The sequence below is a fragment of the Miniopterus natalensis genome, chromosome 4 (assembly GCF_054644295.1).
Source record: "Miniopterus natalensis isolate mMinNat1 chromosome 4, mMinNat1.hap1, whole genome shotgun sequence".
Classification (NCBI taxonomy): Eukaryota; Metazoa; Chordata; class Mammalia; order Chiroptera; family Miniopteridae; genus Miniopterus; species Miniopterus natalensis.
This window is the reverse complement of record NC_142084.1, coordinates 70,292,634-70,431,675: the sequence shown is the minus strand read 5'-3', so window position 1 is coordinate 70,431,675 and position 139,042 is coordinate 70,292,634. Positions and strand designations below refer to the sequence as shown.

At 50.4% G+C, this 139,042-nt stretch overlaps 6 protein-coding genes across 18 annotated transcripts; 5 read left to right on the top strand and 1 right to left on the bottom strand.

Moving 5' to 3' along the window:
* Window positions 1-2,322: 2,322 nt before the first annotated feature.
* CYP4F22 (cytochrome P450 family 4 subfamily F member 22) lies at window positions 2,323-19,105 on the bottom strand. The gene is made up of 12 exons (XM_016209325.2): window positions 18,883-19,105; window positions 14,752-14,896; window positions 10,027-10,080; window positions 9,785-9,912; window positions 9,463-9,584; window positions 7,864-8,131; window positions 6,503-6,569; window positions 6,265-6,394; window positions 4,480-4,613; window positions 3,591-3,655; window positions 2,861-2,943; window positions 2,323-2,500 (listed from the first exon to the last, which is right to left on the bottom strand). Exons 1-12 carry the CDS (start codon window positions 19,102-19,104, stop codon window positions 2,323-2,325), a joined length of 1,596 nt encoding a protein of 531 aa, XP_016064811.1. The 5' UTR covers window position 19,105.
* Window positions 19,106-46,280: 27,175 nt separating this feature from the next.
* PGLYRP2 (peptidoglycan recognition protein 2) lies at window positions 46,281-51,374 on the top strand. The gene is made up of 5 exons (XM_016209343.2): window positions 46,281-46,371; window positions 47,463-48,590; window positions 49,366-49,576; window positions 50,103-50,400; window positions 51,285-51,374. Exons 1-5 carry the CDS (start codon window positions 46,281-46,283, stop codon window positions 51,372-51,374), a joined length of 1,818 nt encoding a protein of 605 aa, XP_016064829.2.
* A 2,909-nt stretch (window positions 51,375-54,283) lies between these two features.
* Window positions 54,284-64,423, top strand: RASAL3 (RAS protein activator like 3). 3 transcript variants are annotated; one of them, XM_087816038.1, is made up of 17 exons: window positions 54,284-54,608; window positions 56,397-56,527; window positions 56,659-56,737; window positions 56,848-56,909; window positions 57,287-57,324; window positions 57,980-58,106; window positions 58,194-58,292; window positions 58,735-59,277; window positions 59,579-59,723; window positions 59,985-60,129; window positions 60,945-61,181; window positions 61,268-61,469; window positions 61,592-61,710; window positions 62,878-63,268; window positions 63,542-63,699; window positions 64,111-64,174; window positions 64,280-64,423. In XM_087816038.1, the coding sequence occupies exons 1-17, from the start codon at window positions 54,284-54,286 to the stop codon at window positions 64,421-64,423; spliced, it is 3,009 nt and encodes a 1,002-aa protein (XP_087672164.1). The 3 variants fall into 3 exon arrangements, with proteins under 3 accessions (XP_087672164.1, XP_087672163.1, XP_087672162.1); XM_087816037.1 differs by having other exon boundaries at window positions 57,287-57,357; XM_087816036.1 differs by having other exon boundaries at window positions 56,653-56,737; window positions 56,848-56,921; window positions 57,287-57,357.
* Window positions 64,424-67,099: 2,676 nt separating this feature from the next.
* On the top strand, window positions 67,100-91,821 carry WIZ (WIZ zinc finger). 7 transcript variants are annotated; one of them, XM_087816779.1, is made up of 13 exons: window positions 67,100-67,172; window positions 67,861-68,124; window positions 73,008-73,080; window positions 74,712-76,837; window positions 77,867-78,190; window positions 82,179-82,349; window positions 83,290-83,793; window positions 84,831-85,229; window positions 85,816-86,367; window positions 87,447-87,974; window positions 88,161-88,580; window positions 88,859-89,054; window positions 90,074-91,821. In XM_087816779.1, the coding sequence occupies exons 2-13, from the start codon at window positions 67,920-67,922 to the stop codon at window positions 90,231-90,233; spliced, it is 5,658 nt and encodes a 1,885-aa protein (XP_087672905.1). In that variant the 5' UTR covers window positions 67,100-67,172; window positions 67,861-67,919; the 3' UTR covers window positions 90,234-91,821. The 7 variants fall into 7 exon arrangements, with proteins under 7 accessions (XP_087672905.1, XP_016064836.2, XP_016064837.2 ...); XM_016209350.2 differs by lacking the exon at window positions 82,179-82,349; XM_016209351.2 differs by lacking the exons at window positions 82,179-82,349; window positions 84,831-85,229.
* Window positions 91,822-93,823: 2,002 nt separating this feature from the next.
* Window positions 93,824-120,155, top strand: AKAP8L (A-kinase anchoring protein 8 like). Of its 2 annotated transcripts, XM_016209361.2 has the most exons (15): window positions 93,824-93,928; window positions 98,807-98,881; window positions 103,497-103,529; window positions 103,770-103,824; window positions 103,927-104,007; window positions 105,822-106,275; window positions 106,371-106,467; window positions 106,551-106,621; window positions 106,949-107,012; window positions 107,883-107,991; window positions 109,433-109,574; window positions 109,671-109,776; window positions 109,992-110,122; window positions 119,590-119,685; window positions 119,807-120,155. In XM_016209361.2, the coding sequence occupies exons 1-15, from the start codon at window positions 93,916-93,918 to the stop codon at window positions 120,113-120,115; spliced, it is 1,836 nt and encodes a 611-aa protein (XP_016064847.1). In that variant the 5' UTR covers window positions 93,824-93,915; the 3' UTR covers window positions 120,116-120,155. The 2 variants fall into 2 exon arrangements, with proteins under 2 accessions (XP_016064847.1, XP_016064846.1); XM_016209360.2 differs by having other exon boundaries at window positions 103,770-104,007.
* A 305-nt stretch (window positions 120,156-120,460) lies between these two features.
* Window positions 120,461-138,072, top strand: AKAP8 (A-kinase anchoring protein 8). 4 transcript variants are annotated; one of them, XM_016209356.2, is made up of 14 exons: window positions 120,461-120,556; window positions 123,065-123,103; window positions 124,876-124,908; window positions 125,434-125,710; window positions 126,160-126,643; window positions 127,137-127,266; window positions 127,479-127,525; window positions 128,704-128,737; window positions 130,680-130,767; window positions 132,623-132,764; window positions 133,133-133,226; window positions 133,654-133,784; window positions 135,080-135,175; window positions 136,733-138,072. In XM_016209356.2, the coding sequence occupies exons 1-14, from the start codon at window positions 120,538-120,540 to the stop codon at window positions 137,198-137,200; spliced, it is 2,082 nt and encodes a 693-aa protein (XP_016064842.1). In that variant the 5' UTR covers window positions 120,461-120,537; the 3' UTR covers window positions 137,201-138,072. The 4 variants fall into 4 exon arrangements, with proteins under 4 accessions (XP_016064842.1, XP_016064844.1, XP_087672906.1 ...); XM_087816780.1 differs by lacking the exon at window positions 120,461-120,556 and adding an exon at window positions 120,579-121,140; XM_016209358.2 differs by lacking the exon at window positions 125,434-125,710 and having other exon boundaries at window positions 120,468-120,556.
* The last annotated feature ends 970 nt before the right edge of the window (window positions 138,073-139,042 follow it).

The window sequence follows — 139,042 nt, the reverse complement described above, 5'->3', positions numbered from 1 at the left end:
TTAAATGAGAACATTAAATGGGAAGGACACACAGGAAGTGCTCAATTTTAAATCTCATTATTGTTATATTAACTTTGGAGACCCCTGGGGCTTGATCCTTAAACCCTTCCTTCATGAACACACACACACACACATGTCCTGGTATCTCATCCAGTCTTCTGACTTTAGGCACCATCTAACTGCTGAGGCTGCCCGAATGTATATCCTAGCCCAGAACTCTCTTCCAGATTTGAGACCCGTCTATCCAACTGCCAGCTTGACAGTCCAACATCTCCTGGCCCAAACTGACATGCTAATCTCACTCCCCCCAAAAAACAACTTACTTCATTCAGCATTCCCCATCTCAGTTGATGGCACTCCCATCTTTCCAGGTGCTCAAACCTGGGAACCTGGGGTCCTGCCTTTCTCATGAACCCCACATTTCATCCATTGGCAAACTTGCCAGGATTACCTTCATAAAACAATCATTCCTCATCAGAACCCAATCTCCCCTCTTCACCTGTACAGCCCCCAGTTTGGTTGGAGTACTGTCACTTTTCACCTGGACTAATGTAGTCACCCCACCTCATCTTCCTAGTTCTATGCTTGTCTTCCACAGTCTCTCTGTTCAACATAGCAGCCAAAGACTGTCTGACAAATCTTGCCCCTCCTCTGCTCAGAATCCTCTGTGGCTCCCTCTTTCTCTCACAATAAAATCAGTGGCTTCTAAGGCCCTGCGTAAATTTACTTATTTATTTGCTTATTAACCATTTGTTATCTGCTCCCTTTTCTAGAATGTCAGTTATGCAAGAGCTCAAACACTGCCTGGCTTACAGTGGATGTTCAGTTTGATGAATTAATATGTTTATTATAGACACTGTCATCTCCCTACCTTCTACATCACCATATCAGAGACTGCTTCACCACCTAGTTCCCCCAGCCAAAGATTTGGGAATCACCCTAACCTCCTCCCTCCCCTCATCCTGCACCCTTCCTGTCCCAACTGGACTTCAGCCTCCCTCTTCCCTGGGTTTCCAGCCCCCCATACTCCCTTCCAATCCAACTCCCTGCCAGCCCAGATCTGATCATGATGTGTCCTGTTCCTACTCTCACATACCCTGTAGCTCCCTATTGCCCTTGGCATAAGGGCCAAGCTGTGATACAGCCCACAATTCCTACACAATTCGCCTCTGCCCACCCTTCCTGCATTCTGCTCCACTCCCCAGATCCAGCCACCCTGACCCCTTGTGAGTTCCTTGAGCACACCATGCTCCCCCTCATCTGGGACATTTGCAGATGCTGTTCCTTCTGCCTGGAATGCTCTTCTCTCCCTTGTCACCACTCAAATTCTACTCCCACTTCAGCATCAGAGAAGATCTCCCTGAGCCCCTCCCACCAAATGTTATGCTCACCCAGCACCAAGGACCTCTCCCTTGGAGCACTTGTCACAAGTTTAAGTAAATATTTATATACAGAATTATTCGTTCACCATTTGTCTCCCCAGTCCTCCTGAGGGCAGGAATCAGGCTGTGCTCCTGGCACAGCGCCAGCAGACACTTAATGCAGTCTGTTGATGAAATAAATGAATACACAAACTGTCCCAAAAAGTCTACGTTTATGACCAAGGGAGGACAAATGGCTTTCCAGCCTCCTAGCTCATAGCTTCCCTCAGCTGCCTCCCGACTCTCCAAGGCCCCTAATTTCCATGCCGGGCTCTGGATGTCAGGTTATGGTCAGGCTAGAGGGTGGGTGGTGGTGGGTGTCAGTATCCCTTGCTTTTATTCTACAAAAATCAAAACCCTTAGCAAACAGCCTTTGAGTAAGGGAGGAAGAAAAGGGATTGGAAGGGAGGTTTGAGTTTACAAAACAAGAAAAGCAAACAGCAAGGCCACAGGATGTAGCCTGATGCCTGAGAGGTTCGCCCATCCATCTGAGCTGGGGGCCTCAGGAAGGTGATGTCCAGGTTCAAGGCCCTGACCACGGGCTCCAGCTCCCAGTCCTCCGTTTAGAAGCCGGCCAGAATCCGCGTGGGGCCGGGCTTGAATCCAGAACGCTTGAGACATCTGGTCTTGGGGTCTTAGAAGGCTCGGTGGGCGGGGCCTGAATTGCCGGGTGCTGGGGACCGGGCCTGGGCCCGAGGGGTGTGGCCTAGCCTGGTCCTCAAACAGGAGGGCAGGAACCAGCACTTGGGAGGTGAGACCTGACCTCAAGGGGTGGGGCCTTGCCTTGAGAGGCGTGGCCTATGCCCACAGGACTTTGGGGGCGGGGCCTTGACCCTCGAGGGCGGGGCATCTGCCTCTGGGCGGGGCTTGGGCGCCGGGCTCCGCAGGGCTGCACCCGCGCTCAGGCCCGTGGAGGTAGCGGCTCCACGTTGAGCCAGATGCCGCTCTCCGTGCGCAGGATGAGCTCCGGCTTCCGCCGCACTTTGCGCGTTCGGTCCACGCTCAGGCGGAAGCGCAGCAGCGTCAGCGCCACTGCCACGCGCATCTCAGCCATGGCGAAGCTCTGTCCGATGCAGTTCCTGAAGGAAGGCAGACTGTGTGAGCAGGTCCCCGGGACTGGGTAAATGACCACCCACTCCACTCCGAGCCTCAGTTTCCTCTTTTGCAAAACAGGACAATGCATCATAGAGCCTTTGGGAGCCTATGAGCCCAGAACTCAGGGCCTGGCACATAGTAGTTGCAGTTACTACGGAGGGGTGCTATCCCAGATCTGATTTGGGGACTTACGGGTGCATTGAGGACACGAAGAGTGTGCCAAGTTGGTGGATAGGACACCAGGGTGAGATGTGGTCTCTGTCCCTGATAGGCACATCCCTGACTTTCCACTGGCCTGGGTGTTCCTCCTACACTTGGCTTAGACTTGGAGAAATAGAAGTTACCTGGGTCCTGCAGAGAAGGGGACAAAGGCCAGCGGCGAGCGTTGCTGTGGGTTGTCCGGGTCAAAGCGATAAGGGTTGTACACCTAAGCAGGAGCAGCTTGGGTGAGTCTGGGGACTGGCCCACCCATATCAGCTTGGCCCCCTCCCTCAGCCTCTGGGGAGCAGCCCAGTTGGACAGAGAACCACACTACAATCCAGCCACACTGCCTCCTTTTGCTGTTCAGGCATGCCAGGCTCATTCCCACCCCAGGGCCTTTGCACTTGCTGTTAACTCTGCCCGGAACACACTTCTCCATGCTCCTCACACTTCTCAGGTCTCAGTTCAAACATCTCTTCTTCCACAAGACCTTTCCTCATCATGTGAGCTAAAGTGCTCCCCTACCCACTACCCCACTCCATTTTTTTATTTCCTTTGTACATTTACCAATACCCCAAATCATATTATTTTTGCTCTTCTTCCTTTGCACTTCACTGTGAGTTCCATGAGGGTAATGACAATATCTTTCTCTGTCCTCAGTACCCAGCACAGGGTCTGACACACAGTAGGAGCTCAATAAATATTTGTGGACCTAATGAATTCACAGTGAGTCGGTGAACAAATGGGGGGAAGGACACTCAAGTCCTGCATCCAGCCCTGATGTCTGGCTCCCTGGGAAGCAGGGCAGGGGAGGCTCTGCTGCCCCAGGACTGCCCCTTCTGAAGAGGAAGCTGAAAGAAAGGAGGAGCTCACCTTGGAGTCAGGCCACACTGTGGGGTTGTGGTGGGTTCCATAGATGCTGACCAGGCAGATGATTCCTGTGGGGAGGGGTGAGGTCAGTGGGGTAGAGGGGAGTCAGGGCCTCCTCTGGAGACCTACCCCCTCCCTGCTTTCCTGGAGCCACGGTAGTCCATGAACCGTCTGCCACCTTTCCTGCCCATCCTTCCCTGAAAAATTCTGCTGCATGCCTCCTTAAGAGGTCTCCGTCACCTTTCTGGCTGTACTGCTGGCCACACAGGGATCTTTCTCACTCTCGTATCTGGCATTTCTTCTCCTCAGCCCAACACCTCCTATGTCTCCCTGCTGCCCTAAGGATCAAGTTCAAGTGCCTCAGTCTGGCATTGAAGGCCTTTCACTATCTGTACTCTTTCACTTCCAACCTCCAAGGCTCACCTCCCACATTTCCCCTTCCAAGCAGTCCTCCCTGCATTCTTCTCCAGATAGAGCTATTGCTCTTCTTTTGGGCTGCTCCTGCCCCGTCCCTCCCTTTAGCCCATCCCTGACCTGATGTGGCTGGGAATGTCCGTGCCCTGCTGTATTCCCCAGCCTGGTCCCGGGAATGAGGCCTCTCTAGATCCCCAGCATCACCCAGGGGAGGGCTGGGTCTCCAGGGGATATCTGGCAACTGAATGAAACTAACCCTCCCTTACCTTTATGTTGTACACAGGGCCCACCCTGCCACACCCAGACTCACCCACCTCTATCTTCCCCCTACACACTGGGTCTCCCCCATCACCCCAAAAGCAGCAGTCACATAGAAGAGTCACCCATAGAAGAGCTACAGGGATAGTGCACCTGGGGTGAGCATGACCAGTCCCCATGAGCAATAGAGCAGCCAGGCAGCAGGGAGCAGAGCGCACACCTTTGGGGATGATGCGCCCATCTGGGAGCTTGATGTCCTCTGTGCAGCGGCGGGAGACCAGGGTCACAGGTGGGAACTGGCGGAGGCTCTCCTTGATGCACATGGTGGTGAAGGGCAGCAAGGTCAGGTCATCCCTGGGGGGCATGGAATGGAGCGTGGGTGAGCTCGAGGCCAGGCCACACATACACCCAGGAGCAACTATACAGGAAGCTAATCCAGGAGCTCAGGCTTGCCCCAACTTATGGCAATTGCAGTTGTGCCCTGCACTCACCACTAACCCTCAGCACCTGACTCCCAGCAAATCAGAGCAGCGCTAGCAGGCTTCTGTAGGCCCAGCATTAACCCTTTAACTGATGAATTATGTGGAAATCAGGGACACTGGAGGAGGTGCCAGAAAAGGCAAGGGGGCCCAGGCAGCAGCAATTTACTAGCATGTGGGGATCAATTTCAGTGTTTAAAAACCCACACATCCTCTTCCTTTAATATTATTTACTTAATTTTTTCCTTTGGTCTTCAGAACCCAAAACTAGAGTAATTATAATTCTTGGTTCATGATCTCCATGGCTTTCTTTACACCACAGGTTCTCTTTCAAAGAAACTTTATGTTGCTACTTTAAAGGGCAAATGGCATGCCTGGTATAAAAGTGTCATAAACATAAGCACCACTGGGAAACCAGAAGAGAGTTATTAAGTTCTGGTTAGGCTCTGGCTAGGCACCATCTCCTGCCCAGTTCTCAGAACCTGGAGCATCTTCTCCCCCTTCCCTTCCTCTCTCTAAGCATGTCCTGGGTGAAGATTTAAAAAAAAAAAAAAAAAGAAGCAGAAAAGTGTTGAAGATCCAGTAGCACCCAACTAAGAGTTTCTCCCTGAGTTCCTAATTTGAAAGGTTGACACTGAACCACCTTCTCACTGTTTAATGCTATTTAATCCTGTGTGCTCTTTGCATCACCCAGAAGCAGCTCTACACAACACACATCGCACATAGAAGTCAATTGAATTACTGTTCCTGATTCTTCACTTCCTCTTGTATTCAAATTATACACCTGTGCCCTGTGCCTTGTGATCCTGCAGTGCCTTCCACTTAGAAGGGTGGAATAGGTGACCCACCCCACCCATGTTGTGCTTGGCCACATGACTTGCTTTAGGTAATGGAATGTTACGATGCAAACAGAGGTTTTAAGTTGTGTGGCTCTTAATGGTGATGGAAGGGGACTTAACTTGGGGCGGTGAACACACAATACAATATACAGATGATGTGTTATAATTGTACACCTGAAACCTATATAATTTTATTAATCAATGTCACCCCAATAAAATTTTTTACAGTTGAGTGGCTTTTTGTGCTTCTGAAGTCTACCTTGAGATGAACACGCCCAGGATAGTTGCTGACTCAAGGAGAATGAGGAGATACGTGGAACAGACCTTAACCCAAACCTCAGTTTGGACGCAGCCCCATTCAAGTCAGCATCACTCGGCCATAACAAGAGTAATATGCAGGCAAGAGCAAGAAATAAAGTAAATGCTTGCTGGAAACCCCTAAGTTTAGAGGCTGTTTGTTATGCAGCAGGGTTGCAACCATTGCTAACTAAGACACTCCTAACTAAGAACTCTTGCATTATGAGCTAGGCAGATACATTATTGTCATCCTGTTTTACAGTTAAAGAAAATGAAATTCCAGAATCTTAAGTGACTCGTTTGATGTCAGAAAGACAATAAGTGGTAGAGCAGAAAGATTCACACCCAAGGCTCAACCTGCCCTCACCATCCCCATGACCCCAGACTGACCACTCTAGCTCCTCCAGTTCCCGGCCTTTCATGATTTCCTGGATCTCTTCCCGGCACTTCTCCTGGTACTCTGGGTACTTGGCCAAGTTAAACAGCACCCATGAGAGCCCACTGGATGTTGTATCGTGACCTGCAGTCAGATGAGGAGCTCTAATGGAGGCTTCCTGGAGATAGCAGAGATGCTATCTTCAGACAATGGGCACCCCCATCCTCCCCCAGCCTTGCCCCATGTCTTCACCCTCAAACATGAAGGTGTCTGCTTCAGCTCGTATGTCCTCGTCTGTCAGTTCCTTTCCATCTTCATCCTGGAATGGGCAGTAGACAATGCTCAGCCCACTTCATCCCACCCTCTGCACGCTAGGGCCTCCCCCAAAGTCAAAGATACCCCCTCTCTCTCCTAAGCCAAGCTGTAGGGAAAGGATTCCAGGAAGATGGAGGTATGCAATTTGTCTAAGAAAGATGAAAAGAGGGAAAGAGACTCAAAGGTGAGGGGAAGAAAGGAGTTTGTGTTTCTTTTGATTTATTTAATTTTTTTAAAATCCTCACCCGAGGATATTTTTTCAATTGCTTTTCAGAGAGAGTGGGAAGGGGGAGAGACAGAGAGAGAGAGAGAGAAGCATCGATGTGAGAGAGACACATCAGTTGGTTGCCTCCTACACACGCCCCGACAGGGGGCCAGGAATCGAGCCTACAACTGAGGTACATGCCCTTGGCCATAATCAAACCCGGTACCCTTCAGTCCGCAGGCTGACACTCTAACCATTGAGCCAACCAGCTAGGCCGAGCTTGTGTTTCTTGAGCAGCTCCTAGCACCAACAATCTTGTGATCAGGTCATGTGACCATCATGTCATAAATGAGGAAACTGAGGCTCAGAAGAGTCAGATGACTAAGGTCAAGCATCCATGAAGCATCAGAGTCAGAACTGGGGTCTAGGACTGTCTGAATGCAGAACCCTGAATGCAGGTGCTGCTCAGAAATTCCACAGAAGCACCGCAAAATGAGTGACCACTTATCTCTGCAAATACCACATGTCTTCAAGGTCATGTATTTCATCTTTGTAAGTGTGGGCTGAATTGTGTGTCCCCCCTCCCCCCGCCTTCATTCCCACTTCTGGAAAACTCATAGGTTGAAGTCCTAACCCCAGCTAGGACAGCAGAATATGAGTGTATTTGACAATAGGGCCTTTGCAGAAGTAATTAAATTACAATGAGCTCATTAGAGTGGGCCCTAATCCAATATTACTAGAGTCCTTATAAGAGGAAATTAGTACAAAGATATGCACAGAGGAAAGACCATGTGAACATACAGGAGAAGACGGCTATCTACAAGCCAAGGAGAGAGGCCTCAGAAGAAACCAACCCCACTGACACCTTGATCTCAGACTTTTTACCTCCAGGGCTGAGAAGATGAATTTCTGTTGTATAAGCTACCTATGTATGACACTTGGTTACAGCAGCCCTAGCAAATGAATATAGTAAGTCTTACACATTTTGTGTCCTATGTCTAAGTTAGTTTGGACGTGTACTATTTTAGGCAGTTCGTGCAACTTGTAATGAGGCCATCCTGGGCGGGGCCCACCCTCCAGGGCCCAGCCTCACCTTGGCCAGGAGCAGCACATCGATGAAATCCAAGGCCTTGCCCTGCTTGGATTTGAGCCAGGCCTCAGCCCCCTGCTGGCGCAGAGCCAGCCGCCGCTGCTGGATGACCTCGGTGGTGAAGCGGTGCACGGTGTCACAGGCCTGGCGGAAGCGCCGCCCATCTGCTGTGCGGTAGTAGATGAAGTCAATGTAGTGGTGCAGGCGATACTGGCGTCGGACTGCCAGAGCACTCAGCTCAATGATAGCTGAGATGTAATCGCTCATCTTCCTGCCAGGGAGAAGAAGGGCCATGAGTGTAGGCCCACTGTCTAGACAAGCTTCTCTCCCAGTGGGTAGATGACAAAGAGCGGCCCTGGATTAGCTACATTGTCTTGAATTCTTGATGCTCTACCATCTGGGACCTCACTGACTGGAGACACTGCCCTCCCAGGGCTAACCTATTCTTAGAGCCTCACCTAGGAGCATGTCTTGCTTTTGCAAACCAACCAGTCCATAGCCCCTACTCCAGACTTTATCAGTGTACAGGAGGCAACCGATTGATGTTTCTCTCTCACATCGATCTCTCTCTCCCTGTTTCTCCCTTCCTCGCTCTCTAAAAATCAATAGAAGCATTCAGATGAGAGTTAAAAACAAACAAACAACAAGTAAATCACTGAGGCAGGGTTTCGAGGAGCTGTCCTTGGTTCTGAAGCGTGCTGCTAGTTTTCATACACTTATCACAGACTGTCATTTTTTTTGTTTATTTTTTGGTTCAAGACATTGTTTGTTTTATTGACCACTGTATTTGCAGTGCCTAGTCCAGGACTAGCACATAGTAGGCACTTGGTAAATATTTCTTGGATTAATTAATTAATTACTAAGGCCATCTCCACCTTACCCAACTGAAACATACCCCTACAAGGCCCAGAGTAACAGTCAGAAGCTTGTTATTGAGGACCTATTATGTGCTACAAATGACATTTATTGTGTCCCTTATTACTTATAGCTCCACCTAGATTATAAACTCCAAAGACTGGGGTTTTGTCTGTTTCCCTACCATATTCCCAGTAGCTAGAATAGTGCCAGGCACAGAGTAGGCACACAGTGGGTATCTGATGAATGAATGAATGAATGAATGAATGAATGAATGAATGAATGAACCAGGGCAATGGTTATTTTACTAATTCATTCAATACTCACTGAGCATCTACTGCGTGCCAGGGCAGTGCTATATCATTTTATCCTTAAAGCATCTTTCAGACAGGGATTGTCATCAAACAAGAAAACAGAGGCTCAGAAAGTGGAGGGATACTTTCCAAAGATCACATAGTATTCCTAGAGGAATAAGGGAGACTAGCATTTACTGAGCACCTCTTGTGTGCAAAGCCATTGACTCATATTATCTCATTTAATTCTCACACATGACTATGGGGAAGGAATTGGGATTCTATTTGGGGGTGAGGGAGGAAATAGGCTAAGAGAGATGATGTGTTTCCTGGAACCACACAGCCTGTCTGGCAGAGCACCAGCAGCCCGAAGGTGCCTAACACCACTTTTCTCTTCCCACCACCTTGTCCCTAAAGCAGCTGGTTCTGTCTTCCCCAGGTAGGCCACACTCACTCCTGGCAGTTGCTATTGTAGCTGAAGACACATTTCTGAAGACTGTCCAGGGTCATGAGGCTGACATGCTCAAACATGTCAAGGGAGACCACTGGACCCTCTGCCAGGCGCCGCCATTTAGCCTGGAAGAGAGAGACAGCAAATGGGCACAGAGGCCGCAAACTGAAAGCCTGGCTGACAAGGACCTAGCTGCATGCTCACTACAAGCCCAATACAGATAAAGGAAGTGAGGCTTTGTGACATCACATGGCTCACCCACGAGTTGGAGCCTGACCTGTCTCACTTCCAGGGCATCCTCTTCCCATGAAACCTTGGGACTCACATGCATGACATTGGTGCACTGGTTGAATATCTTCATGTAGGGCTTCAGGATGTCAAAGTGGAAGGCAGGTGTCAGCAGGCGGCGGTGCCGGCTCCACTTCTCACCTTTGCTGAGCAGCAGCCCATCTCCTGGGCCCAGGAGACTGAGGTTAGGGGGTCTCTCCTCTTACTCTGAAACACTCCAAGAAACCATGCCCCAACCCCTCTTGCCTGAAGCCCCAGCCTACCCAATCCCACACTCACCCAGCCAAGGTTTCAGGAAGCCATAGAAAAGGTCATCTTTGGGAGCAACAGCAGCTGTGGAGACAGACCAGGCAATGCTGACTCAAAATAGAATTCTGACCCTTGACCTCTGCTTCTGACCTCCTTGGGACTCCTCTCTGGGCTCCAACCTCCCTCCTTACCCTTCCAATCCATCCTAACACCTACCCCAGAAAGATCCTTATAACATGCTGACCTGAACATGAGGCTCCCCTGCTCAAACACCTCCTATGGCTCCCTATCGCCCTGGTAAAAAAAGTTCAAGCTCAGGTTAGCATCAAAATCCCTGTCCCATCTTGCCCCTGTGTGCCTCTCCTGCCTCATCCTTCAACATCCACTAACAACCCCACATGCTGTCTCTCACTTCTAAGCCTAGGCTATGCTCCCCATCCTGAAGGGCCTCTTCAACTTAATCCAGCCCCACTTTTCTGCCGGCTCAGGCCATCTGAATTATACCGTCTGTGCTCCCATGCTCCAGCCTTGCCCTCTCCAGCTTACCTTGAACCCTGGCCCCATGGGGATCTTATCTGACTCTAGGTCAGACCATGTCCCTTCCTGCACCAGTTTCTCAGCCCATTTTTCAAAGCCCCAAATGATCTGCCCCAGTCCAGATGGCTCTCAAAACATCTTTAGCACACCCCCCCCCACACACACACACTTAATACTCCAACATGACAGAACTTTCTTTAACTCCTTGGAAAAAGCTGTGTGCTTTCTCTGCTCTGAGTTTTTCCACCAGATGTCCTCTCTGCCTCAAATGCTCTTTTCTCATCCCTTTAGTCTCTGCTTGCATGCCATTCCCTCCCCCACCAATCACTCTGGGTTGTGTCCAATCAGTAACAAGCCCCTTGAGGAGAGGGACCATGTCCATCACGGATATATTGGTGCTAAATAAATTTTTATTGTATGAATGAATGGACCAATGAACCAATGAATGAGTGAAAAGGTGAATGAATTAGGGAATAGATGAATGACTGAATAAGTGAGTCAGTGAGTAAATTCCCTTTCTGTATGCTAAACAGATTTGGGACAGAATGGGCAGGGGCCCAGGAAGGAAGTACCTGAAATTCAAGTGATGTCACTTTTTACCTGAGCTGTGACTCAGCTGCCTACATACACCGCCCCCCCCCAAGAATTGGCCAATCATGCAGTCATCTGTCCACTCATTCATTCCCCCATTTAACACACACCTCTTCTGCCACCTTCCTGTGCCCAACCCATGCTGGATGATGCCGGAGACCCAGAGATGGCTCAGCTCCGCCCTGCCTGGAGGAACGCTGGGTGGGGTGGGAAAAGAGAGCAGAGGCATGCCATGCAATTAGCAAGACTGTAGGAAGTGTGCCAGGAGAGAAGGGAGGCACAGAGAAAAAGCTGTTGGAAGTCAAGGCAAGCTTCCTGGGAGAGGAAATATTGGAAAGGAAAAGTGGGAATCTAGTCATTCCTCTTCTCTCTGGAATCTGGACTCCAGGCTAGGACCCCCAGGAGTCTTTCTGACTCACAGACCTGTCAAATGGTTGTCCTTCTCAAACACCTCCCACGGCTCCCTATCACCCCCAGGGTAAAACACAAGCTCATTCACTTTGCACAAAGGTACTCTGAGTCCAGTTTCTGTCTCATTTTTTACTTCTCCACACCCTTCATCCTCACTCTAAACACCCCAAATCATCTGAATTCCCCTGGCACTTTCACACATCTGTACCTTTGTACTAGTAGGATCCTCCACCTGAAATTACTCATCTGGCAAACTCCTATGCATCCTTCAAAGCCCAGTTTCACTAATGCCCCCTCCAGAAGGCCAAACCCTCTCCCCAGCTGAGCCCTTGGTTTTCCATCCTTGGGTCCCTCCTCCACTCCAACCCTGACCACTCAATGCCAAGAGTTTGTGTCCAGGCTGCCTCTTCCATAAATTTTCCCTCCAGTAAAAAGGGGATGGTAAAGTCTACCTTGGAAGAGGTCATATAAGAAAAGCCCTCACACAGTGCTCAGTAGGAAGCTCCATATCACTCTGGTTGAGAGCTTGGCCTCTGGGATGGCCAAGTCTGAGTTCAAATCCCAACCCTACCACTAACTAGTTGTGTAAACTTGGACATGTTACTACTATGCCCCTCCATGTCCTCATCTGCCAAAGGGGAAATAGAACAATCCTGCCTGCCTCATGGTACCCCTATAAAAACTCAGTGAGTTAATATGTTCCCAGCACATAGTAGGTGCTCATTAAATATTTGTACATGTAAATGAATAACTAACCAACTGTTGGCTATTTTTATTACTATGATTATAAGTATTGGTCACTGGTGTCAAGAACTTGGGTCCTCAGCTCACAGCAGGCCCCTATTAGTGAAATGTGAATGCATAGCTGCCATGGAAAACAGTTTGGGGGTTCCTTAAATACTAAACATAGAATTATCATATGACCATACAAATTTTTTTCAGTAGATACTCCTAGGTATCTACCCAAGAGAAATAAAAATATATGTCCACACCCAAACTTGTACCCGTGTGTTCTTACCGGCTCTATTTATAACAGCCAAAAGGTAGAAACAACCCAGAAGTTCAACAACAGATGAATGGATAAACAAATTGTGCTATATTCATACAATGGACTATTGCTCAGCCTCAAAAAAGGAATGAAGTCCTGATAATTGCTACAACGTGGATGAACCTCAAAAACACTATGCTGAATAAAAGAATTCAGTCACAAAAACCACATTCTGTATAATTCCTTTCCTATGATATACCCAGAATAGGAAAATCCATAGAGACAGAAAGTAGATTAATATTTACCAGGAGATAAGGAGAGGGAGGTATGGCAAGTGATTACTTAATGGTGTAGGGTGTTTTATGGGGTCATGAAAAAAATTTGAAACTAGAAATAGTCGATGGTTGCTCAATATTATGAACACACTAATTACCTTACACTCTAAAGCTGTACACTTTTAAATGGTTGGTTATATGTTATGTGACTTTCATCTCAATAAAAAAATGAATGTATAAAACCAAGCTATAATTACATGCCTATATATCATGCCTTGTCCTCTGTAAAACATTTTCACCTACTTTCTCCCATTAATGCTCTCTATCCCAAATGCCCATTAGGTGATTAAACAAAGCAAAACAAAACAAAGCAAAACAAAACAGAGGTTCCAAGAGGACTCAGGCCTTCCTCAGGGCTTATCAGATGTGCTAGTTTAAGCTCAGAGTAGCAAGACCCCCAGGGGTGGCCTCCCAAGGAAGCCCCAGAGGGAGATCATGTCTGAAATTTGGGCCAGGCCTGTCCCATCCCAGGCGGCTAGGCATAGAGGGGCAGGGGCACCTTGAGGCCAGGCCTCACCTGACTCACAGCCCCACCCTCCCCAACCTGAAGTCCCCCATCCTGCTCCTCCGGTGAGGGAGGTGGTGGATATCCTGCCTGTCCTGAGGAGGAGGCTTGAGCATTTGCTAAGCACCAAGCCCATGCTGGGGGATCTGCTTCCTGAGCCACGAGGAGTCTCAAACCAAGCAGGATGGAGGAGAAAAGGAAGAGTCAGGGAGAGAAAGAAAAAATAGTATATTAAAAAGGCAGAAAAGAAGCCCTTATTAGCACCTACCTATGTTATATTTTTGAGTCTTCACAATGGCCCCTTTTTCAAATCAGAAATTGAGGCCCTGAGAAGCTGAATTTCTGGGTCACACAGCAAGTATGTGCTTCAGTCAGGACTCAAACCCAGCCCACCCAAGTCTGGCTCCAGGGCTCTTCCCAAACTCAGTGCCCATCCCTTGGAAGAGTCACCTCTCCTTGGGCCTCAGTTTCCCTCTTTGTGCAATGGGGATGGTCACCCTCTCACAAATGCAACAATGGGGACATAGAGGCATGGGGAGTGCATCACTGGGGGAGGGAAGGATGGCAGCCCCTTAGTCTCTCATGGCTCTGGGTGGTAGCCTTGAAGGCGGTCCCCAAATGTGTGTTTGTAGAAGCCCAAACTGAGGCAAGAGATCCTAAAATTCCTGGGGCTCTTTCTTTCTCATCCATGCTCTCTTCTCAAATGTCCCCTGATTCTTTTGAAGGTACCCAGCTACATGCGAGACCACACTGAGGATCCAGAGCCCCACTTATGAAAAAGATAGAGCTGGACACAGACACACTCAACCCTAAATGATTAGGACTGAGAATGGGAAAGTCCAGGGAAGAGGGCTATGGTCTGCTGGAGAGTCAGGGAAACCTTCCTGGAGAAGGGGAGGGAGGGTCATTGGAGCTGAGTGTCGAAGGCCGAGCAAGAGCTTGTCAAGCACACTTGGGAGTCCTACACCATGGGGTAGGTGTGGATTGCAGAAGGAATAAACAATCCTACTCTCTCTCCCCACCAGTCAGGATCAGCACCGGTGAAGAAAGCAGGCTATAGGTTGGGATGGTCAGAACCCAAATGACGGGAGTGCCATTAGAATTGAGCAACAACCAGTTAACAAAATCTTGGGCAAACAACTACTTATCCGAATATGTTTGGTTCAGTGGACAGGCATCTTCTCAGAGTTCCTGGGACTCTATTAGTCACACCTTTTTCCATGCTGTTCCCACTCTCTGTATTACCATTTCTGCTTTGGTGAACTCCTATTCATTCTTCAAAGGTCTACTCAAATGACCCTTTTCCTGGATAACCCACCTGCCTAAAAGCCCTGGTAGACTCTGGGAATTGAGGGTTTACCCATCACTCAGAGGCCCAGCCTACATACCTGAGGCGCCCACCAGGGGTTTGATGTAGTCAGGATGCACCAGAACCACCAGCGGCAGAACAGGTCCCATCCACACCAGGATCACATGGTGCATGTTGTCCAGCACCTTCTTCTCATCCTGGAGGCCCGACTCATTTGGAAGATACTGTGGGGGGTGGTAGGGAAGGACAATGAGGAGGTGTACAGCCCCAGCTTCCCCTAATTGTTCCCTCCTGCCACCTCCCCTGCCCTCAAAACAAGCCAAGAAGGGCTATATGACTGCAGACTGTTGGCTGCACCTTGCTGAGCCTCCAGCTCCTCATCTGAAAAGTGGGGAAGAATCACCTCTCTGTCAGAGGACAGTCGAGAGGACTCATGAAACAGCAAAGCATGAGAACCCCAACATGGAGCCTGACACAAGCTGATGTTCAAGAAACAAACACAGGGACAGTAAACACAATAATGACAGGTTGGTATTTATTGTGTTCTTGTTCTGTTAGTAATAAAATTTTACTAGTATTGTCATATTTAACACAATTTGTGCTTGCAATGGTGGGTGCTGCTCAGGGCATTTTTCATAGATTTATATGTTCAACCCACACAAGAACTCAGTGACAGAGTTGCTACTGTTCCCCATTTTACTTTGTCCGAAGTTACAGGTGAGTAGGTGACTGTCCTGGCTTGACTTCCCCAGAAACAGGTCTGGAGACAAGAGTCCTACAGCAAGTAGCTTATTTGGGTGATCCCAAAACACACAGGTAAGGCAGTGGGGAAGTGACAGAGTGAAGGAAGGCAGTCAGTAAAGAGTGAGTTGTCAAGGAAGTTCCCACCATGGGCAACCAGGGCTCAGTACCAAGGAGGACCTCTGGGGCACATGAATCTCAGAGTCAACCCACCTAAAGGTGAGGGGCTGGGGTTTTTACACCAACTCACATAGTCCATAGTCACTGGCTGAGAGACTCTCCTGGGGCTTTAACGCTCATGCTCGCAATACACGCATTAGTGTGGGCTCCAGCTACTGGAGAAAGCCCTAGAACACAGGTGCTGGCAGCAGGAAGTCAGCCCATGGTACCCAAAAATGGGCGCAGAGGATTTGGACAGGCACTGGCACCATCTGCCATTATGGCAGAGCCAGGATTTGAACACAGGCCACCCAGCTCCAAAATGCCTGCTCTTAACCAACATGCTCTATGAAACAGAAACGCTTCAGGCTCAATGCCAGATAGATTTGAACTCAAATCCAACCTCAGCCACTGTGTAACTTTGGGCAAGTCACTTAACCTCTCTGAGCCCAAGATCAAATCCATAATACAGGGCAGATCCATCCTTAATTAACAGGCTGTGGGAAGAGCTCAGATCTGAAGGGGCCTAACCCAGTGCCTGGCTCAGTGCCCAGCTATTATCAAATGAATAAATGAACAAGTGAGTCCTCTCTGACTTCTATGCTTCCTTCTCCAACAGGATCAGTCTTGAGACTGTTCACACCCAAGGGATATAATGGCCTCACCCAGGTCTTGTGGCCCAGGGAGGTGGGCTGGGTCCATGAGATCAAGGCTGGACTTCAGAACCGGCCCTGGTCAATTGCCCAGGATGCCAGGGCCTGATTATTACCTCTAGGACCACCATCCAAAGCAGAGGGCTTCCTGGAGTAAAGGCACTGGAGATCAGCATGAAAGATGAGTAGAAGTTCATCTAACAGAGCAGGATATTCTGGGCAGAGGGCACAGTTTCAGCAAAGGCCATGGAGGGGAGAAGTGGGAGTCTTGTTATGGGAACAGGAAGTCATTCCATGGAACTAGAGGAGGGGTGGAACAGGTGAGGAGGGTAGGGGTTGGAGTCGAAAGGGCCTTGAACACCATCTGAGGAGCTGGGACTTTCCCCAGACAGCAGTGGGGAGCCATGGAGAGTGTGTGAGCAGGGAAGGAAATGGTGAATTTAAGAATCTTCCTAGGGATGGCGGGGGAGGATGGACTGAAGAGGTGAGGCTGGCAGCAGGAGCCTAGGAAGGAGGCTGGACCAGGGTCCAACAGGGGAGGATGGGGCCTGAGCAGGGGTGAGAGGATGGGAGAGAGGAAGAGGGCTCAGGCACAACAGGCAAACTTGGTGAGTGCTGGCCCCAGGGGAACAATTCCAAAACTAAAGAAAATAAATGTTCTTTGTACTATTGAGTGGAAATGCATCCCCTGCTTCCTTCTTCTGAGACACCCCTTCTAAGAAGCATCTAGAATATTTCTAGAATCCCTTGATATTTCCTGTCCCTGAAGGACCCAGGAGTTGAGCATATACATCCACCACTGTGTAGCAGGATCTGTGCAAGCCTGCCCCAGACATGACTGTGAGAATTGTCACAACAATCCCATGAGGCCTGGCCAGCATGGCTCAGCGGTGGAGCCTCGATCGAGGTTCCAGGAGATCAAGGTTCGACTCCTGGTCAGGGCACATGCCCGGCTTACAGGATCGATCCCCAGCAGGGTGCGTGCAGGAGGCAGCTGATCAATGACTCTCTTTCATCATTGATGTTTCTCTCTCTCTCCCTCTCTTCCTCCTGAAGTCAATAAAAATACATTGAAAAAAACAAAAAACAACAACAATCCCATGAGGTTATTAGGAATGATCACAGTCCCTGCAATGCAGATGGGAAAACTGAGGCATAGGGGGTGAAGGAGCTTGCTCAAGGTCACACAGGCAATAGATGGTAGATAAGGACATCAGGTCCATACTGATGACGGCTGCCCTGAACCGCCTCTCCAAAGTTAACTTCCATACTCAGTATGGGGCCTCAGCACCCTCAGGAGTCTGGTTTTCTCTCCCCTGGCCTCTGAAGCCCTTCTAGAAAAGTCTAGCCATTCTTATCCAGAAACTAGAGGCAGTAGAGGGAACAGAGCTAAGATCAGGGCTCTGGGGTCAGACACCTGGGTTTGAACTCTGGCTCTGCCACTCGAAAGCTGCCACTAGAGCCAGCTACTTAAGCTCTCTGAGCCTCAGGTGCAAAGTAAGGATAGTCATGGGACCTACCTCCTAGTGCTGTCAAGAGGACTAAGTGAGTTAACATTTATAAATTGCGTGGGATAATACTAGCCACATATATGTGAGATAAGAAATTAAATGCACCCTGGCAGGGTGGCTCAGTTAGTTGGAGTGTCGTCCCAAGCACCAAAAGGTTGCAGGTTCGATCCCCAGTTGGGGTGTGTATGGGAGGCTGTCAATCGATGTTTTGATGTTTCTCTCTCACATCCATGCTTCTTTCTCTCTCTCTCTCCTCCTTCCTCTCTCTAAAATCAATTTTTTAAGAATTTTTTTTTATTTAGTTTATTGATTTTTAGAGAGAGAAGAAAGGAGAGGGAGAGAGAAACATCAATATGAGAAAGAAACATCAGAGGGAAGCATCGATCAGCTGCTTCCTGCATGCCATCTACCAGGGATCCAGCCTGCAACCCGAGTATGTGCCCTGACCAGGAATTGAACAGACAACGTTTTGATACAGTGGGTGATGCCCAGGCAACCGAGTCACACTGGCCAGGCTCTTTAAAATCAATTAAAAATATATATATATATATCTCCTCAGGTGAGGATTAAGAGAGAGAGAGAGAGAGAGAGGAAGGGAGGGAGGGAGGGAAGGAAGGAAGGAAGGAAGGAAGGAAGGAAGGAAGGAAGGAAGGAAGGAAGGAAGGAAGGAAGGAAGGAAGGAAGGAAGGATATAACATATATCATATGAAAAGTACAGCAATAGCCTGAAATTACACAGAAAACTTTGCAGTAAGGTCTGCCTCATCCCAGCTATGTGATCATGGGCAAAAGGCTTGCCCTTTCTGAGCCTCAGTCTCACATCCTGGCTCCAACCAGATTCTTTTAGATATATATATATATATATATATCTTTATTGATTTCAGAGAGAGGAAAGGAGAGGGAGAGAGATAGAAACATCATTGATCGCCTGCCTCCTGCACGTCTCCGACTGGGGATCGAGCCCGCAACCCGGGCATGTGCCCTGACCGGGAATCGAACCCTGATCGCCTGGATCCTAGGTCGACGCTCAACCGCTGAGCCCCGCCCGGCCGGGCTCCAACCAGGTTCTTGGGGGGTGTGGGGAGCCAGCAGCCCGTGAGACTGCCCGCAACGCGGGGCCGCCCCGCCCCGGCCCGGCCCACACACCATGCCCAGGTGGCCCAGCAGCCAGCTGCGCCGGGGCGGCTGCGGGAAGCAGCGCAGCTGGCGGCAGGTGGTGTGGAAGCGCCAGCAGAGCCTCAGGACGCGCAGCAGCAGGCGGAAGAGGAAGAAGAGCAGGGAGAGGAGGAGCGCGGACACGGCGTACAGGCGGAAGGCGGTCTTCTCCAGCCCCAGAAGCAGCAGCAGATGTTCCGTGATGGGCAGCATCCTGGGGGAACACATGGGGCGGGGTCAGTGCAGGTGGAAACCGCGCTCCAGCCACAGGTATGGAACACGCAGTGACCTGTGGAGTCGGGCATGGTGTGCCTGGCACACAGCAAGTGCTCAGTGTGAGTTCCAGACGCCAAGGGTACACATCTCTCCTGCCCTCAGCGGGGGCCTCCAGCCAGCTGGCCAGATGAACGCACCAGTGCCCCGCCATGTGCCCTCAGCCTCATCCCTCCTGACCCTCTGCCCCCATGGCCCGCCAGAGTGCTGGAAAATTAAGACACATCCCACTCCGAAAGCAGCTCTCATCGATGGCTGATGAGCAATGCTAGAGAAGCACTTCAGCGCCTTCTCCTCCTGGGTCCAGTAACCCTGAGGTGTGTGTTCCACATGGACTACCAATGGGATTAAACTCCAGCTGCCCAAAATGGAAAATTTCTCTATTAAATGCCTTGCTTCCTACTTTCTCCTCTTCTCCCCTCCTCTTCTCCCCTCGTCTTCTCCCCCCTCCCCCTCCTCCCCTCCTCCCCCTCCTCTTCTCCCCCTCCTCTCCCCCCTCCTCTCCCCCGTCCTCTCTTCCCCCTCCTCCTTTTTTTTTTTTTTAAATATATCTTTGTTGATTTCAGAGAGAGGAAAGGAGAGGGAGAGACAGAGACAGAAACATCAATGGTGAGAGAGTCACTGATCAAGCCCACAACCAGAAATGTGCCCTGACCAGAAATCAAACCCCGATCGCCTGGATGCTAGGTGGATGCTCAACTGTTGAGCCACGCCCTGCCGGGCTCCCTCCTCCTTCTTTAAATTGAGGTAGGAGTTGAATGACGTAGAATGAACCATTTTTAAGTGCACAGCTCGGTGGTACTTAGTACATTCATACTATTGTGCAACCATCACCTCTATCTAATCCTAAAATGTTTTCATCACCCCAAAAGAACACCCCGTCCCCATGAGCAGTCACTCCCCATTCCCCCATACCTTCAGCTCCTGGCAACCACTAATTTACTTTCTATCTTTGTAGATTTGCCTGTTCTGGATATTTCGTAGCAATGGAATCATACAACACGTGGCCTTCTTTGTCTGGCTTCTTTCACTCAGCATGTTTTCAAGGTTCGTCCACATTGTGACATGTTAGTGCTTTATTTCTTCTGCTGAGTGACATTCCATTGTAAGAATATATCACAATTTGTTTATTCATTCATCTGTTGATGGACATCTCAGGTGTTTCCGCCTTTTGCCTATTGGGACATGTGCTGCTATGAACCTGGGTGGACATGTATTTGTTTGAGTCCCTGTTTTCAATTCTTTCAGGTTCACATCCTTCTTCCTTATGGCTTTTTCTGTGATCACTTCCTAGATAAACTGCTTGCACTCAAATCCTTGATCTAGGGTCAGCTCCTGATGGAACCAACCAAAACAAGGTGGGTGGGTAATAATAATAACACAGTGCCCAGGTATGGTGCCCTTCCTACATGCTGTGCACCACACTCAGGGTTGTGCATGCCTTGTCTCATGGAATCCTAAATCAGTCCTTGGAGGGAGGTCCTATTATTATCTCCATTTTCCAAACAACTCAAGGTCAGTTTCCCAGCTCAGGGAGACAGGAGCTGGCAGAGGCCCCCAGAGACCCCACCAGAGATCAACCTCAATCACCCTCACATTGAGAACCCATGGATCTCAGACAATGCCAAGGAGATTCCTTAAAATGGTGGGTCCTATCCTCACCTCTTCTTTCCACCCAGTCCTACTAGACAAGGGTTCCCTCTATGCTCCTACCTCCTTGAGCAACACAATATGAAGAAACTCTGAACTCCAAGTCCTCACCTGAGCCTCAATCCCCATCCACCCCCTCCTGGGGATCAGACTCACAGGCTTTTCCACCTGTTGACGTCCAGCCATATCAATCATGCAGAAGACATGAAGTTTCTATTGGTCAGTGTATCCTGGGAAAAGATCTGGGTAGATCATCACCAAATTTGGAGAGGTCCACCGGGATGGTCTGACTTAAAATAAAGATGACATGACCACTCATTAGGATGGCTACTATCAAAAAAAGAAAATAGCAAATGTTGGCAAGGATGCAGAGAAGTCAAAATGTGTGTACATTGCTGGTGGGTGTGTAAAATGGTACAGCCATGTTGTGGAAAATAGTATGGAAGTTCCTCAAAAGAAATTAAACAGAATTACCATATGTTCCAGCAATCCCACTTCTGGATAGACCTCCAAAGGGAGTACAAGTAGGGACTCAGATATTTGTACATTCATGTCCATAGCAGTGTTATTCGTAATGGCCAAAAGGTGGAAGCAACCCAAGTGTCCATGGATCAATGACGGATAAACAAAATGGGGAATATCCATACAGTGGAAAATTATTCAGCCTTGTAAAGGAAATTATGACACATGCTACAACATGAATGAACCTCAAAGACACTGTATTAAATGAAATAAGCCAGTCACACAAAAACATTCTGTGTGATCCCACTTACATGAGGTCCCGAGAGTAGTCACATTCCTAGAGACAGAAAGTAGGAGGGTGGGTGCCAGGGGTTGGGGGAGAAAGGATAGGAAATTAGTGTTTAATGGGGACAGAGTTTCAGTCTGGGAAAATGAAAAGGTTCTGGAGATGGCTGGTGATGATGGTTGCACAATATGAATGTACTTAATGGCACTGAACTGTACCCTTAAAGTGGTTAAGATAGTAGATATGTGTGTTTTACCACAATTTAAAATCTTTTTTAAAATACAGGCTGCCTGGTATAGGTGATCTGTCCCCTAAAAAGCCCAAGTAAGGGTAGGTGTGGAGTGTAGGCAACCTCCCAAAATGAAGTGTAGAGAGCTCTAAGTCACAAGTCCTAGGCAGATGCTCTGAATTGTGGACGCTGACAGGCAATTGGACTGTCTCTTGCGAGGGCGGCTCCAGGTGATACGCTGGACGGGAAGTAGCTGTGGGTATTTATTTCTTTACCAATTTAATGGTGGGTAATGATTCTCCCCAGTGATGCCGGGAAGCCAGCTAGTGATTCCTACTAAGAATTGTGACCTTCCTCTAAATGCTTCCACATGCCACACCCTTCACCAAGTGCTCTAGGTGCCTTTCTCCAGCATTCAGTTGGCAAATAATTTTTGAGCCCCTGCTATGTGTGTGACTCTGTTCTGGGCACTGAGGATATAATGATGAGCAGGACATGGCCCTGGTACTCAGGGAAGGTGACCACCAATAGGATGATATCTCTGAAAGCTACGTATCATGAAGGATGTCAAGTGGGGGTTGGGAGTGGCTGAATATTGCTCCCCACAAAGACATGGCATCCTAATCCTTGGAACCTGGGAATTGACCTTAAATGGAAAAGTCTTTGCAGATGGGATTAAGGACCTTGAGATGGGGAGATTATCCTGGAACATCCATGTAGGGCCTAACTGGAATCACACATGTCCCTTGAAGAGAGAGGCAGAGGGAGATTTGATACACAGAGGAGGAGAAGGCCATGTGAAGACAGAAGCAGAAATCAAAGTGATGTGGCCACAGGCCAAGGGACAGCTGGGGCCACCAGAAGCTGGAGGGGGCAGGAAGGACCCTGCCCTAAAGCCTTCAGAGGGAATGCAGCCCTGACTCCTCCACTGACTGGCTGTGTGCCCTGGGCTTCAGTTTCCCCATCTGAAACTGGCTGTAAAAGATGATCTCCAGGTCCCCCCCAGTGTGACCTTTCCTGCATGTGGCCAGGATGAGTAACCATCTTGGCAGATCCAAGACCCTTTGGGGAAAGTCAATATATTCAGCCAACAGGGAACCAGATGGATCACCTCTAACCCCTGGGCAGCCTAGCTGCAGTCTGGATCCCATCTCTGCCACCCCAGTCACTTTTCTGAAGGTCTACCACTCCCAGCTATGATGCCCTCCATGGCTCCTTACTACCCTCAGCCTGGCATCCAAAACCCTCAGGAGCTGATCCCTTCCCATCCTCCATACCAGCCACAAGGATCCCCTTTCTCAGTCTGTTTTAGACCCTTCTTCATTCAATTTGTTAATGTTGGGGTTTCTTAGAGCTTGACCCTGTGTCATCTCCTCCTCTCACTCTGTGTATACATTCTGGTGGGGATCTCACCCCCTGCCACGGTTTCTGTGATCTCATCTCTGAGGCACCTCCCATGTCTTTGTGTCTAGCTCTGAGTACCCCCCTGACAGGTTCAGCCACCTCCTGGGTACTCCCCAGAGGCATCCCAAGACTCTCAGATTCGCCTCACCTCCCTCTTCCTCCCCACATGCAACCTGTTGTCTGCCCTAAACATCTTTCACATCTGTTCATTTCTCTTCGCGCTCATCATCCCAGCCCGTGTCAGGCTGCCAGTGCTAGATGCTCCCACTGGCCTTCTCAGTTCTATCCTGCCCCCCCCCCCCCCGCAGCAGTCCACTCTCCACAGAGCAGGCAGAAGGATCTTCCTAAAATGAAATCAGATCATGACCTTCCCAAGCCCAGAATCCTCCTGTGGCTCCCCATTACACTCTGAACACAATTCAGAGTCCTTTCCATGGACCACAATGCCCTGTGTGGCCTGGCCCCTGCTGGCGCTGGCCCCTCCAATGCTGTCTCCCATTGCTTTCCCCCTTGCTCACTCAACTCCGGCCACTCCAACCACAGGCCAAGTTCATTCCTACCTCAGAGCCTTTGCATGTGCTGTTCCCTCCGCCAGTTATGCCTTTCCCTCAGCTCAGCCCATGGCAACTCCTCCTCACCCTCCAGACCCAGCTCTGACTCAACAGTCCACTTTTTACCACCATTGGCCACCCCATTTCCCTCACTCTCTAAAGAATTATTGAGCATGTGCTGTATGTGGTGGCTTTGGCAGTCATTCTTTTCATTTTCCCAGTAGCCCATAGAAGGGGTTGGGGGACTTCTGAGTGGAGTCTCAGCAAGAGCCCCACCCCCACCCAGGAAAATCCTAGCTGATATCCCAACAAAGGAAATGTATTCCTGAGGGATTAAAACGGGAAGAAATTGGAACAAGAGAAAGTTCCAGCCCCAAAAAGGGGCCCCTGCTCTGGGATGGTGAGTCCATGGAGAGGTCAGAGAAAATGGTGAGCGACGCCGTTCCCACCTCACAGGTGGATGGGTACGTGGGGAGGTGAGTGCATGTGGAGGGCCAGGGAGGGCAGTTCTGAAGCCCTATGCCCACTTCACCACCCCCCTATGGAAGCCTTTCCCAGGACAGACACCAGCTCTGCTCCTAGAGGAAAGCGTGCATGCTGTGGGTCCCCAACTGGCTCTCACCCTGGGAGCCTCAATCTTCTCATCTACGAAATGGGAATAATAGCAAGAGGTCCAACTGATGCTCAGGGAAAAAGCTCAAAAAATGGCTGTACTGAGGAAGTTGTCTACTTTCTGCAGCTGGGTTGCCTCTGCTCCCCTAAACAAGAGCACTCCTGTCTAACCCCCCTAAAAGAAGGTGCTATACAAAGCTTTGAAGTGGTGCAGCCACTGTGGGTCCTTCAAAATGTTACATATCAAATTACCACATGGCCCAGCAGTTCCACTCCTAGGTATATACCCCAAAGAATGGAAAACAGGGACTCAAACAAATACTGTGTACAAATATTCATAGCAGCACTATTCACAATTGACAAAAGGTGGAAACAATCAAAATGGCCCTCAACTCATTAATGGGTAAATATCATGTGGTCCATCCATACAATGAAATATTATTCAGCCACGAAATGGAACAAAGCTCTGAACCTTGAAAACATCATGCTGAGTGAAAGCCGGACACAAAATGTTGTCTGATTCCATTGATATGAAATGTCCATAACAGGCAAATTCATAGAGACAGGAAGCAGACTGATGGTTGCCAGGGCTGGGGCAAGAGGAATGGGGATTGACTGCCAATGGGGACAGGGTCTCCTTTTGGAGTGATGGAATGTTCTGGAATGAAATAGAGGTGGTGATTGCACAACACTCTGAATGTACTGAATGCCACTGAATTGTTCACTTTAAAATAGTTATTTCATATTAGGTGAATTTTGCCTCAAATTATTTAAGGCAAAAGAACACAAAATGTGTTTTGAGGGCCCATGTGAAATTTCTCATGGTGGCTGCCTCTGGACAGGCCTGGAAGAACTGGGGACAGGGGTGGAAGGGAGACTTAACTTTCCCTCTTCATTTTGGGGGGAACTTTTTGATTTTCTATACCATGAGCACATATTGCCCCATTCGAAAACAACTTGGGGGATTTTTAAAAATAAAATTAATGAGTTGACTATACAACCCAGACAGTGAACTCCAATGTAAACTAAGGACTTTAGCTAATAATATCGTGTTTGTATTGGTTCATCAGTTGCAACAAACACAGCACACTAATGCAAGGCATTAATAACAGAAAATTATAGGGAGTTGGAAGGGTGTGTTGGAACTCTATACTTCTTGCATATTTTTCTGTAAATCTAAAACCTCTCTAAAAAATAAAGTCTATTTTAAAATTAATTAGTTGAAATTAATGAAAAGTGAGTTAAGATGCTTTACTTGGTGGGGAGGGGCATGTCCTGGGGTGCAGGCAGTTTTCCTTCTCTTGATCTGGGTCTGGTGACATGTGGGTTCAATTTGCAAAAACTCCTGAACTGTCCAGTTCTGAAATGTGCACTTTCCTGTATGTATATTACACGTCAAATAAATAAAAATAAAATGAAACGTTGTTTGTGCATGGTATTATCCTTTAAAATGTGAGGTTTTGACTCAAACAAGCCTAGGTTCAAATCATGACTCTGTTCATCCCCAATAAAGCAGCCGAGTCCCCACGCTCAGTTCCCACTTACCAATCTGGAAAATGGATTACTAATAGCAGGACCTACCTGTTAAGGTTGTTTAGGACACTTCAGTGAGATAAGGCTTAGCAGGTAGCATGCAAAATTATAGCCATTATTCCTGTTTCTAGTGTTACTATTTTATGGAAGTGAGAGAAACTCAAAGCTGACACTTAGGATGCTGTGGGAGGCTGGCATGCCCAATCCTCTCTGTACCAGCCCCCAACCTCATCCCAGACACCACGCAGGGCACCCAGCAGCCCTGCCCTGGCAGAGGTAGCCCCGCCTGCCCTACTAAGGCCCCAAGTTATCTGGAGATGGAAGTGCCAGTGTCTCCAAGGCCCACGCCCATGAAGCTCTGGTTTGTCAGGTTGGCCCAGCTGCCAGGCCAGTTGAGGACTCGTCATACAAGGTGTGTGGGCTCCTACAAAAGAATTCAGGACAGAGACCCTGACCTGCAGGAAACCACCTATCTGCCTCTCCTTGAACCACAGGTGCTGGGGCTCACCAGCAGCTTGACAGCCAAGCACATGACACTGGTCCCACTGCCCCACATCCCAGCTCTGCTCTCCATGCTCCCATTCTGGCTCATGGCACCTCCTTGACCCCCTCTATGCCAAGAGCTGCTGCCCCACCCAAGACTCATACTCTCCCAAAGTGCCTGGCCCCAGAAGGCCTGACTGAGAGGGAGCTTACCCCAAATTTCTGAGGTTCTGAGAAAGAACTTCAGGGGCAGTTCTGAGGGCAAGACCAAGTAGACAAATAGGCATGGGGAGCGGGGAGTCTCACTGCAGCTTTGGGCATATTGTAGGAGATCCTGACAGGAAAAGAAGTTTGAAAACCATCAATAGTAACCTAGATCATTCCAGGGCTGTAATTGTCTGTGATCACCATCTGGAGCAGGTGTGGCCACGCTTAAATGTGAGACTCAGAAAGGATTCTATAAAGCTCTGCTGTGTGACCTCAGGTGAGTGTCTGTACCACTCTGAGCCTCACTCTGTTCCTCAGTAAGACAGGAACCATATTACACACTTCATGAAGCTGTTATGACAACAAAACCTTTTTAATTTGCTCAGCTCGGTGCTTGGCACACAGTACGTCCTTGATCAAAGGTACCTCTCATTGCTGTTGGTGCCACCATCATATTCACTATTGTTACCCGGCCACCTGAGATTTGTAGAATAGGACCCAAAGCTTGCTGGAGAGCAGAGAGAGGGTCCCATTTTGTGAATGACTCCTGAGTTATCCAAGCCCCTCTGCAGATACCAACCTAGGTCATGACTGGTTGCCAGCCTAGAGCTAATGTTACCACTTAGAAACCCAAGCTGGGCTATACAGAGAGGCCGGGGCCATTGGAAAGTGCCCAGGATGTTGGGGTCACACAAGGCTGGTTTGTTCAAATCCCTGCTCACCCCTTGCCTCCCTGTCTTCCTCCCACCTCCAGCCTGATATTCCCCAGCTGGTGAGCCTCTGCAGCCCTGGTCCAAGGGGTGAGAGCCTGGCCCCTGCGACACCAGAGAGCATCGTGTCACCAGCATGCAACAAACATCAGCTAGGATCAACTACAAGACCTCGCACAACCCTCACAGCCAGCTCTGGGGACCCAGGGAGGGCACTCAGCCATGCTGAGGAGCCTGCCTAGAGGAACCTGAAGGGAGCAGGAGCAGAGCATAAAGTCCTCGGTGGGACGCACAGCCTCCCTTCTAAGAGAACGAAACCCCATTGATCCCAATCAGCCCTAAAGTGTCACAGGACAGAGCTTGGATCCCTCTGAGATGTCCCGATGGGGGGAGGGGTCGGGGGCGTCTTCTTGAGGCCCCTGCCCACCACGGACACCCAGAAAGGATACACCCAGGACTCCTCGACACGCTCAGAAAAATTCGCTCTCAAAAGCAGCCACCGTCTGGGACACAGCCACATTCCCCCAACCTGAGTGTCGGGACACGCGGTTGGGTCCTGGGTCCTGGGGTCGGCGAGGCCCCCGCGCGCACACTTTCGCGCGCGCCCGGTCGGCCAGGGAGCCGGCGCTCCCCGCCTCGGGTTCCTGCGCAGGGCGCTGGGTGACACCCCGCCCCTGCGCCCACACTCACCCCTCCGCTCTCGGCCTCGGGCCCTCGATCCCGATCCACGCGCGTCGCCACCTCGGTTCTGACGGCGCGGGCCCGGGCCCGGCCCTTTAACTCCGCCCGGCCGCGCCGCGAGGCCCGCCCCCGGCCCGCCCCCAGGTCCCTCCAGCCTCTGGGCGGGGACCTAGGCGCTGCCCCGAGAGACGGAGAACCGGAGGCACTGAGTCAGGGAGGCTCCGAGGGTGACAGAAAGGGAAAGACGCGGGAACTGAGAGGGAGAGATGAGAGAAAGACACAGAGAGACAGCGAAAGAGACATGCGGGCACCCAAAGACTGGGACTCTCAGAAACCGCAAACGCTCGGGCTCCTTGCCCCCCTGCTCCTGCCTGGCTCCCATTAGCACCCAGATCCTCCTCCTCCCAGCCTCCCTTAACACCCTCCCCCCACACCAGCACTCCTCATGGCCCCCACTTTTTAGGCTTGCTCCCAACCTTGGACGGGGGTCCCTAAGCCAGGACCCCTGACTCCCCAGGGGCCCCCAGGAGCCTCCTCCGTGGCCACCAGGAATCCTCAGACTCCACCAGCCTTTGGGAGCCAGCCCTTCTGCTCCCTCTGGATCCTAGGTCCAACCCATCCCCCTGGGGCTCTGCGTCTCTTCCCTCCAGGAAAATCTCTGGCCTCAACAAGCAGCACCAGATTCTGCTCTGCTCCTCCCACCCCACCCACCCAATGCCAGCCACCTTGACCCCTCCTTTGATCCTACTGTTGTCTTTGACCAGCCCACCTGCTCCAGATGTGTCCAGACAGGGTCAGCCCCACCTCCAGATGGGATACAGAGGTGGGTGGCTGGGTGGGTAGGTGGTTGACCTGGGCAAGTGGGCAGGCAAATCAGAGGACTCACAGCTGGCCTCTGACTCCCCACCGCCTCCTCAGGGCCAAGCAAACCACATGTCCAAGAAATATCTGTCAAAGGGGAGAAGAAGCCACAGGGGACTAGAGAGAGAAGGCTCCAACTATTATTGCAGGCCCATCTGGGGAAACTGAGGCACAGGCTGCCGACTCTAGGAAGGGTGTGACTGTCTGGGTTCAGGCAGGGGCCAAGTCAGACACTGAGAAGCCTGAAGCTATGAGACACCAATGAGTTCAAAAGTTAAAACAACAGTAAACCATAAAGAAGCTGAAGAAAGGAAGTCAGATATTTTCCCCAGGATGGCTATTCCAAAGTCATTTGATGTATCAAAAAAAAAAAAAAAAAAAAATTCTGGCTGCAGTTACAGACTTAGTGCCTGGCAGGTGAGTCAACCAGGTGGGAGATTTGACCTCGGGGCTGGTTAGTTTGGTGATGGAGCCGAGAGGTGAAGCAGATCCAGAGCAGTGCTGAACTCTCAGAGGACAGAGCCTGGGGGCCAAGGCCAAATGCAAAGCCACGTCACACAGTGGTTAGAGCATGGACTCTGGAAGCAGAGTTCAAATAGCTCCGTCACATACTCACTGTGAGCCTCAGGGTTGGGGAGTGCTATGGGCACCTAGTGGGTAGAGGTCAGGGATGCTACTAAACGCCCTACAGTGTGCAGGACAGTCTCTCACAACAGATTGTAATCCTGTCCCAGATGTCAACGGTGGTGGGGTTGAGAAACCCTGCTTCAAGGTGGAAGAAGCATGTCTGTATTTTACTCACAGTCAGTGCTAGGTAGGAGCTTACTGCTATTTGCAACTACAGTTGGAGCTCCCAGGCTTCTCCCTCACCGGCAAATCCCTGATCGCTAATTCCATGCTCTGCTCACCTCAGTTCAGAGAAAGCAGAGGCTTTCTAGCCCGTCCATGAGCAGTCTTTGGTCAGGCAAGTCCTGTGTTAGCCTGGCTCTGTCTCCACCTGAGACTAGGGTCTCCATGAGTGTGGGAACCCAGGACCAGTTGGTTCGGGGCTGGGCAATGCTCAGCTCATAATATATCAGCACCAGTGGCCGCTGTGCTCCAAGCATGAGACTATAGCAGAGAATAAAGAAAAGACAAATCCCTGTCCTCAGGAAATGGAGACTCAGGTGGGGAAAACCTTAAATAAAGAACCATATCCATCAGGAAATTTCCACCAGTGAAGAGGGCTCTCACACAGGGTTTTGCAATGGGGTAGAGGGGGTGCTGCTATTTGAGGTTGGGTGTCATGACCCTTCCTTGTTGAAACCGAAATAATGAGAATGAATGTTGAATCATACTGTATACCTTAAATATATGTAATTTTTACTTGTCACTTGTACCTCAATGAAGCTTGGGGTGGAGCAATAAATGTTGAGTGAATGAGTGAATGAATTTTCACAAGTCTGCACTTCAGAGAAAATACTCTGGCTGGTTCCCAAAGTCTGATACAAGTATCCTTAGCTGTTAAGCCTGGTAATTTTAGATAGCGCATGGAGAAACATTTTCTGTTCATTTTCTATTTTATGTATTTATGTTAAGTGAGAAATTTGGTTTGATGGGTAAAGAACACAGTCTCGTTGGTATACGAACAGTGTTATAAATTTTTCTTTAAAATGAATGAGGTTTAAAAGGAAAAACCACTAAAAGAAAACTATTAGTTCAGTAATAGAAACATAATACATAGGTGGGGGAAAATGGTGACACATTTTGTGAATGGCTGAAATTTCAGAATCAAAGCCTGGATTAACAAAGATGGAAGAAGAGGCTCAAGATCTCTAAATTTGAGTTTTGAAAATATTAGGGCACCAGCCTTTCCCAAATTCCAGCAAACAAGAAGTAGAGGGCTCAAAACTTAAAAGAGAGTATTTAAAAACAGCGTAAGATGCCCCCCTTGGCCTGGCAGGTGGTAAACTTGGACTCACCCCAATAATGTCCCCTCGCTCAGTGCAGCCTCCCCGGCGGGGTGGGGGGGACAGTGTTTCCAGTCGAAGAAGGAGGTGACACAAACAATTGAAGCTCTGCAGCCTGGAGGAGGTGGAGGGAGGCCCGGGACGGCTACGTGAAGGATGTGACATCTGAGCTGGTACTTCAGGGAGAGATTGGATTTCAATAGGTGTGGGAGGGGGTAGGGCTCAGAGAAACCTCGGGTGTGGCTGGGCAGATGGCTTTCCTTGGCCTGGGGGTGTGAGAGCCAGGGCGCTGGCGGGGTGCAGGGGTGGATGCAAAGCTCCTTGAAGGCCAATCCCAGTGGCTGAGGGTGGATCTGGTGGGCAATGGGGAGCCACAGCCCCATTTTGATTGGCCTGTTTTAAAACACGTTGCAGACTATTGATTTTTTTAAGGGTGTGGGGTGTGTTTTTTTTAAGGATGTGGGGGCTATTGGCATGGGTGACTGGCTGGAGATGAGGTTCCAGGAAGCAGAAGAGGAGAGAAGAGGGTGTTAGCCCAGCTTTCCTGCCCTCAGAGATAGAAGGAGAAATAAATTAAAGGGCCTGGGGATGAGGTGTCACCGAGAGTAGGCTTGTCACGTGATCACTGTGAACCTCCATCCCATAGAGATAAAATAGAGATTACAAGGCGAGGTGATGGTTCCAGGGTGCTGGGCACACAGCTTGTTCTGGATCAACTTCAGCACTTCAGGTTTGCCATTTGATTTGGGCTATCTTAAAGATTCTCAGCCTCGGTGAATTGTCCCCTAAGGGACATCTGGCAATGCCCAGAGATACTTTGGTTGTCAGACTGTGGAGGGGGAGGTGCTACTGGCACCTAGTCGGTAGAGGCTAGGGATAATGCTAAACACTGTACATGATCTGATCCCAAACGTCACCAATGCCGAGGTTGGGACACTCAGGGTTACCTTGAGTCTAAAAGGCCCGTGGGCTGTTCAGGGAGACACCCAGGAAGCAGCTGGGCCAATCCTGGGAAGTATGTCTGTGAGTCACCTGATTGGGAAGGCAGTGGATGCCCTAAAATGGGCAAGCGGGGTAACTCAGGGAGGGAGGAGACCAGAGACGAGGGTGGGGAAACAAGCTGCATTTAGGGAGAGGGCAGGCAGAGGCGTGGCACTGGAAGTGGAGATAGCTATGCCTAGCTGGTTAAGGAAGAGTGGTAATGGGCACCATCACCGGCGCCCAGAAGTCAAAGAGCCAAGGCCCCAGGAGAGGAGAGGACTGTGTGGTTAGCAGGCCACCAGAGTCCTCAGCCTGGAGGCAGCCAAGGTCCAAATGGACTAAGATCAGAGTGGGAGGACAGGAGTGGATGCAGTGGCCAGGTTAGGAAGATAGTAAAGGTGGAGCATGACTGGGGTGAGGGAAGGGCTTTTCCTGAGGCTCCAGAAGCTCGTGACAGACTTTTAGGGGCAAAGATGTAAAAAAAGAGAGAGATCCCATCATACACTGTTGATGGGGATATAAAATGGTGCAGCCGCTAAGGAAAACAGTTTGGCGATTCCTCAAAAACCGAAACATACAAGTACCATATGGTCCAGCAATTCCACTCCTAGTATATACCTAAAAGAATTGAAAACAGGGACTCAGGCAGATACACGTACCTGTGTGTTCATAGCAGTACTATTTACAATTGCCAGAAGGTGGAAACAGCTCAAGTGTCCATCAATGGGTAAATGGATGAACAAATGGGGTCCATCCACACTGTGGGATATTACTCAGTCATAAAAAGACCTGAAGCACTGATACATGCTACAACGTGGATGAACCTCAAAAACATGCTGAGTGAGAGATGCCAGGTAAAAAACACATTGTATGTGATCCCAATGATATGAAATATCCGGAACAGGCAAATCCACAGAGGCAGAAAGCAGATTGGTGGTTGCCAGGGGCTCACTAGAGGGAGAAATGGGGAGTGAAGCCCAAACCCAGAGAAAATGGCTATGAGATCTCCTTTTGAAGTGATGAAAAAAATTGGAAGCACCCCTGGATGCTCGGGTCACGGTAGTTACAGGAACCTGGACCAGATAGGGCTATATGAGGAAAACTGCCTAGCAGGAGCTGTGAACCTTCAGTCCAGGGACACAGCCAGCCTGCATGGACCATAAAGGAAAGGAGTTGTGGTATTAACACCCTGACTGTACTCTACTCCCTCCCTCTAATGCCTGCTATGTCTCCCCATTGGTTGAACCCAATTGGAAGCCACAGGCAAAGGAGCCTGTTAAGTGGTTTAAACAAGTCAGCCTCCCAGGACACATCATATGGGGTAAAATGGTAGAGACAAGACAGGAGATATCAGAGACCTGGAGCAAAGACAAGAGCAGTTCAGGAGTGTGGGGTGAATAGGGGAGCAAACAGCCCCTTCCAACTCACCACTCACTCCTCTCTTGCTCAAGGTCCACATACCAGCCACTTTCAGCCATTTTTCCCAAACCCACCAAGGCCATCTCTGCCACCTCTAAGCCTTTGCATATGCTGTTCCCTGTGCTTAGAATTCCAGCTAACTCCTACTTATCCTGTGGTCTTAGCTCAAAAGCCATTTTCTCTGAGGGCTTCCTCATCTCTGGGCTGAGTTCAAGTCCATACTCTATGCAACCACATCTGCTGTGCATCCTCAGTCAAAGCAAAATTGCTCTTGGAATGATTTGTTAAGCAACTATCTGGATGGGGCTGTGAGTTCCACGTGGGTAGACAGGGTCTTTCTCATACCCTGTCCCCCCCCCCCCCCCCCCCCCCCGCCTCAGCTGACAGCACATATTCAACAAACATCAAGTTCACCAGGTTTTGCTCTACACTGAACAAAAGGGGTCACATTCCTGCTCTCTGGAGATTACATAAAGCAGAACTAAAAACACACAATGAAATGGGGTAATCTATGTGATATGTACTATGTAGGAAAACCCAGAAAGGTAAGTAAATGAGGAAGGGCTCTATGAGAAGATGATATTTGAGCAGAGACCAGAAGAGAAGGAGGGAGATATCTGGAGGAAGAGTCTTCAAGGCACAGGGCACAGCCTGTGCACAGGCCCTGAGTCTAGACTGTGGAACATCCAAGAGACCAGGGAGGCTGGAGCAGAGGAGCAAGGGGGAGAGCGGGAGGAGATGAGGGTGGGGAGGTAGCAGAGCAGATTATGCAGGGCCTGAAGGGCCACGGGGAGGACCTAATGTTCTGGACATCAAAGATGGCCGAAGTCTGAATGGTCTTTCACCCTCAGCAGTCTAAGCTCCATCTTTCGGACACAGACCTCTGTGAAAGGTGGGAGCCACAGAGAGTTCTGAGCAGAGGAGGATGGGGTTTGACAGGTTTTAACGGACTCCTCTAGCTGCAATACTATGGACGAACTGAAGGGGGCACAAGAGCAACAGGAGGGGACCAGGGAGTTGGCTGTAACCTTGGATCTGCACAGCCGCAATGGAGGTGCTGAGTTGTGAAAGTTGGTGAAATGTGCAATTTATTTTAAAGGTGGAGCTGATGGGATCTGCTGACAGATCGGATGTGGTTATGAAATGTTAACCTAAAAGTGAAAAGGCCTTTCAAAGTGAGAGGCAACAAACATTTATTTGAGATCAGTAAGAATAGCCCTGGCCAGTGTGGCTCAGTTGGTTGGGTGTCCTTTCGTGCACCAAGAGGTCACTGGTTCAATTCCCATGCAGGGTTGCGAGCTCGATCCTGGGCAGGGCTGCGCAGGGAGTGAGCAGGGGGGCAGCCAATCGATGTTCTGATGTCCTACTCTCACATCAGTGTCTCTCTCTCTCCCTGTCCGGTGTGGCTCAGTGGTTAGAGTGTCGGCCTTTGCACTGAAGGGTGGCAGGTTTGATTCCCAGTCAAGGGCATGTACCTGGGCTGCAGGTTCAATCCCCAGCTCCGGTTGGGGCTCGCTCATGCAGGAGGCAAGCAATCGATGTGTTTCTCTCACATTGATGTTTTTCTCCCTCTCTCTTGCTCTCTCTCTATAAAAAAAAAAAAAAAAAAAATGGAAAAAATATCCTCAGGTGAGGATTAACAAAAATTTTTTTTAAAAAGAATAGCTATTCGGGAATCATTAATTCAGGGAGAAGTCCAAATAGTGTTCCAATTAGGAAACAAACACAAGGGGTGTTTCTGAGAACAATTATATCAAAACATGGAGATATTAATTATAAACAATGTTGTTTGTTTTTAGCCCAGTAGTCACCAGTTCCAGCAGTCATAATATCTGCTTTCTTATTGTCTTTGCTAACATTTCCTTGGGGCACAATGTTGCTTGAGGTCCAGTCCAAAGGTTATTTTGCCATTTCAACATTCCAGATGTCTGAGGTATAAGACATACAAGGCAGTTCCTCTGGGGTGGCAGCTCTGGCTCCATTTATTAACTTATTTATTGACAGAAAGAAGGAGAGAAGTCACAGGTGACTCCAAGGTTTTACACCTGGGTCACATTTAAGCTGGAGTTTTCAATGGAGAACAAGAGAAAATGAAAAGGGTGATAGAAGAGCGGGGGGGGGGGGTGTGTGTAATGTATGAGAGGAAGAGAATTCCCGAGGGAGGAGAAAGTCCATAGCAATGAAGAGCCAGATGGGTGCCAGAAGAGCCTTCGGGTAGGTACAGGGAGGAGAGACCCTGGTCCTCAGAAACTAAGGAGATGGAGAGGTGCTCCCCTAGAAAATGGGGAAAGCAGGTGGTGCTGCTGGGGGTGGGGAGGGAGCGAGGAATACCACGGTGCAATGACCTCACTCTCCACCTGGGGAGTGACTCCTCTCCCGCCTGGGCCAGAAAGCCTAATGATCAGGGCACTCTGGACAAGGACAAACAGGTAAGGTCTAAATTGGCTGGGATTAGCAAATGGGATGAGTTGACAGGGAGGGACTGGGAACCTAGTTTAGATAAGGTGGTCAGGGCTAGGCTTCTAGGAAGTAATGTTTAAGTGATCCCTGAATCACAGAGGAAGACATGAATTGGAACATTGCAAGCAAAGTAAGCAGCAAGTGCAAAGGCCCTGGGGCTGAATGAGGGTGGCATCCTCAAGGAGCAAGAGGCCAGTGAGCTAAGAGAGGAGATCAGAGGGGTTGGTGGAAACCAGATCACAATAGATCTAATGTATACAAGGCAGGAAAGAGAGGAAAGAGGCAAGAGTGCCCCAGAGTAGAGGGACCGTTGGAGCCAACACCTGGAGGCAAGGAAGTACCTGGCCCATGCCTGCTTAGGGCCCAGGAAGTTACCCTGCCTCTGCTGATATAAAATGTATGGCAAACAAAAGGAGTGAATGGGTTGGGGCAAAAGTGACCTCTATCAGAGAACCAGTTTCTGTTGTTCATGACCACAGGCCACCCAAGGCTGATTCAGCAAGATTCTATGTTATCAGAGGTCAGCTCCCCAAAGAGCAAAGCAACACAGCAGTAAACTATCCCCCACCCCAGAGGACCTGCCTTAGGAATCTCTCCTCACTAGCTCCCAGAGGAGTTCAGCTTCAGGAAACTTCTCAAAAATGCTTGCAGCCTGGATCCAGTCACCAATTGCTGTGTGACTTTTGGCAAGTTACTTCACCCCTCTCAGTCGGCCACTTTTTTTGTTTGTTTGATCCATCTGTAATCAAAGACACCATCCTCTACCTACATTAATGCATTCATTCTCCAGAATAAGACAGGGAATCTGATTATGCTCATTTATAGGAAGGGAGACGGTGGCTCAGAGGAAGGAAGTCACTTGCTCAAATTGGGAGTTAAACTCAGATCTGTCAGATCCCAGAGACAGTGAGGCTTTTGGGGACGCAATCCTAAGATCCTCTATAGCAAGTGTCTGGCACCCAGTGGTGACTAAGCAGACAGGAGCTATTCTTATGGTTATTAGTCTAGGATGGTGTGGGACCACCTCTCCCAGCTTCGGGTTCCTCCGCTGCAAAGTGAGGACTTAGAATCCTCCACTTAGAATTCTTTCCTCACTGGCTTTGGGAAGCATACATAAAGTGTGTAAAAATAAATGGTGGAGCTTTGGCAGTTCATCAGAAAGTTACACATAGAGTTATCACATGAACCCAGTAATTCCACTCCAAGACATAGACCCAAAAGAATTGAGAATGGTACTCAAACAAAGACATGTACGTACATGTGCATGGAGCACTAGTCACATTAGCCCAAAGTGGAAAAATCCAAATGGTCCATCCACCGCAGTGAAATAGTAGTTAGTACTCAGCCATGAAAAGTAATGAAGCACTGACAGAGTACAACACCGATGAACCTCGAAAACATTATGCTGAGTGACAAGAGCTAGACACAAAAGGACACACGTTGTATAATCCTATTTATTTATTTATTTATTTATTTATTTATTTATTTATTTATTTATTTTAATCCTCACTGAAGATATTTTTTCCATTGCTTTTTCAGAGAGTGGAAGAGAGAGAGAGAGAAACGTCGATGTGAGAGAGACACATTGATTGGTTGCCTTCCTCCCTCCGACCGGGGTGAGCCTGCAACCAAGGTACATACCCTTGGCCAGAATTGAACCCGGGACCCTTCTGTCTGGGGGCTGATGCTCTAACCAGTGAGCCAAACCCGCTAGAGCTGTGTAATTCCTTTTATATCAAATGCCCAGGGTAGGTAATTTTTTTTTTTAATCCTCACCTGAGGATATGTCTTTATTGATTTTTAGAGAGACAGAGAAACATCTATGTGAGAGAAGCATCAATCAATTGCTTCCTATACGCATCCCAATCAGGATCGAACCCAAAACCTAGGTATGTGCCCTGACCAGGAACTGAACTCTCAACCCCTTGGTGTATGAGACAACACTCCAACCACCTGAGCCACCCGACCAGGGCTGGGTAATTCTTAAATACAGACAGCAGATTGGTGGTTGCCGGGGGCAGAAGGGAGGGGGGGAACTAGGAGTAATTACTTAATCAGTCTTGGGTTTCCATCTGGGGTGATGAAAAAGCCTGAACTGTACGTGGGATCTCCCTGATCTCAAGCAGGTTTCACTCCTCTGCCTGACAGTCATGCAGGTAACACACACCCACAGTGAGGTCACCACCCTTGGACACAGGTGACTCAGCGAGAGGGCAGGCCGCAGTACCCAGTATATTGGCCAGTTTGACCTGGTTCTTTCCCCCTGGCCCAGGAGATCCCAGCCAAGGAGGCCCAGGGCTAAGGGGCTGTCCTAGGTTTAGAGAGAAATCTTCTGTTATCGTTACTTCTCTGCTCCCAGTCTTGTGCTGATACACCAAGAAGACTCAACTCTGGAGCCAGCCCAGTCTGGAGAGTATGGAATTGAACATAGACAGTCCCAACCTTTCAGTGTACGGACTGAGCCAGAGAAAGGAAGCTGGAGCTGGGAAAAACAAGAGGAGAAAGCCAAGGAAAGGAAAGCCTCCTAGAAAGGAGATGGGTTTTGAAGAATATGTAGGAGTCCACCAGGTCAAATGAAAAGGCTTGTGAGAATTTTACATACCGGCATACTTTACTAGTGGGAATGCAACGTGATATAAGCAAATGGAAAAGCTTGTTAATTTTTTACATACTTGAATTCTTTACTAGTGGGGAGGAAATCCTGGTGATACCTGACAAGACAAACTTATATATGCATTTATCCACTCAGAGGGAAAAACTCAATAATTCTCTTGCAAAAATAAGAAAATATGAATGAACCAGGCTTTTCATAGCAACACTATTTGAAATACCAAAAGACTGGAAATAGCATGTATGTCCATCGATAGGGGATGGTTGAATAAACTATGGCACAGCCACACGGTAGAGCACTATGCAGCTGTAAAAAGAGATAAGAAAGACCTCTGTATACTGGAAACAGTGTTAAGTGGAAAAACAGCAAATTGGATTCATTTTTTTAAATTGAAAGATAAACCATGAAAAATTATAAATGGTGACCTGAGGAAGAAGCAAAGAACATGATGGAAGGTGCAGGAGTAGAAGCTAGATGTGTCTCCATACACTTCCTTTTGTAGATTTGACTTTGAAACTATGTAAATATCTTACATAATTCTAAAATAATATTATATTTTAAAAATAGTCCCCTCAGTTCACACCCACTGGGATGGCTATTATAAAAAAGAAGCTAACAAGTGTTAGTGAGAATGTGGAAAAATTGAAACCCTTGTGCACTGCTGGTGGGAATGTAAATGGTGCAGCCTCTATGGAAAACAGTCTGGAGGTTCCCTGAAAAATTAAACAATTACCATATTACCCATCAATTCCACTTCTGGATATACACCCAAAAGAAGTGAGAGCAGGAACTCAGACATATGTGCACACCCATGTTCATAGAAGCACTATTCACAATAGCCCACAGTGGAAACAGCCCAAATGTCCATCAACAGATGAATGGATTAACAAAATATGGTCCATCCATACACTGAAGTATTATTTATTCTTTAAAAGGAAGGAAATTCTGACACATGCTACAATATGGATGAAACTTGAAGACATTTTGTTAAGTGAAATAACTCAGTCACAAAAGACAAACATGATTCCACTTATATGAAGTCCCTAGAGGAGTCAAATTTATAGAGACAGAAAGTAGTTGGTGGGTGCCAGGAGCTGGTGGGGGGGATGGGAAGTTAGTGTGTAATGGGGACAGAGTTTGAATTCGGGAGATGAAAAGTTCTGAAGATGGATGGTGGATGGTTGTTCAACAATATGAATATACTTAATGCTAGTGAAATGCACACTTAAAAATGGTTAAAATGGTAAATTTTATGTTATGTATATTTTACCGCAATAAAAAAGTAATGTGGTGTTATCTCACTTGAATGGCCCAGTTACTCTCAATCGCATTTGTTATAGTACAATATTTCAATGTTTAAATGTTATAGTACAATATTCCAATGTTTAAATGGAGGGGCAAGGGGGAATAGTGAGGTTAATTTTTTTATAATAATAACAGATTGATAATAATAATTACAACAATATTATCTGTTATTTGAGGTGCTTTTTAATTACACAGTGTTTCTAGTTGCACAATTATAATGCATAATCTTATTACGAGGTGTTGTTTTTATTGTTTTTGCTATTTTCAAAAGTTAAAACTTTCTATCCTCAAAAAAATTCCCTAAAAATCTAAAGCTTCAGGTTAATAACATAACTACAGAAAGATACTATTTCAAGTGACATTATAACAGTAATTTTTTGTGTAAGAGAGACACATCGATTGGTTGTATCCCACACACACCCCAACTGGGGCCGGGGAACCAACCTGCAACCCAGGTATGTGCCCTTGACCAGGAATCCAACCCATGACCCTTCCATGTGTGGGCCAATGCTCTAACCACTGAGAATGCTGGCCAGGGCATAGCACAGTAATTTGATGGCACACCCCCAAGGGGATATACCCAAAGAACAAAAAGAACCAGAAAAAAGCCTTAAACTGTTTTTCAATAATCGCATTGTTTAAGGTACTGTTGGTATGTTGTTATGAAATTTGATCCGGGTGTATTGTGGAATAAAGGAAATGTTGGTGTCATTATCTGAATTTTCAGCATGTGGAAAAGAAAATACAAGTATAAGATTGAACAGGTTAGGTAAAAGTCATGTAATCTTGAGTATGAATTGGAAATATCAGCATAAATTTATGATGTATTTGATTTTAAAAAAACAAAACATTGAGAATTTCTGTCCAATGATAAGACCTAGAGACAACAACTAACCCAGTAGCCACCAGCACCCCTAGCACCTTGATTGTGGTCTCTTAGTACCACTCTCCAAAGGAACAAGAGTTCCTCCCAGGCTTGAGGCAAGAAAAGTACAAGATGTTCCTAGATTCTCTGGTTACATCATAAAGTAAGAAAGCAACTCAAGGGTCCTGTCAAAAGAACTCCAGAGTCAAAGTGGAGAGGATCCCACTGGTCAAAAAAGGAATAATAATTTGATTAGCAGCAATGATAAGAGCTACCATGTATTGACCCATTTCAGTAAATTCATGGGTGCATAAGTAGATAGGAAAGTAATCTCATTCTTTACCTTTGGGGAATGTTAAGGAGCCCAATAGTTATTTTGGAAACTGGCTGGGGGGGGGGGCAGGGGGGGATCCAGCACTTATCTTTCCCATGTGAATTGTACCACTGGGTAACCAAATGGTAGAGGAGAGTATTTCTCTCTTTCCAGAGGTATTCCAGGTAATAAATGAAGAAAAAATACCATTTTAATATCACTCTGTTGTAGCTTCTAATGAATTAATAGATTTAGGCAATGATCATCAAGTGAGATAACATTGCAGAAGAGAGACAGTGGGTGGAGGCTATAGAAGAAATAAGATGGCTCGCCCAGCCGATGTGGTCCAGTGGTTGAGCATCAGCCAGAGCACCAAGAGGTCACCAGTTCAATTCCCGGTCAGGGCACATATCCAGGTTTCAGGTTCGATCCCCAGCAGGGGTCGTGCAGGAGGCAGCCAATTGATGTTGATGTTTCTCTCTCATCCATGTTTCTATCTCTCTCTCCCTCTCCCTTCTTCTCTCTCTAAAATCAATAAAAATTTAAAAAATTAAAAAGATGGTTCATGAGTTGACATATGTCAACTGGATGATGGATATACATCAGGGTTCACTATACAATATTTTGAATGTGTTTGAAATTTTCTAATTAGAAAAACGTTTAAAGCCCTTTGCCTTGTGTCATTCTATCAAAACAGGCTGATGACAGCCAGGAGCCTGTAGGTGCTGGGTAAATATTTCCCAGGGAGTGCCAACATCTGGCCCCATTTACCCCACACTTGTTCCTGGCCTCTAGCATCCTGCGGAGGACTGAGCTCATGATTTCACTATAATATCCAGTGTTCTCAGTTACAAAACTCCCTCCTCTCCTCTTCCAGCACCAGGTGTCAGATTAAATCTCACCTTTACTCTCCCAGAAAGACACAATTTAAGTCAACTTCTGCCCACCGGGGACTGTAGAATAGCCCCAGCTGGAGGCTGTGGGGCTGATTACTCACGCCATGACTTGCTTTTCCCTTTGGCAAATTGGATTTGACCAATTCTGGAACGGGCTTGCCCTGGCTTCAATGATTTTGCTGGAGTTCCAGACTGGCTTAAGGCCCAGCCCTAAGGCCCAGCTGGCTGCTGAGGGGCCAGGGCCAGTAGGGAAGCCTGGAGTTGGACAAATGCCCCTGCTGCAGTAATAATACATGACCAGAACGTGGGAGTCTGGTCATAACAGATTATCTTGTGGGCTGGACCTCTGCTGGGGAGGCTGGGGCAGGTGGGGAGATAGGCAGAAATGACTCCTTTCTCGTCGAATGCTTTCCAGATGTTAGCACAGTCCTAGATAGTTTAATTCTCACCGTAACCCTATGAGGCTCATACTGTTGTCCTATTTTAGAGATGGACAAAATGAAGGCTAGAGATTAAGCCACTTGGTCCAGCTAGTAAGCAACAGACCGAGAATTTGAATCTGGGTGGGCTGGCTGAGCATGGGTCAGCAAACTTTATTAAAAGGCCACATAAAAATAATTGTACAACAATTTGTATATAAAGCTTGATTAAAACCTATTTTGAAAAAATTTTAATGACCACATAAATCCAAGCTAAATGAAATCACTATACTGAAGAGATATCTGTGCCCCCATGTTCACTGCAGCACTATTCACAACGGTCAAGACGTGGAAACAACCTAAATGTCCATCGATGGATGACTGGGTAAAGAAGAATAGATAGATGATGATAGATGATGATAGATGATAGATAGATAGATAGATAGATAGATAGATAGATAGATAGATAGATAGATATAGATAGATATGAATATTATTCAGCCATAAGAAAAAAAGAAATCCTACTGTTTGCAAAAACCTGAATGGAAGTTGAGGGCATTATGCTAAGTGAAATAAGTCAGACAGAAAAAGGCAAATACTGTATGATTTCATTTACATGTTGCATCTAAAAAAAAAGAAAATCAACTCATAGAAACAGAGAGTAGAATGGTGGTTGCCAGGGCCTGGGCGATGCTGGCCAAAGGGTACAAACTTCTAGTCATAAGATAAATAAGTTAAATAAGTTCTGAGAATCTAATGAACAGCTTGGTGACTATAGTTAACAATACTGTATTATATGCTTAAAGGTTGCTAAGAGAGTAGATCTTGAAAGTTCTCACCACACAAACAAAAAGGTAACTATGTGAGGAAAAAATGTGTTAACTAATCTTATCGTGGTAAACATTTTGCAGTATGTACATGTATCAAATCAACTCATTGTATACCTTAAACTTACACAATGTTATAGCTCAATAAGCTGGGGGAAAGGAAGAAGTCACACAGTAAATATTTTCAGTTTTGCAGACTAAAAGGTCTCTGTCAAAACAACTGAATTCTGCTGTTAGAGCATGAAAACAGTCATAGGCAATATATAAACAAATGGGAAAAGATGTATTCCAATAAACCTCCATTTCACATAAACGAATATTCCATACAATGGAATGTCATTCAGCCATAAAAAGAATCGATTCATGATAAAAAGCACTGATTCATACTATAATGTGAATGAACCTCGAACACATTATGCTCAGTGAAATTTTTAAAAGCCAGACACAAAAAAATCACATAGTGCAGGATTCTGTTTATATGAAATATCTAGAACAGGCAAATTCATAGAGACAGAAAGCAGATCAGTGATTGCCAGGGGCTTGTGAGTAATGGAACGTGACTGCTTAATGGGCACAGGGCTTTATTTCAGGTTGATAAGAATGTTTTAGAACTAGATAGAAGTGGTGGTTGCACAACATTGTGAAGGTACTAAATGCCACAGAAGTGTACACTTTAAAATGGTTCATTTTATGTAAGGTGAATTTCATCTTGAGGAAAAAGAAAACCGTTCACAACACAGACAGCTGGTTCATAGGCTGTAGTTTGCTGACTCCTGCTATACAACAAAACCCAGAGCTGAATAAAAACACAGGCATATAAAATCTTAGCTCAAAGCCCTGCACACAGCAATTATTCTTATTACTATTACTATTATTAGGAACTTCATTACTATTATATTACTGCTACTATTATATTACTAACTCTGACCTTAGCCCCAAGCCTAGTCCTGCCCTAAGTTTCTTTTCCTCTGACCTCTGGCCCTGATTCCAGCTTCATTTCAGATCCAGGGCCCAGGGCTCTGCCTGTTTGTGTCATTGCTACTTCCATTAGGGCTGTTCCCACCCCTGAACAGTGACAACTTTCATGAGACCCCAAGACTTTCTGCAGCCTGGAGGGGCTTTGACCTACACTGGCAGGTGGACTTCATGAGGTGGGAGAAAATATGGGTGGGGGCGATTCATCCTTGGAACCCCAGCCTTTTTGCTTCCTCCTAGGCCCAGCCTAGACCAGGTGGCATTGATCAGGTGTGGGTGCCTGCACGATTGTGTATGTATGCGTGTGTGTTTCACAACCCAACCCCAAACTGGCCCCACATCCTCAACCAAGCCTTTCATGTACTCATCAGTCCCTCCCTGCCACCCATTTGGTCCCTTCTGGGCACTTCTGGGCAACCTATGAGGGCTCAGCATCTCCCAGTCTCAGGGAGATAGAACTAGACAGAGAAACACCCAGCCCTGTATGAACATACCTGGGTTAAAGAAGGAGACTCCAGTCTAGGGAGTCAGGATGGGAAAAAAGGGAAGCCAGAGGTAATCAGGGAGGCTTCCTGGAGCGAGTGTCTTACCCTAGGAGGTCACAAACCCCTGACCGACCCTAAAGGAAATGCAGGCTGGTCATGACATTTCCCTGGCTCAAACTCAACCCACCCTCTGCCACCAACTCCAAGTTTTAAAAGGGAATCAGGGCTGCCTCTCTGGCTGGCCCATGAATTCTTGGGTGAAGTTGCTCTGCAGCCAGTCTGCAAACACTTCCCCAGGGTGAAAGGTCATAATTATATTGACCTTGTCTCAACCGCAGACTAGTGAAAACATGCACTGGACTTGGAGCCCTCCCAGTTCCTAGCTTTGTGACCTTGGACACTTTACTTAACCTCTCTGAGCTTACCCTCCTGCTGGGTAAAATGGGCATAAGGTCGTTAAATAAAACCGCAGCCGCAATCAGTGGGACAATCAGCGGGACAGGATCCATAACGCTGAATCAAAGTCATTCCCAGACCAGGTAGACATCAGGTGTGATCTCGCGTGACAGCCACCCCCACAGCATCTCAGGGCTCCCCTTTGGTCTATGCAGGCCTACTGGGGTCAGGGTGAGGGAAGTGAACACAGAGACAGGATCAGAAATCCTGAATTTTTCTTTCACCTCTGGCTCCAGTAGTCTTTGCACAGCATTGTTCCTGATCTTGTCTTTATCTAAAATGTTGATAAACACTTATCTAAAATGTTTGTTCATCATGGACTTTTTGCATTCACTTTGGTCTATTAAAATATTGCATTAAAATATTACTTATCTTGATGACTGAGATTTTTTGGCACCGCCTTAAATTTTGTGAGTGAGGAAGATGCTTCGCTCTCCTCATTCCAGTCCCTGCCCCAGATGAACACACAGACCACTTCCTACACTTGGTTCTACGGGGGAGAGCCCCATCCCAAAATCCTTGGAAAATGGGACTCAGAGGATATTTCCTCAGATTCCCCTGGGGAGTGGCCCCCATTTACTCTCCCCATGAGGACATTACTCCTGAGCCCCCCTGTGTACCCAGCTTTGTGCTGGGTGATGCTGAGTCCCCAGAAGGGAAGATACTGCATATCTGAGCAGGCCCTACCCTGGGGAATCCCAAGCCTGGCTCAGCCTGGGCATTCCCGGGCCTGCCCAGGGCCTGGCCTTTGCTGAGCGCCCAGCCTAGTGGGTCCCCCGGAAACTCCCCAGGCTAGTTTCGGGGTGGGAGGCCCACAGTGAAGCAATTTACACAGTAGCTCCAGTCACATTAAGCCCATCCCACTGGAAGCTCAAATAAAGGGGAAGCAGGCTCACTTCAGCAGGACTCAGACACAGCCCCGGGAGAAGAGAGAGGACGGACCCCCCACTGTCAACCCAGGTGAGCCAAGAAATCGGCTCCTGGGACAATCCCTGCTTTCAGCCACATATAGTGGCTTGGGATCAGGAGCTGGAAATGGATGAGAGAAGACATCTCCATAGTCCCCTGGGCTCACAGTGAGCCTTGGCAAAAATATTCCCCAGTCCCTGTACTCACGGTCTCTGCCTGAGCCTGAAGGGCAGGTAGCCAAGGCAGGAGGCAGTGCTAACTTCAGGCATGTCCTTCTCTCCCCTCCCCCAGCAAAGCCAGTCTTACCAGTTGGGCTGGCACTTGAGAGTCCCCTGTGGTGCCCAGCAACAGCTACTGAATGACCAAGAAAGGGGTAGGATGGGAGAGCCCCTGATACCCACATGTCCTTGACCCAGGGTACTCTGACCCCACGCCCCTGCTGCGTCCCACCCACAGCTCTGCAAGAGGCAGCCATGTCATTCACCCCTGGACTTTGACAGTGGCCAAAGGCACCACTCAGTTCTCCATGCCTGTCTCCTTCTAGCTCTGCCGAAGTCTCTGCTGAGGTCAACCAAATATGACCCTGCGAAGCTGGAATCCCACAACAGTAGTCCAGGGTATCCTCTGGATCCTGCTTGGATTTTTGCTGTGTCCGGAACCAGGGACAGGTAGGTCAGAAGGTAGATCCCTGTGGCAAGAACAATCAATTCTGAAGAAGTGTACTGCTGTTCCCTCTATGTCCAGCCCTGTACAGGGTAAGACTGGAGTCCCCAGGAGACCCCGGTCTCGAGGAACCCCCAGTCTGGGGACACAGATGCTCCCAGCCCTACCAGGTCAAGGCAGGGGTTGGGGACAGGCCTGGTGCCAGAAGAGCAAAAATCAGGAAAGATTCCTGCAGGAGGGGACACAGATCTAGGACAGGAAGGAGAAGAATTTTAGTTGGGGAGGAGCAGGAAAGGGCATTTTAGGCAGAGAGAAGAACAGAGTAATTACAGTGTGGACGGTTTGGAGAAGAACCCTAATTCCTGGGTTCATAATTGTGCCTCTGCCACTTCCTATCTGTGTGAGCTTAGGCAGGTCATTTAACCTCTCTGTGCTCATAGAGTCATTGTAAAGATTAAATTTGTTAAGTTATGTAAGTCATCTAGAATGGTGGCTGGTACATAATAAATGTTTAATAAATGTTAGCTATTATTCAACATCCCACCCCAGCCCTGAGCCCAGCATTTCTGGGTTCCAGGTTCAGCTGCTGACTTTTCCCCCACAAGACACAGGCCCATCCTCTCCTACACTGAGCATCCTCCAGACACCTAGCCCTTTAAAATCTCCCAAAGTCCAATCTATCACCAAAAACTGTCCATCTTTCCCTCAAAATACCTGGGGACTCTTCCCATTTTGTCCATCACACTGCCATCGCCCTAGCTTTGGCAATCTTTATTGCTCACCTCCACACCGTTTCCCCTTCTCTCCTCTAGCCAATTCATTCTCCACCGGCAGCCAAAGGGGCAATCTTAGAATGCTAGCCTGAGTGCATCTCGCTCCTGCTCATGAACCTGCCATGGCTTCCCGATGCTCACAGATTATCTAAGCTCATTAACCTGTTATCTGTGCCTTAGTTTCATCATTTACATGAGGATGGTGTTGGGGGGTCACAGGGTTGTCATATAGAGAGCAGAGGGCGTTGAGAAGATGTGGAAGCAGGAAGCTCAGGAACAGGGGGTGCTGGGCTGCTGGGCTAATGCCATCCCTCCTCCTGCAGCATCCCTGCCCCTCCTCATGGACTCTGTCATCCAGGCTCTGGCTGAGCTGGAGCAGAAGGTGCCGGTTACCAAGGCCAGCCACACTGTCTCTGTGTGGGATCTGTCAGCCCAGGACTCTGATCCCCATGATCCCCTCCATCACTTCCTACTAGAGGGACGAAGTCTCGCATTCACCAAGTTGGATCCTTCCACACTGAGTCCAGAGCTACGAGGCCTGACTAAGGAGGTGGCCCGACACGGTGTGCAGGGCAGGCAGGAATACGGGGTTGTGCTGGCACCCGATGGCTCGACGTTGGCTGTGGAGCCTCTTCTGGAAGGGCTGGAAGCTGGGCTGCAGCGGCACAGGATCATAAACTTGCCCTTGGGCATCCCAACCACCCCTCCAGGGGCCGGAGACACCTTTCCAGATGTTGGGGTGGTGGTTCCTGATGTAAGAGTCACCTTCCCAGGACTCAGGGATGCCTCTCCAAATGTCAGCTCTGCAGATGTCGAAGCTATGTCTCCAAATGTTAGAGTCACAGATCTCAATGTAGAAGCCAGCTTTAAAGATGTCCTAGCCCCCTCCCCAGATGTCCAAGTTACCTCTCCAGATGACCAAACCTCCTCTCCAGATGCAAAAGCAAAGTCCCCAACCACTGTGGACAGCCTCCTGGTGGTCACCTTGGCCAGAAACCTGGGTCTGGCCTTCCTCCAGGGTCCCCAGACCCAGAGCTACCCAGGCCTGGGAGCTGAGGGCTGCTGGGACCAGGTCTCTGTTCCCAGGAACTTCACACTCCTGGACCCTGAGGCATCACCACTTACCACTGCCTTCCTCAATGGTGCTCTGGATGGGATCCTTCTTGGGGACTACCTGAGTCGAGTCCCTGAGCCCCGGCCACCCCTCAGCCACCTCCTGAGACAGTACTATGGAGATGGGGTGGCTGGAGACCCAGGATTTCGCAGCAACTTCCGCCGGCAAAACGGAGCTGCTCTGACTTCAGCCCCTGATCTGACCCAGCAGGTGTGGGGCACCCTCATCCTGCTACAAAGGCTGGAACCAGCACACCCTCAGCTGCAGGGCATGAGCCAAGAACAGCTGGCACAGGTGGCCACCCGTGCCTCCAAGGAGTTCACTGAAGCCTTCCTGGGTGAGAAGGGCCCCCAATCCCTGTGACCCTCCCTCTCAGACACAGACCACTGTCAGCCCCATGTGGTTAGGGGGATTCCAGAGGGAGCAATAAGGCTCTGGTTGGGGAGCCAGGGCAGCTGTACAGGTGAGGAAAAGCTATATTTGAGTCTTGAAGGATGAATAGGAGCTCATCGGACAGCAAAAAAAATTTTTTAAGTGAGAAAGAAGGCATTACAGGAGATGGGCTCAGCACATGCAAAGACTCAGAGATTGGAATGGAAGTTCAGCCAGTCACTCATGTGAATCTTTCAGTGAGTTGCTTCACTTCTCTGAACCTCACTTTCTTCAGTGAAGCAGGGTAAATCTACCTCTCGGATTTACTGGATGGTTTGAGAAAGATGGAATCATGTAAAGCAAGTAGCACACAACTGGAGTGTAATAAATGCGGGCCAAGATTCCTCTTTTCAGTGTGGCTGTCTCTCCTAGGCTCAGAGCAGGGCCAGCTGCAGAGTGTTGTAAAGATCCTGGGTTGAAAAGATCCTTGAAGTCTGAACCACAGTTCTTGGGGTGTATCGTGAAAGGGGCGGGAGTCATAGTCGATATTCCGATAGAACAGAGATGCTGTTGGATTAGTTAAGGTCGATTCCAAAGGAGGCCAGTGTGGTGTGAGACTGAACTGTCCTCAAATCTGGAAGGAGGCTGAGGGAGTGGCCCACAGGTGCGCTCTAATGGAGGTGCAGGCGGCAGGAAGAGAAACGCCGGCTGACCCCAGCCCTGGACGCCCTTCCCCGCAGGGTGCCCGGCCATCCACCCCCGATGCCGCTGGGGTGCGGCCCCGTACCGGGGCAGCCCGACGCCGCTGAGGCTGCCGCTCGGTTTCTTGTATGTGCATCACACATACGTGCCGGCGCCTCCCTGCACCACCTTCGCGCGCTGCGCTCACAACATGCGCTCCATGCAGCGCTTCCACCAGGGAACGCACGGCTGGGACGACATCGGCTACAGGTAGGCGGGGCCTGCGAGGGGCGGGATCTAGTCCTCTGCGGAACCTAGGTGGGCGGAGCCTAACGCAGGGGGCGGGTTGGACCAGGGCAAACCCGAAGAAATGGAGGCGTGGGTGGGCGGGGTCACGGTGGAGAGAGGCGTGGCCTATACGGGGGTGGGGCCTTTGCGGCGGGGCCCACGCGGTACCCTTGGATATGGGTGGGACAAGGAAAGGAGGCGGGGCCTGGGGGAAGGGCAGGACCCGCGGTAAGCGCTGGGGCTGGAACTGAGGCAGAGTAGTGATGGGGTTGGGCCTAAGACGGAGCTGGGCTGTGAACTGGGCTGGAGCTAGACTTCAGACAATGGGAGGGGGCTGGACAGAAAGGGGCGAGGCCATGTCAGAGAAACTGGAGGGTTACTGGAGCGACACTTGGTAGAGGAGGGGGACGAGGCTGGGCCAGGCACAGTGCAATCAGGCTGCACTTGGCACAGATATGGGGCAGGGCAACCCTGACGCCGCACGTGCCTGCCCCCCTCTCCTCCGCAGTTTCGTGGTGGGCTCAGACGGCTACGTGTACGAGGGTCGCGGCTGGCACTGGGTGGGCGCGCATACACGAGGCCACAATTCCCGCGGCTTCGGCGTGGCCTTCGTGGGCAACTACACCGCGGAGCTGCCTGCTGAGGCCGCGCTGCGCACGGTGCGCGACGTGCTCCCCAGGTGCGCGATGCGCGCTGGCCTCCTGCGGCCAGACTACAAGCTGCTCGGCCACCGCCAGGTCGTGCGTACGGACTGCCCGGGCGACGCGCTCTTCCACCAGCTGCGCACCTGGCCGCACTTCGACGAGGTGAATCCGCGACGTCAGCACAACCTTCGCCTGCGACCGTTCTGACTCAAGCTCAACCCCTGACCCCTGACCCCTGCCTGTCAGCCCAACTTCAGCAGGCCCCTCCCTTTCCTGTAACCCCTATACCCGCACAGCCTCAGCCAGGCCCGTGGTCTCCCTTGCAGCCCTTCTATTTGTGCAACCTAGTCCCAGCCTTTAAGTTGTTATGCTCACAACATTTCCTACCCCCTGTCCTCTGCCTGTACAACCTTAGCCTAGCCTCTGACCTAGCCAGCTTGCTGTTTGCCCAGCCTCCAATACCTCTGCCCTCCCAACCAGGCCATGGACCTTGATTCCTGCAGCATCTCCTCTGCCCTCACAACTTCAGCCTGGCCTGCATCACCTCTAGCCAAGTCACAATGCTTCTGCCTGCACAACCTCATCCCAGTCCACATAACCTTGGCCTCACCCCTGCCGCCTATCCAAAAGATCTCTGTATACACAACAGTAACCTAGCCAGTGTCCTTCTACAGAAAACCCCTTTGCCTGCACATCCTCTGCCCAGCTCCTTACCATATGTTGCAGTCTTCTGCCCAATCTCAGTCCTGAGGATGCTTGCTCAGCTCCAGCCTCCCTGACCCTTGATGACAATCCTTATGCTGCAGCAATCTAGGCCCAACCAGTACACCCTTTTCCCAGCCCCTGACCTCGATTTCCAAACATGTCTACTCACACACCTGCGCAATCTTGTGCTACCTACATGCTTCCATTCTATTGCATCAAGCTGGCCTGCAGTCAGCGTTGTACCCACCCCCTCTCTTCCTTGTGCAGAGAGTCCCACCATGAGGAAAGGAGACCCAGCCTCACCCCAACCCCCAAGCCTCACAGTCTCTTGTCTTTTCTAGACTGTAAAGTCAAGAACTGCCAGGAGGGCCTCCAGGAGATCCAAGAGGAAGCCATCTCCAGTGACCCTGCCAGCCACAGACCTCCAATAAAGAGATTCTGTGTCTATGCAACATTTGTGTTTGCACATGTCGTCTTAGTTTGGGTTTGCCCAGAATTAGACCCCGAGACAAGAATTCCAGTGCAAGTAGTTTGGGAGGTGATCCCAGGACATATCATTTGGGGTACAAAGAAGAGAGGTAGGAAAGGGAAGGCATCCCAGAGAGGGTGCTTTATCAAGCAAGTTGGCACTGAGGACACATGGAGCTCAATCCCGCTGGGGACCTCTGGAGGACAGTGTAGAACACACATCTCAAAGTCATCCCACCCACCCACTGAGGGAAATGGGGTATTTGATTATCCAACTTCCATAGTCATTGGCTGAGGGCTGCTCTCAGGGAGGTGCTAATTCTCTGGAACTTTTGGGCTGCTTGTTGCATGGGCTCCATCTGTCAGATAAAGTCCTCCAGCAAAAAAATGCAGGGAACTGGGAGTGGAGCCAGTATGCAATGAGGTGATAAACACTCAGGGATACAGCAGAGCACAGGAAGACTCCACGTGTGTGCTGTGAGTGGCAGTGAGTGCAGTGAGTACGAATAAGATGGGCATATCTACGGTATGTACACCTGCCTGGACACATCCAGCTCCAGAAGGGTCTTTGGCCCTCACTGAACACCCTCCTTCTCAGGATGGGTTATAGAATTTGTGAGGCTCAGCACAAATTAAAATGCAGGGTCCCTTGTTCAAAAAGCAAGAACTTCAAGACAGCAAGAACAGAGCATTAAATCAAATGTAGTGTGGAGCCCTTCTGAGTGTGGGGTCCTGGGTGACTGCACAGGCCACACACCCATCAAGGTGATCTTACCCACCCAACCCCCTGGATTCTGGTCTCCCTTGCCTTTTCAAAAACTGTTCCTTCTACCCAGCATGCTCTTCCCATGGCCAGCATCTTCTCATGCTTCAGGTTGCAAATGTCACCTCCTTGTGGACGTCTTCCTGGATTTTTCCAACTCAAAGAGCATAACTTCTGCTTGGTCTTTACTCCAGTCTGTCTATTTTCTCCTAAGCCCTCCTCACCAGGTAGAAATGTGCTGCATTTGTGTTCAGGATCTGTTTCCCTCACTAAACTGTGAGCTCCAGGAAGGCAGGAATCATGTTTGTTTAGCTCTCCATGGCTTCTCTGGCATCTAGCATGTAGTAGGCCCTCAGGAAACATTTTTTAATAAAAGAAGGCTCCTGTCCTAGCCAGTTTGGTTAGAGCATCAGCCTGTGGACTGAAGAGTCCCAGGTTCGATTCCAGCAAAGGTATGTACCTCGGTTGCAGGCTCAATCCCCAGCCAGGGTCAGAGTGTATTCAGGAGGTAACTGTCTCTCTCATATAGATCTCTCTCTCTTCTCTCTCTTCCACTCTCTCTCTCTCTCTCTCTCCCTTCCACTCTTTCTGAAAAAAATGAAAAAAATATCCTTGGGTGAGGATTAAAAAAAAATAGAAAAAATAAAAGAAGCCTCCTATAATAAACCTTCTGAAACTGATATTATCATTGTGTTGTACAAATATGGAAACCAAGGCTCAGAGAGAGGAAGTGACTTGCCTGAGGTCACACAGTGAGAGAAGGACCAGCTGGCACTGGAAGCCACTCTTGCCTGGGCCAGGATTCTACTGACTGTCATGTTGACTCATTTATTCCTCACAATAGTATTTGCCCACCTCTTTTTTCAAGAAAAGATTTATTAGGAAAGTGCATCAATTAATTTTCACAACTGAACACATCCACGTAACTAGGACCCAGCTCAAGAAATAGACATGTTTGCCCGGCCAGAGTGGTTCAGTTGGTTGAGTGTCATCCTGTGCACCAAAGGACTGCCAGTTCGATTCCTGGTCAGGGCACATGCCTGGGTTGCAGGTTCAATCCCAGTCAGGAACATGAAGAAGGCAGCTGATTGATGTTTCTCTCTCACATCAATCTCTCTCTCTCTCCCTTCCTCTCTCTAAGCATGTCCTCAGGCAAGGATTAAAAAAAAAAAAAAGACATGTTAAATTTATGTTATGTGACTTTCACCTCAATTTTAAAAGCAGAAACCAAAGCCATGATCAGTTCCCAGAAGCCTCCCTCATGCCCACCCTCACTAGCCCCTCCAAAGGAAACTGACATCCTGACTTGCTGCACGTAATTTTGCTTGCTTTGAAACTTTATATAAATGGAATAATACAGTCTTCTCTTTTTTCTTTTTACTTATTTATTTTCTTGCTCAGCATTGTCTGAGATTCATCTGAGTTCAGTCATTCGGTAGTTTGTTCATTTTCATTGCTGCATGTCATTCCACTGTGGAAACAGACCACAATTTACTCATTTTAGGGTATACGTACACTTGGGTTGTTGCCAGTTTGGGGCTATTATAAATAGTGCCAGTGGGCATTTCTATTGGGTGAACCACTGGGTCAGAGGAGAGGTGCATGATCAATGTTTCTTGATCAGGCCAAATAGTTTTCCAACTTGGGTGAATCGATTTACGCTCTAACCAGCAGTGGATGACAGTTCCAGGGCCTCCATGTTCTCATGAGCATTTGGGCAACGTGTACCCATTTTTCAGAGAAGGCAGCTGAGGTTCAGAGAGGGGCATATGCTGCCTTCTGGTTAGTGAGAGATTCTGGTTCCTGCTCTGTCACCACCTCTCCTCCTCCATCCTGCCCCCACTGTGCCCTCCCAACCTGGCTGTGGGGTAGGGTGAGACAGGCAGGGTCACGTGGAGAAGTGATCAGCAGGAGGAAGCCAGGCAGAGTGCAGACGGCTGTTGCCTCGGGCTGATCAGGAAATCAAGGTAAGGGAAGGAGTGCGTGTGGCCACCGAGGGGATTTTGTAGGGGCAGAGCTGAAAGTGGGGAGGGGGCCGAGATGAAGGCAGCATGTGGGCAGACAAGAGACAGAACTGTCACCCCCTTGTCCCCCAGGAGAATCCCCACTATGGACCCACTATCAACAAGCCAGCCCTCCGAAGAAACCCAGCCTGCAGCCGGATCCCCGCTAACCTCCTACCGCTGGCACACAGGAGGTGGTGGGGAGAAGGGATCTGGAGGGTTCCACTGGGGCCGCCTTGCCAGCTGGGGGAGGGCACTGAGCCACCAGGAGCCCATGGTCAGCAGCCAACCAGCCCGTCGCTCCCTGTTCCGTCGCGTCCTCTCTGCGCCTCCCAAGGAGTCACGCACGAACCACCACAGAACATCCAAGACCCTCTGGCGGAGGCATAAGAGCCCACCGCTGGAACCAGATCCAGAGCTAGCGGCCTCAGGTACATGGCTCCCCCACTCAGAGCTTAGGCTGGGCTGGGAGGCCGGATGCTTGGGTTCTGTCTGCCTCCAGAGCATCAGCCATACAGACACAGGAAGTTGTGGGGAGTGCAAAAGCCCAACAGGAAGTGGCTGGGGCCCAGTTGCCCTCTTCCCTCTTTGCCCCTTACCCAGGGCCTGGGGGTGTGGGGTGTGGCCAAGGAGCTGTGGGCAAGGGGGTCCAGACTGGGGAAGAGACAGGGAATAGACTAATGATAGCGCTATCCAGATGCCAAATGGCCCTTGGCCCCAACTGGTCTCTTCTCATATCCAATGGCCCAGTCTCATCCTCTCCTGCCTGGATATCCATCTCAGGCTCCTCCTGCTCTCCTGCCCTCCAGCTTCCATGTTTTAGGTTCTTCACTTCCTTGGGCCTCAGGTTCCCCATCAATTAAATGGGAATCATGATCCCTACTTTAAGGGGTATATGATTTCATTCATTCATTCATTTATTCATTCATTCAAGCAAAAATCTGTTGAGCATTGACTATGTGTCAGGCCCTGATTTAGGCACTGAGGACACAGCAGTGAACAAAAGAGATGTCACTGGCTGCCCCGTGAGGCTCATGGGGTGGTGGGCATGAAAGATAATAAATGAGTATAAACAAGAAAATGACAGATGGGGCTCAGTGTTGCACAGAGGGATCTAGAAGGATGTCATGAGGTTTGGAGCTCCAGAGCATAAAGCACTAGCATATTTTAAGTGGTCCATTAACAGTGGGAGTTATTGTTTCTTCCCCTAGTGGTAAAACAATAGGACAGACAGGTAACCTGGGAAGGTTAGTTCAGCTCTCCTATTCCTGGAAGCTCATTTAATTCTTACCATTCATATTCTCATTTGGCAAAAGCATCCCTTCAACCCCCTTCCAGAGTATCAGGTATTGCCCACTCCATAGTATCCAGAGAGAGCTCTCTAACAAGCAGGCCAGATCCTCGCATTCTCAAACATTCCCGTGGCTCCCCACTACCCCCAGGATAAAACTCCCTCTAACTGGCACCCAAGGTCCTGAACTAATCTCTTTCTGGACCTTCTCTTCTAGCCTCTGAGCCCTCCGAAACTTTTGCCCTTCCCTTTATTTCCTTGGGCTTTGCTGTCTCTCAGCCTTTGGTCAAACTGTTCCTGCCATTATCCCTTTCATCTCTGTCAAAATCCAACCTGCCGTTCAAGCCCTAGCACAAACTTATACTCTCTGGGAGGCTTTCCCTGGCCTGCTGCACTACGACCACCTCTATCCTGACATTTTTCTGTTCCTTTCTCAAACTTTGAATATAGTCCACCTTAGACTAGTTATTTATGTAAGGAATCAAGGCTGTTGTCTGTTGTTTAACTTCTTGGACCTACCCACTGTCTTGGTTAAGAGAAGGATGCTTGTGTCTGAGGCCCAGCTCAATCACTCACAAACTGTGTGAACCTGGGCAAGTCACTCAATCTCTCTAGGTTTCAGTTTCCTCCTTGGTAAAATGGGGGTTATAATAGCCCTTTTAATGACTTTGGAGGATTATATGAGAGAATGTGTGTGGAGCAGTAAACACAGTACAGGTCACATAGTAGGTGGGTTGAGTCCACTACCTAAGGCCAGTGGGGACAAGACCTAGAGAGGGGCCTATCTCAGCAATTACCTGACATGACTGCCTTGGGGGAGTGAGAGGAGGCAATTAGGAAGGAACTCCAGTGAGACTTGGTGAACGGAAAGGGTGGTCTGAGGTTCAGGAAGAACTCCCAGGTTCCCAGCACCTCCTCCTCTACCCAGAACTTGAGCCAGAGCCGGAGCCCCCTACCCTACAGATCCCTGAGGCCCCCACACCCGATGTGCCAGTCTGGAACATTGAAGCCTTCACTCTGCTCGATGGGAGGCTGGTGCTGCTTGGGGGTGAGGAAGAGGTGAGAGAGGGCTTATGGACAAGGGGAAGAAAGGAGGGGAAGGGAGGGGGGATTATGGAAAGGTGTCTGCCTCTCCCTCGGTCTGTCTGCCTGCCTTCCCTCTCTGACTACCCACTCCTGTGGAGGAGCAGGGTCCTCGCCAGTCCCGCGTAGGGAGCGCTAGCTCTGAGAGCAGCATCCAGGTGGCCATGGGGAACCTTAGGGATCCAGGTAAGTAAGCATGAGAGGTGAGAAGGGCTGGGGCACTTGGGAGCCTGTTAAGGTGGGGCAGAATCCAAGATGATCCAGTCTCCCAACCTTCCACCCCTGAACACCCACAGACCGAATCCCTGGAAAGACTGAACCAGAAGCTGCTGGCCCCAACCAGGTCCACAACGTTCGGGTGAGGCATCCAGTGGGGGGTGGAGGGGAGAGAAAACGCTTCCAGACCCTCAGAGGTGAACAGGGACTCTTACTGGGTGATTCTGGGCACCACTGTCTGGGCACCAGAACCTCTCTGGGCCTCAGTGTCTCTGTCAAATGGAGTTAATGGGAGAACCTCCCTCTCTGGGCTGTGTATGAGAAATCAATAGAGAATGCAGGAAAGCATACAATTGGTGTCTTAGAAATTGGAGCTCTTGGTTGCTTTTATTATTCTTGGTATTACAGCCTGAGGTTCTGGTCCCCCCAAGACTAACAGATCCTCCAGGACACCCTGAGGGAAAAGGAGCTGAGGAGGGAACCCAGAGTTCTCCCCAACTGACATCCCTCTCCCCATAGGGGTTGCTCAAGCGGCTGAAAGAAAAGAAAAGGGCCAGGTCAGAGCTGGGAGCCAATGCCTCTCGGGATGGGTAAGAGTCTCTGAGGGGCTAGAGGGGCTGGGATTCAACATTGTCCCCTCCCCGTCATCCTGCCTATCATTCTGACCTTCACCACATGCCCCCCAAAGCCCCTCTATGTCCTGCCCTGTGTTGGGCCATGCTGGGGTCACTGAAAGACCCTAACATGGAGCCAATCCCCCATGGAAGAGTGGGAGCAGAGTCTGAAACAATAACTCTAGAACAGGAGCTAAATCAAAAACCTGGTCTGAGAGTGTCAGGGAAGAGAACTGAGCAGAGATCTGAAGGATGGGTGGAAATGAACTAGGCCAAGAAGGGCAGGGACAGCATTCCAGGCAGAGGGAACAGCATGTGCAAAGGCCAAGAGGTCTGACGAAGACACAAAAACAAGGCCAGGGTGACCAGAGTTCAGACAGTGAGGGATTAAGCCAAGGGAAGTGAGGTCAAATGGTGACAAGGGCTCTACTATGCAAGGTCATAGAGGCCACCATGAGAAGTGAGGTTGATCCTAAAAGTGATGGATTCGAGTCCAACTTAGGTTCAAGTCCATCCTGTCCTCCCTCCACCCTTCAGGCTGTAGGGGATGGTGAGGAGGGAAGATAGAAATGACGCTTTTCCCTTGTCCCCTCCTTAGACCCCCCAGTGCTCTGGGCTCTCGGGAATCGCTGACCACACTCTCTGAGCTGGACCTGGGCGCCCAGCGGGATGTGCGGGTCTGGCCATTGCACCCCAGCCTCCTGGAGGAGCCCCACTGCTTCCAGGTAAGTGTAGGCAACTCTTCACGTCATCCCGACCCTTTGGCTCCACGCTCGGTCTCCACCGCAACCTGGAATACCCCTCCGTAACAGGTAACGTGGGTAGGCGGAAGCCGCTGCTTCTCCTGTCGCTCGGCTGCTGAGAGAGATCGCTGGATCGAGGACCTTCGGCGCCACTTCCAGCCCAGTCAGGTCAGTACTGCGGAAAGTGGGAGAATGGAGGCCCCGCCCACAGCCCGGGCCCCACCCCTTTCACCACCCGGCTCCTTAGACACTCCGGCCGGTCCACACTTGTGCAATCACTCCGAGACCCTCCTCATCTAGTACCAGTCCCTAGCACAACGCCCCCGGTCCCATTCTTTTCAATCTGGACCCTATTTGCACCCAAAGCCCCGCCTACAAGGTAGTGGCCAAGTCCTCACAGCACGGCTGCTCCTCCCTACTATCTAGAGCCGACCTATCCCGGACAACACAGAACAGCTAGAGGGCTTCTGCGTAGCCACCTTGGGACCCCTGTGGTCCCACTGTCGTCCTCCAGGGGCTCAGCGACCTCCCTGGGGACATGGGCCCCGCATTTCACCTCTGGTGCCCACCATCGAGCCCCCACTCCTCTCCCCACCACTCTGGTCCGCAGGACAACAGGGAACGCGAAGAGACGTGGCTGAGCGTGTGGGTGCACGAAGTGAAGGGACTGCCCCGGGCAGCGGCGGGGGCGCCGGGAGTGCGCGTTGAGCTGTGGCTGGACGGCGCGCTACTGGCGCGCACGGCGCCGCGGGCTGGCCCGGGCCCGCTCTTCTGGGCAGAGCGCTTCCACTTCGAGGCGCTGCCGCCAGCGCACCGCATGTCGCTGCGTCTGCGCGGAGCGGGCCGGGGGAGCGCGGCGCTGGGCCGCGCGACACTGGCGCTGGAGGAGCTGGGCGCCCGCCGCGCGCCGGCCGCGGGCGTAGAGCGCTGGTTCCCCCTGCTCGGGGCACCAGCCGGCGCTGCCCTGAGGGCTCGCATCCGGGCAAGGCGCCTGCGCGTGCTGCCGTCGGAGCGCTACAAGGAGCTGGCGGAGTTCCTCACTTTCCACTACGCGCGCCTCTGCGGGGCACTCGAGCCCGAGCTGTCCGCGCAGGCCAAGGAGGAGTTGGCGGCTGCCATGGTGCGCGTGCTGCGGGCCACCGGACGGGCACAGGTGCGGCGCCGGGACCGGGAGGACCCGGGTGACCAGACCTAATGTCACCTGCGAGGGGCGGGGTACCCTGGGGGCGGGGTGTGAGCTTCAGCTGCGAAGGGCGGGGCCTGAGCTGAGCCTCAGTGCTGAAAGGCTTGAATTTCTGCTCTGGGGGGTGGAGGTTCCCATATGTTGGGTGCCCCAGCAGTGTGGACCAGGCCTGAGGGAGCGGGCCTGTCCCCAGGTGAGGGGGACTTGCCAAGGGCAGGGATTCCCCCTGGCTCAGTCTACATCCAGGCAACATGAACCCTGTTATGCCCAGGCACTGGTGACAGACCTGGGAACCGCTGAGTTGGCACGCAGTGGAGGTCGTGAGGCGCTGCTGTTCAGGGAAAATACATTGGCTACCAAGGCCATCGATGAGTACATGAAGCTGGTGGCACGGGACTACCTCCAAGAGACACTGGGTGAGCCGTGTGTATGTATGTGTGGGGGGCTACCAGAAGCTTGATGGGAGGACTAGGGGACCCCAGGGGAAATCTGGGAGTCCCTGGGTAACCTGGATTCTGGTAGTGGGCGATGCCTTGGAGGTGCTGGGATCCTGGAGGGAACTGGGGACTCCCTGAGATGTTAGGTGCCTCCAGAGAAAAATGGAGATAGAGTTGGAGGTTGGGTCTGGTGGGTCTGGTGGTTATGACCCTGGCCCATCTGGTTGTGCTGTGCTGCAGGGCAGGTTGTGCGGCGTCTCTGTGCCTCCACCGAGGACTGCGAGGTGGACCCCAGCAAGTGCCCATCCTCAGAGCTTCCCCAGCGCCAAGCCAGACTGCAAAATAGCTGTGAGGAGGTCTTCAAGAACATCATCCACTCCTATGAGTAAGGATCAGGGCTCCAGCACCTGAGCCTGCCCTCTCCTCCCAGCCACTGTTCTAGTTGCCAGATAAAATACAGGGTGCCCAGTTAAATGTGATGCAATATTTGGGACATACTTGTATTTTGAAACTATTTATTTTTTATCTGAAATGTTATCCTGTAGTTTTATTTGCTAACTCTGGTAACTCATTCCCAGTGTTATGCCACCTAACCCGATTGTAACCTGGGGTGCAATTCCTTGTCCTCTAACCACAGGTGACCCCATACCCTAATTCCATGCCACCTGACCCCAGTTATCATAGAACCTCAATCCTATGACCTCTGATTTCAGGTGATGCCATGCCCTCAATCCCATGGCCCCTGTCCTTAAGTAATCCTGTACCCCAAATCCCATGCAACTGATCACAGGAAACCTGGGATTCCGATTCCTTGACCTCTGACCCTAGGTTAACCTGTATGCCTAATCCCATGTCACCTGGGGCATCAATACCATGATTTCTGTACCTAGGTGACCCTGTGAGCCCATTTTATTCATATCATGTACTCTGTCTGGCACCACAGTCTTGTTATAACTAGATTCCAAGCTCATAGCCTCTGTCCCCATGTGAGCCTATATCCCCAACTCCAAGATTACTGACTCCAGAGGTCACCACAATAACACCACCATAAATCCTGGCCCCAAGCATCATTATTCCTGATATCTCTAATATTAGAACTCAGAATGCAGGTGACTCCTGATCCCTGACCTTAGGAATTTGATCATCCATGAACTTTATGCCCATACGCTCCCCCTTTGACCATTGCCTATTCTGTCCCAGCTGGTTCCCAGCAGAGCTGGGCACTGTGTTCTCAGGCTGGCGAGAAGCATGCAAAGAACGAGGCTCTGAAGCACTGGGCCCCCGACTAGTGTGTGCCTCTCTCTTCCTGCGGCTCCTGTGTCCTGCCATCCTGGCACCCAGCCTCTTTGGCCTGGCACCAGAGCACCCAGCACCTGCCCCAGCCCGCACCCTCACATTGATTGCCAAGGTCATCCAGAACCTCGCCAACCGAGCCCCGTAGGTGCTGGAAGGTTGGGGGGCATGGTGGGACCGTGGGGGTGTCAGGTACCTGATCTGATCCACCCAGTTGGACTCTGGCTCAGGTTTGGTGAAAAGGAGGCCTACATGGACTTTATGAATAGCTTCCTGGAGAGTCATGGACCTGCCATGCAACGCTTCCTAGACCAAGTGGCAATGGTGGATGTGGACACAGCACCCAGTGGTTACCAGGGCAGCAGTGACCTGGCCCTCCAGCTGGCGGTCCTGCATGCCCAACTCTGTACCATCTTTGCTGAACTCGACCAGGTATGGCCTGAGCCTAGAGCCCAGAAAATGGGGTAGGGAGGCAAGAGGGTAGGGAGGCAAGAAGGCAGGGAGCTTCTGGCCACAAAGAACTTGCTCAGCATCCTCCCTATATGCCTTGACAGGCAACCCGTGACAGCCTGGAACCGCTTCCCACCATCCTTCAAGCCATTGAGGAAGGCCAGCCTGTACCTGTGTCTGTGCCAATGCGTCTTCCACCACCCCCATCCCAGGTCTACTCCAGGTAACCTGCCTACCTCCAGTCTGGTCCAGTTCTGATAGGTGGGAGCAGAGGCAGGGCCAAAGGCAAGCTCAGGGTCAGACTGGAATCAGAGGTAAAGGCAGGATTATGTGAAGGCAAGACTATGTCAGGGGTCAGGGATCGGGTCACATTGGAGTGAGTGTCAGAAACGATGTTGGATGGAGGTCAGAGACTGGAGATAGGGTCATCCAAGTGGTCAGGGAGAGACTCACAGTGTAGTCAGAGAGCAAGCACAGGATCAGATTGAAGTCCAAGATGGGAATTGGTCATTGCAGTGGTCAGAGAGAGGTCACATCTGGTGTCAGAGGGAGAAAGTGGCATTGTGGTGAGTGAATGATCAGGTTTCAGTGAGAGGCTGTGGATGGGGTTAAATCAGGGGTCAGATGTTAAGATAAATCATCATCAAGGGTCAGGGACAGGTTCATATTGTAAGCAGAGGTCAGGGTCAGATGGGTCAAGGGTATGGTCAGAGTTATGTCTGGGGTCAGAGGTCAGGGACCGTGGTCTTTCAGGGGGCAGAGTCAGTTTAAATGTGTATATATATACACATATATATATGTTTTTATTGATTTCAGAGAGAGAAGGGGAGAGGGAGAAAGAGATAGAAACATCAATGATGAGAGAGACTCATCCATTGGTTGCCTCCTGCATGCCCCCTACTGGGGATGGAGCCAGCAACCTAGGCATGTGCCCTGACCAGGAATCCAACCTTGATCTCCAGGTTCATGGGTCCATGCTCAACCACTGAGCCACACTGGCTGGGCAAGACAGGGTCCGTTTAAAGTCAGGGGTTGGGGGTAAGAGGGGATCGGTTAGGAAGGAAGAGGATACCCTTGTGAGCAGAGTTTGAGCCCAAGGCCAAATTGGAATTGATGTTACAGAGAGGATCAAGTTAAGGGTCACATTGGGTCAGAGTTCAGGACAAGGCTAGAGAAGAGTCAAAGGTTATATTCGGGATGTGTCAAGGGTCATAGAGAAGACAGTATTGTCAGAAGTCCAGGACAGGGTCAGAGGTCAAAATGTGATTCCATCAGTGACTGGGTCACATAGAAGTAAAAAGATCATGGGTGTGGCCATTTCGGGTCAGAGCTAGGGGTGGGATCAGCTCAGGGCCAGTCAAGTGTCTGAGCTCCTCCATCCCACCCCCAGCTTTTCCGCAGGGAAGAAGCCCGGCTTCCTGCCCCCTCGGGACCTCCCCAAGCACACCCCTCTCATCTCCAAGAGCCAGTCCCTGCATAGCGTTCATGGCTCAGGAAGTTGGGCCCGGCAACGGCCAGATGAGGAGCGGCCCCCACGGCTGCCGCGGCAGGTGCAGCGCACGCAGAGCGTGCCGGCTGGCCGCCCTGCTCGCCGCCGCCCGTCTGCAGGACCTCGGCCGCGACCCAAAGGCTCCCTACGCACCGGCCCCACGCCCCGCGGCAGGCCCTGGATCGGGGCTTCAGCCTCGCTGCCCCGGAAGCCCTCAGTACCCTGGCAGCGCCAGCTGGACCAGCCGCAAGACAGAGACCAGGCGCTAAGCACGCTCCGACCCGTGGGCAAGGTGAGGTCCAACCCAGGTCCACTCGTGTAGGGGAGAGACGAGCCTGGAGGCCAGGCAGGCCTGGGTTCAAATATGAGCTCCCTGGGTAGTGTTACCCTGGGGCCTAGTCCAACCCCCTCTGAGCCTCAGTTTCTTCCTCTGTACAAGAGGGCGATGTTCCCCAAGAGGCAGGGCAGTGAGGAGGCAGAGCGCAAGGAACTGGAAGGTCAGGGTCTTCAGGGAGAAGGAACGGCGGGACGGCGGGTCAGGTTACAGTGGCTCCCTCCCCTACAGCTGGCAGAGCTGCGGTGCGAGGTGGCCGCCCTGCGAGAGGAACAGAAGGTGCTGTCCTGCCTCGTGGAGTCGCTGGGCACCCACATCCGGGTCTTGACTGAGCAGCAGCAGCAGCTTCGCGGCCAGGTGGAAGACCTGGACTCCAAGCTTGGGGGAAGGTGAGCCCTGCCTCTTCATTAGCTCCGCCCCCAGGGGTACCGCTATATGTAATCAGCACGGTCCATCCCTAGGTGAGCCCGCCCCCAGGTCCTAGGCAGGTCGTCTTATCTGGCCCTGTCCCTCAATCAGGCCCTCCCAAACAGCTTGGGCCAAGCCCTCTGAGTCTGGGCACGCCCCCACACCGGTCACCCACCCACCCAGGACTGGCCGAGCCCCGTCTCTAAAGGTTTCGTAGGTCCTTTCATCCTAGGCGTTCCAGGATCACATTTAGCCTCTTCAAGTTTACGTAGGTCCAGCCCTCTAGTTTGGACAGACCCCCGCCTCCAATTCCAAGCCCCGCCCCGGATCCCTTGCTCTCCAATCAGGGGCTGGAGGGGAGTTCCCCAACCCCTTGCCCCTGATTCGCACAGGACCTCGCGCTCGGATCCACAGCACGACACGCCTAGCAGTGAGGCCCACGGGCTGAAAAATCTGGTGAGACCCCCTGCCTGAATCCGGGGGCAGATCTGGGAGGCTAGGAAACGAGGGTTGGGGTGCAACCCTCCCCTGGCTCTGAGCCCACTGCCTCTGCCTCTCCAGGAGCACCGCCTGGCTGAAATGGAGAGTTCTCAAGCCCAGCTGAGGGATGCCATCCAGAGCCTGCAGCATCTTCCAAGGTCGCTGGGGTCCAAGAGCCAGCCCTTGACTCTCAAAGCACCCTGCGTTAACGGAGACACCACCTGAGCTGCCCACTTCACCCCACGTGGTCTGGGAGCAAAGAGATACCTGCTTAGGGGCCATGCCTCAGCCCTACATGGCCTACAGTGTGGAGTGGAGCTGTAGGTGGCAACCAGCCTGGCACTTTGAGGCTGCCCAGTAAAATCTTAATTTCAGTAAAATCGATGATCTCTTTGTCTCTAAGTGTTCCCAATCAGAAAGCACCCTCCTCCCCAGTTCAGGTCCCCAAATTCTCCCCTAATTGGAGGGCTCATGAAGGGGGGGGGGGGGATGTAAAGAGATTCTCACCAACTGTGTAATTTCAGGCCTTCACTCTCTCAGAGCCTCCAATGTCCTTATCTGAAAATTGGATCTAAAAATCCTTACACAGTAAAAGACCCATAGTTTAAAGTATTCAAAAAAAGGTATTCATTATTTGTTAGGCCCAACACCTACTTCTCAATGAAGCCCAAATCCCACCTCCATCAACTCCCAGGCCCCAAATGAGAGCATCTTCCAGGGCCCCTAAATCCCATACCAGCTCCCTCATGGCAAGGAGAGCATGGGTCTGGGAAGCAGATGAAGGGATGGGTAGATGTGGAGATAGTTGAGGTCTGTGGGTGTTGGTTGGGTAAATGAGTGAACATTTGAATTACGGGTGAGGGGTAGGGTGGATGGGACATAGGCAAATGAATAGGTTAGCATTTGCTAGATGTTTGCACTTGTAGGTGAGTAGTTAAGTAGGTGGTTGGCTGCGATGGGTATGTCTGCCTAGAAAAGGCCCATATCGTAGTAGGAAATAAATATTTGAATTGAGTATGTGGTTATATATGTTGTATGAACATTTGTTAAAGTGTCCTAAGACTTGTGCTGGGCAGTGGGGAAACAGTAATGAATTAGACAGGACTCCTGTCATCAGGGAACTTATACTCTAGTGGAGAAAAGTAAGTATGCAATTGAGGGATTGATGGATATTTGGGTAGCTGGATGAAAGGTTCTATGTAGAGAAGAGTGGGGTCATATGGATAAGTAGGTATTTACTTGGGTGATGGATGGATAGATAGGTAGATAAGTCATGCACAGGTGAGTTGAGTGTATGTATATTCAGACGGCTGGATGGGTATGGGGATTTGGGAGGGTGACTAGCTGGCTAATGGGATCAGATGTTGGTTATGTGGTGGATGGATGAGTAGGTAGATGGGAGGTGGGTGAGTAGTTTGTTTTGAGTGGGTGTTTGGATGAATGGATGGGTAGGTGTTGGAGAGGTGGATGGATAGGTGGTTAGTTGATTGGGTGGGTAGATGTGTAGTTGATCAAATGAGTGTATGGATGAATGGGTGGGGAAATGAATGGGTGGTTGGACATGTGGAGGGGCTAGGAGAAGGCAACAGGTCTATTTATACATGCATGTTAGGGTAGTTCTGGAGGCTGCAATTCTGGGGCTTAGGTGGAACAGGGGGGCTTAGAAGTGGGAACCTAGGGCAGGCTTTGGGGGCATGGAGGTGCTGAAGTCCAGTGTGGATACAGAGGAAGGAGGGAGTGAGCTTGTGGTTGGAAGGTAGCTGATTGGGGACTGAGGTTAAGGATTGGCTAGGTGGAATTCTCAATGATCTATGAGTGACCCATAGAGGAACTTCTCTGCCCCTCCCCACTCTTCTGGTGCTATTAGCGAGCAAAGCATTGGAAGAACCGGTGGGGGTAATGAAGAGTCATTGGGGGCAGAAGGACAAGAGTGTTGTCATGGTAATAGTCTCTCCCTGGACACTCAGACTGTGGGGCCCTTTAAGGGTGACCTGCCTGGCCACACCCAACATGGCGCGCGCTCGCTGATCGCTCCCCCTCCCGGGGCGCCGCTGGGGCGGCGGGGGGTGGGGTAGGGGGGAGGATAGATGGGGGCGCCCTGGACCTCCCCATCATGGCGGCGCGGCAGGGCTGTCGCGCTTAGGTCACGGCGGCGCGCCGGGGGGGCGGGGCGGCGGGGGGGGAGATTTAAAGGGACAATGTCCCCCCGAGCCGTGGAGGCAGCGGCGGCTGTGGAGGCCGCGGCACTGGCACCGGTAGCGGCAGCGGCGGTAGCGGCAGCGACGGCCGCCCCAAAGAGGGGAGCTCCGAGCCCCGGCTCCTGGCCGGTGGCGCCGCCTCCCCGGTGAGGCCCGGTCTGGCTTGGGGAGCCCGCGGGCGGGGCGGAGCCGACGAGGGGAGGGGGAGGCCCGGCCCGGCCGGGCCAGGCGGGACCCCCCGGGGCGGGGGGCGGGGCGGGGCCTTCAGGGGCGGGGCCTTGTAGGGGGCGGGGCCGCGCAGGTGGGGGGAGGAGCGGGGGTCTTGGGGCAGGTGTCCCCCCCACCTCCGCGCGTCCCGCGGGGTCTCCCACCCCGAGATGCACGGGCGGAGGGCGCAGCTCCTGGACCTCGGTCCCCCGAGGGGTGTGCTGGCTCGGCGCCACTCCCACTCCTGCGACTCCCGGGGGGGGCTCCAGACAGGAGCCCCCTTCCCCACGCTGCCAAAGTGCTCCGAAGTTGCGGTCCCGCGGGTTCCCCGCCGGCATTGCCCACCGGGTGGGCACCAGCAGGTGCTTCCTCCAGGCCTGGCCAGGGACCCCGGCCACGACTGCCAGTCCACGGACGAGCCCCTTGGGAGCCCTCAGGCCCCCAGGGCAGCGCCTGCAGCCAGGCCTGGAGCCCCGGCCCCGCCCCGGTTGCCTGGGCCCGGTCTCCCCACCATCTCCCCAGGGAGGGCGCCTCATTCCTGCCCTTCACTTTCTGCCGTTACCTTGAAGGTATTTATAGGTGTAGAGGACAGCCCCCACCCTCATGGCCTCCTCAGGGTCCTCATTTATGGACCAGGAGCCCCTTCCATCCCCATTGCCTGCAGACTAGAGAGGTCTTGGGAGGGTGGGATGGAGGAGCTCAGGTTGGGGTGTGCATGAGGGGTAATGTTGGGGGAAAGCAAAGGGGTTAATCTGGGGTCACTGGGCTGTTGTGAGGGTGAAGGTATTAATGCTGGAGAACACTAAGATCGTGTGGGGGAGGGCTGGAGTGTGGGAAAAGTGCAGGGGTAATGATGGGGGGACTTTAGGGTATAAGATCAGAGTGTAGAAGTGGCCGGCATGCATGCCAAGGCGTGGGCATAGGGTATATGTGTGCATGGAATGAGGGCACATTTGGGGAAAGTGCAAAAGGGAGGCATCTGTGAGAAGTGATAGGATTAATGCTGGAATAAAACAAGCTGGCTGAGTGTGCATGTATAAAAATGGGTAAACTGAGGCAGCACAGGATCTGTGTAAAGATAAGTGTTCTCCGTACACTGTATGTGGATAGGGCCTCAGCACCATTTATTTAGCTCACCTGGGCTGGAAGTTAAACTTAGGTACTGCGCTCTAAGGGTGAGGACTGGGGCTTCAAAGAAGGAGAAACTGAGAGAGTCCCTTTCCTACCTCCCCTAAGCACCTGTCTCTCTGCCCCCAGATCTACAATGCCTTGCTGAGCCAGCCCAGCAGCTGAGTGGAGCCAAGCGGAGAGCATCCATGGATGGACCCCTGGCAGGCGGCCTGGCTGCCCCAGACCGTCCTCGAGGCCCTGAGAGACTGCCTGGCCCAGCTCCAAGGGAAGACATCGAAGGTGGGGCTGAGGCAGCTGAGGGGGATGGTGGCATCTTCCGGTCTACCCATTACCTGCCTGTCACCAAGGAGGGCCCCCGAGACATTCTGGATGGCAGAGGTGGCATTTCTGGTAAGAGAGTGGGCCCTGTGGCCCTGGGGGAGCATCCAGCCCAGTTCCCAAGGCTCAGACAGGGCCCCAAGTCACCCAGCCTAGCAGAGGCTGAGTTGGGATACAGATTCTTCTTGGGTCCAGAACCTTCTCTTTGCACCCTGCTTAGTTTTGCATTTTACAGTTGTTAAAACAGAGGCCCTGCAAGCCAATGACCTGACGAAGGCCCTACAGTGGGTGACAAGGAGCTGGAACTTGAACTCAGATCTGCCTGGCTCCCTCCTCTGAGCACACTAATTGGGTCCAGGTGCCCACCTTAGAACCCTAAGCTCCCTACCCTGAGCCTACTTGTTCCCCAGGGTTACCCAGCCTCAGCAGTCTATCCTGGCTCTTCCTTGCTGCACTGCGTTGGTGAGTTCTGCCCTTGAGCCATGAGCCAAGGCAGCTTGTGCCCTCTAGTGGCTGGGGAGAGATTGGATAGTCAGGGATGCCATCCACCCCATTGTGCCTCGGTTTACCCAGCAAAAGGTGATCTCAGACTGTCCCCACCTGAAAATTATTCATTATGCTCAGCACCTACTATGTGCCAATCTCTGTTCTAGACTAGGGATACAGATATAAACAAAAGAGGCACAAGTCCCTGCCCTCAGGGGCCTGACATTCTAGTAGAGGAGACAGACAACAAGCAACTAAAGAAATAAGGGCAGGTAGTGACAGATACAGTGAAGGTACTCGAGTGCTAGGCCCATGCCTGGGGGACTTGGGAAAGCCTTTCTGAGGGGGTGAAATTTGAGTGGAGCATGGAATGAATGATGGGAAGGGCAAGCCAGGTCGGGGGGATGGCCAATGCAAAGGCCCTCTGGTGAGGAGGAGCCTGGCATATTCAAGGACCAAGCAGGAGCCTGGTATGGCTGGAGAGTGGTGGGGGCAGCACAAGCTGATGCACCAGACACATCTCCCTTCATCTCCTTGGCCTGCCCTGAAAGCCTTGGTTTCCAGGAATCTGCAAGCACCCAGTTAGGGGGTTCCTATATGCCAACCCCTTCATGCGATCCTCTCATGGCATTTTTAAAAGAACCCTGTGGGGTAGCTTTGTTATTAGTGCCCCATGTTAGAGATGGATAAAGAGACCCTAAGGGTTTAAGTTGCCCAAGGTCATAAAGCTAGTCAGTAACCTGGCTCGACAGCACTCATCCTTAAGCCCATGCTCCATCAAGGCATCCTTGACCTGCCCCCACTCACCCTTAGCAACATTCATGATGCTTAGATATTGACAGAACAACTTCTTGGGCTGGGCACTGGGGCACAGCCAGTGACCAAGCATACACACCATCCCCACTCTCATGGACCATGCCATTTGGGATCAGGGAGACAGACCAACCACCAGGTGTTATGACACAGTTGCTGGAGCTGCAATGGGGGAAGCCCAGTCTGGTCCAGCCTGGGGGGCATCTAGGAATCGAGGATGAGGAACAGCGAGTTAGGCAGTGGGCTCCATATATTCAATGGCATGGAGGTGACTGGTAGCACCTGAAGGTATTATACAGGGGAATGGAAGGGTGAGACCTGCAGGCTATCAGAGTTCAGGGAACCTTAGCAATCCCCTTTCCAACCCCTTAGAAACCAAGGCGGAGAGAGACGCAGGACCCTGTCCCAGGCCACAGTGTCCCCACAACTCCTCTATAGAGCAGGCCCAGGATCTGGGCTGTGGGAGCCCCAGGGAATAGGCTCTGGGGTCCTGGGGTCCTTTCTGGGTCTGGGTCTGATGTATTGGATGTGTCTTCTCTACCTAGCAAAAGCCCCAGGTAAGTAGGTAGGTGTGTTCTCAGTTCCCCCAGGGAATCAATTAGGGTCCAGTGCATGTTCCTGGGAGGAGGGGAATGTGGCTGCTGAGGAGGGCAAGGTCCACCATTAGTGGTGTCTCTGAGCAAATGGGGGTATGGGGTGGGGATGACTTGAAGTGGGATCTTGGCCTGGAGGTTGGAGGAGGGCCTGGGCTTCACTCCCCCTGATCCCCTGCTGCCCTCTCAGCCTACTTCACCCCCCTTTCCTGGCACAGGCACCTGCCCTAGGAGTCTTGTGATGTCTATAAATAGGAACAGTTACTGGGGCTGCTGTTCCACTCTGAAGCCTAGGCCCTCCCTCAGCCCCACCCAGCCCTTGGAATCCCCCCAGGGCACCCCTGGAATGGTTACCCTCAAACTTCTCCACCTGGACATGGATATGTCTACTGCCTCCTCTGTCATCTAGTATGGCTGTTAGCCTGGAGCCCCCACAACTTCCCTGTAACCACCCACCAATGTTTGGCTTCTCCCAGGTACAGCCAAGGTTTAGGGGGCTAAGATGGTTCACACAGATTGATGAAGTTTGGTGCGTACTGGTATCGGGACCAGGGGCCAGAGGATGAACACCAAATCTGCCCTTGTGGAGCCTAGACTGGAGAGGAAATCAGAGCACGGAGTGAGCAGGGGCCTGAGGCTCTGAGGCCAGCCTCCAGCTTCCAACCTGGGATGTCTCCGAACCAGCCCCGACCCCCTAGGCACTCCAACCTCCTTCCCTCCCCACTACTGCTGCCTCTGTGGATGGAACATTTACTGGGATCTCCTTGGCACCAGTCACTTGCTGTGTGAAACTGGGTTGGTGGCTATTCCCACTGTACAGAGAGGAAACTGAGACTTGGAATGGGAAAGGCATGCCCTTCTGGTTGCTGCTGGGCCTTGAACTAGGATCTAACTCCAAAGTCTAGGTTCTTGGCCACTCCGCCATGCTGCCTGGCTTGGGTTCAAGCTGCTCATAGACACTCTTCTTGTATTCCCTCTCTCATTTTCAAACCTTTCAGGGATCCCAGAAGGTAGGAATCCATAAGGGCCCCTTGGCATGGCAACTGAGAGCCTTGTCTGACCCATAGGGACTGAATCCCTACTGACTGGGTGAGCTCCTGGCCCCCAGGTGTCTTGGATATGGGACTCTGCTTGGCCTGCTTCCTTCAAAGTCACTGTCACTAAAAATAGGAGCCTCACTGGAGCTGCTCAAAGAGGCCAACACAGCCCCCTGGCTCGTGGCATTCTTAGACAATGGCAATCACAGAATCATCAAATCTGGGACGCCTGGAATCTCAGGAGCTTAAGGTCCCAGAATCTCAGAAGCAGGATGCCTGGAACCTGAGACTTGTGACTGTGCTGGGGCTTGTTGCCAGTGAACTGTTTGTGCCATCCTGAGAAGCTCATACTTCTGATGCTTGTGGTCTTGATTCCTGTGCTGGTTCAAACCTGGCTTTCCCAACCATCATACGGTCTCCAACACCCCACCCACCCCATCCTCCCACGCTGACACCTGCCCTTGCTTCCAAGCATACTCCTGGCCTGTCTCTGCTCCGCGTCTGTCTACTCCAGGGGTTCTCAAACGAAGAGTGATTCTGCCCCCAGGGGACACTTTGACCATATCTGGAGACATTTTTGGTTGTCATAACTGCATGGGTGGGGGGCAGGGATTACCAGCTTCTAGTGGGTAGAGACCAGGAATGCTGTTCACCATCCTGCAATGCATAGGGCAGCCCCCCACCCCCAGAATAATTGGCCCCAAATATAAATAGCACCAAGGGTGGTAAGCTGTTCTGGACAATGAATTTCTATACTTCCATCAGCATCCTCACTTTCTGGAGGCCACAATAGTCACCTTCTCTCAGGCTCAGCACAAAGGACCTCAGTCAGTGATCACAACTTTCTTATCCCTCTACCCGTTCCCGCCCATACTTTACTTGGGTTTCTGACAGTCAACTCTCACTGTCCTGGGCAAATTTGATGGTCAGGGATTGGAAAAAGAGTGAGCCTCAGCACTAGTCCCCTTTCTGGCCCTTCTTCAAATTCATAGTAATCCAGCAATTGCATCTGTCAGGCTCTGGACAGGGTGCAAGTTACCCCAGTGTGTTAACCTTGGCCAAGGCTGTTGGCAGGAGCCCCAATTGGCATGCTCGCCTTGCCAGGGTGGGAGGGGGGCAGAGGAAGCACACAGGATTCCTGTGGTTGCTCCAGGCGTTGGCTCTATAGGCGGATAATGGAGAGTTGGCTCTATCTGTGTGACGGCTCCCAGGAGAGGATTTGATTGTAGAATATAGGCTTGAATGGGGTCTGGAAGGCAGGATGGGACCTCTGCAGCTCAGGCTAGAAGGTTTCTCACTCATCATCTGGCCAGTATTGTTTGAGCACCTGTTGTATGCCAGGCTCTGGGTGCTGCAGTGAATGAGACTGAAAAGCACCCCCTTGAGGGGTGCTTACATGCTAGCAGGGGACACAAGCATACAGTCATCCAGAGAAGGAACTAGGCAGTTTCAGAGAGTGCTAAGAAAGAAATGAAATAGGTGATGAGAGAGGAAACCACAGAAGCTCACTTTGGCAGGTGGCTAGGGAAGGGCTCTTCAGGCTGAGGGAATAGCCAGTGCAAGGGCCCCATGCCAGAAAGAGCTAGGTGGGCTTGAGGCTTCAGAGCAGTTGGGGTGGAGTGAGTGAGGGCTGAGGAGAGGGAAGTGAGGCTAGAAAGACCTGCAGAGGTCTGCCCTCACAGGCCCTCATAGGTGGTGGTTGGAATCTGGCTTTTATTGTAGATATGAGCAGCCAGCTGAGTTTTTACCAGTGTGTGACTTTAAAAAATCACCCTGGCTGCCCAGCAGGGACAAAGAGAAGACCATTGAAGGCAGCAAGCCTCTGGTATCCCCCAGGAGAGCTAAGGGGACTCCTCCAAGGAAACCCCTTTCAGGGCTCAGGAATGTAGAGGCCAACGGCCTCTCAGAGGAGAGGGTTGGGGAGCCGGGCCCTTGCAAGGTGCCTGGTAGGGCTTCCAGAGCTGGGGTGCGAAGGGCCCCAGCCAGGGGGACCCCAGCCCCTCAGGGTCTCCCCTCTCTGTTGCAGACGGGCAGCCCCATCCCGGCCTCAGCGAAGCCCTCCCCTGTGCCACCTCCGCCACCCATCGGATCAGCAGCTGGTGAGTGCCATGCTGGCCCTGACCTCAGGGAGGGCAGGGGGGCAAGCAGGATGTGCCCAGTCCTGAGAGAAGCCCTGGGAGTGAGAAGGGCACCAGAGGGAATCAGGAGGCCAGGCAGGAGGAAGTAGCTCCCAGCAGACAAGCCCCTGGGTGTGTGCAGGGGGTGGGGGGTGGACTGGGATGAACACAAAGGGTCAACTCTCATTATCCCTGCCAGGACACAGCCAGAGGGGCAGGCACCTGGAGGTTGGACCCTTGGGATCCTATCTCTGCCAGGTGACCCTTAGAATGATGCCAGGCCTCTCTGAGACTCAGTTTCCTCATCTGTAAAGTCCCTAAGATGCATCTCACCAACTTTTCTTGAGGATTCAAGGGATATTGGTTAGGAACAGAAATCAACAGCCATGCTGATGGCAGTGACCCTATATTAAAAAGCTTGGTGGTGCCAATATGTAATAATAGTCATGTCAGGATTAATAATAGCTCTCTGTTATTGAGCATTTACTGTATGCTGGGCTCTTGGCACAGGTTTACCCCACTGAAATTTTTCCACAGCACTGGGGGAATGGTCCTGTTAGTATCTCATGTCACTGATGGGGCTTAGAGAGGTGACCCCATTATTTCTGGCAGGCCTCTCAGTGTGGTTGACAACCTCTTGTGGAAGCAGGGTCTTGAAAATGAAGGGAGATGGATCAGAAAGAGTCATAGTAAGAACGCACATTAGTCATAGGCTGACCAGGAGCCAGGCTTCAGGCCAAGTGAAGTGTTTCCCCAACACTGAGTTGTGTCATTGTCACCCTACACTTCATGTGGTCAAGGTCCCCTGTTGAAGGGCTATGGTTGGGATCATTTAAATAAGCACCTGTCATGTGATAAGTTTTCTTTGATTATGGATATGAGAGAGCTCCTTAGATGTTGCATAAGGCCATGGAAGCTCCTGGTTCTTGGGACTTGTCCCATTTTTAAGATTGGAAAACTGAGGCTCAGTGAGGTGGTCTACCCCCCCCCCCCACACACACACACAAAGGAGGTCAGGATCACTGGGGCCAGAGGCTGAGTGGAGACTTTGCACCTCTCCTGACTTTGTCCTTACAAGAGGGGAGATGACGTGGGGGTAGGGGTGGGGGTGGGGGTGGGAGGAGTGGCAGGGGGATCTACATCCCTGGAGCAGTTCATGCCACAGAGTTTCAGTAAATTTGCTGGAATGGTGAAACTAAACAAATCACCCCAGTTTGGGGAGGATTAATACAAAAGTAGTCTGGATCGTGGGTGAAAATCTTGGGCCTTCCTGGAGGACAGATGAGAGTTGACTGTGCCACCAGACTTAGGGACACACTTTATGACCCCAGTGTGGTCTCTACACATTCCCCTACAACGCAACAGGGCTAGGCTATATGTACAGGTGCACCCCGGGAGCTGAATCTGGCTTTTGGCCCACTGCCTCTGGAATGGTCCACATGTACTCCCCCTACTCCCCACCCTCACCCTCACACTCCTGGCTACTCTGAGGTCACCCTTGGGTTGGGTCTCTGGGGCCTGTCTCAGACTGCCTGGGAGGACCCCTCTCCCATGCCCAAGGAAGGGAAACTGAGGTCCATGGCTAACCTGTCCCCATTGGCACTTCCTTGCAGCTGCTGGGATGGAGGCAGCCTGGAATTCCGGCCAGGCTCCCCACCACCCCATCTCCTGAGACACTTCTCTGGTCTCCCTGATGGCCGGGGACCCTGGGAGCACCCCCTGGTCCAGGAAACTGGGGAGGGCATCCCATCTGAGCAGAGGTTCGAGGACTCAGTGATTGTGAGAACTGTGAAGCCCCACGCTGAGCTCGAGGGCTCTAGAAGGTTCTTGTACCACCAGGGTGAGCCAAAGCTCTTGGAGAAGTCCCCCAAGAGCCACCCCAGGTTCAACTGGCTGCAAGATGCAGATGAGCAGTCCCCACCTCAGAATGTAGGGTTGCCCCTGGACCTGCTGCCCCCACCACCACCTCTCACCTCCTTCAGGACAGTGCTGGTGCCTGTAGAGGACACCACGAAGACCTTGGATGTTGAGGTAGGCACCAGAGAGCACTTGACGGACCTGGAGGATCTGGCCCAGCCAGCTGCGGAGTGGTGCCTGCCTAGGTCAGCCACAGAAGTGGCCACTCAGACCTGGACGGTGAACTCGGAGGCATCTGTAGAGCGACTGCAGCCACTGCTGTCCCCAGTCCGGACCAGTCCCTACCTGTGTGAGCTGCTGCAGGAGGTGGCCGAAGGGGTGGCCAGCCCAGACGAGGATGAGGACGAGGATCCAGCTGTGTTCCCGTGCGTGGAGTGCAGCATCTATTTCAAGCAGAAGGAGCACCTTCTGGAGCACATGAGCCAGCATCGCCGAGCCCCAGGCCAGGAGCCCCCGGCTAATGTGGCCCCGCTGGCCTGTGGTGAGTGTGGCTGGGCCTTCGCTGACCCCTGTGCCCTGGAGCAGCACCGGCAGCTACACCAGGCCTCCAGGGAGAAGATCCTTGAAGAAATCCAGAAGCTGAAGCGGATCCCAAGTGATGAGGGCCGGGAGGCACGGCTACAGTGCTCCAAGTGCGTCTTTGGCACCAGTTCCTCCAAAACCTTTGTGCAGCATGCCAAGCTGCACATGCGCGAGTCACCGAGCCAGGCTGCCAAGGAGCCCTTTGGGGGTGGCAGCCCAGGCCCTGACGCCACCACCCTTGGCTATCAGCCCTATGGAGCCTCCTTGGGCCTCAATGCTTGCATTTTCTGTGGCTTCCCAGCCCCCAGCGAGAGCCTGCTCAGGGAGCATGTGAGGCTTGTGCATGCCCGTCCCCACTGGGAGGAGGATAGCCAGGCATTTGAGGAGGACCCTGCCAGCCAGCCTGGCACCAGCCAGGATGTGTATGCCCGCTTCCCTGAAGCTGCTGAGGACTACTTTGGCAACAGTGAGCCGTTCTTGGCCCCTACATGGCGGGAGAACCCTACTGGATACAACCCCAGCCTGGCCTTTGGCCCAGGCTGCCAGCAGCTGGGCACAAGGGATTTCCCACTGTCAAAGTCACTACCACACAGCATGGGACAGAGGTCCCTGGGAAGGCCAGCCTTTCCCTTACCACTAGCATCCACCCCCTATTCCTTGCAGCCCAGTAGAAGTAAAAATGCTGTCCATCTGCAAGGGCTCCCAGCCCAACTAGGGGACCAGAGGCACCCCTGGAGCGAAGAGGAGGAGGAGGATATACAACTGGCCTCAGAAATGGACTTTTTCCCTGGAAATGGGGTCTTTCCACCCCTAGCTGTCCCTGGCCTCATCCCAGAGTCAGCCCTGGAGCTGAAGCAGACTTTCCGAGAAGCCCTGCGGGCAGCCAAGGCCTCACCAGCACAGCAACAGCAGCTCCTTGGGATGGTGCCAGTTGTGCTGGTGGCCAAGCTGAGGTCCCAGGTCCTGGCTGCAGCAGCTAGAGCTCCCCCAAGTCTGCAGCCTGAGGAACTGAGGGTGGGGGGCACCCACCCCTTGGACTTCCTACTCCTGGAGGCACCGCTGGGTGGCCCACTGGGGTTGGACACAATCCTGGATGGGGACCCAGCAGTGGCGCTGAAGCACGAGGAACGGAAGTGCCCCTACTGCCCCGATCGCTTCCACAATGGCATCGGCCTGGCAAACCATGTGCGGGGCCACCTAAACCGTGTGGGCGTCAGCTACAATGTTCGGCATTTCATCTCCGCTGAGGAGGTGAAGGCCATCGAACGAAGGTTCTCCTTCCAGAAGAAGAAGAAAAAAGGTAGGGGGGCTTCGTTCCAGCACCCACCTCCCTCCGAGGCACCCGAGACACACAGCTGGGCAGCTGAGTCTGAACCAACCAACAACCCTTACTCTAAATCCTCCCGTAGTGCCAAGCTGGGTGAAATTGGGGCCTCCCCTCTGGGAAGACCTGGGAGCCGCAGCAAAGGCACTCACCTTGGTGGAGGTGTGGGGATACCCCCATGCCCCGGCCCTTCCAGCAGCTGGAGGAAGGCATATAGGCAGAGGAGTCAGCCCCAGGCAGGGGATTTCATTGGTTTCTTCATTCGACAAATATTTACTGAGCGAGGTCCCCTCTGTTTTGAGCACTGGGGCCACAGCAGTGAATGAAACAGCAGTCCCTGTTCTCCTGGAGTTCGCAGCCCGGTCACAGCAGTGGTGGGAGCCTGGCTGGCTTTAGAATCCCCCGGGCTGCCTGTGAGGTATGCAGAGTCCCAGGCACCAAGGTTCTGATTCCAGAGGTCTTTCTCCAACACGAGCGCCCTGGGTGGCTCTGATGCTGGCAGACATGGAGACCACTTTGGGAGGTGCTGGTATGGTGTTTGAGTGTGTGTGCGTGCATGTGTGCTGGGGGTGAGGGACATGGGTGGACAGCCACAAAGTCAGGCAGTTATAATGTTGAGTAACTGGGGCTGTGATGGGGGAAGCTCTGGGAACATGAGCTCTAGACACAAGAAGGGTCTTAATCGATCACCCAAATGATTGCAAATCCACAACTGGAGAAGTGTTTGAGGGTGGGGTCCCTGATGCTGCGAGCTGTTGAGGGGGAAACCTAGGAGGTCAGAAGAGAAGGCTTCTTAGAGTGGGGAGGAGTTGGGGGGACTCAGGAGCTGACGCAAGCAGGAGCATAATGGGCAAAGGGGAAGGGAGGCATGTAGGTGAGGAACAGCACCAGGTGTGTGATCCTCAGAGGGTAAGCAGTCCTGGGAGAGGGGAGGACTGGGGCTGGAGAGTCATCCCCCCTTTCCTGCCCAGGCAGTCCATGTCCTCTCTCTCTCTCTCTCCACAGTGGCTAACTTTGACCCTGGCACCTTCAGCCTGATGCGCTGTGACTTCTGCGGGGCCGGCTTTGACACGAGGGCTGGCCTCTCCAGCCATGCCCGGGCCCACCTGCGTGACTTTGGAATCACTAACTGGGAGCTCACCGTCTCACCCATCAATATCCTACAGGAGCTGCTGGCCACATCGGCCGCCGAGAGGCCCCCCAGCCCCCTTGGCCATGAGCCCGGGGGGATGCCTGGTGGATATCTGACCTCCCACAGGCCCCGCTTACCTCTCACAGTGCCCTTCCCACCCACCTGGGCTGAGGACCCTGGGCCAGCCTACGGAGATGGTAAGGGAAGAGAAGGTGGGCAGGTGTGGAGCCCTGACCCTTCCCAGGAGTCCAGAGGGATGGGGGTATGGGAGGGAGACAGCCACTCCCCTTTCCTGAAAGTGTTTCAAGTTACTCTACAAAGTACGTTGACAACTGTCCTCACTACTACCCTGCTACTTATGGGTCACTTCTGTTTTATGTGGGCTGGCCCAGAGCTCCTCCTGGATCCAGTTCCACCCTGCCTTGCCTGACAGTGATTTTAACATATGCTTACTGAGCTCTTACTAGGAGCCAGATACTGTTCTAAACACTTTACAAACATGAACTCATGTACATCCTCATGGCAACCCTACAAGGGTGTTATGATAAGCCCATTTTAAAGATGAGGAAACTGAGGCACAGAGAGCTTAATTAACTTGCCCAAGGTCACACAGCTAGAAGTGGTGGACCTGGGATTTGAAACCTCAGGCAGGTCAGGCTCCAGATCCTTGCCCTTAATGACATCTTCTATCTAGAGTGGTGTCATTTGGTAGAATTTTCTGAGATGATAGAAATCTGCTGTCCTACAAGGTCACCACTGGTTACATGACTATTGAATACTTGAAACGTACAGGGTTAGTCTGATCCTATTGGGCAGTGTGGATCTACACTCTACATTTTTAATGGTGTCTAATTTGTCTGGTAGCAGTGATAATCACTCCCATAATTGAGTGCTTGCTGTGTACTAAGGTTTCATTTCATGTATGCCACAAAGCAATTCCATGGGGCTAGGGATTGTTGTGTTCCTGTTTTATGGATAAGGAAACTTGGGTCATCTGTTTTGCCATAGCCACAAAGCAGTAGAGCTAGACTTCTAAACACCATGTTTGGTGGTCTCTGTAGTGAGATGGCTTGGGAAATGCAGAAGTAATATTTTGGTGAAGAGGCCTGGAGCTGGGCACCATGGAAAGACCGAGCCTTGTGGAGTGTGACTTTGTAGAAGCCTTTACTGGACCTCAAGGCAGAGAACTTTGCAGGAAGAGTAGTTGGGCTTTGGGGAATGGAGAAGGTGCCTGAACATGGGGAGGGGAGGTGTTGTCCAAGGGCTGCTTGGGTTTGAGGCTTCTTTGTTTCTCCTGTCTGGAGCTTCCAGGATCCTACCTTGATTGATACTCTGGGATAGGTTGGTCCCATCTGCAAGCCCCCTTACCAGTGAAGGACACTTGAGGGTCTACAAAGGGAGGGAAGGGCTATCAAAGCCCCCTCTCCTTAACCACGCCTCCCTGCCCCATCCCCGACCCCAAAACAAAAAAGTGACTGAGCCACAGAGAGAGGATAGTGGTGGGCTGAGGTCACATTTTGGGGAGAGGTAGAGTGGGCACATGACCTCAGGCTTCTTGCTTCTGGCTCACACATCTGGCTAGGTTTGTGGTGTCTCAGGGGTGGCTTGGAGGCACAGTTGGCAGTTCTAGCCCCATCCCTTTCTTTGTCACTCCCACAGAGGCCTGAATGTCAGGCTTATACCCCTTACACACCCAGCAGTCAGGCTGAGCTCTGACTAAGCTGTTTCCACATGAAGACCAGTGTGCCAGCCTCTTAGTTAGTGCTGAGGGAGATGGCCAACCATTAGAGTGTGAGGAAGCAGACCAGCATTGCCCTGGCCTTGGTCTTGTGAGGGGGAGCTATGTATGATCAGTCTTTCAGTGAAGGGGAGAGCGGGGGCCGGGGTTGGGGACGGGGCGGGGGCTGTTAAGGAATGGTTGAGAAGATCCTGGGAGCCTTACGTTGAGGAAGGATGTCCGAGATTAGGGCTAAGTCTGGGCACTGGCTCTACAAAGCTGTCCTTAAAAGCCTCTCCCACCCCTCCCTAAGCGGGCCGTGGAGGGCGGGTGCCAAGTTGGGGGCGGGGCAACGGTCAGATTCTGGCCCCACCCAGCTGTCAAGGAACAGCTGGGGGCAATCTGTTTGGTGTTAGACAGAAGCGGGTTGTACTTAAAATGTGGTGCCGGCCGTGTGGGGTGTTCTGTAGGAGTGCGGAACAGTGCGGTCAGGATGATGTTGGGGGGATCCTCGTGGTTGGGAATCAGGGATCTTACAGGATGCCCGACAGGGAGGGGAGACTTTCAGGGAAGGGAAGGGAGCAGGTCCCAGGGCAGGTCACAGTTCCGCTTGTTGGGGCTTGGGAACCTGGAGGCTGTTAAGGTGGATGCGTGTGGCCGGAGGATTCCCATCCTAGCTTTAGGGCTGTCCGGGCTGGGGCGGCCGTTGGCAGCAGCTAGGAGCACGACTTGCATGCATCCGCGATCGGGGGAGCGGGTAGGGCCGGAACGATCGTTTTGGTCGCGACGTTCGGAGTTCGGCCAGCAGACCTGGGCTCACACAGAGGGGCGGGGCCGAGCGGAGCGGGTTCGGCAGCGGCGCTCGGCGCTCGGCTGCTCCCGCCTGGGGCGGCCGCCCCGCGTGCGCCGGAGCCAAGATGGCTGCCTCCACCGCCCAGTGCCGAGTGACAAAAGCGGACAGCAAGGCGGCGGCGGGGCCGCGCGCGGGGGGCGTCCGGGAGCGCGCGCCCGCGGGGGTGCCGCCACCTGGTCCCCCGAGCCCCGACTCTGGGGCCCTCCCCGCGCCGCTTCCGCCGACCCCACCCCCGCCGCCGCCGCCGCCGCCGCCGCGGGACGGGCCCAAGGCCGAGTCGGAGCCGGGGCCCGGGCCCGCGCCCGCGCCCGCGCCGGGTAAGAGCCCGAGCCGGGGAGGGTTAGGGAAGGGCAAAGTCGGCGTCCTGCCAGCCGCAGACGCCCTTGACGCCCCCCGTCCAGTCTCCAGGACTACCCCTCCCCCCAGGCCCTCCAGTCGCGCGGGTCCCGGGCCTCCTGTCGCCGCTCTCGGGGTTGCGGGCTTCAGAAACAGTCTCCACCGCCACCCCGTGGGACCCTCGCCCCGTCTGACAGATGCCCTTTGCTCCTCTTGGAGCCCCGGGAGCGTCTCTCGCCAGAGTTCCGGCCTCTCCGGCGGTGAAAACGACTCCAAGTCACTTCAACCCTGACACGGTCCCTGTCCCATCTGACAGACGCGCCCACTTCACTTCTCCCGGAGACTTTGACAAAGTCCTCGGTGTCCTGGCCCCACTGGCCCCCTCTGCCTGCCTTCTCCGTGCTTCCGTAGGACTCACATTGAGCAGGGGACCCACCGGCTCCCCATCATAGCACTGATGCCTCCAAGACCTCATCTGACATACTGGTCCTTCATCCTCAGAGCTCTGTCCATACTCTAAACACTAAACTTGGGGCCCAACAGGCCTCTTAGTCTCCTTTGTCTGAAAAGTTAGGTTATGAAAATGCACCTTTGACTTCCTCTCCTCATGCACACCCAACCCAGGGAAGCTTACTGTTATGATGGATGACGCTTCACAAACTTTATACAGTTCTGTGATTCCTACTTTTCCTGTCCTCAGTGATATCCTCGTTCTTACGTTACCCCACTTAGAGCTCAACTTGTGATAAGTAGGCCGTCCCGAGGCCCCCCAGTTGTTTCTGCAGCCCCAGCCCCAGCTGTCTTGTCCGGTTGGAGATTCCGCACAAGTCCCTTGGAGCCTTCTCCCTGTCCTTGGCTCCTCGCCTCTGCATTGCTTCTCTGGCCTCTGACCCTGGCCTTCTCTTACTGAATTCCCCTTCTGACCCCTTCCCCCCACCTACTCCCAAGACTGACATATGCTTCCCTCCACAAGCTCTACCCAGAGAAAGATTTTCTCTGAGATCTAGGATGGGAGACTTGGCTCAGACTATGTCCCCCTAACTGTGTTCAGAGACTGGGGTGGAAGTTGTTCCCAGTCTCTGCTGTCAGTAGGCATCCTTGATATCCCTCCATCATACTGGCTCGGGGTTTTGGATGGAGCCTCAACTTCCAAGAGTGAGAGCAGGCACCAAGGATGAGGAAGAAGTTTCCCCACACCACCATGTCCCTGCTCTCAGTCCTTATGGGGGTAGACAGCCTATGCCTTGCCTGGGCTGAGCCTGTCTTCCTAACCTCACAGGCCTGGGTTCTGAAGAAAACACCATGGTGTCCATGGACTTGGGCTCCCCCCTGCTCCCCAGGAAGAGCCTACCTGCTCCCGGGCCCCTGGAGCAGGTGGCCAATCGGCTGAGCAGCAAAGTGGCTGCAGAGGTTTCTCATGGTAGCAGGCAAGAGCTGCCGGACCTCAAGGGTGAGTGGCCCAGGTGGCAGGGCGGTGGTGCTGGTCAGGCTGGTCACACTCACAGGGAGCTCTTGGGCCTGGGGATTAATATGGGGGGCCCCAGGTTGCCCACGGCTTTCTCTCGCACTGCAAGGCACCAAGGAGACACCAGCTGTCTTCTTTTTTGAGCTGCTGCTGCCCTGAGCATGCATGCATGACCTTGAGCTTCACCCTCACTGGGCAAGGGAGGGGCATCCAGAGAAGCAGTGGTCATGGTTGTCAAGGGCTCGCACTCAGACCCAGTTCATTGGCTAACTTTGACTCCCGTTAGCTGTGTAATCTTCCTCATGACACTGCCTTGTCTGTGGGTTGATTCTCAGGTCATTATTGAGTAGTGTCAAACACTGCTGGACCCCAGGGATATGAGAGATGCAAAACATACCTGGCCCTTGCCCTTGGGGTCATGAAGTTGGGGAGCTGGGAGGCAAAGAAGCAAACAGGCAGGGATAAAGGCTCTGCAGAAGAGGGTGCAGGGCACCACAGAGACCGTGACTGGGGCCTCCAGCGCAGCGCTTGGGGGCATGAGTTGAGTGGCAGAGGGTGGCCAGGACTTGACTCTGTAAAGTGTGTGGCTGGCAGGTCAGCATTTGGGAGAAAACCTGTTGCCAGGACACTGGTTGGTACATTGGAGATTCAAAAGGCATTTCACCAGTTGGACCACAGTAAGGCTCTGCCTCCTGCTGTGTGCCCTTGGGCACAACTCTTCCACTCTCTGAGACTCAGTTTCCTTATTTGCCAACTGGGATGAGTTCTTGCCTCATTAGGGTCATTTTAAGGATCATGTGGGCTTGACCAAAGCAAAACCCTTGTAAGGAGCCTGAGTGAGCTGGGCCCCAGGGGAAGAGAAGTGGGAGAGCAGGGCCTGTGGGGCCTCACAGCTGGCTCTCCTGGCCTCTGTCTTGCCCTCTAGCCCAGAGCCTGACTACCTGCGAGGTCTGCGGTGCCTGCTTTGAGACACGCAAGGGCCTGTCCAGCCATGCGCGCTCCCACCTGCGGCAGCTGGGTGTGGCTGAGTCTGAGAGCAGCGGTGCCCCCATCGACCTCCTCTACGAGCTCGTGAAGCAGAAGGGCCTGCCTGACACACCCCTCGGGCTGCCCCAGGGCCTGACTAAGAAGTCCAGCTCGCCGAAGGAGGTGGTCGCTGGGGCCCCCCGACAGAGCCTGCTCACCCTGGCCAAGCCCCTGGATGCCCCTGCTGTCAACAAGGCCATCAAGTCACCTCCTGGCTTCTCAGCCAAGGGCCTGGCTCACCCGCCCAGCTCCCCACTCCTCAAGAAGGCACCACTGGCCTTGGCAGGCTCCCCTACCCCCAAGAATCCTGAGGACAAGAGCCCCCAACTATCCCTGAGTCCCCGGCCGGCCTCCCCAAAGGCACAGTGGCCTCAGTCTGAGGACGAGGGGCCCCTGAACCTCAGTGAGTGTGGGTCCTGGGAGCTGAGGGAGGTACCAGCACTGGGAGGGTGGGGGCCTCATATTGGGCTATACAGTTCAGGGTGGGGGCAATGGAGACTGCAGCTCCTGTGTTCTGGGTCAATTGGGTCAGAGTGTTGGTCATGGTGCTGTGTCTCCTGTTGTGCTGGCCACACTGCATATTATCACCTGTCTTCCACTTTGCTGTTCTTGCCCTGGGGTCTTGGCTGTGGCTATTAAGTAGCCAGGGTCACCCTTGCCACTTAGGGGCAGCTTTTTGTCTTATCTGGGCCTGAGGGTTGGGGCAATGAAGGGAACCAGGGTTCCCATGGAGCACCTTGGGTCCCACAGGTAGATAGATGGTCCACCTGACAGGAGGTCCCGTGGTTGGCCCTGTCTTCACATGCTCTTGGGCATCAGTCCTGTGCAGAGGCACCTCTTAACTGTGTAGGGTCCAGTCTGCCTGTGGATCTGACTAAGTAGGGTGTGGGAAGAAACCGCCTCAGATTGGGTGGCCCTTAGGAGATCAGGCCTTCCCACATATTGGTGGCCCCTAGGGCCTAAAACTGAGCCCAGGGTCTTGGCCCCCTGGGCCAACAGGGCACCTCAGGCCCCCATGAAGCTGCTCCCATGGTCTGCTGTGCTTCCAGGAGCAGGGCCCCAAGCAGGTGTGCCTTTGGCTACATGATGCTGGGTAGCCAGGCAGGGCCCTGCTTTGTACCCACCACCTACCCTGCAGAGCTCCCATAGCTGGGGTCCCAGTGAAGAAGGCCTGAGGGCATCAGATTAGACCACTAGAATTGGGCTACTGCCTCTCTATCCCACATCCTTGAGCTCTCCACACTCACCTTTATGCCAGAGGGCAAGGCAGGGAACAGGACTTCCCACTTCCCAGAACCTCTTAAAATCAATCTGTGGCATAAGTCTTGGACCCCGGATGGCCTGAGCAGCCGAGAATCACACCAGGCCCTCCTGCCTCAGTCCCCCAGGGCCGGCCAAGGTGGCGGCCGTGAACCCCCCCCCTGTGTTTTGTCTCCGCAGCTTTAGATAGTGACGGGGGCAGAGAGCTGGACTGCCAGCTGTGTGGTGCCTGGTTTGAGACCCGAAAGGGCCTGTCCAGCCACGCCCGCGCCCACCTGCGCCACCTGGGCGTCAGCGACCCGGACGCCAAGGGATCCCCCATAGACGTGCTCCACGGGCTCATCAGGAGGGTCGGCGTCCAGAATCGCCTCCCACCCGGGCGCGGCGTGCTGGCCCAGCTGGGGCGGCCTCCTCCCGCCTCTGCGGCCCTCTCCTTGCTCCCCCCCCCACCGCCGGCCAAGAAGGCCAAGCTGAAGGCTGCGGGTATGGCCAGCCCCTGGGGGAAGCAGGACCTCTCGGCCGCCGCAGCCGCTGGCATTTTCTGGGCCTCTGATGTGGAGCCGTCTCCTCTCAACCTCTGTAGGTTCTCGCTTCAGCTGCCCCCTCCTCCCTGCGGGCCCTGGAGCCCCTCCCGGGGGGGTCGCAGCCCCCTCCCTACTTCCTCTTTGCTGGGGCAGGGAGTAGACAGGGGCCCTTGGCAGTGGGCTGGCTCTGCCCAGAGCTCTTGTTGGCAGTCGGCTGTTATGCCCTCCCTCTCGGCCTTTGACCTCCATGACTTGACCTTCTCTGAGAATGAAGGCCAAGGGTGGGGTGCTGCCTGTTGGTGTGGAAGGTGCCCATGGTTTTCCCTGGCCTGGATGGCACATGGCATTTAGGCTGCCGCTTCTTGCCTTCCTGCCCCAGTCCTTGTCGGGACCTGTGGAGCCGTGGAATCTTGGTTCTGTTTTTTGCCACCAGGACCAAGGAGGGCCCATGGCTCTTTGGAGCTTCCCCTCGCTCCTGCTGGGTGTCTGGTCCCCACCCCAATCCTCAGCTCCCTGGCCTACACCTGCCCTCAACCACTACCTTAGCCTGTGGGCGTGCTGCTGCCCAGCTGACCAGGAGACCCACAGGTGGCAATGCTGATGGTACCCATGGTGCTAACTGCCCCTTTCTTCTGCTGCAGCCTCAGGCCCAGAACCAGCTCGTGACATCCGCTGCGAGTTCTGCGGTGAGTTCTTCGAGAACCGAAAGGGTCTTTCCAGTCATGCACGCTCACACCTGCGGCAGATGGGCGTGACTGAGTGGTATGTCAACGGCTCGCCCATTGACACACTGCGGGAGATCCTCAAGAGACGGACCCAGTCCAGGCCTGGCGGACCCCTCAATCCTCCGGGACCTACTCCAAAAGCCCTGGCCAAGGTGGTGGGCAGCGGAGGTCCTGGCAGCTCGCTGGAAGCCCGCAGCCCTGCAGACCTTCACCTCTCGCCCCTGGCCAAGAAGTTGGGGCCGCCACCAGGCAGCCCCCTGGGCCACTCACCAACTGCCTCTCCTCCTCCCACTGCCCGAAAGATGTTCTCGGGCCTGACTGCACCCTCCCTGACCAAGAAGCTGAAGCCTGAACAAATGCGTGTGGAGATTAAGCGTGAGATGCTGCCGGGGGCCCTTCATGGGGAGCCTCACCCGTCTGAGGGTCCCTGGGTGGCACCACGGGAAGACATGGCCCCCTTGAACCTGTGTAAGTGTAACCCTGGGACAAGGCAGGGAGAAGAAATCAGTGAGGGGTTCCCTCCCCCGACCCCTCAGGGTACCCAGAGGGCCCAGGGTTGAAATGGAAGGGAGGATACACAGGTCCAGAAGGCAAGGGGCTAGCTGTATGGTCTGCTATGCTGTTCCCAGCTGAGCTGTTTCTTGATTATCCTTCATTTATACATTCAGTGGTGGCGAAAAGATTCCATTTCTTGTGTCACCTCCGATTGATTGGTTAGTGGCTACCAACCAGATTCCCAGGGAGAAAGATTGCAGGGATCAATTAGTGATGCCTGCCATGGGCAGGAGTAGAGACCCACCAGAAGTTGGTCTCTAACCTGTCTTTCTGACATTTGTGGTCACTAAGTGGGTGTCAGGTTCAGGTTAGGTTCTCAGCTGCCTCACAGTCTAGCAACAAGGACCTTGGGCAGGTTTCCTCTTTTGGAGGATAGAGATCAGCATAGTCTCCACTCTGTATGGTTTTGTGAAGTGATGTAAAGCACTTAGCAAGGTGCCAAGTTAAAAAAAGCTTTGTGTATGCAGTAGTTGTAATGTCCCTGTCACTCACTTTCCTTTTGCACTATCAGATGGGCTGAGCTCTTATTGCATGCCCAGCAGATGAGGATGGCCCAGCGCTAGTGCTCATGTGATTTTGTGCTGCTTGGTGCCATGCTCCCGCTTTAGGCCATCCCAGTAACACTGGGAGGTGGAAGTTTTCATTTCCATTTTGCCAAGGAGGAAACAGGCTCAGAGGGGAAGTGGCTTACCCAGCATCACACTGGGTCACAGTCACCCTGGCATCTGAGCCCTGGATTAAGGGAGTGCTTGATCCTTAACACATCACCATGTCACAGGGAGCCTTCTGAAAGCCAGATAGACCTTGAGGTGACAGAACAAGCAGAAGGACTAGATGTACACAAGGGCTCCTGGAGGAAGACGAGGGAGCAGGTCATTCGGGTCTGGGGCTTCATGAATGGTTCAGCAGGGCAGCTAACACTGGCCTTGAGCTTGGAGGCTTCCTGCCAATAGCCACCTCCCTCTTTTCCCCTCTTCCCTGACCCCGTGCAGCATCACGGGCAGAGCCAGTGCGTGACATCCGCTGTGAGTTCTGTGGTGAGTTCTTTGAGAACCGCAAGGGCCTGTCCAGCCACGCACGCTCCCACCTGCGACAGATGGGTGTGACTGAGTGGTCCGTCAATGGCTCGCCCATTGACACACTTCGGGAGATCCTTAAGAAGAAGTCCAAGCCGTGCCTCATCAAGAAGGAGCCTCCAGCTGGAGACCTGGCCCCTGCCTTGGTTGAGGACGGGTCCCCCACAGCGGCTCCTGGGTCTGTGCAGCCCCTTCTGCCACTGGTGCCCATGGCTGGCCGGCCAGGCAAACCAGGAGCTGGGCTGGCCCAGGTACCCCGTGACCTCAGCCTGGCACCCATCACCAGTGCCAAGCCCTCAGCTACCAGCTACCTGGGCTCAGTGGCAGCCAAGCGACCCCTGCAGGAGGACCGCCTCCTCCCTGCAGAGGTCAAGGCCAAGACCTACATCCAGACTGAACTGCCCTTCAAGGCAAAGACCCTTCATGAGAAGACCTCCCACTCCTGTAAGCAGTGGGTGGCAGGGTCTTGGGAGGGCATCTGCAGGGCCGGGCACTGCCACATGCATGCCCACCCCCAGGAAAGGGTCAAGGCCCCAGTGGGAGGCGGGATTGTCTCCGACCAGGGCGGCAACTTCTGGGTACCCTTGCTCCCTTGGGACTGGGGCTCAGCAGCGCCCCCTCTGTCTGCAGCCACTGAGGCCTGCTGTGAGCTGTGTGGCCTTTACTTTGAAAACCGCAAGGCCCTGGCCAGCCATGCTCGGGCACACCTGCGGCAGTTCGGCGTGACTGAGTGGTGTGTGAATGGCTCACCCATCGAGACACTGAGCGAGTGGATCAAGCACCGGCCCCAGAAGGTGGGCGCCTACCGCAGCTACATCCAGGGTGGCCGCCCCTTCACCAAGAAGTTCCGCAGCGCCGGCCATGGCCGTGAGGGCGACAAACGGCTGCCCCTGGGGCTGGCACCTGGGGGCCTGTCCATGCTGGGCCGCAGTGCTGGGGGTGAGCCAGGGCCAGAGGCTGGCCGGGCAGCTGACAGTGGTGAGCGGCCTTTGGCAGCCAGCCCACCGGGCACTGTGAAAGCTGAGGAGCACCAGCGGCAGAACATCAACAGTGAGTGTTGGGGGCAGAGGGTCATGAGGGCGATGGACACCAGCAGGTTCCATCCACTGTTCCCCCAGGTTTTCTGCTGTGCATCTGCCCTGGAGTCACTTCCTCAGTTGCTTACCCATTCACTTATCCATCTGCCATCCCACCTGTCACCAGGGCCAGGCAGCATCCAGGCACCAGCTGGCCAGTCCCCACAGTAATCACCCATCACTTGCTGAAGGCAGGAACCTCCCCAGGGGCCTTGCCCTTCAGCTTATCTCCTGTCCCTTCCCCCCCCTCAGAATTTGAGCGCCGACAAGCCCGCCCTGCAGATACCTCTGCGGCCCTGGGGGGCGAGGAGGCCAGTGACCTGCAGCAGAAGCTGGAGGAGGTGCGGCAACCCCCACCCCGGGTCCGGCCAGTCCCCTCCCTGGTGCCCCGTCCCCCCCAGACGTCACTGGTTAAGTTCGTCGGCAACATCTATACCCTCAAGTGCAGGTATGAGGCCCCTGGGAGAGGGAGGGAAGGAGGGAGGCTACCTGCCTGGAGCTTGGCCACCCAGAGCCTCTGAACAGGACAGAGGCTGCTTAGGGTTGGGAAAGGGAGTTTCAACAATGCCCTGGGTGGGCTGGACCCGGGCTAAGGGCTCCTCACAGACAGAGATGCCTCAGAGCATTAGGCTGGGACTCTGAGCTTTGTGGCCATTGAGACCTCACTTAGCAGCTTAGTGACCTTGGGCAAGGACTTTCTGCTCCATGCCTCAATATTCCCACCTCTACAATGGGGGTTGATAGCAAACCTACCTTATTGATTTGTTATGAGGATTAAAGAGTTGAATGTTTATAAAGCATTCAGACTATGTCTGGAACACAGTAAGCGCTCAACAGGTGTCTTCCTGATTAAGAAAAAAATAGGTCTTAGTTCATTATTACCAAAGTCTAGGTGAATGTCAGAGGCCAGGAAACTGGGAGTCTGGAATGTGAGGGGGCCACTTCAGGCCACATAGGCAAAGTCAGAAGTAAGATTCAAACCTAAGTCTCTCCAGCCACAAGCTTGGGTTTGGGGCTCCTGTGCTGTGAGACCTTGTTTAGGGTCATGAGGGCTGGGAGCTGGTGAGTTGGGTGCATGAGCAGGGTGGGTGCTTGTTAGTGCCTGACCCTCCTTTCCCCAGAATCCTTCTGTCCTGGAGCCTGGCAGGGCAAGATCTGCTTCTCCGCTCTTTCCAATCAGAGCACATGCTTACAGTCAGATGGTGGAGGTGCTTGGGGAGCCAGATGGCCCATACCCAGCACCTGAGCCAGCAGACTGCCCTGAGCATAGAGATGGGGCTCCAGGGGACCTGACCAGCACTCCGTGATGGGTGGAGGTAGCTCTCCATTGGGGAACATCTGGCTTCTGGGTTCCCTTCCCTCAAATTTGGGCTTGCTCTGTCCATATTGAGCAGCAGCAGGTTTGCTGGACACTCAGGGTATAGCCAGGGCACTGGCCACTCCTCCCTCTCTCTGTCCCCCACACAGGTTCTGTGAGGTGGAATTCCAGGGACCTCTCTCCATCCAGGAGGAGTGGGTGCGGCACTTACAGCGGCACATCCTGGAGATGAATTTCTCCAAAGCAGACCCCCCGCCCGAGGAGCCTCAGGTCCCGCCAGCACAGACAGCGGCAGCAGAGGCACCCTAACACAAAAGCATTCCAGATCTCTCTCGTGCCACCTCTGTCTCCTACTCCTCCTTGGTCTCCTCTTCCCTCTCTTCCTCCTTTCTTTTCTGTTCCCAAAGGAGCAAGCCAAAACCTCAAACCGGCACCCTTGGGGGCCGGGCACACTACAGCCAGGGCGCCCCTCCCTCAGCTCAAGGATGCTGGGGCCAAACCCAGGGCGTCTTCCTTCAGGCCACACCTACCCAATCCAGCCAGGGCAGCGGCCAGGTCCCTGGTGGCAGGTGATCTGGTCATGGGAGGAAGGCCAGCAGTCTCCAGTGTCTAGCAGCCAGATGGGGATCAGTTTGCCATCTGTGGCCATTTGCAAAGACCCCAAAGAACCCCTGTTCTGGTTCCCCCTTGCCCTGTGACTATCCTCTCACGCACGCACACACACACACACACATACACACACACCTCGTGAGACCCGGGATCTGCTCCAGCCCCCCAGTTCCCGAGTCAAACGACCACATCATGCCACGGTGCTTGCTCAGGGGAAGGCACGCTCACTCTGCAGGCCCACCAGGGCCTGGGAGCCCCCACTGAGCCCACAATGCCACGGAAATCCTTGTTGGACCCTCCCTGCCTCCCCAGAGGGGCCTTCCCAGCTGGGAAGAGCTCAGAGCTGACAGCTGCCTCCTGCCATGTCCAGACTCCCCAGAACCTCTGGGGGCTCCGGGCCCTGGAGGGAGTGGGGTGGGACTCTCCTCCCCACTTCCAACCCCCTCCCTCTTTTCACTGTTCCTTTCTATGTATAGCTCCCTAGACCTTTCACTTTTTTAAAAACGCGTTTTGTGTAGAGAATAAGGAACGTGGATCTTTTTATTTTGCGATCCTGGGCCAGCTAGAAACTGGGAGCTGATCGATCTTTTAACTTTTTTCAGTGGCCACATTTTGGTTATCAATGTATCTAGAAGTATGTAAATTAGATTAAATTTCTCTTCTGGAAACACCCCGGGGCAGGCGGCCAGCGTGTGTTTTTCTGTCAAGTGGACAGGCTGGCATCAGCTGGCACTTGGGGCTGGGATCAGGCCACCTCCACCCAGAGCCATCTGTGGCCATTTGCAAAGACCCCAAAGACCCCCTGTTCTGGTTCTCTCTTGGCCCATGAGGTCCTGGGTTTTCCCTTTGGCCACCAAGCCAACCAGACCCAGCTGGGGATGAGCTCAAGTTCCCAGCTTGTTGGCCCTCTATGGCATGGCCTGTCTGGGCTCTGGCCTGCTGGTGAATCGGCTTCTATGTACAGAGGAGAGGAAACAGGGCTTTGGACAGCTGGTCCAGGAAGGTAGCCAGAATGGAAAAGTGATTGAGGCCCAAGAGCTCTCAGAGTCCGGAGCGGACCAGTGAGGGCGTAGGGGGCACTGTGGGAGAGGGAGGAGGACACAGCAGCCAGGAGCCTTTAGAGAGCTGGGACTGGCCTGCCCTGCCCTCAAGATATGTGACCTGTCGGGAGATACATGCACCCTGAACCCCAGTAAGAAGGAGAAAGGCAGCTGCTGGCTCCTCTGAGATGTTATTTATTTTCTCGCTCTACAAATGTTTATTGAACATTTCTGAGATTTTAAGAGAATTTGTTGGCTGCTCCTTCTTGTTTATTGCATGTGGTTTTTCAGCTCATCATTTTCACTTAAATGGCCAAGGGCTGGAAAGTCGGAATAACCTTATGGGGTGTAGACAGAGGAGGCCTCCTCAATCCCCAACCCTTTTACCCCAGCCCCCACCATGTACCTGGCTGGGAAGGAGGGCCTAAGAAGCTGTAACAACATGCCTACAGGAATTGTCTTGGCCTGCACGCTAGGCTTTTCTGCTCATGGGAGGTCAGGACACATATCTTGCCTGGTGGAGGAAGGCTTCCACCACTGCTGTCTATCCCACACTGTGGGCGGATGTGTCTGAGATTTTGAAAGCAGGGAGAGTATCTCTTGGATGATAACTAACTGACCTAAAGACACTTCTTTTATATTTTTACAAATTAGTTTAAAAAGTATAAAAATGATGTAAGCTGAATATAAAAAAAGTTAAAATGGTGCAATAACTTACAAAGTAACACGGGAAGCCCTTCCTCACGCACAGTTGTGTTGTGCTAGCTGTGTGAGTCCTTGAAAGGGTCACATATAGTTCTTATAACAGAGAGATCTTTTCCTAAAACTGAGCACATCCCAAGCATATCCCTTAAGTCATTCTGACTTTCTCGGAGACAGACAGTGGAATGTTAACAATCATCAAAGGAAGGTAAAATGATGGCTGTGGTATGTGCTAGGAAGAAAGCTCCCCAAGAGAAGTATCCAGGGTACTGCTTTAGAGGACAGGCAGGCAAGTGTCCCTGAGGATGACACAAATGAGCCAAGCCCCAAAGCTGGAATGTACATTAAGCAGAGTTCACATATGGAGTTTCTCAGTACCTCCTAAGCCTTGTCCCATGTGGCAGCAAGTTCTGTAGAAGCCTCATTTGTAGAGAGAGGAGGAATTTTACCAAAATTTTATGGAGAATTCCAACCCTACAATGAAGCCTTCATCTATTTATCAATTATTAACTCATGACCAATCTCTTCAGGTATAAAATCTTTGCCTCCTCCTCCTCCTCCATCATCTGAAAAAAGTATAACAGTCATAATTGTGTAGCTTGATGAATTTTCACAAACACATGTTAAGTACCATTTTTAGTGTCTGCAGCTCTGCCAATAATGTCTTAGAAGTTATGAGATGTCTCTGACACTGGATTGCACATATCCAGTGAGAGTGCTGAAAACAGGGCTGGAACCTGGCAGGGCCACTGCAGGATCTCTAAAGTCCAGAATGACCAAGATTTTAGAGGGGTCGTCCCAGCTTTAACACTTAATGTCCAAGGACCTTGAGCAAGTCATGAATTCCAAGTCTTGGTTTTCTTATCTTTTAAATGAGAATTTTAAAAAAACAAGGTCCTTTCAGGTGTGAGGGAACTTTTAAGATGATAATACATTTATTACATATATAATATAAACATGCTATATAAATATATTTGATGTAGTTAATGTAACCACTGATAACAAAACGTAACATTTTTTAGTACACCCGGCGGTGAACTGATTGCTTTACATATATCATGTTTGAACCTGTGCCCAACATCTTGCTTGGCGCTTAGTTGTAATTTTCATTCCAATATGGTTTTACTGTGCTCGTTTTGGAGCTGAAGGCCAGAGACGTTAGAAATTTAGCCTTGGTTGGCACAGTACCCCAGTGGCACAGCGGGGATTGGAGCGGTGCCCTGCGCTGTAGACCCGGCTCCCTCTGGTGGGCTTCCAGGGTTACAGAGCCTCCACCCGCCAGGCTTTACTTGAGCCTCAGGTCTTTCCGTAGTGTATAGCCCCGCCTCCCCGAACTCTATAGGTCTCCACCTCCAGACCGGCTTATCTTCGCCAATCAGCGCGGGCCTGAAATAACGGAAGGCGGGAACAGGGTGGGGCTCCCGTTAGATTGGCAACAGCCTCAGTCATTGGTATGAGGATACCTTGAGATAGACAGCTTGATGGCCCAATAGACGTGTAGTCAGCCTGGAGTGAGCCAATGCGGTTGGGAGGCGGGGCTCGGTTGTGAGTAGAAAGAGCCGGGGGGGATTGTCACGGTATATCCGCGTCAGACGTGGGGGAATCTGCCGCAGTTCTCAGGTGTAGTGTTCGCCCCTGCCATGAGCTACACAGGTGAGCCCGGCAGGGTCAGGAGTTAGGTTCCGTGTAGGGAGGGACCGGGACGTGCTAAGGCCGCGTCTGACTTGCCCGCGCTTTGCCAGGGGCTGGGTAGTGCTCTCTGCGGTCACAAAATGGCGCCGCGGACGGGTACCCTCAAGCATTGGCTCTTCAGTTCTCTGTGCTTGCACCCTCGTATCCCGGCTCCCGGCCGTCCGAGGTTGCGGTTCCTGTCGCTCGCGTCCGCAGACTCCGGTCTCGGCGCCGGAGGTCTTTTCTCCCACCACCTCCGCCCCTGGCCTGGCCTTTTCGGACCTCGAAGCTTCAGGTCGCCCTTTCTCAGGCTTCGGCCCTTCTGATCAGTCAGCGGGGTCGGCTGCCGTGGCCATTGCCGCACCCTCCCCCGCGCAGTTTCCCTGCAAGATACCGCAGCCCCTCCCGCCCGGTGACGGCCCCCGGGCTGGGAGAGGCCGCAGGCCCCGGGGCGAGGAATAAATGTTTGAAGGGTTTGGGCTGAGCGGGGTACCTTGGTTCCTGAGGGGCTGGGGCTGAGCCTGAGTCTTGGGTGCAGTGGCTCGTTTCCATGGTGATTCATTCACCATCTGTCAGATTTATCATGTCAGGTGCTGAATAGGCACTGGAATACTGGCAAGAATTTCTCAAGCTGCTTATACGACGGGGCAGACCACAGCAAGCAAACGAATGTGAGATATATTCTGGGGTGGTCAGTAACTCGAGGGGGTTGTTCTATTACATGGGGTAGTTAGAGGCCTCTAAAGAGATGACGACATTCAAGCAGAGACCTGAATAAAGTAAGGGATTTAAGAATAAATGGCCCAGGGAGCTCTTGACATAAAGGCCCAGGTGCAGGAGCTGCCTGGCTCCTTATAAGTTCTGCCAGGGAGGCCAGTGGACTTGAGCAAAGGGGAGGGTGGATGATGAGATCAGAGAGTGGGGCCTGGGATATGCTTGGGCAATGGTAAATCATTTCTGGATGAACTGGACTGCTGGGTTTGTCTTGGTAGTAACCAATGAGGCTGCTCAACCAGGAGCCATAAACTAGGCCTCCCCCTTTGAGGGGCATATTAGGCTGAGTATATGTGGTTGCCTGGTAACCAGCATTCTACTCTAGAATGTTAGAGACTAAGAATGGAACCTGAGCCTCTGGGACTCCTCTGTAGACTGCTTTATGTTGGCCTAGCCAAGGAGATGGTGCCAGGCCTCCCTCCTCTGGTACCCAGGTCAGGAGCTTGGCAAGAACCTTAGGCAGTCATCCCTTAGCCCTGTGGTTCTCAACCAGGGCTGATTCTACCCCCAGGGAACATTTAGCAATGTGTGGAGACATTTTTGGTTGTCATGTCTAGTGGAAGTGGTGCTGCTGTCATTCAGTGTATAGAGACCAGGAATGCTGCTAAATATCGTACAGTGCACAAGATGGATCCCCACCACAAAGAATTACCTGGCTTGGAAATCAGTAATGCCAAGATTGGGCAACCCTATCCTAGCATTTCTGTAGCTTTCCTTGATCAGGAGAAAAGTCAGTAAGGTTGTTACTGACAGCTCTGTAATTGAGATATAATCTTTTTCACCAAGTCTTACTGAGACCTGGAAGACAGTTTTGTGGTGGTTAGGGGCAAGACTGCTGAAGAAACCAGAGCATGAATGGTTAGGTGCTGTAGGGAACTTAAAAATGGAGCATTTATATTTATAGACAAGGAAACTGAGTTGTTACTAATGGCCAAGTCTGAATTTTAACTCCAGATTTTGTAGGCTGTAATTCTGGGTTTGAGTGGGTACCGAGTTAGTGAAGCTAATGAGGTAATGATTAGTTTTTCCTTGATCTTTTTTTAAAAATACTTTTTTATTGATTTCAGATAGAGGAATGGAGAGGGAGAGTGAGAGTGAGAGAGAAACATCAGTAATGAGAATCGTTGATCAGCTGCCTCTTGCTGGGCATGTGCCCTGACCGGGAATCGAACCAAGATCTGAATCATAGGTCCATGCTCAACAGCTGAGCCACGCAGGCCGGCAGTTTTTCCTTGATCTTGATCAACTGAAGACCACAATAGCTTTAAAATATCTTTCACTATTTATTTATTTATTTATTTATGTATGTATGTATTTATTTATTTATTTATTTATTTAAATATCTTCCACTTTTAAAAAGCTGACCACTAAAGTCAAAGGCATTTTAATCATACCTCAGACAACTGTTTTTCCTTTAAGAAGTTCTGGAGGCCTTGAAACAAATGTTACCCTTATTATTTATAGAATGTGATTAAAATAATTTATCTTTCTGATAACTTGTCCAGCTTTTGAACTTAACTTAGTTTATGTGTACTTGGAAAAGGAGTCTTCATCTCTGGCACTGAGGGGATAGATGAAAGCAGTGGAAACACAGGGCAGAAGAATCCAGAATCAGACCTTAAAACAAAGGTCTTAAATGCTACCAATTTTTTTAATAGGGGCATTTAATTATCTCACACTGTGTGTTAGGAACACACAAGTGGTTTAGCTGGATGATTCTGGCTTGGGATCTCTTATGAGGTTACATTTTGGATGTTAGTCTGGATTCAAGTTATCTGAAGGCTTGACTGTTGCTGAAGGACTCACTTCCAAGGTCACAAACTCACATGGCTGGTATTTAAATAAAAAGTAAAATAAGCAAGTTTTTGGTCTGGTGACCAACTAGAGCTTGGCACAGGCTCTGGTTGGTATATCAGACAAAGAAAGGAATGACTTATGAACCTGAAAAGAAAGAATTTACTCCAATTAGAGCATAACTGACTAATGAAAGTCCTGCCTTGGAGACAGTATTGTGGAACAGAATGTTAAAATGTGGGCAGGACAGAACTAGAGCAGAGGTTGCCATTGAGCTCTTAAGGTTGTATAGATTCTTTCCTTCTTCCCAGGGAAGAAAGAGCCTGGGCTCCTCTCTCCTGAATAGACATAGAGAGCTTTTGCTCTGCAGCTTTCTTACTGTGTTCCAGTATGTATTCCTGTCAGCCTGTGATAGGTTCCAGTTGCAGCTGCAGTACTTACAAACCACATTACCTAAAGTCTGGTGCCGTTTTGCTGGTGGCTCAATTGCTGAACAGATAGGTTTCCCAGAGCTACTTGAACAAACAGTGTAGAAAACAGACATGTAGGGTACTTTTTTACACTTGTGAGGCTTCCGCACAGATGAACCACATGAAGAATGCTTTCAGTGTTTCTGAATGCTTAGAATTTAGACATCTCTGGGGAAGCTACTGGGTCCCTGGAAAGAATCCATTAGAATGTGCCCTCTTTAATTATGGAAGGTTAAAAAGTTTGGGTTTGAATACTTTGGGCTTTCTCCTTCTCTAGTATCTCTTCTCAGTTCCCTCTTCTGAAAATTAAAAGTGTGGGTCTATGGATCCTTATTTGAAACCTTTGGCACTGAGTGTGTTTTAGAATTCTAGCTTGAGAGAAGGACATTCCACAGTACCCATACCGGATATGGGCTAGCACCCAATAATTTAACACAGTATTTCTGTACCAAGTGGGGTAAAGAAAGACTGTAATTGTCCTCAGGTCATTTTTGCCACAAAACGAGTGTTGTACCACATTTGAGGAGAACACTTTGCAGACCTTTTTAGACTATTGGACTGCAGATTAAGGGATCTTGGCCCTCTCCCTTTTGATGACTGTGGTGAGGACGAAATGAAATAATGCAGATAAAGCTCTTAGCATCCTGTGGGGGAAATACTTGTTCATGTTGGCTGCTGTTGCTGTGGTCTTACAAGATGACCTAGAGAAACTGTCAACAAATATGTGAATGCTCATCCTGGAAAGGCACTTGGTGTATGCTTTTGTTATTGGAGGTGCTGGCTTTTTTTGTTCTTGTTAATCCTCATCGGGGACATTTTTTCCCATTGACTTTTAGAGAGAGTGGAAGGGAGGGGGAGAGAGAGAGACAGAGACAGAGACATTGATGTAAGAGAGACACATTGATTAGTTGCTTCCTGCATGTGCCCCAACCGGGGCCGGGGATTGAACCTGCAATCCAGGTATGTGCCCTTGACCAGGAATCGAACCTGCGATCCTTTGGTTTGCGGGTCGACACTCTACCCACTGAGCAACACAGGCGAGAGCTGGCTTTTATTTTTAGCTCATGAGTTGGCTCTGATGGGAATAGGCAAATATTACCTCTCTGGTATCTGTCATAATTTCAATGCTATGGGTAAATCATTAAAATTTTAATGCAATTTTAAAGATAGTATTAGAACTCATCACAGCTCTCAATAAGCATTTAAGAGCAGTAGTTTCTGGTAGAGGTTCAAGTTTTCCTTGATTCTGATTCATTTTAAGTTGTGAAATAATTTGAGAGTTGAGAAAATAGGAAATGTTATGTATATTAAGTGTAATATTTATTCCATAGAAACATGCTATAACCCAAGTAATTACATTTAAGAGGTAATCGTAATACATACATTTTTATGGGAAAACTAAAAATACAAAACAGTTTTAGTTTCAGATTTGGGGGAAGGGGAGGAGTATTATTTGTCTTAACATTGTTCAAAAACAACCCTGTCCTTGTTTGAGTTGGAGGTGGCTCACCTCCAATAATCAGTGGTTAGATGTTTGATATAAGTACTTTTCTCATTAAACCGAATGATAATTTGGGTACTCATCTATCAAAATGGTTTAAAGTATTTGAAAATTTTTATCCAGTTCTTCTGGTGTAGCAAGGTAAACATAGCCTGCCTTTTCGTTGGTTCGTATGTTCTGGAGATGAAATTAAAGTGTTCAGAAACTAGAGTTTAGGCTTTCCAGTGAAGGGAGGGCATGCCAGTCTATACTAAAGTGCAATCTTAGGTCATGGGCAGATGGTTTATTTGGGGAAATTAACTACACTGTGCATATCTTTAGGCTTTGTCCAGGGATCTGAAACCACTTTGCAGTCAACGTACTCAGACACGAGTGTTCAGCCCACCTGTGATTATGGTAAGTGCGGGCCCCTGGGAACCAGAGGGTGAGTGCTCTGCCTTCTCCTAGTACCAGAGCAGTCTGGTCTTTTATTAGTTGCCTTTGGCCTTCCTGTCTCCCTGTCTTGCTTTTCTAAATCTAAACTTGTATAAAATGGTGTGGTGGGGTAGTAGAGTAGCTCCCCCCTTGGAGGCAATTATGGGAGAGATGTCTGTATTGTTGAACAAGTTGGAAATCTTGGGCTGGAAACGATTGGTTCCTTTGACCCTTTAACATTTTGTTAGAAGTCTGTGACAAAGGTCTGGCTTCAGAAAATCTTCTTGAGTATCTGGGAAGGACAGTGGTCCATCAAAGTCCAAAGGATTGGTATGAGCAGAGATCAAGCCATTAACTTAGCCCCAAGGTAGAGTATGGGTCCACTGTGCCAGACTGGCTGCCTGTCTGAATCTAGTGAGCTTTTAAAGATGTCAGGCCATCTCAGGCCAGGCAGCTCCTCCAACATAGGGTTGAGGGAAAATCTCTGATTGATTTCTCAAGTGTGGACAGACATACTAAATCTAATTCAGAAGTAGCCACCTGACAGGGTCTGTAGATATTCATTCTGTCAGCATGCTTTGGCAGCTAAAACTACCAATAGAGCTTGTCTTTCCGTGGCCTGTGACCCTAGGTATCTCTTGACAAGGAGCCCTCTTTGGAATTAACAAGGATACTGCCTTGGTTGCTGAAGTGGGTAGTTTTCCTACCAAGGTCTGGGGAAAGACTGAGCCTACATGGTGGCATTCCTTCAGGAGTCACTGAGTAAATGGATATAAGTAAGCTACCTGAGTATTAGCAGCTAGTCCATGCAGGAGAGGGAGACTTAAAATGTTTTGAAATTGAATAAGGAGTTATCAGGTATTTCATAAATGAGGATAAACTTGCCTCACCTGTACTAATCAAACGTAGTACCAAATTGCACATCTTTTTTGAATTGTTTTCCTCTGGTGTACATATTCTGAATATAAGCATTTTATCAGATGTGCCATTTGCAAGTGTGTTCTCCCAGACTGTGGCTTGTCTCTATTCTCTTGTCAGTGTCTTTTGAAGAACCCAAGTTCTTCATTTTGATGAAGTCCAATTTAGCAGTCTTTAATAGATTGTGATTTTGGAATCACAAGAAATGTATGCCTAACCCAAGGTTACAAAAATATTCTTCAAAGTTTTCTTTTTTTAGTATGTTTTTATTAATTTTAGAGAGGGGGAGAGAGAGAAAGATAAGCATTGACGTGAGAGAGAAACATTGATTGGTTGCGTCCCATATGTACCTGGACCAGGGATTGAACCCGCAACCTAGGTATCTGCCTTTGACTGAGAAACAAACCTGTGACTTTCTAGGCACGGGATGATGCTCCAGCCAACTAAGCCACACCAGCCAGGGCTCTGTTTTCTTTTAGGTGCTTCATAGTTTTATGTTTTACATTTATTTTGTGATCAATTTTGAGTTAATATTTCTGCAAGGTGTGTAGTATAGCTCAAGATCGCTTTTTATCTTTGTTGAAAACTAATTGAGCATATATGCATGGGTCTGTAACTGGACTCTAATTCTGTTCCATTGATTTATGTATCTAAATTTCCTCCAGTACCACACTGTCTTGTTTTTCTAGAAATGACTTGGATATCCTAGTTCCTTTGCTTTTGCATATAAAATTTAGAATCAGTTTATCCATTTTTGTAAAAATTCCTGATGAGATTTTGAGTAGGATGCTCTTGAATTGGTAGATTAGTTTGGGAGAATTAACATCTTAACAATATTAAGTCTTCCAATCCATAATACCCCATTTATTTAGACCTTAGGTTTCTTTCTTTTTTTTCTTTCTTTTTTCTCTTTTTTTGTTTTCAATCCTCACCCGAGGATATTTTTTCCATTGTGCCCTGACCGAGGCTGAGGATTGAGCCTGTAACTGAGGTATGTGCCTTTTGCCAGAATTGAACCCGGGACCCTTCAGTCTGTGGGCCAATGCTCTAACCACTGAGCGAGCTGGTTGGCTGGGGGGGAACCTTCGATTTCTTTCACTAGTTCCAACACAGAGATCGTTCACATATTTTGTTATGTTTACATTTAAGTATTTCTTAGTGCTAAGGTAAATGGTAGTTTTAAAATTTTCATTTTTCAGTTGTTCATTGCTAATATGTAGAAACTGGGTTGATTTTTGTATATTGACTTTGTAGTAAACCTTGCAAAGCTCACTTTTTCCAGTAACTCTTGTAGATTGCCTGAGATTTTTTTTTAATGTAGACAATTGATGTTGTGAAAGTATAGGGACAGTTTTATTTTTCCTTTTGGCTTAAATTGCAAGAACAGTATAACAACATTTATTTATTTCTTTCTTTATTTATTTTTCCTTTTTAATTCTTACCTGAGGATATTTTTCCCATTGCTTTTCAGAGAGAGTGGAGGTGGGGGAGAGAAACATTGATGTGAGAGAGACACATCAGTTGGTCACCTCTCACTCGTGTGCCAACTAGGGCCGGGGATTGAGCCTGCAACTGAGGTACATGCCCTTGGCTGGAATCAAACCTGGGACCCTTCAGTCCTTGGGCCAACACTCTAACCACTGAGCCAAACCAGCTAGGGCACAATGTAACAGCATTTAAATAACGTTTTTAAAAACAGTCAACCAAGATCCCACCATTTTAATATTTAACTTTTGTCAGCATACCTATCTTAGGTAGTTGAGTAATTTATTCAACTACCTAAGCAGGATAGAATTGTTTATCCTGCTTTGTTTTTCTTATTGTAACACATTTCCTTGTCCTACAAAAAGCTTAATAGATTTTTTGATGCCTACATGAGAGATTTCACTGAGTATGTATTTTTGCTCTATAGGTATTGCTTACTGTTACCATTTCCTTCTCTTTTGTTTGTTCCTTTGGGGAGAAAAAAGTCCTTAAAATTCTCTTTGTTAACAATGGTCTTACCTTTCTGGGGATGGAAATAAGTTTGGATGTTCTTTTAGAAGGGGCAAGTCCGGGGAGGAGGATTGTCTCCAAATACCTGGGGAGCCCATCAGGGAGTCCGGGTTGCTCCAGACATAGCAAATAGTGCCTGTTCTGAGCCCATTGTAGCAGCCAGCAGTCTGTGCTTGTATTCATAGAGTCAGTGCCCACTCCTCCTTCCTTCCCTTGTGCTTCCTCACTGTTCTGGTGCGTCCTCAGCAGGTGAATCCCAGGAAGCCATATTCTGTCCTCACAAGCATAGCCCCAATGGATTTGCCTTGACTCCTAGTCCTGACTTCTTTTGTGAATAGTGTCTACTGTCCCTGGTGCAAACAGCCACATGGCCAGGCCCTTGTAGCTGCCAGGGTTAAGTGCATTATTCCTTGTGTGGCTGTGCCAGCCTTTCTTCTTACCAGTCACTTATTGTATGATTTCCCACTCCTGACTGTCCATTGCTACTCACTGGTTAGTAGTGTCTCTCTCCTTTAACGTGCACTGCTCTGAGCGGTGCCCAGATCTGCCAGTCTCTGCTCTTTGTGCTCAGGATGATAGTTGTTGAATAAATGAATGCATGAGAAGCCTCTGCTTTGTTTTCCCCAGATGAAGAGGAATTTTGCTTTATGAACTCTCTCATGCTCACATTCATTAAATGTAGTGGTTATCTAAAGTCCCTCACTGGTTTTTGACGTCTCCCCATTCTGTTTGTGCACTGAATTGAGTTGGACCTTGACCCATCCTTTGTTCTCCCTGGTTCATCTTCTCATTGCGTGTGTTCTTGCTCCACTAAGGCTGGATTCGGCCGTTCATTATGATGCCATCTCACTAAATTTTGGTCCTGCCCTGGAATGAGCATGGCCTGTCTGCAGGGCAGAGAGAACCAGAAGTAGGAGATGACTCTGGGCTGTCACCAGAGATATTGGGAAGGTGGGACATCTGTTCTCATGGACGACTCTGAGGAGGAAGCATGTTTGCTTGACTCACTTGGCTTCATACTTTTTCAGTTCTAAGTGGCTTTGTGTTCCTGAAGGAATTAATTTTTCTCATGTACTGTGATAAACTCCAGAACATTATTTAGTTTATAATCCAGATTGGAGTTGTGTCTTGTCCTTCCCTCTGCTGATATGTTCCAGCACAACACAGTCACACAGTTGAAGGATTTGATGGCCCTTCCAGTTAAGGCAGACATTTGAGGGACTAGGGTGGTAAGTTTCTCTACTCCAGATGGCTTTGTTGAGCACTTTGAGTGTGACATGACTTTAGTGTAGATGTGGACTCGTTGCTAAGCTTCTTGTACAGCAGAGTCTATGTGAGGCACTGAGAACCATTCTCCTTTTCCTCTGACTGGTACTTAGCCAGGAGTGGGGTAATCTTCTAATTTTGGCTCCTTAAGGGAGTATAGGACGCAAATTCCTTAGCTGAGAGTATTTTGAAGGGGGGACTCCTTGAATAGCAGATGGCCAGAGCCACGGAAGGTGGAGCACCAGGACAGCGAGTCGCCTGGATCATTTATGTGGTGCTGTCAAGCTTCAGGCTGCTCAGTTAAGATTAGGTTAAGTCTCCTGCAGCTAGTCAGATACTAGAATTCATTGTCTTCATTTGTTCCTGAATTAAACTCTCATTGTATTGTAAGATGTAATTACCCCTTTACTTTTTGTAGGATATGGAACTTGGAACTCTGGGACAAACAGAGGCAAGTATCATTTCCATGATCGCTGTCCTCTCCCTTGGGATTGAACTGGTTGTATGTTTCTGCTTGTTGGGCCTTTGGGGGCTCTGGGCCAGCTACTCCTTCACAGGACTCCTCAAGTGGTTAGTGTCCCCAGATTGTCTCTGTAACAGAAAATATCCTTGTCTCTGTGCTTGTTTCTCTGTCTCTGCCTCTCTTTTCCCTGCCCTTGCCATCTCCATCTCTCTATCTCCTTCGTTGCAGGCTACGAGAACTATGGTTATGGCTATGGTTATGGCCAGGATAACACCAACTATGGGTACGGTATGGCCGCTTCAAACTCTTGGGAAATGCCTAGCTCTGACACAAACGCAAACCCTAGTGCTGTGGGTAGCACCAGTGCCGATTCCGTTTTGTCCAGAATTAACCAGCGCTTAGATATGGTGCCGCACTTGGAGACAGACATGATACAAGGAGGCGTGTACAGCTCAGGTGGAGAAAGGTGAGTGGGTGCCTGCCTAGGGGCTGAGTCTCTGCAGGGGCACTCTCACCTGCTGCCTGCTGGCTTCTCCTTCTCTGAACCACCTCCATGTCTGCCTCCTCCCTCCTTGCTCTGTTGCTGGGGCTCCCAGAGACTCTGCTGGGGTCCAGTGCACTGTCTATCTCTGGCTTTGCCCCCCTACCTACCTCCAGCCCTACTGCCTGGTGGCCAGCCTTCCCCCAGCTTGTAGGGGAAAGGACAACTTTGGACTCCGCTGATTTTACTGTACACTTAGGAGCAGAGTGTTAAGTGGCCCTTCCCTCTGGAGACAGCCAGTTGGAGTTCACATGAGACTTTGCATCCTACCTGTTGTCAGGGCAGGACAGATGGGATTGAGTGTGAAGAGTTAGATGATCCTTTGAGGCTCACCACAGTGGGCTGGGCCCCACATAAGGAACAGGGCAGATGGGGATACTTCTGGCTGTTCTTTAGTGCCTGACAAGACATGTACCTGTTGAGCCTTGGAAGCAGCTTATTAAGAACTGTCCCTGTCCTTATTCTCCAGGTGGGGAACATGAGGCACAGGCAGGTCACACCCTTGTCCGAAGGTGCCCAGGAATAAGTGGTAGAGCTGGGCCTGGCACCCAGACCTGCCCTACTCCACAGCATCATGCTGTGGACATTTGTTACTATCTTAACTGGTGCTGGCTCAAGAATTCTTGGACCCTAGCAAGAGGTTTCATTGAGGGAGGCACATGCATTTCTAGCACAATGGCTCCAGCTGACAGATGGGGGAGAGCAGAAAGTAAGGAGGGGCCTGGCTGGGCACTGGTGGGGTCAAGTGAGAATCCCAGGGCCACTGGGAGGCAGAAGGACTTGCTTGCATGGGCTATGTAGCAAGTGAAAACTATGGGAGAAACCTCAGGCACACCCCTTGCCCTCATGTCTGACAGCCACGGTGCTTGGAGCTGAGGTTGCCAAAAGCAGGATTCTTGTCTTGTGGACCCTGTGCTGCTGCCTGTGTACCATCTTGCCATGGCCTGGAGCCAGGGAGCAGGGATGAGGGATGGAGTGGCAGCTGGGTAGCACTGGCCATTTCCTGTGCCTGTTAGATGAGTGGGGTCTGGACCTATGGGGCAGTGGACTGCAGCCACAGTTAGAATGGCTCTCAGTGGTGTCCTGTCAACTCCCATGGGCAGTTTGACCTACCTTCCCTGTTGCTATGTAGGGTTCAGTGCCCCAACCTTCCCCCCACTCCCACCCCTGGGCTCCAGGTTGATGTAATAGAGCATTTTCTTCTAGTCCTTGGGCAAGCTCAAAGTGTTTTTCATGGGAAACACTCTCCATTTTATCCTCCCTTCTCCTTTTGGGTAATGAGGAGCTTTGGAGGGTTTTGGGGGTTCCCCCAGACATGAGGAATGAGATCACAGGTTTTTTATGGGGGTTATCAGCCCATTGGACAGGCAGTTCATGTGCTGGAGGATGTTGGGATGCTTGGCTCTGCCTCACCCAAGGAGCAACCTTGGGCGTTGTGGCTAAGTGCATATGCTTCCAAAGGGTTAAGGGCTATGGGGTGTCTCTGCCCTTGAGACCAACTCCACCTGTCATCAGTCCTTAGGGTCCCCAGGCTGGTGAGTGTCCACATGCAGGCTTGGGGACACCAGCTGAGGGCCCCTTCCTACTTCTAAAACTCTGCTCATGAGAAGCCTTTTACCTGGGATTTCTGAACATTGAGCCTCTGCAGCAGGGTGGGTAGGTGCTGGAGGGAGGTTTGGGGGAAGGCAAAGGCGATAGGACCTAAAGCACTCCCTGATGCTTGCCACCTGCCTCTGCAGATATGATTCCTACGAGGCCTGTGACTCCAGGGCTGTCCTGAGTGAGCGTGACCTTTACCGGTCGGGCTACGATTATGGCGAACTTGACCCTGAGATGGAAATGGCCTACGAGGGCCAGTACGATGCCTACCGAGACCAGTTTCGCATGCGTGCTGGAGACACCTTTGGTCCACGGGCTCAGGGCTGGGCCCGGGACTCCCGGAGTAGCCGGCCAATGGCTTCAGGCTATGGGCGTATGTGGGAAGACCCCATGGGGGCCCGGGGCCAGTGCATGCCTGGTGCCTCCCGGCTGCCCTCCCTCTTCTCCCAGAACATTATCCCGGAGTATGGCATGTTCCAGGGCATGCGTGGTGGGGGTGCCTTCCCAGGCGGCTCCCGCTTTGGCTTCGGGTTTGGTAATGGCATGAAGCAGATGAGGCGGACCTGGAAAACCTGGACCACAGCTGACTTCCGGGTGAGTGGAGGAGGCCTTCCCTCCTGGCTCTTGACTGGGTGGAGCAAGTGGTCTGGAGCCACCTACCCTGACCCTGCTCCCTCTTTCTGACCTAGACCAAAAAGAAGAAGAGAAAGCAGAGTGGCAGTCCTGATGAGCCAGACAGCAAAGCCTCCCGAACTGACTGCTCAGACAACAGTGACTCAGACAATGGTGAGCAAGGGCACTGGCTGCTGCCCCTGCCCCCTACCTCCTGCCCCCTGGGGCTCCTGGGCTGAGCATGCCTCCTCTTCCAGATGAGGGCACCGAGGGGGAAGCTGCGGATGGCACTGAAGGTGCAGATGCTATGGAAAAGGGCTCCAGAGCGGTAAGTGGCTCCTGCCCTGTGTGCTCTGTCTGCAGTGAAGAGTGGGCTCCCTGAGCCCCTGAGCCACAGAGCAGGGCTTTCACAGGCTGGCCGGAGGCAGCTTTGCACACATGCATGAGCAGCACAGGGAGACAGGGAGCTCTGGTAGAGTGAGCAAGGCTGCGGGAAGGCTGTCCAGCCAGAGGCAGAATGAGCCCTCAGTGCAAGGGCTGTGGGGAATGTGTGAGGCACCTGGCCCAGTGCCTGGCACATAGTCGGCCTTGTCATTTAGAGTCATTATAAACAACTACATATGCTTGACATTGGATTTTTGAAATTGTGTCTTAGGAAGGAGAAGATGAAGAGGGAAAAGAGGAGGGGAAGGAAGACGGCAAAGAGGATGCAGACAAGGGTAAGTGTTCTGACTGGCCTGGATGTTGGGATGGCTCTTCCAGGCATTCATGGCGGGAGGCATCCAGCTGAGGGCAGGGATGTGGCAGAAATGTGACCAGCTTGGGCCTTCCCTTGTGGGGCTGGCAGGTAGCTCCTCTTCCTCTGCCTCTTTACACTCTGTCCCTGTTCTTCCCAGACAGAGGCTGTGGGTGGTAATTGGTTTAGACTTCAGGTGGCGGCAGCAAGCAAAAGTATGGGTGAACCCCAGGCACATACCCTGCCCTCCATCCCTCAGTAACATGAAGTCCAAGCCCTAAATGGCTGGTTTCTGAGCTGGAATCCTTGGTGAAGTTTTTACGGCTCTGGTTTGTGTGTCCTCTCCCTTAGTGCATCTCCAGCCTCTGTGTTGGGAGTCTATGTTCCCCTACCCAAGTGATGAGTGCCAGCAGGTACCTAATAGTAAATCCAGCCTCAGCCCACTATTGCCGTAGTGCCCAATTTGGGGGTGGGTAGGGCCATGTGAGCTTTGGGGTCTTTGCCCCTGGGGGTTACACTTAGGCCCCAGCCACAGCCTCCCTGCATCCCACCACCTAGGCCTTCCCCACCAAGACAGCCTCTCTTTGCCTCCCTGTGGCCCACTCTGTGGAGTGTGGGTGTCCTGGAGAGTGGTGGGATCAGCACATGTACTCCCCTTTTAAGGCCAAAACCTAGGCCAAAACTCCCTTTCCAGCCCAGGATACCCACCTGCTCCAGGCCAGAGGCCTTGCTCAGATAGCTGCTCTCAGAATGGACCCCTTGGAGTAGACAGCAAGTGATGCAGCTAAAGGCCACAGTGCCTGCCCTGACCTGTTGGAGCCAAGCTGGTAACTGTACCCCTTTGTTCCCATAGGGTCCCTGAGTGCCCAGGATGAGAGTGGACAGACCAAGCGCAAGTTACAGGCAGGCAAGAAGAGCCAGGACAAACAGAAGAAGCGGCAGCGAGACCGCATGGTGGAAAGGTAACCACCTTCCCTCTACCCCTTTGCCTCTGCCTCACAGGAGGGCAGGGCCATAGCTCTGCTGCCTCACCACCCTCTGGCCTCCCTTGGGAGCCGCCACCTGTTCAGCTGTGCATGGACCCTGCTTCCCACCTGGCCCAGCTCCCAAGGCCTGGCTCGTCCCCTGTCCCTCTGTGGCCGCCTGGTGACCACTGGCATCTTTGGCCTGAGACCCGACACTGCTCAGCATCGTTGCCCGGAAGCTCCGGCGCTCGGTTACTCGGCGCAGGAGTCCAGAGGTGCACTGGGGGCCTGATGCCCCTGTGGGAGGGGGCCAGCTCATCAGAGACTCAAGGTCCAAGGCGCCTGTGCCACCCCAGCTAGCTGCCAAGAGGCCACCGCCGTGCCTAGAAGAGATGGCAGCACCTGTGGGCTGTGGCAGCCTCGGGCCTGCCCTCTGCCCTGTCCGCTGGCCCTGTCAAGCCGGGCCTGTCTGCAGCTGAGCCCTTCACGCCCCTTGGTCGGGTCTGTCTGCCCTCAGGGCTCCCGCACTGGCGCTTGCCTCCTCCGCCTCAGACTCTTGCTCTTGCTGGACCTTCCTCAGCCTCGCCGGCGCCTGGCCCCTGGGCTCTCCAGAAAAAGCTGACCCCGTGGCCCAGATAAGGACGTCCGGCAGAGGTAGGGACCCGCCCTGAGGCCTCGGTGGCGGCTGGCCTCCTCCGCCCCTTGCCACGGCGGCCTGCTCCAGCCCAGGCCCCAGACCCCGGGCTTCTGCTGTGAACACCAGGCCCAGACAGAGCACCTCGCTCAGGTGACTCCAGGCTGCCCTCTGGCAGGCCGGGCAGGCGTCCTCCTTCCAGCTCAGACTGGTCTCTTCTTGGAAGAGGAAGATGAGGCAGCAGGTGCCCAGGCCTGCTTGCCTCCCATCCCTCCCGACACCACCCCCAAGCACTCTGAGCAGAGGATGGGCTGGGCCTTTCATTCCCCCAGGCCCCAGGAGGAAGATGCAGCACCTTTTCTGGCCCTGCCTCGGGACTGCGTACTCCACTCTGCACCTCGGGGCCACCTGGCTCACGTCAGGGCATCCTTCCTTCTGGTCCCCATCTGGGCCAAGTACACAAGCTCCTGCCCAGCCTTGGTAGAGAGGCCTTCCGGTTACCTTCCAGTGACTCCTTGCCTGTTGCAGCAGCTGCTGCCTCAGGCTTCAGCAGGCTTCAGCCTCCTGCCTGTGGGAAGGAAGAGCTCTTCCCCTGTCCCCTACGTTGCAGTAACTGCAGCCTGCAGACTTTCTGTCCCTTTGAACCCCGACCCCACTGGTCCCAGCCTGTCCCCCTTCTGGGACTGCACTTCAGAGTCCCGTGAGCAAAGCCTATTTCAGGGCTCGGAGCTGGGTTGGGTGAGGCAGCAGCACTGTTTTATGGGACCCTCAAGGCCTCAACCCCTCATTTCCCTCCTGTGGCAGGATCCAGTTTGTGTGTTCTCTCTGCAAGTACCGGACATTCTATGAGGATGAGATGGCCAGCCACCTTGACAGCAAGTTCCACAAGGAGCACTTTAAGTATGTAGGCACCAAGCTCCCCAAGCAGACAGCTGACTTTCTGCAGGTGAGCCTTGAAGTAGTACATCTGCTCCTCTCTTAGTCCTCTCAGCACATAGAGCAGCCCACACAAACCTCGGTCTCTCCTTGGTGTCTCTGGCAGGAGTACGTCACCAACAAGACTAAGAAGACAGAGGAGCTCCGAAAAACTGTGGAGGACCTTGATGGTCTGATCCAGCAGATCTATAGAGACCAGGATCTGACACAAGGTGAGGGGGTTCTATCTCACTCCCACTGGCAGGGCCTTTGCTCTCCTCTGGTCATGACTCCTCTCTTCCCCCAGGGAGTGTTTGTGTAAACAGCCTCAGGCTCACATGGAACTCATAGGGTGAAATGAGGAGCTAGTTTGGTGTTTGTCTCAAACTCCTGGGTTTGTCTTAGGCTCCTGGTACCAGTGGTCACTCCCTCCTTTTTCCCCCCACAGAAATTGCCATGGAGCATTTTGTGAAGAAGGTTGAGGCAGCCCACTGTGCAGCCTGTGACCTGTTCATTCCCATGCAGTTTGGGATCATCCAGAAGCACCTCAAGACCATGGATCACAACCGGAATCGCAGGGTGAGTGGCCATCCTGTGGGGAGGGCCTAGGGTTATAACCTGCCTTCCAGTGAGGGGCTGCAAGGGGCAGGTGATATAGACATTTCTAGCCCAGTACAGTCACGGAGAGGAGTGGGAAATGGGGACTCTGCTGGAGAAGGTGGCATCAGAGCTGGACCTTAAGGAGCAAGTGGGCTATGGGATATGGGGACTTCCATGTGCATAGGGGTCAATGGCCAGGTTAGGTTCAGAAACCAAACAGAAATGTACAGTATATGTGTTGCTGGAGGAGGAAGGAAGGAAGGAAGCCCTAACAACTAGAAACCATAGAGGGGTTTGGGAGGGTGATGAAAGATGGTTACTTAAGAACATACCAAAAGTAGTTGGCTTGATAATTTGAATACAATTTAAGTACTGTATATTTAAAAATTCCTGACTGTAGAAATGGATGGAAAGCTTCTAATTATTATTATTTTTTATAATAGCTTTATTGAAATGTAATTCACATACCATACAATCCACCCTTATTTAAGGTACACAATTAAAAAAATTTCTTTTCCAATTACAGTTTACATTAAATATTATTCTATATTACTTTCAGGTGAACAGCATAGTGATTAGACAGTCATATACTTTACAATGTGTTTCCCCCAATATTTCCAGTATCCACCTGGCACCATACATAGTTATTACAATATTATTGACTTTAATTCCCTATGCTGTACTTTATATCCCTGTGACTATTTTGTAACTACCAATTTGTACTTCTTAATCCCTTTACAATTCAATAGTTTTTAATATATTTACAGTTGTGCAGCCATCTCCACAGTCAATCATAGAACATTTTCATCACCTCATAGAGACCCAGACTCTTTATCCATTACGCCCCAGCCCCAAATGCTTCCCTGCCTTAGGCAACCACTAATCTAATATGTCTCTGTATATTGGCTTATTGTGGACATTTCATGTAATTGGAATCTCATAATATGTGGTCTTCTGTGATTGGCTTCATCCACTCAGCATATTTTCAGGGTTCATCCACATTGTAGCATGTATCTGAACTTCATTCTTTTGTATGGCCTAAAAATATCCTCTTGTATGGAGACACCACATTTTGGTTTATTCATTTATCAGTTTGGGCATTTGGGTTGTTCCCACCTTTTGTCTATAAGTAATAGTCAATATTGTTACATTTGTGTGCAAGTTTTTATGTGGACATATGTTTTCATTTTTCTGGGGTATGTACCTAGGAGTGAAGTATCTGGGTCAAATAGTAAATCTTTAACTTCTTGAGGAAACTGCCAGACTGTTTTCCAGTGGCTACACCATTTTATATTCCCATCAGCAATGTCAGAAGGTTCTGAGTTATCCACATCTCACCATCATCTGACTTTTTGGTAGTAGCCATGCTAGTCCAGTGGTATGAAGCAGTGGTATCTGTTGTAATTTTTTTTTATCCTCACCAGAGAATATTTTTTCCATTGCTTTTCAGAGAGAGTGGAAGGGGGGAAGAGGGGGAGAGAGAGAGACAGAGAGACATTGATGTGAGAGAGACACATTGGTTGCCTCCTGCACGGGCTCTGGCTGGGGCCGGGGATGGAGTCTGTAACCAAGGTACGTGCCCTTGACTGGAATCGAATCTGAGACCCTTCTGTCCACGGGCCAATGCTCTAAGCACTAAGCAAACTGGCTAGGGCTCTCTTGTGTTTTTTATTTGCTTTTCCCTGACTAATGATATTGAGCATCTTTTCATAGGGTTTTTAGGCCATTTGTTGATCTTCCTGGAGTTGGAAATGTTTGTTCAGATCCTTTGTTCAGTTTTTAATTGTGTGGTCCTTTTCAGTTTTTTAATATATTCTAGAAACAAGTCCTGTATCAGACATGGGATGTGCAAATATTTTCTCCATTCTGTGGGTTGTTTTTTCACCTTATTTATTGCTTTTGAGAGAGAGAGAAGCAGAGAGGGGGAGAGAGAAACATGAATTTGTTGTTCCACTTATTTATGCGTTTATTCATCGATTTGCTATATGTGCCCTGACCAGGGATCGAACCGTCAACTTTGGCATATCGGGATGATGCTCTAACCAACTGAGCTACCTGGCCAGGGCCTTCTTTAATTTCTTTTAACATTGTTTTATAGTTTTCAGAGTAGAAAAGTTTTGCACTATTTATTGTTGTTAAATTTATTTGTAAGTATTTTATTCTTTTGATACTATTGTAAATGGAATTGTTTTCTTTAATTCTATTTTCAGGTCATTCTTTGCATGTGTATAAAAATACAATTGATTTTTATGTATTTATTTTGTATTCTATAACCTTACTGAACTTGTTTATTAATTCTAAAAGTCTTTTTGGGGGGGTGGTACCAAATTACTTTATTTGAAGAAATATGGTACAAATTAAAGACATAAGTATGAAAGACATAAGTGGATGATTTGGTACAAATCATAGAAAAGGTAAAGTAACTAGCATGCATGTACCTCTTTGTCAACCAGAGAACTCTCACCCCCGTGACTGTGGGAAGCCAGCCTACGGCTTAGCTCTAATCACTGTCTCCTAGGGTGTGCTTGTCAAAGAGATACTCTGCCATGCCAGTTTGGTTATGCAGTCACCCAGTTTCTTTGATGGATTTCACCTGCTCATTCAGGTAGTGAGAATGAAGTCACACAAATGAGGGTCATTTTTGTCAGTGCCAATTTGTGCAAATCCAGTTGTGACTGATTTGCACTTGTTTCCAAGTGTAAGACACACTCCATTGCATTCAGCCTATTCTCTCAGTCATCACAGTGTGGTTTCTTGATGTCCTGAAGGAAGATTCGGCCACCTTGTTGATTGTGCAGCTTCATCAGTTTCTCAGCATGTCCCCTCTCCTCATAAGATTGGTGAAAATATTTGGCAAAGTTCTTCAAAGCCACATCATCACAGTCAAAACAGTAAGACACGGACAGGTAGATGTAGGAAGCATAGAGCACAGCACCAGGTTGTTTTGGCAGTTAATGGCTGCCTCCGAGACCTGGTGGGAGTTCTGGTACATCTATGAGGTGCACGTGGTCATCATGGTGGGTGGCTAAGGAGAGGCGACTTTGAAACACTAGAGCAGTGGTTGGGCCTTGGGATTGTCTGAGGGCGTGGTGAGGACGTGGCAGAAGGCTGGGATGGGGGTCGAGAGCCAGGTTCCGTCCAAACACTGTTGAAGCAGGAAACCAGAGACTCTTATAATTATATAATTACCTTTATTGTTCTTTCATGTAGATTCACATTACTCTCTGGGATCACTTGCTTTCAGCTTGAAAAACTTCCTTTACTGTTTCTTGTACAGTCTGCTAGCAGCAAATTCTCTCAGTTCTTTATTATGGAATGTATTTCACCCTTTTTTTTTTTTTTGGTTAATCCTCACCTGAGGATATTTTCCATTGATTATCAGAGAGAGTGGAAGGGAGAAGGGGAAGGGGAGAAAGAGAGAAAAATCAGTGTGAGAGAGACACATCAATTGGTTGCCTCCTGCATGCACTCTGGGCTGGGGGTCAAACCTGCAACTCAGATACATTCCCTTGACTGGGAACCAAACCCACCACCCTCTGGTGCACAGGCTGACGCTCTAACCACTGGGTCACACCAGCCAGGGCTCACCTTCATTTTTGAAAGACAGCTTGGCTGGGCATAGGATTCTTGGTTGACAATTTTTCCTTGAGCATTTTAAATATGTTATCCCACTGCCTTCTGGCCTCATTTCTGATGAGAAGTCAGCTTTTGACTTATTGGGGTTCCTTTTTAAAAAGTGATTCATTTTTCTCTTGCTGCTTTCAGGATTTTACCCGTGTCTTTGTTTGGTTTTCAGTGTTTTTATTATGATGTATCTTTGTGTATCTTTTTTATCTGGAGTTTTGTTAAGCTTCTTGGGTGTGTAAAGTTTTCCATCAGATTTGTGAAGTTTTTAGCCATCATTTCTTCAGATAATTTTTCCACTCCTTTCTCTCTTCTGCTGGTGCTCCCACTATGCATAATTGGGCCATTTAATGGTGTCAAAGGTTGTCTGAGACTGTTCATTTTCTTTCTGTTTTCAGTTATATCATCTCTACCTATCTGTATATTCACTAATTCTGCCTGTTCAAATCTGTTGAGCTCCCCTAGTGAAATTTTCATTTCCATTGTTGTATTTTCTAGCTCCAAGATGTGTATTCATTTTTTTATATCTTTTTATTGATACCTATTTGATGAGACAGCATTCTCATGCCTTTTCCTTCTTCCTGCCCCCCCAAGTCTTATTATTGTATTTGCTTGTCTATTTGTGTAGTTGACTAGTCAGATTATTTTAGTGAAGTCTCTTTCATCCCCACAGTTTGAAGCCCCTGATATTGTGCCTTGGAGGAGGAAGCCTTAGACAAGTGCACAGCCACTTTGGGATAACAATAGTTTTGACAGGGCTCTCTTTGACTGTTGGCTGATTTCTCTCTTGCTTTCAACAATGCCTTGAGTCATTAAATTGCTCCCCAATCTGATCTAATTAAATCTGGGCTCCTTTACAGTAATCTTTTTTTTTTTTTTTTAAGGTCATTGTTTGAGCTTTATTCTGAATCCAGGGAGGTTCTTCTTAGCTGTCTGTTCTCTCTGGTAACCCAGCCAGTCAGTGGTTTGGTTTATATTGCTATCAACTCTACCTGTCTCCTTTTAATTGCTTTTGTCTACACTTTTGCTTTTCTCTACACACACCACTGTTTTGAGAGAGCTCTTACTCTTGAATTTCCCCATACTCTTGCAAATGAAGTGTGAGACCCTTTGGGAAGAGATTTGAGAGCTCATTATTTTAAGACCTTTCTTTCTCCCTGGGGAAAATCTTTTAAGTCTAAATTCTGGAGCTGGGGTAGGGGACAATGGAATACTTCTCTTTGAGCGACTCTGCTGCTTTAGAAGAGATGGGTGGGAGGCAGCTGTAGCCTCTGGTTGTCTTGGTTTGGTTTGCCTCTCCTGGCATGGGACCTCTGCTTTATGAACAAACCAGTATTCTCAGCATGCCATCCCAACTAAGGTCAAGCCTCCATTCCTTGGGGGCTGCATAGAAGAAGGGAGCCCCCACCTCTCTGCTGAACTTGCCTAGAACTTAGCCTCAGTAGCAGTTAGCTAGATGTTGACATCCTGTCACTCCTGGGAAGATACAACCCTTAACTGTGATGAACTGGGTATAGAAGGAGGCCTGGTGGTACTGTCTATAGTGGAGTTTCCATCATGCTGAGCTGCAAGGCAGGGAAGATACAGATCATGTTTTAACCACCACAACTCTCTCTCTACTGAGTTTGAGTAGTTTTTCCTCACTAAATGTTTATTCATTTGCTCTATGTCCTTAGGACCACTTTCAGAGACTTTAAATAGTTTGGTTTTTGTTTTTATTATTTATTTTTGTTAATTCTCACCTGAGGATAACTTTTCCATTGATTTTTTTTTTTTTTTTTTTTTTAAGAGAGTGTGTGGCGGGGGCGGGGGGTGGAGAGAAAAACATCTATGTGAGAGAGACACATCAATTGTTTGCCTCCCACACATGCCCCGACTGGGGCCCGGATCAAACCTGCAACCCAGGTACATGCCCTTGACTGGGAATGGAACCCATGACCCTTTGGTGTGCAGGCTGACACTCCAACCACTGAACACCAGCCAGGGCTTGTTTTGTTTTTTAAGTAGTTTTCTTCCGTTTCACTCGGGAGGTCTGTAGAACTTCTCAGACCTGCTGGAAGTCTATTCTCAAATTCATTTTAGGAAGCCTTTTTAACCTTAATTCCAAAAATTTGATAAGGGTAATACCAAGATGAAACTAAATTAGATTATTATTAAAGGATAAAAGTGCTAAATAAAATGTTAGTAATTATCAATCCAGTAGTGATTCAAATGTGTGATATACTATAAGTTTGTTTCTGAATACAAGGATGGTTCAATAAGGAATAAGCAATATCAGTATAAGATACTGGAGATGAAACTTTTTATAAGCAAATAAGAGTATATTCTCAGAAAAGGTGAATGAGTCCAATAAAATGTTCTTAATTTACTGCATTTGGTAACTGGGTTGGGATTCAAGATAACATACAAAAAGTACTCGTTTTTCTCCACTCTTGTAATAACCAGTTAGAAACGGGGGGGGGGGGGGAATCTATTCACAATAACCACAAAATGTATGAAATAACTAGGAATGTAGATTTAAGAAGTTATGGGCCCGGCCTGGCGTGGCTCAGCAGTTGAGCATCGGCCTAGGATCCAGGCGATCAGGGTTTGATTCCCGGTCAGGGCACATGCCTGGGTTGTGGGCTAGGCAGCCGATCAATGACTCTCATCATTGATGTTTCTATGTCTCTCTCTCCCCCTCCTTTCCTCTCTCTGAAATCAATAAAGATATATTAAAAAAAATGATTAAAAAAATGTTCAAAAAAGATGTTATGGGATCTTAAACTTCAAAGACATGAAATGACCTCAGCGCATGGCAGAACAGACTGTGTTCTTAGGTGGGAGATTTAATAGCAAAACAAAACAAAAAAAACAGTACTTCCCACATTAATGTGGACAGTGCAATTCCAGTCAAAGTCCAGGGAAAGATACTGGCTGAAATTATTTCAAAGTTTCATTTGTAGAGGTCAGTTTATACAGAAAGCAGTATTGAGTTCAGGGTCTTGCTTTAGCAAATACAACTAACTGCAAAGTCACTGCAGTTAAAAACAAGTAAGTGATAATGTGACAGTAATAAAACTAGAACCAGAATAGTCAGTCTAGTGAAAGATCCTAGTGTGTGTTGGAACTTAGTATTTGTCAAAGTCAATACAGTCCCTTATCTGAAACCCTGGGGCCAGATCTTTTTGAATTAATTTTTGGATTTCAGAACAGCTACATGGTGTGATCATTAGGATCTGGGAAAGTGCACTGTAAGTTGAACCATCAATAATTCTTCAAGTGACTTATATAAAGTGGGATAAATAAAGATGGCACAAAAACATAATGTCAGCTCATGTTTTGCCACCAGATGAGTTTTGGAGGAAAAGTTTTGGGTTTCAGTTTTGTAGGTAAAGGGTTGTAGACCTCTATGTCAATTCAGTGGGGGAAACTGGTTTATCTTACAAATTTCTGGAAAGGAAAGTTGGTTCCTACCACATACCATATCTTTAAATTCCAGAAATCTTAAATGTAAAAAACAAAAGAACAAAATTTAGAAGATTATTTATTTACCTTGATGTTAAAGGAAGCTTTTCTGAGCAAGCCAGGAAACCCAAACCACATAGAAACCCTGAGCAGGTGGCCAGTGTGCATCTCAGCACTCAGCTTTGCTGGTGGGCAGGAACATGCCATGGGAAGCAGAAAAAATATCCCACAGTGATAACATCTGATCCTCACAGGGAGGCAGGGGAAATGTCATTGTTTTAGTACAGTTGGAGGAAGCATGGTTTACAACTTTTTTGTAAAGTACTCAGGCACTCTGCCTTTGGTGAACCTATTTGGTACAATTAAAAGCACCAGCATAGAATTACAGTGGAACCTCAACTCTCAAACTTAATTTGTTCCGGAAGGCTGTTTGAGATGCCATTTATTCGAAAACTGAATCATCCCCCCCCCCATCAGAAATAACGTAAATCGAATTAATTTGTTCCAGACCCACAAGTGATTCAGTTTTAACTTTTCTTATATACAGTACATGTCTGATGTACTGTTTCATCTATAAACAAACACTTCTTAAATTTATCAAACCACCTACTAGCCTTAAATGAATCACTAATTGCTGGCGTTTTCAGGAGGTCAGCCTGCAGCATCTTCCCTTTTTCACATCATTGCCTCCCAAATGCTGCACTGGCTAACTGCTTTTCCTTTATCCAAATCAACAACAGTTTTTCTACCTCTTCAATTGCCTGTGATTATTGTTTCTTTCACACCATTAGCAACATTAGCACTCTTGATGGCCTCTTTATGTTTTAATATTGTGCTAATAGCCAATTTCTCACCTGTAACAAAAGCAAAAAACAAACAAAAAACCCACAAAAACATTCACAGAACTATTTCCTGAGATGCTAACAACAGGAGGTTTAATGGTAAACTGACTCCTACTGGCACATTCTCCATTTTGTTGGTGTCCTGAGAGACACTTTTTGTCATGCTGATGTACCAGCATGAAAGGGTTGTCAGGTCAAGACCTGAAGTTTGTTTTCCTTTAAACAACTTGGTCTAGAATCCAATTGTTTGAGATGGGAGACATTGGTTTGAATGTTTGTTTATTCTGGTGCTGTTTGGTTATTGTAGCAGAAATCTAGAAACAATGTAATTGTGCCTCAGTTGGGAGACATTGTGGTGTGTGCATAAGAGTTGGAGAGGAACTGGTCTGTTGTATCCCAATTATGCATCTCTAACATTTCATTTTGAGCATGTATGAGTTCTATTAATATTTTCCCCAAGTGGTAGAGAAAATGTGTAAATAAATAAAAAGGCTAAAACAGGGGAAGGGAGTAGAAACAAGTGAAACAAGATGTAAAGAGTTGGCTGGGGTTCAGTAGGGGTCCAGCAGGTGGGGTTTCCCCCAACAAAAATGGCTTCATCAGTTCCTTTGTGCTTATGGCTTTATACATGCATTACCTTTGTAATGCTGAAAGTGTGATTTACCTGTACTCTCACCACTGAGGAAATAATCTAGCAGTTTGGGGTAAGTCCTCCCAGACAAAAGATTCTGGCAACTATATGGACAGTCCATCACACATCTTTTATTACTGGGCCAGGGGAGAGATGAGCCCTATTTTAAGGACTGCATGGTGTTCTTTTGAATGTATGATCTGTTTAATTACTTCTCCACTGAAGAACATTTAGGTGCTTTCCAGTTTTTCACTACTGTAACCACTGCATGAATGGTTCCAATTCTTAAACTTAGGATAGATTCCAGGAAGAAATTACTCAAAAATTTTTACTTCTGATACATTCTATCAAACTGCCTTCCAGAAAATATAAGTGAACAGTTGAGCCTCTTTCCAGCAGGGTATAAGTGCCTTTTTGAACCTTACCGTTTGGGTGTGATTCTTCATCCTGGGAATCCTATGGATTAAAAGGATGTTTATCACTTAAATATACTGTTTGACATTTGTATTCCTGCTTTTATATCCTCCCTGTTAATCCTAAAGAGTTCCGTGATTAGGGCAGCTGGCTCTTTGTTATGGAAGGCACATTTGGCTTTTAATAGGTTTTTAAATATGTCCACTGCTTACAGTTTTTATGTAAGTAAATCAGATTTCTGCAATACAGCTGTAAAGACGTGTTACATACAGTAAGTACAGTGTAAAAGAACAGAGCATTTCAGCAATGATAAAATCAGGCCATAACTCCATGCTTGGAGGGTGGCCATACACTTGTACTCAAGGTACACTTACAAACCTATGCAAGGTTGAGGTGTGCAGTGAGGGAGGACCCCGCCATCTGGCAAGTGAGGGTCTTTTGGTTCCGGGACAGCCTCTCCAGCCCCTCCCCGCCTGCCCTCCCCACAGCTCATGATGGAGCAGTCTAAGAAGTCCTCGCTCATGGTGGCCCGCAGCATCCTCAACAACAAACTCATCAGCAAGAAGCTGGAGCATTACCTGAAGGTGAGGCGCGGGTATCTGGAGCAGGCCTCGGCTGCATTCCCAACCCCTGGTCCCGGGTCCTCGTCCCCAGCCCTGGTCCCGCGGATCCCTTCTCCCTTTCGCTTCCGTGCCCTTTCCACAGGGCGAGAACCCTTTCACCGACGGCCCGGAGGAGGATAAGGAACAGGAGGAGGCCGAGGGCATCGCCCTGGATGAGGGATCGCTGGTCGAAGAGGCAGGGGGCACAGAGGGTACCGAGAGCACGCCGCAGCAACCCCCGGTGCCCCCAGGGCCAGCCCCGGAGCCCGCGTCCCCTCCGCCGCCCCCGCCCCCGGAGGAAGACGAGGAGGGCGTGCCCCTGCTAGGCGGGGCGCTGCAGCGCCAGATCCGCGGCATCCCCGGCCTCGACGTGGAGGATGACGAGGAGGAAGGCGGTGGGGGTGCCCCGTGACCAGGGTCAGGGTCGGGCAAGGCGCAAGCGACGGAGGCTGGAAGCCGAGCTTAATAAAGTTACCCTTGTCCCACCTCCTGGCTTGTCTCTCTCGGCGGCACCGGCGGCAGGTGGAAGCCTGGACCTCGCTCTGGGGCGCTTGCGCGCGAGATCCGGAGGGGCGGGGATGAGGGCTGCGCCTGCGCGCGGTGTGGTACTGTGCCAGACCTAAACTCCCAGGATGCCGTGAGCGCAGACCTCGACCAACCGCAAGGCCAGTTAGGGAGATGGAGGCGGGCTCACCTTGAAAGCCAGGCAATGGTATCGCTCGGAAGGAGTTAGGTCTGTGTCTGGTCCTCCAGTAGTGGACAGCGGAAGGTGCGTTGAGCGCGTGCCTCTGGTGGCAGCCTAGAAAAAGGGACTGCTGGCGGACCGAGCGGGACATGGAACAGGGCTACGGAGGTTCGTACAGGCAGTTGAGGGCCGTGTGGGGCGGGCAGACACTCCCTGAGTGCGCCGTCGCGCAGAGGGTCGCAGGACTGGGGATTACACCCGAGAGTAGGTACCGCAGCCCGGTCGTATGGAGAGACGGACGGGGTGCGCGCCCGCCGCTCATTGGACTGCGGCGCCGTCGCTTCCGCGGCGCTGCGTGCAGATTGGATGGCCGCGCTTGAGGGGGCGGGCGGAGCTCGGCGTCCAGACGCTGCGGCGGGTTTCAGGGGGCTTCTTGGGCTGTCCAGACGTTTTTCAATCCTCAGTCCTGACGGGCGGACTGCCTTGTCCATCGCTCCCGCGCTCAGGGGCCCGCCGTCTTCCCCTTCCGAAAACGCCACAAAATGGCGGCGCCGGGGGGCGGAGCCACTGTCCGACCTCGTGGGGCACGGGGTCCTCCCCCCGGGCGGCCACGCCTGTCCTGGAATCCACGGGGCTTGGTTGGGGCCTCCGCAAGGCGCCCGTGGCAAGGGGCGCAGGTCCCGGAATGCGCCTGGGCGGTGCGGGGTCGGAGTCTTCCCCACCAGCTCCGTGGTACAGCGCGGCCGGGCCGGGTGTGGCTTCTGTGGGGCTCAGCCTTGGGGCTCAGCCGTGGATCTGACTCGTGCCGGCGTAGGACGAGACCTTGAGGTCACATGCTGGGTATTTCCTTGTGCAAAGCTGGGAACCTGATGTGCCCCGGGGTGGTGACAGATTGGTGGCTCTCTTTCAGGCAATGCCTTAGGGTAGCCTGGAGGTGCTGGGGGCTGTGCACAAAGGGAATGTGCCCTTTCCCCACTTGAGTTGCAGGGCCTGTGACAGATCGGACTTTCTCGGAGGACCTGCTGTTTATCTCCAAAATCAATTTACTGGGAAGCCTTTGCTCTGTACTGGGAGCCGAGTTTGCCAACTGGGAACAGTTGAGCTTGACTAGGCGCAGGCCCCTATTCAAGTGTATGAGGTTCGAGAAGCAGGTGGTCTGATCTTGGAAGTAGAAGCTAGAGAAGGCGTCTGTCTTGGAAGGTGGCGGCGTTAGCGGGATCCGGGCCGCAGGAATTGCAGAAGCAGAGAGGTTCTGAGATGCATGGGTGTGTCCGGGGTCCTGGGGTGGCTCAGCCCGACTCTCCTGGTCTTTTCTGCAGCCTGACTGGATCTCATCATTCTTTGCCTGCTTTCTGGCCAGATATTTCAGCCTGTAATCCTGCCTCATGCAAGCAAGCCCTTAGGTTGAAGAGGTTTCCGACCCGCTGAGCTCTCCCCCCCCCCCCCCCCAAAAAAAACACCACACCTTTCAGGCTCAGTTTAGGTGCTGCAGCTTCCCTAAATCCTTTTGTAGCTTTTCCACCTGGAGTTATTTCCTAGGACTGGCTGCGCGTTGACAGTTGCTCCCTCACCCATATCCCAGTTCCAGGATCTTGGGCAAGTGACTTAGCCTCTGAAGCCTTTACAAGAAAAATAGTACCTATCTCAAGGGGCATTGTGAAGTTACCTTAGTAGCATATGCCATTTTGTTAGACCAGTGCCCCACAGTGAAGCAGTCAGTGCCCCACAGTTGGTCACTTGAAGTTAGAAGCACCACTCTGCAGTTCTCTACACAGATATGGAAGCTGTGTGGTGTGGGGAGGATATACGCCTTGCAGAGGGCAAACTTTAGTGGGACTTTGGGTTAGGTACCCTAACCTGAGCCTTAATTCCCTGATCTCTGAATGGCTTTCTGTGAAGCTGGCTAACGTTTGCTTAGTGCCTGTTGTGTATTGGCACACAGTAGACAGTCAGCTAGTGCTTTGGGTTGTTCAAGTAAGGGAGATTGGATATATTCTGTTTCTTAAAGGTAAAGTCATTTGACAGGTGTAAATAGCTGCCGGTGCCCAGCTGTGCCACATCCAGGGTCACAGAAATGAAGAGGGGACAGACAGATGCTATTATTGGGGTCTAGAAGGGGCAGGGGAGCTGCCACAGAGGAGAGCCCAGTCTGATTCTTAGGGCCAGGATGACGCCCTGGGACTTGAAGACCCACCAGAGCATTGGAGGGTTCAAAACCCTATGGAAGCGAGGTCTAGAGAGGCACAGTTATTGTCTCTAAATTCTAAAGTTTCTTCCTAGTTATGGAGCACTTGTGGCTGCTTAGTTGGTGAGCCAAGGAGGGGAATGGGACAGTGTCCTAATGCTGGGCTAGCTGGTGGCTCTTCCTGTGTCATCCTAAGTTATGGGTTGAGGCTTAGGCTAAGGTCCCTCAGCAAGGGACAGGCAGAACTGGCCCAAGGCCCATTCCCCTCCCCTTTTTTCTGTTTTGACCTCAGGCAGGTGGAGTGTGATGATGCAATCAGCCAGCTGTGGGATGACCTTTAGGGAGGCAGTGTTGTGGTTATGCTGCCTTGTAAGGCTTGCACTGAGCTCCTTTGAGGATATCCCTTTAGGTTCTTCAGAGTACCTCCAAGGCACCTACCTGTTCTCTGGTGTGACACATAAGATGCTAACTCACAGGTCTTCTGTTTGCAGGCTATGGGGCATGGAGTGCTGGACCCACCAACACCCAGGGTAGGTGGGACCTGCTGTGTGGGGAGGCATGGGCTTCTGGGATCCCCGTCCCAAGGCACCAGATTGACAGAGCTATTTCTGAGGCTGCACCCGGGAACAGTGGCCTGTAGCCTGGAGAGGCATATGGGGGGATGGGGGTGCAGCCCAGGGACCAGGAAACCTTCTGTAAAGGGCCAGATAGTAAATTTTTTCGACTTTGCAGGCTACATGATCTTTGTAGTGCAGAAGTCACCACAGATAGTTTATAAACAAATAGATATGTCTGTGTTTCAATATATTTACTGAAGGACACTGACATTTGTATGCCATATAATTTTTCATGTGTCATGAAATAGTCTGTTGTAGCAATTCGTTATCTTAATCTAAGTAAATAGCTAAGCTGAGTGTATAACCAAACACTTTTTAAATTAATGGACTTTATTTCTTAGTAGTTTTAGATTTATAAGATTAAGCAGATACAGTATGTTGAGTTTCATACGCTTGCCCTACCTTCACCCCTACACAGTTTCCCCTATTAACATCTTATATTAGTGGGATACATTTATTACAATTAACAAGCCAATGTGGATACACTGTTATTATCTATAGTCCCTAGTTTACTTAATACTTACTCTGTATTATATAGTTCTGTGGGTTTTGACAAGTATATAAGTGATGTATATCATGCCATAAAATACTCTTTTGATTTTTCTTTTCTTCCCCAACATTTTAAAATATAAAACTCTGCCCTAGCCGGTTTGCCTCAGTGGTTAGAGCGACAGCCTGTGGATTGAAGGGTCCTAGGTTAGATTCCAGCCAAGGGCATGTACCTCGGTTGCAGGCTCAATCCCAGGCCCCAGTCAAACACGTGTGGGAGGCAACCAGTTGATGTGTCTCTCACATCAATGTTTCTCTCACCCCACCCCACCCCTAAAAGCAATGGACAAAATATCCCCAGGTAAGGATTAAAAATAAAAAGTTAAAATATAAAACCCATTCTTAGCTTGTGGGCAGCTGTATAACAATTGGTGATGGGCTAGATTTGGCCTGGGGCCTGTTTGCTGAACCCTGTTCTGGAGTCCAATTCATGGCACAAAGTGCATTTGAGGGACCAGAATGTGCTCTGGTTACCGGCTAGCTTTTTGCGGTGTCTGTTCCAGGGGATGGGACCTGTCTGTTCCAGGGGATGGGACCATGGCTTCCTTTGTTTTCTGAGCGTGGGACTTGCCCCTAGCACCATTGGGGGCAGGGTCACTTCTCTGCCCCATCACCAAGTTTCCCAGGAAGAGGCCTTTCATGTCACTCAGACACATAATATACCCTTGCTCATTTGAGCTGGGGATATGATTTTTCACTGGTGCACTCTCCATATTTTTGGTGGTTGGTGCCTGAGCTCTGGCTTCTAGTGAATGTTAGCACTTTAGAAGGGCTCTGCCTGGCCCTAGCCCACTGGCTTCTTGGCTGGTGACCCACACTGGACAAGCTTTCTGAGAAGGCTGCAGTGTCCTTCCCATTGCCTTGATGGTGGAGACAGGGCTTGCCTAGGAGGGAAGCCCTGATTTTGCTTAGCCGAGTGCGCTTTAAGAAATGAGTTTTATAGCCAATGGGCCCAGCCTTTCCTCGTCTTAACAGGCAATGAAGGGTGCCTCCCAGAGTGCTGCCATAGCCACCTGCAGCCTTGGCCCTATGGATAGTGGAGTGAGGTGACAACTGTCCAACATCTGGGGGGGTGGGGTGTCTCAGAAGCCTTCGTTCTGCAAACAAAACCTTTGTGTGTTCTTGTTTCCTCTAAGGTGCATATGGAACTGGTGTTGCCAGCTGGCAAGGTAGGCCCTTTTGGGGGTCAGTGGGTAGGTAAGGGGGCCTCTGATGAGCCACCCAGAGGAGCTGGTATGCAGGGACCCCTATCTCCCCTCCTAGCTGTGCTCACAGCTCTCCTGAAGGCTTGGCAGACTGGGCCTGAGGTGCTGAGGAGGCCTCAAGGGGAACTTGTAGGAGGTGAGGGGGGGTATGTTTCTGTTCTGGGAGCAATATCTCCGTGGTGGATCTGTTAACAGCCCTAACTGCCACTGCTGGGCTCTCAGCCACCTCTAGCTTTGGGTGAGAAGCAAGCCTTAGGATCTGACAGAGAAAATCTGCTCAGAGTTGAAGTCTCACCCTGCCTTCCTCCTTATGCCTTTATGAGCTGTACAAAGGCATTGTGGGTGTGCAGTGTGGGTGATGCCAGGAGCACTTGGTCCCATGACCCACTTCCTTCTCTGATGCCAGTGGATACTCTTCCCCAGACATGTTCACCGTGGACCAGCCTTGTGGCTGCTGAGGTCTAACTTGACTCTTCTTCCCCCTGGCAGGTTATGACAACTACAATTATTATGGTGCCCAGAACACCAGCGTTACTACAGCAGCAACCTACAGCTACGGCCCAGCCTCCTGGGAGGCCACCAAGGCTGGTGATGGCCTGGCGGCTGGGGGCCCTGCCATGCATATGGCCTCTTATGGGCCAGAGCCAAGCACTGACAATTCCGACTCACTCATTGCCAAGATCAACCAGCGTCTAGACATGATGTCCAAGGAAGGAGGCAGGGGTGGGAGCAGCACCGGTGGGGAGGGCATGCAGGACCGGGAGAGGTAATTACAGACCTGAGCTCTTCCCTGGGGATCCGAACATCATGCTTTGTGCAGACAGGAGTGGGCACCTGCTCTCCCAGGAAGGCTCTTCCCAGGCTCCCTCCTGAGCATGGGTAGATGAGTTGGGCCTTTAGGACAGAGGCATTGTAATTGGACTTGCTAGTTTCCTCAGTGATGGGGTTTAGGGCATGACTGTGGCTAAACTATGCTAGACTCCTTATTTCTGCACCAGGAGCTTAGGAGAGCCTCCCTGCTCTTGTGGCCAACGGCTTGTGCCCTCATTCATCAGTGTTTGGAGGGGAATATTGGTCTGTTTTGTCTCTGAGCATTTAGGAGGGGCAAGTGGTGGTTTTGTTTGCTTTGCTGTTTTGAGTGTAGGGAGGTCAGCTTTGCAGGAAGTGTTGAGGTCGAATCCAAAGCATGTAGTGATAGTTGTACTTTCTTTGCAGTTCCTTCCGCTTCCAGTCATTTGATTCCTACGACTCCAGGTCTTGTCTGCCTGAGCACAATCCCTACCGCACCAGCTATAGCTACAACTATGACTTTGACCTGGGACCTGACCGCAATGGTGGCTTTGGTGGTCAGTACAGTGACTGCCGGGACCCCACCCGTGAGCGGGGCTCTGTCGATGGCTTCATGCGGAGCCGGGGTCAGGGCCGCTTTCAGGACCGGAGCAACCCCAGCACCTTTATGCGCAGTGACCCATTCATGACATCAGCAGCCTCCTCGGATCCCCTTTCCACTCCTTGGACAGAGCTGAACTATGTGAGTGGGCGGGGCCTGGGAGGCCCCTCCCCCAGCAGGCCCCCATCTTCTCTTTTCTCCCAGTCTATGGCCCCCAACTATGGAGTGATGGGCATGCAGGGGGCAGGAGGTTATGACAACGCTGTGCCCTACAGATGTGGCCAGTCACAGACCCGGATGAAGGATTGGGTAAGGCTTTGCAAAGTTCTAACTCACCTTCCTTGCTTTGCTTTTTAAACAGCTTTATTGAGATAAAACTTATAGATTATAAGATTCTTTTTTTTTTCAGTGTGACTTTTAGTAAAATTGTGTAGAATTGTGCAACGTTCACCATCATCTAATTTTAGAAAATGTCTATCAACTGAGAAAGAAATTTCTGTCATTAGCCGTCACTCCCTGTTCTCTCCCCTGACCCTTGGCAGCCATTAACTGACTCTCTGTCTCTAGCGATTTGCCTGTTCTGGACATACCATGTGAATACAATATGTGTCCTTTTGTGTCTAGCTTCTTATATTCAGCATAATTTTTGGTGGGGGAGGGCATTAAACTATGTCATCTTTCTTTGTCTTCTGAAAAGACCTTATCTATCTTCTCTGATCTTATAACCTCTTCATTTTTCATTTCTCTGGGGTATCTTAATGGTTCGGGTAAGTGGTACATCAGGATGTGCTTGTGTCTGTAGCCCAGGTGGAGAGGGTTTGACCGCTGTGGCCTAGACGGCATGGGCAGGAAACGGAAGCAGTTGCAAATCTATGATGAGCCGGATGCCAAACAGGCCCGGGCTGACAGCGAAGGAGATTTTTCTGAAAATGGTATGCCTTGGGAGTGGGGTACTGTGAATTTTCAGTGGATATAAGATGAATCAGTTGCATGTTTAGTGCTCTGTCTGCCTGTCAGCCAGGCTCCCACAGTCCCCACTGAAATCAGGATAAGCTTGGACACTTGGGACAGTGAGCTTGGGAGGGTGAAAACAATGGGCCAGCCACTGAGGGGCTGATTTTCCTGTTCCCTTTGTGTCTGGTAGATGATGGTGCTGGTGACTTCCGGTCTGGAGATGAAGAATTCAGGGGTGTAAGTCCTCCTTCACTGGTCAGCCTTCTTTGTCTCTAGTGCAGGATTTCTTATTTTAGCTTCTTTCTCACAGAGGCGGGAACTGCTGCTATGGTAGACTCACCTCTACCTTAAAAGTGGATTTAGTATCCTGACTTGCAGCTAGGTTTCTAAGAGTGTTCCACTTGCAACAATCCTTCCCCTTCCTGAAGAAATTCCCAGCCTCCTGCACAGCTGCTCCTGTGTCCTTGTAGTGATGTGCCTAGCTGCACATGCGGTAAGTGCAGTGGCTGTGCAGGCTGAGGCTTGCAAACATGTACTGAAGACTGCCAGCTTTGTGCTGGTGCTGAGCTGCATTCAGGTCATTCAGTCCTTCCATCCAGTCATGGTAGACAGGTGTTTAAGGCCAGCTCTTAGCCAGGACCACGCTGAGGACCTGGAGAGTGAGCCTTTGCCACCCCCTGTAAATTCTGATCCAAGTCTGGGGTAGGGCCCTAGATCTGTGTGTATGAAGGGTTTGTACAGATGCTTCTAATGGTCAAGCGGATTCGCTGAAGGTGGGAGGAGTGGGATGTGGGATACAGTGAATTTTTAGTTTTTCTGAGGGTCTTACTTGCCCCCTTGTCTGTTTTGCTTCAGTCTTGAGTCTAGGAATCACTGTGTTGTACCAGCTGATTGGTAATCTAATCTTTGTCTTGGTGCCTAAGAAGTGGACTCCCTTTCCATTTTCAGTTAGATGATCAATTTTATCTACACCTGATTTTTTACAGCTTTTGGTAAATACAAACAGATGGCTGGGAAACTTGGTAAAACCCATTTTCAGTAAAGCACTGGAAGTAGCATCCTACAAATTGGGGTTTCTTGACAATTGATGAATGAGCTCCTGGCATTCCCATGTGCAGAGCTGTGCAGGTGTACATTGCCGGAGGCTGTTCTTTAGCTTTAAAAAGAGCTGAAAGAGGGCCAGTGTCTTTAATAAAAAAGCAAAGCAAATTAGCCATCATCACAGAATCTCAGAAGGCAACCAGTAGTGACAGGACACATTCAGGTTTTATCCCATGGCCCTGGGCCTTGTCCTAACACATTGTGACTGGGTTCCTGGTAGTACAGCAACTATCAGGTGGTGGCAGGGAGCTAGGCTGGTGTGGGGAGTTCAGGAAACTGCCTCACTACCCGACTTCGTGTGTGTCCTTTTTCAGGAGGACGAATTCTTCGACTCCGGGAGGCAGAGAGGTAGGCATTGCCCATTGTCCCTTTGAACTTTCCTGTGTCTGCCTGGCTGTCCTGCACACACTGCCCAACTCTCAGTTGAGTTTGATTTCTGAGGAAGCCTAGGTCCTGGATGGAGGGGCTGACGGCTCAGGGCAGAAGAGGGGCCGTGATTGCTGGGTGGGCCTTGGCCATGGCACTCACCCCAAGGCTTTCCTCCATTATTTAGAGCAGCACTTGCTGGAAATGGGTCTGTTGGCCTCAATTAATGGAGAGAGACAGGGAAACTCATCTGTGGGTGTCCGCAACAGTTTGCAGTGATAGTGAACGTAGTCTCAGAAACATAAGAGAGAAAAAAACAGGTGCCCTCCAGCCTGTCTTCTCAGTTACCCTTGCCCAGTACAGGTACCCGTACTGTTTTCTCCTAGGCTCCATTCTTTCCACCATATCCCTCCTTGCCAGTCCAGAGCTGTGCTCTCAGCCTCTATGGTGGGGGTCCTGGCAACTGCAGGGCATGTTGCTGCATGGGACAGAGTTCAGACACCTGCCTGGATTGGGAGCTCAGGGCAAGAGGGGAGGCTGTCAGGTATATCCAGACCCAGATACCCCAGAGGCAGTCATTGCTCATTGCTTAGCAGGTCCTATCAGTTCCAGTGCCAGAGACCTAAGGGTCCAAATTCATCAGCAGAAGCAAAGCCAAATTAAACTTCTGGTGGGTATGGAGAAGCAGCCTAAGACATGGCCTTGAGCTTACCCAAAAGCCACTTTTCCTGTTCCCAGGGGTCTGTTCGAAGCTGGTTTCCCCCCAGAATCACAGGCTGGCTCTGCTCCCATCAGTTCTGAAGGTCCCTGGCTTAGATACTCCTTCCCTTATGTGTTCAGGCTTGGCTAACCCTCTCAGGTCCTCTTACCCTGTTGAAGTGATTATGTTTGTAGCATGGGTCCACACAGCATTGAACAGCTCATGCAGCAGGGAAAATGCTAAAGCAAAGGTGACGTGTTTATTGCGCGCAGGTCCTGCTATCTACCCGGGATGACTTTGCTATTAAACAGCAGTAATAGTTTCAGGCAGTGACCTCTTGCCAAAAATCCCACACGCCCTTTTGAGAGGCTTCTGAGCAGCGCACGCCGGTCGCCATCTTCGTGGGACAGTCTCGTGACTGGCATCAGGGGTAGGGGTTACAGTTCAGATGCTTATCCAACCTGTTTTCAGTGTCTGGCCCTGGCTCTGAGCCACGGTTACCTGGCCTGGCCTCACGCTGGGGATACTGGGCTGCACGGCTCTCAGAGCTCCTGCGCTGGCCCCAGGGGATGGACGGAGGACCGATAGGTCTCTTCCCACTTCTCTTTCTAGGATTGCTTCCCACATAGCCCTGGGAAAGTCCTAGAGTGACAGTTTTTGTGAGTGGAAGATAGAGTTTGGGCCAGCAAGGACTAACAGACCTGCTGAGGCCCTAGTTCAGAGGAGGCCTATGGGATGGTTGTCGTGGTCTACTTAGATGTGGGAAGGAGGGAGGTAGAACAGCTTGCTTTATTTTCTGAGGCCTTCTACCTGCTGCCTCTTTACCTAAGAAGAATTACTTCTCTCTCTCTTAACTGATGTTGGGAGAAGACCCACTCATAGGGCACTGGATTGGAAAAGCAGGATAGGGAAGGACAGAGAGAGCAGGTGGGCCTTAGTGTGAGTGGGATGGGTGGGCCATGTCCCTGGCCCATCCTAGCCTTATCAGGCCATGGGGGGAGTGAGGTATCTCTCCTGGGAACTCCCAAGTGTTCTCATCCATGCTCATCGTTGTTGGGAGCCTTTGACATCCCCTTGGTGCCTCAGGGTGTCCTGACCCTGCCATATATGGAGGCAGCAGCAGGGCACAGGGTGCGGTGGCCAAGCTGCAGCCCCATCAAGGCCCTGGTGCTCAGCTCCTCTACAGACTCTACAGAGGGTCTTGAAGGGATTTCTCTGTTGCAGGAGAGAAGGATGACGAGGATGACGAAGTGAAGAAGAGAAGGGAAAAGCAAAGGAGAAGAGATAGGATGCGAGACCGAGCAGCTGACAGGTGAGGTGGGAGGTCAGCTGGACCTGAGCGCTGTCAAGGCCCACCTGAGCTCATCTGTCTTCACTCCATGATGCAAGGGGAGCCTGGTTTGAGCTGACTACAGTTGTCTGTGGGGAAATCCTAGTCAGGGCGGTGGGAGACAAAACTTGGGAAACACGAACAGAATCATATCCTTGCCAGAGGGTCCCTGTGGCCCTCATGTGCTCAGCCAGGGGCTCTAATGTCCTGCACACCTGTGGGGAGTTTCCTTGTCCCCTGGCTTGTGTCTGTCATCCCAAACAAGTATTTTTCGTTAAGCGGAGCTGCTAAGAAGGTGCTCGGATGGGTTGTCCAAATCTAGACCACCACTGGAGTTTGACTTAACTGTTACACACGTATAGATATTACCTTCAAGGTTGTCTTTAAGTAGAGAAAAGAAGCACAAAAACATGAAGCCCAGAGTGTTGGTGTGACCACACCATGCACCTCTCTCCCTGTTCAGTTATTTAGTGGTTGCTGACTAGAAAAGTAAACCACTGGTGGCTATGGGAGCACTTAATTGCTGAGGTCTTAACCACACATAACTGCTTCTGTATGCACAGGCTCTCTTAATGACTTGAGGGGTACTCCTTGCTCTTAAGCACCTGGAGTAGTGATTTTCCTGTGCAAAGAATGCTTAGCAAAAGGGTTAACAGGCAGGGAAGCCAGGAACCAAGAAGTAGGAGCTTTCAGGTATTACAAAAATTCATCAAAACTCTTGTTAAACAGATAGTAAGTGATAGCTAGATTTGATCTATTTTCATGTCACATGAGAACTGAGATGACATTTTTAACAGTTCTGCACATAGGGCCTGGGTGATTTTTTTCCGCTTCACTTCTCTGTCAGGGTATCTACAAAAGCTTGTGGCACTTGTCTAGAGATCCAACCCAGGTGTTGGAGGCCAGCAGATCTCCTGAGTTGGGAGAGGAGTTCTGAATGCTGCAGGGCCTGTGCTCTTACCCCAGAAGATCCAGAGGCTCCTGGGCAGAGCCAAGGGAAACAGCACTGCACTGTGGAGGTGTGGTCTACAGGCCACTCTCTTCTCACCTTACAACATGATTGCCTTTGTGAGACTTTGAAAGCACATGACAAAGAAACCTTAGTTTTTATCCATGAATTTGACATAGTGTGCCTTTACATTGAATCCTGTGGGAGAACTGTTCTTAGGTCATATGAATTTTTTTTTTAATCCTCACCTAAGGATGACATCCTTAGAAAGAGGAAGGGGGGGAGAGAGACTGATATGAGAAACATTGATTGGTTGCCTTCTGTATGTGCCCCAACTGGGGATTGGACCCACAACCCAGGTATGTGCCCTTATAGGGAATCGAACCGGCTACCTAAAATGGAGTTGCCTAAGGCCTTTGGGCCAAAAAGACTGGTATGGTAGGAAATTGCTACATGAATTATTTTCCTAAATACTCTCGAGGTTGTACTCCCATCCCTAGGATGAGGAAACAAGGAAACTGCTATATTTTAAAAATATATATATATCTTTATTGATTTCAGAGAGAGGAAGGGGGGGGGAGAGAGAGAGAGAAACATAAATGATGAGAACCATTGATTAGCTGCTTCTTACATGTCCCCCACTGGGGATCGTGCCCTCAACCTGGTCATGTGCCCTGACCGGGAATCAAACCGTAATCTCCTGGATCCTAGGTCGGTGCTCAACTGCTGAGCCACGCCTGGCTGGGTGGAAACTGCTATTCTTGGTACCCCGTGAGAAGTCAGAAGTTTTGGATCAGAAATTGCTTTCCCATTTCTGTTTCAGTTCTAACCAGAGATGAACTGGTTATCCCTGCATCACTGTTCTTGCTTTTTGTCTTCCTTCTCCAGGATTCAGTTTGCCTGTTCCGTGTGTAAATTTCGTAGCTTTGAAGATGAAGAAATCCAGAAGCATCTGCAAAGCAAATTTCACAAAGAGACACTGCGATTTATAAGTACCAAACTGCCTGACAAGACGGTCGAGTTCCTTCAGGTGAAGCACACTTGGCCTCTGTCACATTGTTTCTTGCTGATCCTACAGGTGTCAGATCCCTCACAGGGAAAGGGAAGGGAAATAAGAGGTCTAAACTTGGTAAAGATTCCTTTTTCCAGAATAACAGTTGTTCCAGTTCCCATGTCAGAGGAGTAACAGAGAGCTGCAGCCATTGTAGTTCCCATTTGTTCTGCCCATGGAGCTGCTCTCATCACCATCTTCCTACCCTTGGGGCAGCTGAGACAAGGCTGTCATCCGATAGGGTCTTGGCAGCCACCCATGGTGAGCTGCCTCTGGTGTAGTTGAGGAATATCCCCATGTGCCATCCTCTCCCGATTTCATTTGGTGCTGTCTCCCAACCCCTCTAGGAATACATTGTAAATAGGAATAAGAAGATTGAGAAGCGGCGTCAGGAACTGATGGAGAAAGAAAGCACAAAACCCAAACCAGATCCTTTCAAAGGTGAGTCGTGATCCTAGAGGGCTTGCTGTTCTGCAAGGTGCTAAGGCACATGGCTCGGTGCAAAACTAGCACAGGGCTGCTGAGGATGTGATGTGAAGACCTGTGGGAGGGGCACTTAGCAATGGAAAGAGGCTCTCAAGTGTGGCCTAATACAGATCTCAGCTCTATAGGCAACTTATCAGAGTGATAAGGGCTCTGCAGTTGTTTCCTCCTTGGACTGAAGGATGAGAAAAGTTGGAAGTAATAAATTTCCCTGTTTGGAGGCTGATTGTTCGGACCTTACACCTGCTAGAAGGCTGATGATGCCTGTCTCAGAGTTAACTGAATCCCTAGAGAAGGCTGTAGGGAGAAAACGTGGGCCTCGTTGGGGGCTGGGAGGAAAGCATCACATGCATGCTTTCCCACATGACTTGGGTTTCATCAACAGGGATTGGCCAGGAGCACTTCTTCAAGAAGATTGAGGCTGCTCACTGCCTGGCTTGCGACATGCTGATCCCCGCACAGCACCAGCTCCTCCAGCGGCACCTCCACTCTGTCGATCACAATCACAACCGCCGGGTGAGTCCCCTCCTGATGCTGGCTCAGGGGCAAGCCTTCCCTGGCTGCCAGTGGGGGGTTTAGAACCTTCTGTGCCTTACAGGGAATGCTAACATCTTTAGGGGCTCCTGCCATATTCCATCAAGTCTGTCACTTCATCAATTGATTGTACAGTACATCCCAGCTTCTGTTAAAATGTAAGAAAATGTTTTGCTTAGGATTCATTAAATACATAGCTAAAATTGTCCTGGTTTGAGAATGTTCCCTGTAAACCACCCAAATCAATCCCCTATTGCTGAAAAACAAGATTTCTATAAATTGAGGCCAAGGGCCATTCAGAGCAGAGTGGCCTAGGGGACCCATTTGGTCCTTACTAGTTGATGGGGCCTGAGGCTAAAAATTTAGTTCGTGGTCAGCAAATTTTTCTGTTAAAGGTCAAATTGTAAATATTTTTAACTTTGCAGGCCATAGGGTCTCTGTCCAACAAGTCTGCCATTGGTGGGCAAAAGCAGCCATAGATACTAAGTGAAGGAGAGGTGTGGCTGCACTTGCCCACTGGCTATAGCTTGCTGATCCCTGATTTTAACATCTCTGTCCTTAGTTTACCCAACGATGAAATGGAGCTCTCAATACCTGCCTGCCCATCTCCCAGTTTTTTGTTTTATTTTAGAAAGTGGGGGTTAGGGGGTGGGGAGGGACACACATTGATTTGTTGTTCCACTTATTTATGCATTCATTGGTTGCTTCTCGTATGTTCCCTGACTGGGGCACATACCTGATACACCTGCAACCTTGGTGTATCAGGATGGTTTTCTAACCAACTGAGCTACCCAGCCAGGCCTCCCCATCTCCCAGTTTTACTAAAACCAGCCAGAAGCACTGTATAAACAAGAGATTACTATATGCGTGTCAAGCTGTTTTTGAGCATCCATACTTTTGCTGTTGAACTTATAAAATTAATATAACTCAAAACTGAAAAGAAAAAGCTTACTCCTTTTCCTCCTTAGTTTACAGAGCTAATCTGTAAATGCTCATTTCATCCTTGCTTATGCACATGGTACCTGGACATCAGAGGGGTGTCTGTGGTGCTTATCAGACTTTTCTACACTGTTGCACGGTGTCAGTTCCAACGTCTGTAGTGCCTTCTTTCTCTCACTCCTGGAGTCTGGCACTTTGGGATTTGCCTTATTGAAGAAAGATGTTGGTCGTCTCTGCATATGGCTGATCTCAGGGCAACTCACTATAGCCTGGCTGTGTATTCTCTTGCCCCTTTATATGAGCCATTTTTAAAAGCCCATTTTTGGTTCCCTTTGCAGTTGGCTGCTGAACAGTTCAAGAAAACAAGTCTCCATGTGGCTAAGAGTGTTTTGAATAACAGACATATAGTGAAGATGCTGGAAAAGTACCTCAAGGTTAGGAGTCCAGTGGACGGGAAAAACCTTTGAAGTGGAGAATGAACTACGAGTATGGAATTGTATCTCGAGCACAGTATTTAGCATTTCTGAGTCTTGAAGAATTGAGGACTGTTGGAATGTATCAGGATTGGGAATTCTACAACTGTGGAGAGAGTCAGCACTATTGTACAGATTAATCAAGCAGGGCCACATCCCAGAGGTGCCACAACCACTGAGCCATAATGACACGAGCAGAGTAATAAAAAGTCCCAAAGAGGGTGCATGGGAAAGAAGCTGAAGAGCCCCTGCCTGGTTCCTCCTTGGGAGGCCCATTTTGCTAAATGCTCAGCCCCATGACTTCAACTTCGGCTGGTAGCTAAGGTCCAGCATAGCTGGCAGGACCTGTCTGCTCTCAGTTATTAAATGCTTCAGTATTTGGCAATTCATTCTACCCAATAAAGGCACAGAATCTAACTATAGCAGGTTCTCGAATAACATCATTTTGTTCAATGTCATTTCATCATAATGTTGATGAGATATCACAGGTATGTTGATAATATAAACAATTGATATAATTGTTTATATCAGTTAACCTATGGTAAAATTGGTTTTTACATCGTATACCTCATTTATCCACAGTTCCAAGAACCTGTTGATGACATTAAGTGAGGACTTACTGTAATCAATTTAAGAACCATGACTGGTCAGTGTTTTACCTTGTGGCTTAAACAGATTTAAAGTCTCTGGAGTCAGGTATAGACTCAAAATTCTAATCAGCATATTTTAAAACACGTTTCTTAATCTGGTAGCGATAATATTTAGTTTTCTTTTTCTAAACTAGAGACAATTTTAGAATACGCTTGTGAGAAGTTTGGCTTCTGAGGAGAGTCAGAATTGGGTTTGACTCCCGACTGATGTTTAATAGCTGTGTGACCTCTGGCAAGTTACTGATCTTTGAGTCTCATTTCCTTGTCTGTAAATTGGGGATAATCCTCATGCCAGAGCTCTGAGCTTAAATGAAACTAAAATTTAAAATAGTCTTAACTTCCTGTTATGAGACTTTCAAACATTTTTGGTTTAGGTCTAGGTCTTTTGGAACTTTTCCTGTGGTTATGCGCTTGAATGAAGAGTACAAAATAGCTCTTGCGAAGCTTTTCGGAGATGTCTTTCTGAATCTGTAGGGTCTGAGAACCTGTAGGATTAACTCACCTGGTGTAGTTTAAATTATTTCTGTTGTCCTGGCCAGTGTGGCTCAGTTGGATGGAATATTGTCCCATGCACCAGAAAGTTGTGGGTTCAATTACTGGTCAGAACACATGCCTAGGTTTTAGGTTCAATCCCCAGTAGGGCGCATATGGGAGGCAGCAGATCAATGTATCTCGCTCACGTTGATGTTTTTATCTCTCTCTTTCCCTTCCTCCCTCTCTAAAATCAATTTTTAAAATAAATGAATAAAGTATTTCTCTTGTTGACTGCCCATCGTGAAAGCACGAACTCCAAGCAGCCTGGGTCTCCTTCCATTTCTCATTTGGACAGTTCTTTAGACTGCACTGATCTGTGTTTCTTCCTGGCCAGGGTGAAGACCCTTTCTCCAATGAAGCCGTTGATCCAGAAATCGAAGGAGTTGACAATTTAGGAGGCGAGGATAAGGAAGAGACACCTGAAGAGGTGGCTGCGGAAGTGTTAGCCGAGGTGATTACAGCAGCAGTGAGGGCAGTAGAGGGGGAAGGAGTGCCAGCTCCAGAAAGTATTGAAATGCTGGCTGAAGGGGAAGGCCCCGTGGACGCGGCAGAGGCCACTAGTGGTCCCCATCCAGAACAGCCACTGGAAGCAGACACACACTGTGGAATGGCATCTGGGAAGAGGAACGCTGAAGCAGAGGCTGGAAGTAAAGCTGCCCAGGCTAGAAATGAGGCTGTGGAGGCTGAAGGTGAAGCAGAGGCAAAAAGCACCGTAACAGTCACTGTTCCTGCCCCAGCTGCCGTGGAAGCCGAAGTGGAACAAACTGATGCAGAATCCAAAGATGTTATTCCCACAGAATGATCCTCCTCTCCCTGTTTCAAGGAATGTGTTAAATGATGCATTGCTCTTTCTCCTTTGGTTTATAAGTAGTACTAGGATTTGTGTTATTGGAATATACTGAAAACTTATTTTGGTGAAGAGACCCAGCTATTTCCTTCAGAAAAATGTACCTCATGGGCTTGTCTAATAGAGTTGAGTGGCTTTCTGCCTTGGTTTGAAGGCTGCAGAAGTACATTCCCCCAAGCAGCTGTTACCTCTCTACACTGCAGTTGGAATAATAAAAGTTGGGCAATTAGATTTTGATGATACTTTGCTTGTTAAATATAGCCACTGGCTGAATGCCCTTTATTCTTTTTTTATTACTATTTTTTCTGGGAGCAGCTCATTATTACTAGGATACATCTTGCTTTATAAATATATGTGTATGTATATTTTTTAAGTTTCAAGAATTTGCTTTGGCTTCAGGTTTTGACCTCTGCTTTTGTAGCTCACTGAATAGTGTTCTGATTCTCACAAGGTGTAGCAGAATCTTGTTAGCTTGTGATGTTGGTTTTGTCACATCAGTGAACTCTCAAAGGCCTGATGAATCTGACATAACTGCACCACTGGAAGCACACCCAGTGACCCCTTAAGAATGGGGACATTTTGCCTAGGGCATTGTTTCCCAACCTTTAATCCTTGGCAGATCACCTTCAGAACTTATCTTACATGTGTTCCACCTCTGCATTACTTCAGGGTTTTTTTCCTTAAAATTGAGTTACTTCCTCTTAAATATAATTAAAAAGAAAACTTGATGTCACTCCCATGAATGGAAAACCAATATAAATAGCCACAGATAAGATGTTATCTGTAAAAAATGAATATAATGAAATAAACATTTCATTTTAAATAAATCCTCTTCCTTTGGAGATTTCTGAGTTTGTGAGAAAGGAAAACTAACATGTTAAAGCCAGACTGCCTGTAAATTTTTGAACTGTCACATTCGAGGAAGCATTGGCTAGTGGGAAAATATTTTAAAAGAGGTAGTAAAAATATTTGATGAGCATCTACTGTGTACCAGGTGCTAATTCATGATAAAAATAAGATGTAGCCTTGCTAGCATGGCTCAGCGGTTGAGCATCAACCTATGATCCAGGAGACAGGTTTAATTCCTGGTGAGGACATGCCCGGTTTGTGGGCTTGATCTCTAGTAGCGGGCGTGCAGGAGGCAGCCAATGAATGACGACTCATCATTGATGTTTCTATCTCTCCCTCCCCTCCCCCCTCCCCCTCCCCTTCCTCTCCCTCTCCTCTTTGAAATCAATAAAAACATTAAAAAAAAATAAGATGTGGGCACTGCTCTCAAGGAGCCTTACTGGAGATGCGAGATGAATATTTATGAAAAAGTCAGTATTAGAACTAAAAAATAAACTTCAGTAATCATGAAAATAGTGCCTCTGAACTGTTTCTGCACATCATTCCTTACTCCTGTGTACATGTGGCTTAGTCACAGGTTCAGCATGCCCTTTGAAGCTTTTCTTGAATCGGAAGTGTTGGTGACATTGAACATCAGTAGTCTGAAAAAAGGTAACAAAACTATGAAATTGCTTTGTTTTGTTTTTCTTGTAAAAGTAATCCCAAGGCTTGTCATGAAATCTATATCTGAATTTCAGTGACATTCTTTCACCCCCCACCCCCACCCTGTGTAAAATAACACTGATAATTTTATTCCTAAAGGTAGGTTGAACCAGGCCATCATTCCCCAAGATGGGGAGTAACTACTTGGGTTGCACAAAGGAATGCCCTTGTATTTCCTGAGATGACAAATTGCAAGCTTCCTCAGTTGGGAACTAATTTTTACCAGTTATTTCCCAATTTTAGAGA

Bases quoted from the DNA above. Each gene is read 5' to 3' on its own strand.
- CYP4F22 (XM_016209325.2), bottom strand. From the start codon at position 19,104: ATGCTGCCCATCACGGAACATCTGCTGCTGCTTCTGGGGCTGGAGAAG. The intron at 14,897-18,882 runs GTGTGTGGGCCG...CACCCCCCACAG, and splicing joins TGCTGGGCCACCTGGGCATG to TATCTTCCAAATGAGTCGGG. The intron at 9,913-10,026 runs GTGAGTGTGGGA...TCCTGGGCCCAG, and splicing joins CTTCCTGAAACCTTGGCTGG to GAGATGGGCTGCTGCTCAGC.
- PGLYRP2 (XM_016209343.2), top strand. From the start codon at position 46,281: ATGACCCTGCGAAGCTGGAATCCCACAACAGTAGTCCAGGGTATCCTC. The intron at 49,577-50,102 runs GTAGGCGGGGCC...TCTCCTCCGCAG, and splicing joins TGGGACGACATCGGCTACAG to TTTCGTGGTGGGCTCAGACG. The intron at 50,401-51,284 runs GTGAATCCGCGA...TGTCTTTTCTAG, and splicing joins CCTGGCCGCACTTCGACGAG to ACTGTAAAGTCAAGAACTGC.
- WIZ (XM_087816779.1), top strand. From the start codon at position 67,920: ATGGATGGACCCCTGGCAGGCGGCCTGGCTGCCCCAGACCGTCCTCGA. The intron at 78,191-82,178 runs GTAAGGGAAGAG...CTAACCTCACAG, and splicing joins TGGGCCAGCCTACGGAGATG to GCCTGGGTTCTGAAGAAAAC. The intron at 83,794-84,830 runs GTGAGTGTGGGT...TTGTCTCCGCAG, and splicing joins CGAGGGGCCCCTGAACCTCA to CTTTAGATAGTGACGGGGGC.
- AKAP8L (XM_016209360.2), top strand. The intron at 98,882-103,496 runs GTAAGTGCGGGC...TACTTTTTGTAG, and splicing joins TCAGCCCACCTGTGATTATG to GATATGGAACTTGGAACTCT. The intron at 106,276-106,370 runs GTGAGTGGAGGA...TTTCTGACCTAG, and splicing joins GGACCACAGCTGACTTCCGG to ACCAAAAAGAAGAAGAGAAA.
- RASAL3 (XM_087816036.1), top strand. From the start codon at position 54,284: ATGGACCCACTATCAACAAGCCAGCCCTCCGAAGAAACCCAGCCTGCA. The intron at 58,293-58,734 runs GTCAGTACTGCG...TCTGGTCCGCAG, and splicing joins GCCACTTCCAGCCCAGTCAG to GACAACAGGGAACGCGAAGA. The intron at 59,278-59,578 runs GTGCGGCGCCGG...TGTTATGCCCAG, and splicing joins GGGCCACCGGACGGGCACAG to GCACTGGTGACAGACCTGGG.
- AKAP8 (XM_087816780.1), top strand. From the start codon at position 120,675: ATGGAGAGACGGACGGGGTGCGCGCCCGCCGCTCATTGGACTGCGGCG. The intron at 125,711-126,159 runs GTAATTACAGAC...CTTTCTTTGCAG, and splicing joins GGCATGCAGGACCGGGAGAG to TTCCTTCCGCTTCCAGTCAT. The intron at 128,738-130,679 runs GTAGGCATTGCC...TCTCTGTTGCAG, and splicing joins CGACTCCGGGAGGCAGAGAG to GAGAGAAGGATGACGAGGAT.